Source organism: Sinohyriopsis cumingii, chromosome 5 (assembly GCF_028554795.1).
Source record: "Sinohyriopsis cumingii isolate HCF-2022 chromosome 5, ASM2855479v2, whole genome shotgun sequence".
NCBI classification, from domain to species: Eukaryota; Metazoa; Mollusca; class Bivalvia; order Unionida; family Unionidae; genus Sinohyriopsis; species Sinohyriopsis cumingii.
This window is the reverse complement of record NC_142965.1, coordinates 43357030-43501208: the sequence shown is the minus strand read 5'-3', so window position 1 is coordinate 43501208 and position 144179 is coordinate 43357030. Positions and strand designations below refer to the sequence as shown.

At 36.2% G+C, this 144179-nt stretch overlaps 2 protein-coding genes across 3 annotated transcripts; one reads left to right on the top strand and one right to left on the bottom strand.

The window, feature by feature from the left end:
• Positions 1-36489: 36489 nt before the first annotated feature.
• Positions 36490-59675, bottom strand: LOC149799039 (deformed epidermal autoregulatory factor 1 homolog). Its single transcript, XM_089958000.1, has 7 exons — positions 59070-59675; positions 54732-54937; positions 54003-54150; positions 51810-51953; positions 48758-48861; positions 46158-46289; positions 36490-43436 (listed from the first exon to the last, which is right to left on the bottom strand). Exons 1-7 carry the CDS (start codon positions 59473-59475, stop codon positions 43209-43211), a joined length of 1368 nt encoding a protein of 455 aa, XP_089814126.1. The 5' UTR covers positions 59476-59675; the 3' UTR covers positions 36490-43208.
• A 195-nt stretch (positions 59676-59870) lies between these two features.
• On the top strand, positions 59871-142861 carry LOC149799038 (protein PAT1 homolog 1-like). 2 transcript variants are annotated; one of them, XM_089957998.1, is made up of 20 exons: positions 59871-59934; positions 63971-64085; positions 65870-66003; positions 66826-66924; positions 69891-69959; positions 73860-73979; positions 74976-75296; positions 77345-77465; positions 85364-85510; positions 92931-93039; positions 99362-99463; positions 103359-103605; positions 106850-106967; positions 110201-110376; positions 111862-111929; positions 116592-116739; positions 118325-118399; positions 122971-123111; positions 124924-125021; positions 134382-142861. In XM_089957998.1, the coding sequence occupies exons 1-20, from the start codon at positions 59896-59898 to the stop codon at positions 134566-134568; spliced, it is 2634 nt and encodes an 877-aa protein (XP_089814124.1). In that variant the 5' UTR covers positions 59871-59895; the 3' UTR covers positions 134569-142861. The 2 variants fall into 2 exon arrangements, with proteins under 2 accessions (XP_089814124.1, XP_089814125.1); XM_089957999.1 differs by lacking the exon at positions 85364-85510.
• The last annotated feature ends 1318 nt before the right edge of the window (positions 142862-144179 follow it).

Genomic DNA, 144179 nt, shown 5'->3' with positions numbered 1-144179 from the left:
GGAAGCGAACTCTGATCCTTCCGAGATCAACAACAAAACCCTCACTAATATATTGTGCGTACTCAATCCTAATTCGTAATAACACAATATTATATCGTAATAGCACAATACTAACTCGTAATAACGCAATATTTGTCTCACCATGCGACAGAGAAATCAAACTGTTTTGCTAATCTTATTTTTATCTCAGTCTGGTTGTCTCAGTCAGGTCGTCTCAGTCATCGTGTCCACGCGCTATGATCAACTTTTAAAAAGAGGAAACCCTTGTTATCTTCTGCTGTGCCTGGCTAAGTTGTTATAAAATCAAACAAATCCAAAACAACAATAACAACAATAGATATATAACAAAAGAAATTCACCTATAAAGCAAATTAAGATCTCTCCAACTTGGATAACACACCATGTGAAACATTTTCACACACACACACACACACACACACGAAGACGAGCTATTATGCTAGAAAATATAGTTCATTCCACACAGCATGGCGAATTTTAACCAATATGTGACTGGGTACATTTTCAGATCAGCTTCATTAAATGTAGCTAAAAGTATCAAATTCGCTTTCAATACCTCATGAGAAACGATTAAGGTACTTTTCGCTTCATTTAATGACTCTGGCCTGAAAATTTACTGAGCAACAGATAGGATAAAATACGCGAAGCTGTGTGGAACGAACTAGAACAGAAAACTGTTCCAGACACACGGGCTATGCACATCACTGGCTACAAAAACCCAAACTCTCAAGAGCTACCGCAAAGACGTCATGAAATAAAATAAAATAAATAAATAAAATTCCAAACCAGTAAGATAAGCAGATATTATGACAGAGTTGATATATTGTGATATTTGCCTTCCATGCTATAGTTCCTGAAGGACTAGCCTTTAGGAGCTAGAAGTATACGTTTGTGTAGTTTGGTTTTATTTAATACTCATTGTGTATTATACCGAGAAAGAAAAAAACAGAATCTTAAGAAGAAAAACTGTTTCCATTTTTTTCTTCTTCATGTATTACTCTTTATAAAATGTAGTTTATGACCGTCAGAGCGCTTTAAGTCTAATTTTCCGCGCTATCTGTTTACCCGTAAAATGCCCCCGATTGAACCATTTTGGGCAGTCTCGATAATACGCTTGCTAAAACAGACGCGTGATGTAGATAACTCAATTCGCTGGACATAAATTCTAGTACAAAATGGAAGAGCTAAAAGGGCTAAACTATGATTACCGCAACAACAAAAAAACACCAGAAAAAAGCACTTACAGTAAACGTTACTGTCTTCCACAACGAATAAAACCATTTACGTGTCAGACCAAAATTATGATATGTCCGACTGAACCAAACGGCTTAGGATTTTTATTATTGCCTTTAGGAATAAAATTAAGTAAAGGAAGAGCAATAAAAAAGTATAATGGAAAGAAAAGAAACACGAATAGACTCCATAACTCAAGAGATTCCTCAGTTTCAGATACGAGTATAAAAATTTAAAACTCCGACAGTGAACAAAAAATTAAACTCATGTAGAAGAAGAAGAAAACGCAAGAAACACCGAATTAATTCCCCCGAAGCAATTTTTAAACTATCTATATAGACTAAATTTAGGAAGTTCATGAACCACTCGCCGTTGGTTAAGTATGCATGTACAAACCACGAAGTTTATATCATTCACTACTGTTTCAACAAGAGAAGCCAGTTGGAAAAGTTTCTAAATTCTACATAACTTAGATATCGCGAGGTGAAATTTTGAAATGCTCTGCAGTTCTTTTTTCTACGTGTGTGTTTTTGTAATTGACTTCTGGCCATTATTGCGTCATGGCTTTCTGGATATATAATGACTATCAGTCAGACGTTACGGATGATGATGATGATGATCATGATCATGATGGTGATGATGATTATGATGATGATGATAATGGTGTTTCTGCTGCCGCTGCTGCTGCTGCTACTGCTGCTGCTGATGATGATGATCATGATGATGAAAGCCAGGTTTCTTTCGTAAAATTAAATCTCTGACTATAGCAAAGATTAATTCTAAACTTTAAGTATTTTTCGTTAAACAAAAAGGAACAAACACACTCAATTATGACAAAATGCTGTACGCATAGAGATAAAACCCTACGTATTGAGAAACACTCTGATGATAAAGCATTATCTCCCTAGTTTAAAACTTACTCTTTTTGGGTGAATCTTAATTTTCCGAATTCATTTATAGATGCATATAATACTTCCTGACTTGTAAATTGCCTTTCAGGCCTCCCAAATTATATATTTTACTTCATTATCTACCAATACTCGGTGCGCGAGTCGGAAAATTCAAACATATAAATTAAATTTGCCATGTCTTCATTATAGGTTAGGCCTTGCCAGACAGAACCAGAAGAGCTACAAAACGAAACAAATCATCATTGTGAAAGCATAACGAGAAATGCAGACGGCATCAATTTAACTTCTTCATCCAAGATCATCAAACACAAATAACAAGCCACAGACATGAGAGATAAAATTTTGTGTGTAACGTAAATATTTGCTATCAAAATGCGTGCACACATTTTGATATATAAGCGTGGAAAAAAGAAGGGAAACTGTCTGGAAGCACAGATGTTGAATTTATCAATTAACTGATCTTCTAGAAATCTTGTTCTGGCAAATTTATGAAACGAGTCTTGTCAATAACGCACATCTCGTAAATTAAAAATCTATGGGGTTTTTTTTATTTTTTTATTATTTATTTTTTTTCTTCGTGGGCAGAAACTATTGCCTAAAATATAATTTAACAACAGAATATTATTTTTTTTATCATTTTGTATTATGGGTAATTGATGCCAGCATCATCATAAAAATAATATACAATATTATTTTCACCAGAGGTTACAAAGAAACATATCTTTTCACCATACGTTTATAATTCATTTCTCTCAGTTTCGAACTAAAACTCCATTGCTAACCAAGACAATGAATACATCGGTATCTAAAGTAAAATGAGACATAAGAAAATTGTCAAGCTGATGTACGGGTGTAGTCTAATTGTGTGGAAAATTGTCAAGCTGATGTAGTCTAATTGTGTACGGGTGTAGTGTAATTGTGGGGAAAGGTGTTGAAAATATCAAATCTGATCTACATTTCGACCGTTGTGGACAAATATTGTACTTAAGTGTTTAAAATACACGATACTCCACATTAATGGAATCATGAAGAATTTTAGTGTTCATTGATATTTAGGATATTCGCCAGATCTAGCAAATCAATAAAATAGCACACGAAGAAAATCCCCTTCCTCAGTCCCCAAAATCCCCTTCCCCTTGTCGTCAGGTCGAACTAGCCTTTTCTCCAGACTTACTTTCACCACAATGACGACTGTACTATATGATTCAAGGGTTTGATAAATATTTATCTCTTTATTTTTCTTCGTGTAAATCAACAAATGGTTCAGCCACTACTTTCACATGGGTGGACACTTTTCACTAGTGTAACACATAAAATGGTTAAGCCGCTCCCTGTACATGGGTGAACACTTTTCACAAGTATTAATGGTTAAGTCACTGCTTTCACATGGGCAACACTTTTCGCGTGTGTTAATCGCCAGATTTGCTAAGCAGCTACTTTGATATTGGTGAACACTTTTCGCAGTGTAAATCATCAAACGATTAAGTCACTGTTTTTACATGGGTAACACTTTCGCAAGTGTTAATCACCTAATTTGTTATGCCACTACTTTCATAAAGGTGAACACTTTTCGCAGGTGTTAATCACGATATGGTTAAGCCTCTACTTTCACGTGGATACACGTTTCCACAAGTGTTAATCACCAAATGGTTAAACTACCACTTTCACGTGGGGTGAACATTTCAAAGTGTTTTACTGATAACTAAAAAATATAGGCACTTCATCTCTGATGATCCCTCTCCTGTTGTTAACACTCAGAAACTGAATACGAAATCCATTCATTTATTCATCGATTTATATCCAAGGCATCAGGAATGCAGAACCAACATCAGGTTTTACCACATACAGCTTGATATCGTATTTCACCTCAGAATTATACTTCTAGTTTTTAATTAACTTTTTCTCATCTCGTGTTATGGGCAATTTTGATTCTCGTAAAAACCCGTGATTTTGGAATCTCCAAGTATTACCTATCAAATTTCAGAAAACAGCTTTTCACGTGAACATTATTAATTAGCAAACATATTGGTTTATTATAATATTAAGCCGCAAAAATGGATATTTGTTATGTGGTAAAGGTATTGTTAGTATAATACCGAATATTAAAAGCAAGCCACGTCATTCAGTTCACATGTTTCTAGCTAACGTAAAATGGGACATCATTCCGTTATCGAGTTTCTACGTAAACCTGGAATTAAACATCATTCCGTTCTCATGTCTCTATCTAACTTAAAATGGGACATCGTAAGCCAACCGAAATCGAACATCATTCCGTTCTCTCCTCTCTATCTGACGCACAATGGGACATCACTCAGTTCTCACGTCTCTAGCTAACGCAGAACGGGACATCATTCCGCTCTCTCGTCTCTGGCTAACACAAAACTGTAAGCCTAGTTCCATCGATATATATTTGACTATTCCGTGTTCGACACAGTAAATTACGCTTGCATAGCCTAAAAGTCTTTAATTACATCACGTAGGTCACATATGTTGCGTACTTTTTATTAGGTTCCAACCGTATTTTTTCAATAAAAGTGTTTATCGAAAAGAAATGTAGCTCAGTAGAAGGAAATTGCAAGAAGCCAGCACATTCAATTTTTGCCCAGGTCACTTATTCATCTATATCACACGCACAGTAGTAGTTCGTCCATCAAGTCGATGTTATATCTGGTAGCTCCCTGCCAACCAGAATAGTTCTCTTCTGAGCTCTGTCAGCATCACTTCTACACAAAAATGTGCGCACGTTCCATGCGTCGAGGTGAGAGGAACGATTTTCATCTTTTTCTTTGTAGTGTTTCCACCGCTGATGTAGGGGCCCCTCCAGCCGCGGTTTACTGGCTAGGGAAGGATGGAGCAGGCAATTTTTAGGGCACCTTTTCTAGCCGTTTCATCATGCCATGGAGGTGAGCAGTGCGAATCATAAAAAGGGCTGCTCAGTCGCTCAGGGGGCTGCCGAACTCCATTGCTGCTCAGTGTCAATAAAGTACAACATATGGCCTGAGCCGCCTGTGTGCAGATTTGCGGCTACGGCTGCCAGTGTACCCACACTTGCTGCTTCGTCCTCGCGACGTGACGTTGAGGAGAAGGATGACCAAGTGACTTGCGCGTTGATTTGGTTTAAAGTGAGGAAGAGTTGTGCGTCGTCGACCTCACTCTCTCGTCCGGGATCATCTGGATCAAGTGAAAAGACAAGGTCAAGATGGCTGGAGATGGAATCGGATACAGTGGATGACCAGGACTACCTACATACCTCGTCCTGCTCTTTGCGCTTCACAGCGCGTTGCTGGGAATCGCCTTTCTGCCAGTTGAACTAACTATTGGTTTCTTTTGCGGCATCTCGCGAATCCAGTCTTCACATGCTTGGGTAGACATGCCATGACTCACCGAAGGTTAAAAACCCGTTGGCTAGTCTCACCTGGTGTTGACCGCGATTCGAAGCGGTTTACCGGGGTGTTACTGCTGATCATGTTACAGCTTCTTGGAACCACATGTGAGAGTTGGGTGCATGTGGGGACCAAAGGTGGGCGAGCTACGCCAAAGGAGGCACGACTGTTCCCCCACCAGATGTACTACACATCCAAATACACTCCCGTACATCACACACACACACACACACACACACACACACACTTACACACACACGCCGAAGCAAGTGCTTCGACAAAGGGCCGACGCTGACCTTAGTGTAGGAAACGCCGTTTGTTTAAAAATAATACCCAATGGCGGCAAAGGGGAAATGTTCTCTACTTTACGTTGTAGATTACAATGGTTGGTTTCTCGATTATTTTTTTTAAATGTGAACTAATGTTTTACTATGAAGAGTAAATTCTTTCCTTCTTCTAAATTAGATCCAATTTTGACACAAGCAAACATATAAGAACGTATTTTGAATATTGTTTGTGTGCCGAGAAGTCTTCCCTAACGAGTTTTAATATAACAACTCGGTCATCATCGTTCATGCTAAAATTGTTTAAATTAACACTGAAAGCTTCTTTAACATTTAGAGGGCTGACTGAGACTATGCAAAAGATTTTTCGTCATTGCCAGTAGATGAAATATGTACTGTAACATTTTATATTGTAAGTATTTAGAGTCTGAAGTTAGTAATGTATTATTGGTAGTATTATTGGCTAAAAGATATGAGCCTATGCTATGGCAAGTGTGCTATGGTGTTCTTTACTAATGAGTCAACGTGATTAACTATGTTCTGGCGATAGGCCATTGATGAAGGTAGTTGAAATAAAACTGGCACGTTTTATCTCTCAGTACAATATTTCTGATCTAATCCAGTCAGACGGGTACAGTTATTAAACATATATCAATAACTGTCTCCAACTTTTCCATTTCCTTGTTCTGACACTGAAGGAAACAAATTTTCAAAGAATAAACAGGATCTAAGTTTATAAATTAATAAAACAAATAAGGTACATATAACCGCAGTTTCAGAGAGGTTACGTGCGATCGACAGCTCCTCTTTTCCAGTTGAAACAATGCTCTTTCCAGTGCTAGGAAATTACTACTACTACTACTACTACTACTACTACTAATAATAATAATAATAATAATAATAACAACAACAACAATTAAGAAAACTACAAATTTGAAGAAAAACGAACCATCCCCTTCTCGAAATTGATACTAGCTGGGGAGGGACCCTGTAAGTACAAATGATATCGCATATAAATCTTCAAACCCTCTACCTGCGCATTATACAGCATACCGTACCCTATCACGAAACTCCAGATTGAACATCACTATTTAGTTTGGCACCAATATTGTACCCAACATTCTCGAGTACAACCCCTTCACCCTTTATCTAATTATACCACCCTTTCCCCTAATAAAAACTGACTAGCTGTTTAACAAACTCAAGAGATAAAATTATCAGGATAACACTAACATTCTAAATTTCTTAGTTTTTGCTAAATGTATAAAACTGCTTTTCCAATTTATCTACCGATCCTCTTTCAATGAGTACTACATTCATCTGTGCCAAACATCCAAAGGACAAGAAAAGCATGTCTGCAGTTCCTGGATACCAAAATTGTTCATCTTTCAAAATCCCTACATTACTGAAGCACACTATAGGGCATGAGACAATTAAAACCTTTATATTCTTTTTAAACAATTCAAATCTTATTTTGGATTATATTTGGAGAGTAGAGTGCCGATTACTTTTATCCCATCTATACAACTTGGACAAAGCAGGTTACTCGCATGTGAGATCGGGGAACAAAGACATAGGAAAAAGAGGACATGCTAACTTATAAGGTGAATATCAGCACTGTTTGTTGTTTCCTTTACTAATCAACCCCTTTCCACTTGTTACTGCCGTGAAAGACATCCGTCTTTTCTGTCGTGCGCACAACTTACTGACCCTTATAGTGGAATAGATCTTACTACACGTCTTTTTATAAACTTTCTGAAACAAAAGCGTTTGTATGAAACCTGTAAAACAATATATCAGCCTATCATACCTTCTTTTTTCCATATCAATGTCCTAAAGTTAATATGTGACGCTAAAATAGCGTGTCGGCATCAGGCTCTGTGGACCCAGGTACGATACAGCGATTTGGCATGTGCAAGAATAGGATGTAGCACATGCACGGTCTGTTCGGTGTTTCCTATAAGTTCATTAAAACAAGACAACATTACGCCAACATCTGAGCCGTCGAGGGCGCGTTTGTTTGAGTTGGAAGAACTTATCGACGTGAAAAGAAAAAATCCCAAAGTTTAAAACCTGTTAGCTATCATGCGGACAAAAACAACTTCTCACCTCATTCAAATGTTAGATAACCTCAAAATATAAACAAAAAAATACCAGGGTGCAAAATTTGTACACATGTATATCAACAACCTTCTACCGTGGTCACTGACTTTTTGCATTCAAAGGTCATGAAATACTAAAATCACAATAAAGTACGAATAGTCCATTTTAGATCAGAGCTTTCATGTATCATGAACGTTTCGCGGGATGACATAATTCCATCAATTCTAAAGTAAAAGACGATCTGAAGTTATCAGATTAAAGATAAGACAATGTCTACATCTAGCACCTTTATTTGTGTATCTCATCTCATGTGTTCTCATACATTGCATTTACTGGTATATGCATTTAAATCAATCAACAAGATTTTTATCCACTTAAAGTCTTTTTAATGCATGGTATCTACCAGTATTTACCTTAAACAAGCAACATGATCCCGATGCTGGAGAAAATCTCTAATGCACGGTATCTATGATTACTCATCAGATGATACACGCATGCCCAGTTGAGCCCACCTCTTATTCTTATAGTTTTCTCAAATATGAACTAAGGAGATCTTTGTCTGATAATAAGCCCGTTCACTACCATTGACAAATGTATTATGCTAGCTCTTTGATTTTATCACGAGACAAATAATGTTATGTTAAACAATATCAGATACTTGCAATCTCTTTCATTTAACACAAAGCCGCTTTGCTTACAAAATGGACTAAATCATCTGAAGAACAGACAGACTAAATGATATGTTCGTGCACCACGTAAAAGTCATTTACCGTTATACAGTTCTAATTGAGTTTGGCCAACAGAGCAAATTTAACGCAAGCAGTCAGTGAGATTTAATACATGTGAATGACGCAGAACATCACCGATTTTCGCTAAGAGATTAATTTAAAGTGACAGGTCCATCGTCCTTTAAAAATAACATGGAGCTAACGCACGGAAGATCCCCTATTTGATTAAAATCTAGATGTCCGGCACAACGAAATCTGAAGGACAGCGATACGAGGTCATGTTCTCTTGACTTTCAGATACACAGATAAAATGACAGCTTTCAAATTTATGAAAGTGCAAAACTTCATTCGCAACATATCATTTCCAATCGTAACACTTCCTAGCAACAAAGGCATTGCTTTATTTTATATATTACTAAAAATAAGTGGACCAGGAATTCCAGAGGTCAGCAGAAGATTGATTAGAGTCTGTTAGATCCACTTATTACTTGTAGGTCTCGAGTTCAATCAGACTAGCAAGAGGCATTTCAAGCTATATACAAATGACATGCAATATAGGTTGCCACGTGACAATTGCAACCGTTTTGTATCTCTCACGGCTTACTCCATTAATTTGTCCATTTACATGGATTAGAAAAAAAGAAAAAATACCTTGAAAAATTGTTGCTATCGAAGACCATGCTTTTAATATTTAACAAGTCTTTATGAAACGAGAATAATTTTTGTTTTCAAAACAAAAATCATGATCATTTATGCATGTGATTTTCAGAAGGCTAAATGTTTATTTCCTCTATAAATCTTCTGCACAAATTACCATGAAACGTCTGAGGAATATAAATGAAACTGACATCTATTGGTTATAATAGTTAGCTTCCGAGTTTTGGTTTGAAAAATAAAACAGTGACAGCACTGCTACATACATTACGAGATTTTACGCGAAATGTCGTTAATTACTGCAGAAGAACATAAGGAATTGTGCGCATGTCATGTAAATAATCCTCTACTTCTTCCCCACTGCTAACCGCTCCGGTGGCCTAGTGGTTAGAGCGTCCGCCTCGGATGCGGGAGATCGTGGGTTCGATCCCCGGCCGAGTCATACCAAAGACTTATAAAAATGGTAACGGCGCTCAGCATTAAGAGGTTATTGTTAGGGCTGGTCGGCCTGGTGTCAGGACAACGTGACTGGGTGGGACATCGTGCTACATGTCTGCGGCATGATGCCCCAGTGCTAGACATCACTATAAACTGTCACACTGCAGACATCGTAGCGGTATGACTGAAAAATTGTTAAAAATCCAAATCACACACACACACACACACACACCTCCCCATTGCGCCATTATCACCTGATGGGGAGACGAGTCTATTGTAAAACAATGAACATAACTCTTCAGAAAATAATGCGAGAACACAGAATGGTCGGGAACTCTGAATGAATAAACGTTTTGTACTCCCCCCCTTTACTGTCACCTATTTTATATCCTTCTTGGGCCGGGCCCCACATCACGGCTGTACCTTCTACCACGGTAGTTAAACCACTAAATAAATTCTAATTATGACCACAATATCTAAAACCGCTCCTTGGCCTAGTGGTTGAAGCGTCCGTCCCGGAAGCGGGAGGTTGTGGGTTCGATCCCCGGCCGAGACATACCAACGACTTACAAAAATGGTATGACAGCTGCCTCGCTTGACGCTCGGCATTAAGAGGTTAGAGTCATGACCGGTCGGCCTGGTGTCATGATAATGTGACTGGGTGGGACATCATGCTACATGTCTGCGGCATGATGCCCCAGTGCTGGACATCACTATAAACTGTCACACTGCAGACATCGTAGCGATATGACTGAAAAATTGTTAAAGCTACGTTAAAAATCCTAATCACACACACACACACACACACACACACACACACTATCTAAGAAGCTTCACAGCAATCCACTTAGTAGTGAGAATAATGAGCGTTTGGAGCAATTGTGTCCAACCCGCGAGTCGCACGCGACCCAGTCCTTCATCATTTTCAGTCAGCGGACAGTTATACAATCCTTTTGAAAATATGCATTTTAATTAATATGTATATTTAGTGGTAAGGTACTGTTCGTTGTTTCATATGGCTCGCGACTTTAAGCATTTTATCTGTTTTATTAAAGAAGTCTAACATAAAAAGAAAGGAATTAAAATTAAAATACAAGATGGAGAGTTCAGAAAGCTTGAGGTTCAGAAAGAGATAAAGGAAATATATTTTAAAAAATATTCTTTTCCACCAAAATATTTTTGTATGTCTTGTTTTGTTAAAGAAGCCATAGTTTCAGAAAGATCATATTTTCTGGCAAGCTGACGTAATTCATCATTTTTCAAGGAGCTTAACTGCTCCTGGGTATGATTTGAAACAAATAATTCCACTTCATATCACATTGTAAAAAGCCTGTTCGTTTCACCAAAGATTTATAGAACGTGAAATAATACTTGAAATTTAAAAAAAAATACAAAACAAGGTGGATCGAAATTTCAAAAACAAAGTTTTTAGAAATTCTTTAGCAAAATCCGTATCCCAAGAACGAGCGCCCAATTTTCTGTTACGAGTCTAAATACGTTGAAGGAGTATGTTGATAGAGATGTTTAGATTAATCAAGCAATTAATTAAGTTGTGCCTGTCCCACAAAGTGAAGATTTAAACGATGGAATGCAATCAGACTATTATCCTTGGAGAAACAAATCTTAGAAATTCAGAAATTATGAATAATCTGGACCAGAAACTTTCACAATTGCAGCAACAAGAGAAGAAGGAAAAAAAGGAACTCAAGCAGTTATTTCTTGAATATGAGCACTTATTTCAAGATGTTCCTACACGAATAAAATTTACCATGACGCTGAAATTTTAAATTCCACACCTGTGAAACAACACCCGTACTGGATGAACACTCTCAAACAGGATTGTTTGAAAAAAAGAAATTCAGTATTGGTTGGAGAATGATTTCATATAACCAAGTAAAAGTGACTGGAATTCACCATGTATAATTGTTCCGAAACCTGATAATACTTTCCGCAAGTACACTCACTAAAGAAATGTGAACAACGTGACTTAAAACAGATTCATTTATATTGCCAAGGCTCGATGATTGGATTGATACAATTGGAAATGCAAAGCATGTCACCACATTTGACCTTCTGAACGGATTTTGGCAAATTCCACTGATGGAAAGGCCAAAGGAAATTTCGGCATTCGTGACTCAGATGGACTTTATCAACGCAAAGTGATGCCGTTTGGGATGAAAGGATCAAATAGTAGTTTTCAACGTTTCATGAATATGATCACCTCTGGTCTAGATGAGTGTGATGCTTACACCAATGATGTCATCACCTATAGCGACACCTGGAAAGATCATTTAGCGACAATTCGGAAATTCTTTGACAGACTCACCGATGCAAATTTGACAATTAATTTATCTATAGTGAGTTTTGCTCTGCTTGTATAACATTTCTAGGACATATCGTTGGATATGAGCAAGTTAAACATATAGATACTGAAGTCAAGGCTATCTCTGAATTCCCTGTACCTATCAGTAAAACGCAACTGATGCGATTTTTGGGTATGGCTGGATACTATCGGAAATATTGTTCCAATATTTCCTTAATTGATGAGCCTCTGACAACTTTATTGAGCAAGAAAACCAAGTTTGATTAGTCTGAGAAATGTCAGGAGGCTTTTGACAAGCTAAAAGCCATACTTAAGAGTGCATCAGTTCTTACAGCTGTAAATTTCAGTCACTCATTCAAATTGTCTGTTGATGCAAGTGATGTTGGGGTTGGTGCAATATTGATTCAAGAACACAAAAATGGTGTATGTGCCCCGAGTGGCCGAGTGGTCTAAAGCGATCTCCGTTACGGATCACTGCCATCTCACCTCTGAGTGGGTTCGAGTCTAGGATTCGGCCATTGTGGGTATGTACGAAAGCTTGCCAGTAGCTTCTCGTGGATCAGTGGTTCTTCCCGGGGTTTTCTCGAATTCTTCCTCCACCATTAATACTGGCCGCCATGCACAGCATATTATGTGCTGAAAAATGGCTTTAAACCCAACAACAACAACAACACCAACAACAAAAATGGTGTAGATCATCCAGCGCGTTATTTTTGTAATACATTAAGTAAGCACCAGGGAAAATAAGCCACAATCAAGAAGGAATGTTTGGCTTTGATATTGGCATTGCAACACTTTGAAGACTATATTAGTTAAGCTCTTCTCCGATTATTGTTTTAATGATCACAACCCCCTAACTTTCACTGGCAAGATGAAAACAAAAATGAGAGATTATTAAGGTAGTATTTGATGTTGCATGATTATAATATTGACATCAGGCACATCAAAGGAAAAGACAATTTAATAGCAGATGCACTTTCACATGTATAGAAACATTAGTTCATGTATATTTTGCACACACACAATTACATGTATATTTTACTAATAGGAAAAAGAAAGTTTTATTGCATAAATCTTTCTTTTTCTTTATGAGGGGCAGTTTTATGTATATTTTAATTTAACTGTTTGTTAGGGATTTTGAGTTTATTTTTTATTTTATGACACGCTTTTGTAATGTAACACTGTATGCTGGGCTCGATCTTGTCCAAACAATTCATTTATGTTCGACTCAAATTGATTTTTTAAATTTTATTATGTGCAAAAAACTAATACATGGCTAAATCATTCTCTATGTGTATGGGATTAAAATCAGTATTATTATTAATAGAAGTAAATATCTTTATTTGGGTCTAGGTTTAGGTTTTGGAATTTCTTAAGTGATTTTTACATAGTCCTGGTTGTGGTTTTTATTTTGTAAACATCAGGATCATTCTAGAAGGTTATTTTTCATTAGGTAATTTTTTTTTAAACAATGATGTGACCTGAAGTCAAGTCGAGAACTATATACTCTTGCAACTGAGAGGATATTTTTCTTTTTAAAAGACCTAGAACTTTTAAGTTATATTATATGTTGTATCAAGTACTTCATTTTTGGGTGAGAAAAAAAAATTGATTTCTTCAAATTATTGAATTCAGGTGATTATTTACTCTAGAAATACAAAAGTGCTATGATAAAATTCTTGGATAGAGACATTCAATATAATTTGTAGTGAATTCAAATCTGGAATGGCATTACTGTGATTCAACATAAGACTGTTGACACATCAACACTAGAAGCTACAAAAGACACATCATCACCTTCAGTGTTTGGATTTATTCTGGATTTCTACTGAATTTTTATTCAGGACTTTAAATTATTAGGACTTGTGTCTGTGATTCTTGGATTATTTTGGGATTTACTTTGCAATACCATAAGTTACTTTTTTCTTTCTCATTTTCACTTTGTAGTCATGAGAAATAAATTATTTATTGAAATTTTACCAACCTTGTTGCTTTTCTGTTACTTATTTTAAGAACACAGACTTGTATCATTACACTTGTCACCATTTCAGAAGTTCATAATATCTGTAGAGTGGGCATGCAACACCTTTATGGGAAAAAAAGACTTTGACCATAAAATATACACCTTAATCTGTAGCACACATAATTAGTGGTTATTGTGTAGAAACTAGGGTAAAATCGTTGTACAAGTAAATACACACATGGATGCCAAATGGACTCCTATGTAGAGACTTCACCAAAGTGGACTTGAAAATAATGTTGTTGTTGCTGTTGTTGTTTTTAGGGTTTACCGGCATTTTTCAGCACAAGATAGGCTACACATGGCGGCTAGTATAAATGGTGGAGGAAGAACCCAGGAAAACCCCGGAAAGAACCACCAACCCACTAGAAGCTACTAGGAAGCTTTCTCGTGTACCCACATTGGCCGAACCTGAGACTCGAACCCACGCAAATAGAGGTGAGATGGCAGTGATCCGTAACGGTGTGTGCTTTAGACCACTCGGACACTCGGGTCCCCCCGACTTGAAAATAAAGATAACGTTTAGACCAAAGATATGGAAAACAAACCGATATAATTTGGGTCAATTAAAACAAACCTGTAATGTACATATTATTGTAAACAAAATATGGTATAGAAGATGGGGTCCGCCTGTTGCAGATTTATCGCCAGTGAGCTATGGTATAACATCGGCAAAATTACATAATTTGAGTCACTACGAACTCTAAAAAATTATCGAGCTATCCATTCATCATTGTCACTTCGTTTATCTGTAGATTCTTCAGCTGCTTAATGGACTATACAACAAATCAGTGTATATCGTCAAACAAAATTCTGAATTCACTCCTGAATACGTAACTACTGAAATTTAAAAAATCAGCATGTATCGCCAAACAAAATTCAGAATTCACTCCTGAATACGTAACTACTGAAATTTAAAAAATCAGCATGTATCGCCAAACAAAATTCTGAATTCACTCCAGAACACATAACAAATGAAATTTCAAAAATCAGCATGTATCGCCAAACAAAATTCTGAATTCACTCCTGAATACATAACTAATGAAATTTAAACAAAGTCAGTGTGTATCGCAAAATAAAATTCTGAATTCACTCCTGAATACATAGCTACTGAAATTTTACAAAAATCAGTATGTATCGCCAAACAAAATTCTGAATTCACTCCTGAATACATAACTACTGAAATTTCAAAAATTAGCGTGTATCGCCAAACAAAATTTAGAATTCACTCCAGAATACATAACTAGTGAAATTTAAACAAATTCAGTGTGTATCGCCAAACAAATGTCTGAATTCACTCCTGAATACATAACTACCATAATTTAAAAAATCAGTGTGTATCGTCAAACAAAATTCTGAATTCACTCCTGAATACATAACTACTGAAATTTAAAAAGTCATCGTTTATCGCCAAACAAAATTCTGAATTCACTATTGAATAAATAACTACTGAAATTTCAAATATCAGTATGTATCGCCAAACAAAATTATGAATTCACTCCTGAATACATAACTACTGAAATTTCAAAAATCATTGTGTATTGCGAAACAAAATTCTGAATTCACTCCTAAATACATAACTACTGAAATCTTAATTGAATGACAGCAAGCAGCTAAGGACATTAGACAGCTTGACAATATTAAATTTTGTCTAAACGAGGGCATAACATATTCTGGCCGTTAACTAAAATTTCAAATTCACACAGAGCCCCTCTAAATTTATCTAGATTGGACCCTTCTTGGATTCTAAGCATTTTTCTTCTGAAGTTTTTGAAAGGTTCTGGTAAATTATAAATATTCAGCCCCCTGCTGGGAATCCATCTGCAGGTCCCGCCACATTAGAAAGTTAGTCTGTTTAATTGTACTGAAATCCATAAACTTTATGTACAAAGTGAAGCATGGGACCTATGAATGGGGAACAGTACTAGATCTGTTCTCTGTAAAGTTGACACGCACTATACACTAATTCAGTTTAATCACTTTCATTTTAACACCATCCATAATGATGACATAACATTCAATTTTCATCACTGCTCATTTTTATGCCCTCAGCAGCAGGGAAGTTCTACAGACCAGACGTTCCAGACCAAATAAAGCTTCCTACGAGAACATTTCCCGTAGAAGCCTCAGATTTCAAAAATAAGCCTTCCTGCGAGAATTAATTTGCGTAAATTCACTCCCGACTGCAATTTTTTGTGTGCAAATTCAATGATTCTAGACAAGGATTTTAGGGGGGGGGGGAAATTTATTCTGGTGTCGATGAAGTTTGCAAAGTTTGGCTGCTAATCCTAATTTTACCTCGCATTAAAACAATATAGTTGAAAATAATATGAGTCGGAAAGCTAGTAGAGTTGGAGAGCCTCATTCTGCTAGATTAGCGCGAGAGCAATTAGCGGCATTAAAGAAGCTTATCCCGACAAAACAATTATTTAAGAGAAATGTTCGTGATTACGAAGATGTACAACATGGAATTGCCGAGGCATCATCGAAATGGTTGGAGCCAGTTACCGGAACAATCGAGCAAGTTGTATTTGGTGACGAAAAAGATCCGGATACTAAGAAAAGGGGAATTTTTCCCATGTTGAAAGGTATTGAGGAACAATCACGAACATTACCCGATCGATTAGCAATAGCAGCAGCAGCACAAGGGCAACAACCTGCAATTGATTCTGGAGCAAGTAAGGGAAAAACCGTATTAGGAAAACCGGGAGTAAAAAAAGGGAAGTTTAGTATCGAGAATTTAAGAGAAAATTTCACCGATGAGGGATGGGAAATAATATCACGACCGCTCTCGACACTGTATACCATAGATCGAATTGGTCAATTTGCGGAAGATATGTTTAGTATTCGAAATGAATATTTGACTGAAATAGGAAAGGAAAAATATAAAACCCGTAATAGTTGGTATGGTATGTTATATAAAGTTTATGCGGAAAAAACACATGCGAGTGAAAGGGATCCATTTTTTAGAAGATTTTTAGAAGCAGCAGACGATAGATATAATTATAATAAGCAACTAGCGGAAGATATAAAACAGCAAGCGAAGGAAAGAAAACAACAGGAGAAGGGAGAAAAAACTAAAACACGGAAGAGAAAAGTAATACCACAGGAAGAGGATATTCAACCACAGGAACCGATAGTTCAACCACAGGAACCGATAGTTCAACCACAGGCACCGATAGTTAAACCAGCACAACCTAAGGCACAACTTTCCGAAGATATAAGGATGAAGGAAGAATATGAACTTCATCCAATAAAACTTGATACTAGTGTAACCGCTGATAATTATTTGAACACGAACATATTGCATTTACTTAGAAACTATGATTCAAAAATTCAGATGGCTGCGGATAATTCTATTGAAAATAGAAGATTTATTTTGAGAAGATTTATTGCTGATAAAGTCGAAGAAGTTGATTGGCTGGCGATAATTTATTTTGGCACTTTAGGAAAACTAATAAAATATGATGATGAAAATTTTATGAAATTTATATCGGATGTTGGTGATTACAAATTAATGAAGCTAAGGGAAAGTCTATCATCTACAAGGAAGAGTGATATATTAATCCCGGGTTTTCACCCCCCTTCCTTTCAACTCCCCTTAGAATCACCATTAACGTCGTCAGGGACATCGTCAGGAGAAGTATTCGAGGAAGCGTTATCGCCATCGTCATTTTCAGAACCAAAAACAGGAAGCGGATATACCGTTTGCCCTGACAGCGTTGTCAACGATGTATCTCGCCTCGAGGTATTAATCGGAGGAAAACGAGCAGGAAATAACTCTCGCGAAGTAATTAACGAGGCTTCAGATATTTGTCAGCGATTATTCCGCGGTGGTATTATTAATTCTCACATTTACAAGGAACTTGTCGATGAACTCATCGATTAAAACAACACAATTGAAATAACATGATTGTTCACAAACATCAGCGCAGACCCAAACAGGTCCGCATAGTAAACTCTAGATTGCCCGTGTACAAATATATACACGGCAATGGATTCGGCGATATCATTGGAAGTCTCGTTACGCGAGTAATACCTAAAATCGGACCCACAATCAAATAATTCGCGTCAAAAGCAATAGGAAAGATCGGCGAGACTGCTATCTCTGGTATCGGTAATTTGGCCAGTAAAGGCTTCAATGTTGTCAAAAGTAAAATATTAAATTTAATGCGCAAAAAACAACCCGTCAAATTATCTAGCACCAGAGAAATGCCACCCGAGATCAGTAAAGTCATAAACGACGCAGCAAATAAAAAAATAAATGATCTCGCAAAGGAAGTTGCTAAGACAAATCTAGCGCAAGAAGTTGCTAAGACAAATCTCGCAAATGAAGTTGCTAATACAAGTTTTATTTCAGGCAGTGGTCTTCGTTTTAGATGATATTCTTAATAATAAATGTTCGCACAAGTGTCAAATGAAGTGTTCGACATGGACGAGCCTGTAGGTAGGGATACATCCGTGCGAGATTTCCAGTATTTCTCGTACGATGCAGTTGAACCAAATACACCTAATCGCTTGGAAATTCAAGTTCACGATACAACAAGATATTTTCTTCCATCTGAGGCATATATCGAAGTTACCGGGGAAATTGTTAAAGCGGATGGTACCAATTATGGGGCAGATTTTAGAGTCGGATTCGTCAATAACGGTATTATGGCATTATTCAAGAGCGCCACTTACATGATCGACGGAAGAGAGATTGAGTCAATTACTAATGATATTGACTTAGCAACGACGATAATAGGCCTAGCTAGATACTCGGATGATTTTACTAGATCAGCTGGCCCTAGTATGATGTTTGCCAAGGATAATACTAATCGTCCCGAAAGTAGGCCGTTTGACATCAGACAACCTAACGATCGCGCCAATCCTGCTGCTCCCGCTGGTATCGAAGATATGATCATTAAACCTTATTCTGGTTATAATCTCGGATTTACCACGCGAAAGTCCATGCTATCACCAGGTAACAGAAGATTCGCTTGTGCTATCCCGTTATCCCATATATTCGGATTTTGCAGACATTTCAGGAAAATTATCTACGGAGCAAAACACACCGTAACATTTGTCAGAAAGGAAAATAGCAACGATGCTATCTGGCGAGAAGGTGCCGTCGATTACGATACTGGTGTGATAGGTCCCAATGATGCCGCGAATAATAACGGCATAGTAAGATTACTAAAATTTACCTTGTGGATGCCAGCGATAACCCCGTCAATAATCGAAGAAGAAAAATTATTGTCATTTATGAACCAAGGCGGTAAATCTGTCATGTCATGGCTGACAACAACAACAGATTCCACAATTACCAATATTAATGGTGATTTTACCTGGCGTATTGCATCGCAGCAAGGTACCTCCGCACCCAGGCATATCTTTATCGCGTTTTTGCGCACTGATAGATATCATCAATTATACAGTCATATGATATTTGATCGCATTGGAGCGACAAATGTATCACTGAGAGTAAATGGCCAGCAAGAACCATCGGAGGAAATATCAATTGATTTTCAAAATCATTCAACGGCTCGTGCGTATCATCGCTTGTTAAGTTTCATGGGTCGCGATCAAAATATCGATACGGGATTGCAAATATCGCAGCTAGATTTTAATACTCATTATCCTATCTATTACTTTTCCCTGGAGCATCTCGACCTGGTAAAACAATCCGTCGTTGATATCCATTTCAAAGCCAGAATTAACACAGCTGGACTTAATCACAAAGTGATCGCGGTAATTCTCAGCGATAGAACAATGATCTTGGAGGGAATCAGCGGTAGAATGAGAGTCATCGATGCTCCTGTCGAAAGAATGTAACAAATTCTAAATTTAGATTAAGCGATTATTAATATGCCGTACGAACACGTCAGTGTAACTCTGACCCCGGGTCAGATAAAAAAACTCCAAGCAGCAATAGCAGCGCGACGTGGTTTGAAATTAACCCTGAAAAATGATCAAATTCACGGTGGGCCTAACAAACTATCGCTAACTAGAGGTCAACGCGAAAGATTTACCAGAGCCAAATCAGCGAATTCCGGTGTTCATGTGAATCTCTCAATAGGCGCAATCAGAGACATGATCAAAACGGGCGGAATTTTTTCTTTTCTTCCTCTGATAAAAATGGCTCTTCCGATGATTGCAAAAACAGTAGGATTAGGCGCGCTAACAGGCATAGGTTCCAAATTAGGAGAGAAGGTGGTGGGAGGGAGATACAGTAAAAAAAAGGGAGGGTTATTTCCCGCCCTCTCTCCCCTAATCGAGAGAATGTTGCAAAAACAACAAAAAGGATCCGGCCTTTATCTAAGACGACCCCCATACGGATCCGGTCTAAGATTAGCACGGCCTATTCAAATTTAGATCTAATTAACGAAGCAAAGAAAAAAAAAATAAAATTTTTCAGAGGCGTATTTATGCGGGATCAACTACCAAACAAACCAAACCCTACTGAGACGGGAATAATAAATCTCGATAAAAATACCGGCCCTGGTACGCACTGGGTTGCATACGCGATTAATCCTCGCGAAGTCGTTTATTTTGACTCTTATGGATTAGCACCGCCAAATGAATTTATCAGCTATGTGTCAAAACTAAATCTTCCGATTTGGTATTCGACACTTCCAACGCAGACATTAGCGGATCCGCCAATATGCGGTCCAGAGTCAATTAATATTCTTGACGCAATTTCAAAATCATCCGGTCCGTATCACAAAATTGTATTTGAATACGCCGTAGATAAATATCATGGTTGATATTTACGGTAGATTTATCTACAGGAAGGAAAAGGCAGAAGTGACTGACGTCGATCTATCAAAGTTCGCAACCAAGAGCGATATTAACAATCTTCTATCGCTGTCAGAGGTGGACCCTGGTGAAGTTGCTGTTTTTCAAAATACCGAAGGAAGATTACAAACCAGCAACGTCAAAATAACTGATATAATCAAGCGAGACGAATACCGCGATCATATTAGTCAATTTACTCGTCAATCGGAGATGGTATTAAAATCTATTGCTGATATCGCCGATATTATAGCGAAGTTACCCCTGAAGGCCAATATCGCGGATGTAGAAAAATCCGACAAGGAGCTATCAGCGGCGATGCTTCTAAAGGCCGATAAAGCATTACACGACGATCTTCAGGACCGAGTGACAAAAAGATTTACCAAGCTAACTAACGATCTTAAAAAACTAGACGATACATCAAAAAATCTCAGTAAAAAACTCGACGAGGATATAAAAAAATTCATCGAAACCTCCTCAACTACACACAGCGATCTTACCGAGAAAACAAAGAAAATAAACGAAGATATCGCCCAAATCAACAGAGAGATTGAATCGGCACGCGCATTAATATTTCAAAAAGCCGATAGAACATCACATAACGATCTTACCGAGAAAACAAAGAAAATAAACGAAGATATCGCCCAAATCAACAGAGAGATTGAATCGGCACGTGCATTAATATTTCAAAAAGCCGATAGAACATCACATAACGATCTCAGCGAGAAAACAAGAAAAATCGACGAGGATATTACTAAAATCAGCGTAGATATTGACGTAATGCGTGAATTAGTAAGTAAAAAAGTTGATAAAACATCACACGACGAGAAAACAAAATCCATCAACGATGATATTGAATCGGCACGTGCATTAATATTTCAAAAAGCCGATAGAACATCACATAACGACCTCAGCGAGAAAACAAGAAAAATCGACGAGGATATTACTAAAATTAACGATGAAATTAACGCGGTACGAGAATTAGCGCGTCAAAAAGTCGATACATCAGTGTACGACGGAGAAATTCAAAATATCAACGAGAAACTTCTCGCCGTAACATTACACGCCGACAAAATCGGCGCAGCAATATCACCGTTGGATATTCCAATATTAGCGCTAATTTACATACCAAAGATTGTAATAACAAAAAATATTCCCTACCATGCATCATTTGTGTTAAGGTCACAAAATATCACATGGACACCCGATAATGATTCTTTTAATTTTACCGCACCAATTCGGGGGATATATCGAGTATATATTATTTCGGAGTCAACAAATTTTAACGTGACAAACGATAGCCATAAAATTTATGAATATTATCCTGGATTTTTCGTTATTTCCATGGATGAAAATAACACTGAAACTTTTAAACTAACGCCACCGGATAGAACCAACATGGGACCAGTGTATTATTTTATAATTTTCGAATATTTATCTGGTTGGGATATAATTGGTCGACCCGAGCCGGTCGCAGTTGCCGAGGAAGAGGAAACTGTAGTTGTCGAGATAAAACCCCCCACTATTTGAAAACGGAAAAACTCTGATTTTACAAAGAAATTGACTAGATAAATAACTAATAAATGACCGCATCGGATTACCGTTATAATCAGGCGCGATCATGGCAGGATTCGCTAAAAAAACTCCTAGACGAGTATCAAACAAAAATAAAAAAATACCAGCGTAGATTAGTTATCATTGACGTCGCCGTGTACGCAGTATCCGCGGTAGTCGCTGGCGCTGGAATAATTTTATCCGCGGTAACAACGATAGCGCCAATCGTTGCAACGATAATAATCTCGTCAACAACGACAATCGCTGGTGTTCTCAATATCGTAGCGAAAAAAATATCCTCGTGCATGAGTGAGAAATTATCGTTGTACAAAAACAAACTAACCAAGATCAATGACGCGTATTCGAAATTATCATCGTTGCTTTCCGAGAGTCTCAATGATGGCGTTATCTCCGATCTAGAATTTTCGGTAATGATCGGTATTTACTCGGAGATTGAACAAATGAATATTAATAATGTCCGAGCTAGCTCAGATCGTGACAAACACGACACCGCCGACAACGACGTTAATATCATTAAGCTCAACCAAGCCTGAATTTAGTATTAACTTTTCAACACCAATCAGCGTCAAAGAAATTGCGTTAACGCAATTGCGTGTCTACAATAGCTGGCCCAATGTTAGATCGAAATCATTTGGCAGATTATTATCAAACAATTCACTTGTTTTTGCCAACAAAAACAAACCTGATGGAACACCTGATTGGATATATGTCGGTATACCAACAGGCAGTTACGAAATTGATCAGCTGGATAAGGAATTTACCACCAGAATATCAAATATAACCGGCGATGCTACTCCGGGAATAAAGATATCTGCGCACGAACCAACGCTATCATCGATGATAGAAGTGAAATCACCATATATGGTAGATATTTACCAATCATCGATTAGGACCATATTAGGTTGGCCTGAAATCGCACCTCTGGCAAAACCAGAAAAACCAGATATTATTATTCCAGGTTGGCACGAGGAAGCTCCTCCAGAGCAACCGGAGCCAAAAAAGGAAGATTTTACTACTGATGAGGTATTGAGGCAAGATATCAAACACAAGCCTCTGATTGATAGCGCCATCAACCTCATAAACAACCACAAATTTAACTGGGTAATGTTCGCTTTTACTTTTAGGGACGAAAGAATTCTCTCGTGGTTGCCTCTTCCTAAAATTCCCCCCGGTGTGAAAATCTTCGACGCTACCCACATTAACAGGATAATAGCCCCCATAGACGGTATCTTGGTAAGAAAAACCCTCGACGAATTTATTCAAGAACATAAATTACAATTAAATTTATTGCGGGAATCTTTTCATGAATGTATCTTAAATAAATCGGGCTCATGTAGCGAAATTATCAAACGCGTGAAGATTTTAAATCAACTCGCGAATGATGTTGAATATTATCATGGAATGTTTATTCGGGCGATAGTCGACGATATATCAATTGCCGATTATGTTCTTCCTATTAGCAAATACGAGTTGATCAAAAATTCAGGAGAAAAACAAAAATTCATGAGAGTATTTAGTTTAACCGAGGAAACGCTACCAAATTTCAAATTTCCCGATTATGATGTTGATAAACTGAGAAAATCCGTCACTGATACCATCGATGATTTATTTCCGAAATTACACGCCGCATGGGCAGAGAAAAAACAATTGGCGCTGTTTCTCAGACACGATAATGATCCGACCAAAGGCGGGCGGCACATCTCGCCAGGTATCGTTAATATAACGGAAGTTATCGCGATTTATCTTCACGCGGATGTTGTCGAGGGCAGCTACAATGTTGATTCGTCAGAGTCAAATCAAGCACAGCAGGGATTTATATTGTATTCGTTTTCACCTAGCGCCTCTCCGGGTTATTTGATAATAAAGGAGCCGGTGAATCCGTTTTATCTGCGATGTCATAATCGATTGTTGTCAAGGATAAATTTCAAACTGACGGACCAGAAAGGAAATTTGCTTGATATACGCGGGGAAACTGTTAGTATTAATCTGCTGGTGAAATCGTAAATCCGTCCTCCAGGGAAAAACAGGCCAAAAAAATAAATAAAAACCGGGAAAATTTTCAAAATTAGTAAAAATTTTTAATTTTTGTTTTTTTTTGTGGAATTTCTTCAGGAAGATATTTCCTTGGCCTTGCTCTCATCGACAAGCTTTTTCAACTGTCTGATGCGTGAACTTGTAATTTTTTTTGATTCGTATGCTTCTGATAAAATCAATCTAGCTTTTTCTACCAGCGTAGATAATTTAACAAAATCCTCAATTTGATCATCGCTGACTGTTGCAAGCGATTGATACATCGCGATTTGGATCTTTTTTATTAATTTGTATTCGGATGGTAGCGTGCATTTGTATTCGAGTTTTCCTTGAATGATTGTTTCGAATTCGGATCGGATTTTACTCGTGTCCAACTCTGATGGAAGATTTATTTTTTTCTTCAGGTCATCGATGGCTTCGATGATGTTATTTATATTTTCTTCGTCCATTATATAATCTGTAATATTCAATTATTCTTCGTCGCTTTCCGAATCGAATATTATTGGTATATAAGAAAATTCGATCCACTCGTCAAATTTGTAGGAAAATGCTGCGCTAGTTATTCCCTTTGCCACTCGTTGCACCGATGCTGGATTAATATTATAATATTTTGCAGCGGCGCTCATTGATTCGAATATCATCTCCTCGCACGTTTCCTGATTTATCGATTTGACGGCCTTGGCATATTTCGGATGTTTGCCGGTATTGCCATATATACAATTTTCACTCGGAGTTATCGCTCGAAGGTTAGATAATTTGTTATTAAGTTTATCTCCGTCGATATGGTCAATGACCAAATTATTCTTGATGAGTCCATGGAAACACTCGAATATAAATCTGTGAGAAAGATAATTTATACCTCTTCTCCCACTATTACTGAAGTTACATATCAAATAACCAGAATTGCAAATATTACCAACATTTTTCTTTGTTTTGATGTTTCTGACAATACCATCTGATGATGACTCGTATCCCTTGATCGTAGGATGAGATCTAAACTCGTGTGTGATTTTCATTGCAGGAATCGTTGATTTCATTTCCATTATATAATAATTATCTGTCTAAATCATAATTTGCCTTGAATCGATTAATATAATCCTCTTCGCAGGTTATCACCGAGGAAGATTTCTTTTTGTAATATCTGAGCAATTCCCGATAATTCTTTCCTCCGCAGGATAAACACAATCGAGTCTTTCCTCGAGTGCCAACTTGACAAACTAAGCACCGCTGTGGTCCTTTACTGCCTCGTCGAATCGCATATATGTGAGCGCCACAATAATCGCCTCTGCAGGATTTGTCGCATGATTTTGTTGATCCGATTGGTATCCATTTGCACTGCATATTATAATTTAAATATTTGTCTAAAATATAATAATGGATATTTTTGATCTTGATGAGGCAGAATATATCATTCCTGAGGTTGATCGTGCCAAGAGAGAATTCCTTGATGATGGGGGGATTCATGTTTGGTCGACATGGAAAACTAACTCTGTTGATGCTACGATGAATCTGGAACGGGCCAAGAAGATAATCGAGCATATAAAATTCGAACACAAGGAAGAGCGATTTATCTTCGGAATAAAATTCATCGCACAAATGCCTGACGACACTTGGATTATTCGCGATAAACGAGATCCCGTGCGTGGCGGTAAGAAAAATGTTATTCTTGATAAAAATTCGAAGCCAGGATTGTTATTGGGAATTGACGGTCCTTATTATGCTAGGGCGTATCCATCTAGCGCTGTTGTTTATGGAATTTATCGGCTGAATAATAATCCCGACATGAAAAATCTACCTGCGATGAAAGAATCACCGATGATAAACTGCGTGGCTGAGCGTGTTATCGAGCACATGAAAAACGCTCGTCGTGGATCTGGTCTGACACAATTGAGGTTGGATAAAATTAACGCGTGGGCGAAGACTGTTGTTGATGGCGCATCGATTGATGATGTTGCTGTGTTGAGTAAGAAACTTAAATTTCCTATCACGGTGAAAACACTATCGGGAGAAATATTATATTCGTCGCCGTATAGATCTCGAGGAGTACCAATCGAAATTGTTGATCATAATTCACATGCGTGGTCACAATCGGTAATGATATTTCCGCGAAATCGCGCTGTTAAATTTTATCCCGTGGAAGGCGCAAAGGATAATTCCGATGCCATGTTCCGATATATCAAAATATTAGCCGCGTCTGATCCGATATCGGTTTGGTTATTCTCGAGTGAAGAAAAATACGATCAGTTTATATTGCCGCGAGGAGATATTTACCGCGATGAAAAATTGCATGAATCGATGAGAAATATCGCGGTGAAATATTCGTCAAATCCTGATCAGTTACTGACAAATTGTTTTACTGTTCCATCTGTTGCTGCTCACGCTGCCAGAGAAAGAAATTCGTGGAAACCTACAAGGAACGAATTTCTCACTGATATTCAACTTAGTTGTATCGAATACGGCCATGGCGGATTGTGGAATACCAAGTATTATTTCGAAGAAATGATATCCGTTGATATGAGCGCGTGCTATCCTGGAAGTTTCCTTGGATATGGCGATTGTGCGGATTATTTTGCTAAATTTGGCCATCCCACCAGCGAGATGACAAGAGTGGCAATTAACGGACCGTTACCTGATTTTGTCATGACCGGATTCGCTTATGTAACTTCATTCGAGTTTGCTGAAAATTTACATAAAATTTGTTATATTTGGTTTGGTCGGCATTTATCTCAACGCAGATGGGTCCCTATAGTGTTGTTGAGGTATATGCTGGATTCATCAATGTTAATATCGTTGACGGTGAGCGAGGCGATTATATCGTATAGAAAACAAACTGAAGTGTGGTTACCGACGGATTGTGAAAACGCGAAGGATATCGGAAGAAAAATAATTGGCAAATTTACTCAAGGAGGATCCGTTGATCATAAACACCGACACGCTAGGTTATTTATCAACGACGCCGAGATGGATTTTATTATAGCCGATACGGTATCGCGAGGAATATTCTGCAACAGAGAGAATATTATCATTGATGGAGAAAAATTAGGTACCGTAATTAGCTATCTCGATGGAGAATCAGCGCAGTATACGCATTTGAGATCATCGATGCTCGCTTATGTTAGTATAAATTTACTGTCGATGATAAATAAATTTTCTGATATCGCGGTAAGGGTCGCAACGGACTCGTTTTATATCGATAAGAAATATCAGTATAGGCTAGAAAATTTAATCGCTGATGGTTCTTGGGGCACTTGGAGGATAAAAAACGAAGATATCCTAGATTACTGTGAGGACGCCGATGTCGAAGATTGCGATAAATTTCATCAAGATAAATTTGAGGAAATATCGACGGCTGCATCTGCATTTGACCCGATTTCACGTAACAAATTCGTTTACATGAATGGTCCTGGTGGTAGCGGTAAAACAACGCGAGCGATAAATTTATTTGCGAAATCTGATATGATAGTGTTGACTCCAACTCACAGATTAGCGCGAGAAATAAGGCAACGCGGCGTTGATTCTGGTACTTATCACAGTTATTTCAAATACAGCGGTGGATTATGGGATTCGGCTCGTATGGGAAATAAATATATCAACAAAATTATAATATTTGATGAAATTTGCACAGTAAATTTAGTTGTATTACAATCGTTCCTGACCTGGCTGGAGGAGAAAAATACAGCCGTGATAATGTGCGGAGATCATGGCCATCCTGATCCGATTGATGGTGAATCTCCTCACGAATGGCTCAGGAACTTTGTTGACTATTATGAGGAAATCGACGCTGATTATAGATCCGATGATATTTTACTGACTGAATTTAAGAAAATAATTCGATTACAACCGAATAAAATTCAATGCGATGTGATGAGAAAAATAATCGACGAGACTCCGATGGATATTTTTCTAAATTTGTGGCGTCCCGATCATTTGATTGTTGCTAGCAGAAAAATTGTTCGCGATATTATTCAGGAAAAATTATTCAAACTTCATTGCGAGAAATTTCCAACATTACAGGTGCCGTTGTGTTACAGGCCCGCTGATACCAGAAAACAAAATATCAGCGTTACTTTACCCTGCGGAGAGGAAAAGATCTTGGTACTGAACGATATTATTCTTGTTGATATTAATCTTGTTAATGACGCGATAAACGCAGAAAGATCGCCATGGAAACTTGGATACGCAACAACGATACATTCATCGCAGGGATTAACCGTGGATGGCCAAGTTTGGATTGTCGATGATAGAATTTCCTGGTCAAATTTAGTGTATTTAGCCGTGTCGAGAGTAAGAAAATTATCTCAGTTAGGTAGAATTCGGTTTCACATTAATGACGCCGGCGGTAGTTGAGTATCTTTCGGTATTATTTGTAATTCCTCCTTGGTAAATCCGCGTTGTGGCGCTAGCGAATCTAGAAAATAAATTGCTGGTCTTCCCGATGATCTTGTTACGGCTGATATTTTGTGTGTTGTAACGCTCCAATTTGGATCAGTTGCTCTTTTTCTTCCTCCTTCGGCCTCGCCTTCTTTATATAAGTACCGGACAGTGACGCTACCTAATACAGGCGGAATTGCGGAATCTCGCTTTAGGGGTATATTTGTTTTTGTAATTGCAATTGCGGGTTTCATTGCTATTGTTCTCGTTGTCTCGTTATTTAGTGCGTTAATCACATGAGGCAACCTCGATACCCAATCATGAGATCGATTATCTTGAATAAATTCACGCGCGTACTGATATCCGAATAATCTTTCCGCGAGAGTTTTATTGAATCTCTCAACGATAGCTTGATTGTGATGAACACCTACAATACCGCGACGGATTTTAACATTATTCTTTTTCATCAATGAAGTAACCGCGCCAAGAAATTCTCGACCTGGATCAACCTGGAGAAGCTTCGGCCATGTTAATGGAGATCGTGAATAAATTTCGCTAAACGCCTTAGCGATCTCCGTTGCTGTTTTATTCGATAACGGCTCGGCTTCCTTGTATCTGCTTGCGATATCAACAACCGTCAATACGTATTTCTATGTGACTCCGTCAACGGTATCATGAGGAAGAAACATGAGATCAGCCTGATGGACTTCATTAGGGATACTGACGGTGAAACTTGCATATGGTATTTTCTTAGGCGGAGGAAGATATATTTGCCAGACTGCCTGTTTCGATAACCACGATTCAGCGGTGGATTGTTTTACTTTAGCCGCTTTAGCGAGTTTGGCTATTGCTGATTTTCCTCGCCAGAATCCTCGCGGAGAATAATATATTTGCTCCATTATTATTTACCAGCGCCGAATACTAATTTACCTTTCATTGCGCCTTTTATCAACCAAGTTGCCAATTTTTCTTTGAAACTTTTGTCAGGAATCGCGTCTATTGCATGAATTAGCCTAATATCAGCGAGATGTCTTTGTTGTAAATCCCCGCTACGATACGCAAGATCATGATAGTAACACGCGTTATCGATGGCGTTTACTGGATCTTCGCCAGGATTTGGTTGATTATTATTGTTGAGTCTTATATCGAGCCTCGTGCCGGGTCCGCAGTAATTGTATCCTGGCAGATGCTTTTCTCCGGGATATTTCGCCCAGGGCAACCCAGGTAGATTTTTCAAGGAGGCGGCAATGTCTCCTCCGATTCTTCTATTTTTTTTTTTACAAATCTGAACTTGCGCGTCTTACAAACTTCGCATTCTCCTGCAATTGCGTTCCTGTTGTTGCGTGTGACGATTTCGGTTGGATTTATCGTAGCTGTGTGAGTGCGACACTTAACACAATATAGATCCATGTATTCTAGTAACATGAATGTAATTGATTTTTCAGCCACGAAGCGACGCGAGCAGGTGAAACACAACGCGGTGTTACCGAATTCGATAAGAATGATAATCATTGGCCCATCGGGATCTGGAAAAACTCAATTGTTACTAAATTTAATAATGCGATGGCTAAAATGGGATAAATTGTATTTGGTTGCACCGTCCGTTGATGATCAGCGTTGCTATCAGGTACTAAAAGAATTTAGCGACAATACCGACGAAGGCACGATAGAATTCATCACAGACATCAATGAAACTCCATCCGTGGAAAATTTAGATGGCGATGTTAATAATCTTGTTGTTTTTGATGATGTTATGCTGGATAAGCAAACTAATCCGGCTAGGATATTCTCGCGTGGCCGACACAAGAACACCGATGTGATTTACGTGACGCAGCGATATACGCAAATTCCAAAGGTAATTAGGGACAATTGTAATATCTTATCGGTGTTCAATGGCGTCGATACTCACACGCTGAGAAATATTCATCAGACTTGGTGCAACGGCGATATGGACATAAACAAATTCAAAATTTTCTTCAGCCGCGCCCAGGCAACACCGCACGGTTTCATCACGATTAATCTTCATGATCCGCGTAGTAGATATCGAATCGGTCTCGATCAAATTTATTCATGAGACTCGCAGCCAAACTTTGCAAACTTCATCGACACCAGAATAAATTCCCCCCCCCCCTAAAATCCTTGTCTAGAATCATTGAATTTGCACACAAAAAATTGCAGTCGGGAGTGAATTTACGCAAATTAATTCTCGCAGGAAGGCTTATTTTTGAAATCTGAGGCTTCTACGGGAAATGTTCTCGTAGGAAGCTTTATTTGGTCTGGAACGTCTGGTCTGTAGAACTTCCCTGCTGCTTGCCCTCACTGGCGCCTTGTGCTGCGACTCGTGTGTAGTTCATGTATGTGCATATGCATGCATCGCATCGCGCACTGAGAAAATTATGCATGGTCATTACTTAGAGGCATAATTTGACAATGAACCTCCCTAATATACAAGTATCCAATGGGAAATATTACTTTTGATGCCAATTTTGATTTATGCTATAACCTCAGGACTGCATCAATGGTGTAAATTGAACGCCACGTATTTCATGCCTTACCTATAATTAGCACTCAATTGTCCTGCGTTGAATACTAAGATGCTGACCATTGCTCATGCCGATCTAGTAATGCAATACCAATTAAATATACAAAACGGTATTAATGTGACTGACTAAGAACTGAGCTAGAGGTTTAGTAACCTATGAAAGCCTGCAATACAATGACCCCCCCCCCCCCAAGGAACTGCGATATTTACATTATATTTTCATAAATTTAATTCAAGGAGTTGACAGCCACAGATTATGTTGATATAGACTGAGAATTTTCTGTAATTGTGACATATCCACAGTACTATCATATGCATATCTAATTACGAAATATGAAGCTACAGGTTTTTTTTACTGATCTACAAAAAGATCATCCAAAATCTCCTCGACTCCATGTCTAACTTTGATCAAGATTTATGAGCACTCAGAAAATGAAATTACTCGAAAGTCCCTGAATACGCATTGTTATGTATATTAAATCTATCTAATCTTCTGTCCATGATTATAAGCTATGTATATTGAATTTATATTGTGTAATTAACCTTTGTCACGAACTGAGAATAGGAGTTGGGCCTACCTTACTAATATCTTGGTATTTTGTAAATAAACAATATAGCTAATATCTGTTTATGATTTTAGATACCATATTAAGATTGTTATAATTTGAAGGTAAACATATTTCCTTGGATCTGAATTCAGGTTATTGGCACTCCCCTGCGAAAAAAACATGGTCTACCTGCCCATTCCCATGTAGCTGCTAAATCCAAAGTAAACAGACCTAATTATGTTTATGAGTTTGATAGAAATTGATTATTGCCACATAGGTCAGGTGGCGAGGTATATAATGTTGTTTACTTCAGAATTACTCATTCTGCATCTTAGCATAAGTCTTAGTGAAATACATTTTAGTTGTGTTGAGAGGATTACATTTTTTGTTACAATTATTAATTAGAATTACAAAGTGCTCATTGATTTCAGACTGAATCAATATTTTGGAATTATTACGAATTTATTAAAGGATATTTTGGATTATACCATTGTAATACATCAAGATTCTTGGCACATTAGCACATTCGAGGCTAATGGAATATCAGCACATTCAATATCAGAATTCATTCAGAATACCACTGGAATTCACTTGTAATACTCAATACTTTTACACTTGCAATATAATTTATCAGGCTATTTGGGAATTAATTCATAATATTTAAGTTTCTTTGAAATGTTCACTTTGTATTCAAAGGAAATCAATTATTTGTTGAATTTTACAAAACTTGTTGGTTTTCAATTCTTTCTGTTACTTAGTTTAAGACTATGCATAGAGCCATAACAACATCCCTACATATCATGATGAAATACACAGATTATACATCTACATGAAGGCAAAGATGGGGCACAGATTGAAAAAGCAGAGATGCAAGCTACAATTATTGAGATTTCCTGCAAAAATTGTGAAATTGTTTGAAATCATGTTAGATGTGAACCCATCCACAGCAGAATGTGATTGAGGGTTCAGTTTCATGGACAAAATCACAAATATAAGGAACTGACCAAATAATTTCTTTAATAGGAGAAGGTGTGTAAAATAGCAAAAAATATGGATCATATAGGTCAGAAAAAGTTGGAGAATTTGTTGCAAAGCAGTGCTTAAAGATTTTTTATATCCTCAGACAAAGGCACAGGGCAAGTGGTTTAAAAAAATAATTTGCCCTCCACTTACTTGTGCCTGTGTCTGAGGAGAAAAAAATATTTAAGGACTGCTTTCCAAAAAAATCTCAAACTTTTTCTGACCCATGTGAGCCACGTAATCACGGATGAAGTGAAGCTATTTTGTCTTAAGTCAGGAGTTCTACCATTCAAACAAGACTTTTGCCATTGTTTTCCTTTATGTTCATGCCAGGGTGTTACCCTACGCATTTATTTCCATTCAACTGAATTATGAAGGAGTAAATAGCTGGTTAGCAGAAACATTTTTGGAATTGAATTCTCTCGCTTCTGGAGTGCATGACAAGTATGCTATACAGTAAAACCTGAAGTGAACTATTACTTGCCTTTTATCTATGCTATATAGTAAAACCTGATGTGAACTATTACTTGCCTTTTATCATAGCTATACAGTAAAAACGGATGTGAACTTGCCTTTTATCTATGCTATACAGTAAAACAGGATGTGAACTATTACTTGCCTTTTATCTATGCTATACAGTAAAACCGGATGTGAACGATTATTTGCCTTTTATCTATGCTATACAGTAAAACCGGATGTGAACTATTACTTGCCTTTTATCTATGCTATACAGTAAAATCCGATGTGAACTATTACTTGCCTTTTATCTATGCTATACAGTAAAACCGGATGTGAACGATTATTTGCCTTTTATCTATGCTATACAGTAAAACCGGATGTGAACTATTACTTGCCTTTTATCTATGCTATACAGTGAAATCCGATGTGAACTATTACTTGCCTTTTATCTATGCTATACAGTAAAACCGGATGTGAACTATTACTTGCCTTTTATCTATGCGATACAGTAAAACCTGAAGTGAACTATTACTTGCCTTTTATCTATGCTATACGGTAAAACCGGATGTGAACTACCTATGAACTACCACTTGCCTTTTATGAGCAAAATCATCATGCACAGTTCAATTTTAATATAAAACTGCACTTCCATGAGTGACAAACTGCTGAATGCAACCTGCATTCAAACGTTTTATGCTAAAAATGTGTTTCAACACTGCTAGGAATGACTTTTTTAAACTTTCTGTTATCAGTATACGATTGCATCACTGGTCAGATCTGTACATCTGGGTGTAATCAGTATACAATTGCATCATTGGCTAGATCTGTATATCGGAGTGTTATCTGTATACAACTGCATCATTGGCTAGATCTGTACATCTGGGTGTTATCAGAAAACAACTGCATCATTGGCTAGATCTGTATACCAGGGTGTTATCAGTATACAATTGCATCATTGGCTAGATCTGTATACCAGGGTGTTATCAGTATACAGTTGCATCAATAGCTAGATCTGTATATCAGGGTGTCATCAGTATACATTTGCATCATTGGCTAGATCTGTATATCGGAGTGTTATCAGTATACAACTGCATCATTGGCTAGATCTGTATACCAGGGTGTTATCAGTATACAGTTGCATCAATAGCTAGATCTGTATATCAGGGTGTCATCAGTATACATTTGCATCATTGGCTAGATCTGTATATCAGAGTGTTATCAGTATACAACTGCATCATTGGCTAGATCTGTATACCAGGGTGTTATCAGTATACAGTTGCATCAATAGCTAGATCTGTATATCTGGGTGTTATCAGTATACAACTGCATCATTGGCTAGATCTGTATATCAGGGTGTTATCTGTACACTATTACATTATTGGCTAGATCTGTATATCTGGGTGTTATCAGTATACAACTGCATCATTAGCTAGATCTGTATATCTGGGTGTTATCAGTATACAATTGCATCATTAGCTAGATCTGTATATCGGGGTGTTATCAGTATACAACTGCATCAATGGCTAGATAATAATGATAATGATAATAATAATAATAATGACTTTATATAGTGCCTAATCTTAAGAAGCTTTAAGCGCTTTACAACATTAGACAATACCTATAACATAATAAAAAAATGATATGATTACAAAAAACAAACACCATGAAATTAGAAAACAAAAACATGCTGAAAATATTTAAGCTAGGAAACATTATGTCTTATAAGTTTGTTCTTGCAGTCAAAATAGGAATTTAAAGAGCACTCTTGAACAGGATCACTGTGTCTTTGTGTCTAACTTCAGTGGGCAATTCGTTCCACATTGCTGTGCCCTGGTATGTAAAAGAACATTGTCCATATGACTTCGTTTCCATAGTGGGAATAATGAGCATACGATTGTCAGAAGAGGAGCATAAGTATCTTCCTGGTATGTACACATGGGTGAGGTCGGATAGGTATGTTGGACTGGAGTCCGTCAGTGAAACGTAGTACAGAGAACAAATTTTGTGGTTGATTCTGGATCAAATGGATAGCCAGTGTAGGGTACAGAGTAGTGGGGAGATGTGCTCTGAGCATGGAGGTGTGCCAAGATCTGTATATCGGGGTGTTATCAGTATACAATTACATGATTGGCTAGATCTGTTTATCAGGGTGTTATCAGTATACAATTACATCACTGGCTAGATCTGTATATCTGGGTGTTATCAGTAAATAATTGCATCATTGGCTAGATCTGTATATGGGGGTGTTATCAGTACACAATTGCATCATTGGCTAGATCTGCATATCTGGGTGTTATCAGTACACAAATGGTGCAACACCAGATGACATTCTAAGAAATTTAAGTTTAAGTGCTGAATTAAAAAATGAAGAGAACTGGTCTTTGATTTGCTTAGTACATACTTATTCTATATTTACCCACTGATCAGAACTATTACAATTTGATAGCACAACTAATCATGGACATAATAACACTGGAGATATAAATCTGAATGTTTCCTGATAGATCTTTGCTGGCATAAAATAATTTAGAGATTAATACATATTTAAAAAAGAATTTCTAACAAAATACATGTCAGCAGGAATTGTGGTTAGTTTCCTTTTTAAAACCAGTTGAATTGCAACAATGAAAACATCTCTTCCTGTACAGGCCTGTTATATGAGGCTACTTTTTGCTGGCAGAAGGCTAGACTCTCAAGACAGTTTTTACTGTATTAGGCATGTACACAGCAAATGTAAAGACCATCAACACTTATTACAACCAGTTTCATTTCCAGCCGTTCATACCTTGAATTGGAAGTATGTTTGAATGGGAATGAAAGAATATAAAAATCAATCAGTGCTTCTTGTTGTGATGTGGTTGCTGTTATTTCTGCTCCTAAATTATCCAGGATTTTTTAAGAGAATAAAATTTTGTCAAAACAGAAAATGAACATTTAAAATGATGGATTTCTGTCTTTTTAATTTATAAAGTAAAAGATTTTTTAATTTTCAATAACAATAAATGGCGTAGATACATGATAAAGTTGGTTCTAATAGCTCAAGAATCGAAATCACAAAAAGGCAAGCAGTATTAGATTCATTGCTATTAATTTAATTTCGTTACAAAACATACTTAACATTTACTGTACTTTCACCACAGAATCAACAATATTCATTAAATATTTCAAGCTAATCTGGTTACCATAAGAATTTTAATCGGGGCAGATGGATATCATTAATAAAAATAAATGGTCTAAAGCATACTTCAGAATTATATACATGAAAATACATATCCATGCTACTTGCATACTTTTGTAAGTGCAATATACCTGACATTACATGTTTAACTATCAATTTACTGCATATACACAATAAAATACTTCACAATGGATAATTTCTAACTTAGAGGTATAGATTTATCCTGCAGTCTTGTGTTTCTGTTCTGATGATTAGATTTGGATGTGAAATGAAAAACCATACATAACATCTACTTATTTAATATGGATTATTTCTAAATCAGATGTAAATATTTATCAGAGTCTTGCATTTCCACTTTGATTGTAAAACTAAATCGAGAGAAAAATACGATATTTACATATTACCATATATTCTCCCATAGAAGTGGAACAATTAAAGAAAAGAATAAAAGCCTGGAAGAATGGAGTCCAGTTTAATGTGTATGTGTGTGTGATTTGGATTCTTAATGTAGTTTTAACGATTTTTCATTCATATCACTAAGATGTCTGCAGTGTGGCAGTTTATAGTGATGTGTAGCACTGTGGCATCGTGCTGCAGACATGCAGCATTGTGCCCTACCTAGTCACATTATGGGTCGGCTTATGTGCATGTGATTACTAGTTTTACCTATTTAGTATAGGAGTTAGGCTTATACACGAGTATATATGGTAATATGACACTATTCTCTATTAAAAAATTTAATGCAATAGGATGCCAAACTAGAAATTAATAAGTAACACTCAAAACAGAGAAATCTGCATAACGATCACCTTTATCTTAATTTTTCAACTGGTTAATAGATTGCATCAACTATGAAAATGAAGTGTTTATTTATCTAAGAATGGTTAAGACAGTGTAATTGATGTATAAACATGCCATCCCTTGCTTAAATTCTGCGTGCTTTAGTCAATCTGTCAACATAACTTTAAAATTGGCTAATCTCTGTATTGTTATAAGCATCTGAATAAAGCAACACAACTGTTTAAAAATTAATAGCTGACAAAACTACTTATGATAGATGGCCATTCTTTTAGCCCCCATGCTTCTTTTTTGTGAGTGGGTGATAATGTGTTGATGATCCTAGTTAATGTATTCATCAGAAATTATTATTACAAGACCAACTAGCTTCTGTTTATTAAATTTAACTGATTCAACAATGTCTGTCTTCTTAATAATAGTCTGGAGATCAATGCCATGTTAAGCTCTTCTTAGAATGTGAAAAGTCAAATTCTGCTTTCAAGCTTTGCTCATTTCCATCCAAAAAGTTCAATTATGATTACTGAAAGTAAAAAGGAAGTCCCAAAAACCCAGCTAAAAATTACAACAAATGAAATGTATGAATCCATATGTGGAAATGAATTGTGGTCATAGAAAAACATTTAGCCACAATGTACAAATCCATATCTTCATTAATCAAGCATCTATGTTTGCAGTGAAAAATGTAACAGGCATATAATAATAAGGATATTCATTTCAATCCATAAACAGATAATTGACAAACACTACAGTCAATCTCCCATATAATATATTATGCAGGTTCAAAATATTTAAGTAATGCAATACCAAAATGTGCAAGAACAGAATACTGAGGACAAAATCTCATAATAATTTGATAGTAAATACAAGATGGTACCAGCGTTTCAATTCAGATTGCAAGTCTCTGAACTAAGATGACCTGTCAATCACTGGGTTGATACATTCCATTTTACACACACACACACACACACATATTTATGCATGAAAATAAGGGGGCAATCTATAATTGAAACTCTTTTCCACCAGAAATTATGAATGATAATTTTATACAGTGAATTCTTTGAATAGATAAAGATGATGATTGCCTATGACAACAACAACAACAATAATAATAATCATCAACATCATCATCAGAATATTGTATTTGTTTAAGATCCATGTTTGAAAGGTGAACCTGCATTTAGAAGTTGCCTTTGTACAAGAGCCCATTCAGGCCTTTTCCCATGTGCAGCTGCTTTTGACAGGTCTAACTTTACAGCTGTTTCTCAGACATAAAGGTTTATCAAAGCTTTTTCAATGCAATTTGTATTATTTAGTTTAGCCAATTGTCCCCAAACATGAACACAGAAACTCAAGCATAATAAATACTTGATCACAAAATGTACTGATGACAAAAATTCATTTCAGAAATCACATCAAACCTTTCTTAAGCAATATGAAAATTCCTGATACCTAAAGTTTCCTACTTTTGTATTTAATATTGGGTAAAAATCAGTACTGAGTGATTAGGAAAATTTTATAACATTTTGCCTGTTTAAGACATATTAATGTAGTATCTTTACTTTGCACTATTATGATATGAAGAAAAACTACTGCAACTTCAATACTTCAATGGCTCTCCATGGCAAACCCCCATCTTTTTTACTATGTTCCCCACAAACATGGCACTTACTCCCATCTACTGATCAGTGACCCAGAGGTCATAAAGCAAATCTGTCACAAATATGATGTGTCTATGACTGTATATATGAAACCTGATCTGAAATTAATCACAGATTGTAATGGAAACGTTTGTACTTTTAACCTTTGACCCCCTCCAAGGGATCCCATGGATGCGAGTTAAAAATAAGACACTACAAGCTAATAGCTACCACAAGGGCAAGATAAAAACAAAGCTTTGAAAATTTCCATCCAGTGGTTTAAGCGAAGATATGGTAATTGATAGATGTAAGAGATGGATAGACAGATGAGAAAGGCATGGATGAAACAGGGTCTCATAAGATCCCCATACTTGATTCCAAAGCATGCGACAATGAACTGAACTTTTTTTAAGGAAGAAACACAACAGATCATCAGTGAATTAAAAACACTGAAGTTCAAAAGCTTTTTCTTCCTTTGGAAAGATTATACGAGTTGACCTAAGCAATGGTGGAATAAGGATGTAGCACATATCAAAGAGTACTAATTGGAAACTATCCAGAGAGTCTATTTTTATTTATCAAACTTAAATCCATTACTGCTGCCCAAGAATTTTAACAATAACAAAAATATACGTAACTACAACTGGCTTTATAAGCTTGATCAACCAGTATGAACAGGTCAATCATTTTGTGATTAAATTGTAAGAAAATATACTACTATATGCTTTTTCGTATATGTTAATAAAATTCTTCACACAAGTAAAACTGTCTTACCAATTATGTATGAAGAATGAAACAATGAATAATGATCGTCAGTTACATTTACTATAGAAGACTCTATAATCTACTGCACCTTGACAGACCATAACTGAAGCATCATGAAAATGACAAAACAAAACTTACCTACAATGGATTATAAGCATTAAGTACAGCTCTCCCCCATTATAATATGGTAATCGGAGTTCATAACTGCCTAAAACATTATGTACTGAACAGCGGTATAGTGAAAAGGATAAAAAAATGTTGAGTGTCATTGTATGTCAAGGTTGAAAACTAAACAAAACAGTTAAATATATAGTAATACTGTTAGTTTATGCAAATATTATATCTTTTTCACTATATAGTATTTATACATTTTACTGTGTCTGATAATAATCTATCAAGAAGTAAATAAAAATATTACAAGTTTTTGAATGTTAAAACACATTTTTTCACAAAATGTACTAATCCAAACAGAATAAACACCATTCCCTCACAATGATGAATGATGTGCATTTCCTACTGGAAGTATTTTGTGATTCATAGGTTGTTTGAGACTGGATTTATTGGTGGGGGAGGGGGGGTAAGCAAAGTCTATGATATTTTACAGCAGCATAAGTTTCAAGGGCTCAATGTCCTGGCTTTCTATCCATATGGGTCCTTTCTCGACCGTATTTGTACTGTAGCTACATTATGCAAATGAACATCTCTTCTGAGCTGCAATGAAACAGATTACAGAAAGAGGCGCCATATTCAAAAGACATGCCGCTGCAAATTCTTTCTATGTTCTGTTGCCATCCAGGTGTCACTATTCAATGGTCAACAATAAGCTGGTCTTTTGTATAATTAGTGATCTGTGTTTACAGGGATCGTGTCACTGTCTTTACAGGGATCATGTCACTGTCTTTACAGGAATCATGTCACTGTCTTTACAGAGATCACGTCATTGAAAGTCACTGATCTGCTGAGGTGGCTTTAGTGCTAAAGGCAAATTCAATTGTCATGTGCACTTTAGCCAAATGCAATAGTTGAAATGGATGAAGAACAATTACAGCATTTTAGAGACATGGGTAATTTTGGTTGTTCAATAGCCTATTAAGAATCTTACTGTATACAACAGTCCATAGCTCTACCATGTTAAATCCAGAATCGCATTATAGCAAAGCGCCTTGTAATGGGTGAGCATATGTGCCTTTTTCAAACTCTACATTTCAAAGTTAACTGTTGTGTTTACTGATACCATCAATTTTATATGCATCTATATAACAAGACTGTATGTGCACACTGAAGAAACAAACTACAAGGTTATTCAGGTCTAACAATAGTAACAAAGTGCTGCATTCAGGTAAATCGCCTCAGGGGCTAATGCATGCATTTCTATCTCATCTATGTCAGTCACATCTAGCATGTGTGCTGTTAAATTTACAAAGTGACACCTAGGTAATAATTTGTACAAAGGTATTTTTGTGAATTATTATATAATAATGGGGAAAATTAAACAAAACATAATAAACATCTGTAAGAATTATACAGGAGTATGTCCAAGAACAACTTAAAATCTGCATTAGTTCAAGCACCATTAATAAATGTAGATGCATGACGTGAGGAATATTATTAAATCCTATCCTTCTCTCCTGAATATATTTTTACATCATTATAAAGACCCTCACCAGCTCATAATCTGGACCTTCAAAGTTTGAAGAATATTTTAACATGGTGAAATGACAATCAACAGAATAAAAGAAAAACAAAATCAAAGCTGATGCCATGAAGGGTTGACATTAATGCATATAATATCAGATGGAAGAACACAACTCAGAGATACTGCTGTTCATATCTGTTTTATTATAATAAACATACTGTTCCAAATAATTGACATTTTTCAAAAGTTTCTTTTCTTTTTTTCCTTAGAGAATTTATATTAATATCAGAAACATTATGAGAGGAATTAGTTGTTTTTTTAAAAATCATTTTCAACCATCAGCAGGTCAATTTCAAAGGGAGATAATTAAAAAATAAGGCTAATATTTTAACAAAACTTGAGTTGCCTCCACAGACATAAAATTGACTGGCAAGATCAGCAGATGTATATACTTTCTTCTTAATTTTAATAAGATCCTCTATTAAGTTTGTTACTATTATTAGTAATACAAACTATAATTGGTCAAAGAGAATGGATACTATGCCATAGTCAAGGAAGGAATCCCTCCAAGATAAAAACAGATATATTCATGTAACACATTAAAATTCTGAAACTTTAAACAAGAGGCGCAATATCGCTCATTTAGCAGATATCATGCTAAATGCCAAATGTAAGTGATTACTTTCTGCCAAAATCAGATGGTGGACAAGCTTCATTCCTAAAAATTCAAGCTTCTTCAAACCAAAATTGGTACCAAATTTGGTCTAATTCTGGTGAAGGATTTTGTTAAATATGAAGTCACTGAAAGGTTTCTAACATTTAGAACCATAACTATACTGGATACAAACTTAAATGGCCTTTATGCCTTCAATCAAATTCCATCCAATTCTGTTGAAAGGTTTTTGACAAGAAGACCTTTAAAAGCCTAATATTTTTATGAATGGTGGCTACGATGGATGAGAGACCAGTTTCATTTGAATAAATTTGAAAGGCCTTCATGCTAGAACTATTTCTATTAAATTTGCTTAAACAGTATTTTCTGGGAAAGTCATTTAGATTTTAGACTAAATGAGCTAATCAGGTGTTACTGCATCCAAATGTATTCTCAAATAAAATTTTAAACATTTTTTCTGCTTTTACTTGAGATTTGCTAACTAGTGAAGAATGTTACTTACATTCAATCTAATATTGCAATTAAGTTTAAACAGAATTAGTAAAAATTTTGTTAGCTTCATTGTTTTTGCATACAATTACAAAACAAACATATCAAGAATGCTGATTTCTGAATATACAGTGTCCAAGTCAGTGCCAATCAAAAGTCTCTGAAACTTATTATGTCGCCATATTTGATAGCCAACCAGCATCATCTGCAGGAACTTGACATGCCCTCATTCAGTGATGCTACCTCTACCAAATTCTTGTTGACATTTGTTCTGGCAGTGTTGGAAAAGCGTGAAAACATCAAATGTTGACAGACAGGTGATGCATGAAGCACAAGGCACAAGAGATTCAGGGCAATATCATGAATTCACTAAGACTTTAGCTTATGGTCAGGTGAGCCAAACATCTTGTCACTTACTGTAAGTTGCAAGTGAAGTCCTAATCCTTTAAATACATGCCGAATAGCCTTTGTCTACTAATGCCCACATCATAAATCATTAATTCCCCAACATTGGATCGATACTCTCTAACTCCGTTTCTCTTTCTAAGATCAAAATCAAATATATATCAATCAAAGAGAAAATCAACATAAAATTACGAAAGGAATAAAAGAGTTCATTCTTTCTCTTTATCTGATTCCTCAGTCATTTCTGACATCATATCTGTGGACTGTGTTACCCAACCATTTTCATATGTCACAACTGTAACAGATCCTGTCTTTTCATTCATTTCAGCGCGAGCCTGAGCCAATGCCTGCTGTATGGCGATCTCTTTTTGTGCTCTCTCCTCCATGATTGCCCTTGACAGATGCATCTGGGCCTCAATCCTTGCTGTACTCAAAGACTGAAATGCATTTATATTTTCAAAAGTTTTGCTAAAGTTCACTTACCATATATGGACAAGTGAATTGTAAAATATTTTTACTTGACTCTTTCAATATTCATTTCCTCTGTCAAAACATGTGACAGGTAACAACAAATTTGTTTGTCCTAATAGGTTACAGTTAACTCCGCTTACATGCATAGCCTCTGGACCGGACCCAAAGTATGCATATAAACGGAGTATGCATTTAAGCATAATTCATGTATATTTACAATTTAAAATAGGACCATACTTTCACTATGCACTTAAGCGATCTACGCAAATTAAGCGATATGCATTTAAGTGGAGTCGACTGTACTTGCATCTGAAATTAATTTAGTTTTCAAAATAATTAGCTGTTTACAAAAGGAAAAGGGAATTTTGAAAGCCTTGTTAATATTGGGACCATGTACTATGGGTATACAATAGGCTTAATGATTTACATAAAGCAGATAAGCCAGAAATAAACTTTGTTTACAATCTGAAATTTCTCACCATTACCTCTTTACAGTTCTCCCTGTGGAGGAAAGGTAGTGCCTATACTAGGCCAACTGGTTCAAAACATTAAACAAGATTAAACATTCAAATGTGTGATAATTTTAATTGCAAGTTTTTGATTTATTAATTTGTGAGAGGTACAGCCTTTTATGTAAACAAGATGAAAAACACAGAATGTGACAAGGGCCATTTTAGTCAAATTTTTCATGCTTTTTGGTGAAAACTACCACCATGTCTGGAAACACAATTTTATGCAAAATATAAGTGTTACAGCTCATTCAAATAAATATATATATATATATATATATATATATATATATATATATATATATATATATATATATACACACACACACAAACAGATTTGAAATTGTTACATAGGTACAGGGATTATGATTTTAAAGGAAATATGACCCAAATGGTAAATTTATTATATGCTCATTTTTGTCTCTGTTAACTTTACATTATCAAAATCGTGTAGTATTTTTCATTACTGAACACCTTGATACTGCACGCATGTGCACAACATGTGTGCCTAACAAAGCTATAGTGTATAAGGAACTACTTTGTAAACAAACCATGTACACTCATGTAGTAGACTGTTTAGGTTTTGGTTGATTAGATTTGTTTGTGAATGAAATAAACAAGTTGATTCAGCGATCTGAGGTATAGATGATAAAGTGAATGATGTGGACGAGTTCACCAAGTCAGAAACAAAACTACAAAAAAAGCACACGAATGAGCATGATATTTGCAACATCAACAATAAACATGAGAGATGCAGTAATTGAAAATATCACTTATTTAGGAGAAATATTCATAATTTTTCACAAATAGAATGGTTCAGACTATGGCCAGTGCTCTCTAGTGTCTATAAAAATATAGCATAGAAAAGCATATTGAGGCCAAGGCACATTGCATATCTTTCAGAGACGTACCATTTTACAATTCTGTCAAAATACTTGAGTCGATGAAAATGCAACTGAAGGTTTTGAGAGGAAAGTAAGTGCCTCAGACCCAATAAGCCAAGATGACGTAAAAGTATAATTTTTGCTGGCCTAAATGTCACATAAGAGTTGCTTTGCAATTTTCCTCAGGTAACTGTTTTGGTGCAATGTTAGGCTAGCGATAGAAGACACACACTATCTGATACAGGTCATAGCTGGGGTCCCTCCAACAGTAAGATGAAAGTGACAGGATATACACGTGTCTTCTTTAGCTGGTAATAAGAATGGCAATAAATGTACTTGCATTTATGCATCTTGAATTTGTACTTTCTTGGTTATGCAAATCCAAATGACATGTCCTACAAAACCTGATACACACCAAAACTACTGTAATTTTTAGTACATCTGAAATCACCTCCTCCCTATTGCACTGAATTGACCAAATAATCCAGTCCATCATAATCAGAAAAGCAGGCTGGAGTTGGATCAACATGAAAACAAAGTCAATCCATTCCAAACCAAATGGTAAAATTGTTGCAATGTGCATTCATTTACAATATGGCTCAATTTTTTTGAACAATTGTCAGGCGTGCTACGAGGTTCAAAGCGCATTAATATTGTTATTGTGCATTGAAGAATCTATGGTTGTGTATTTATTTTTGAATACATCATAAATTCAATTACTTTGTTTCTTGTAGGAAAGTTGTTATAATTGAGCCTTAGGTAGAATAAGAAAATGAGTATGTAATAGAAAAGGTTACTGCATTTGTATGGGAAAATAAGAACTCATTTTCTCAGATGAATACTTCACTCCCAAACGTCATGCAGTATTAATCCCCAAAAACTTGTTCATATTTTCAAAACAAATGCAGAAACCTATAAATCTTTCCAGGGCTTATTCAAGAACGGAAAATTTGGGATGGAGATTTCTGTCCTCCATTTGAAAAAAAAAAAAACATGTACTAAATATGAAGTAAATTTAATCAAGAAAGGAATAGTTATGCTTGCAAAAATGATACATTCATGCATTCAATCAATTTTTCTGTACAGTGTTTAATTAGGATGAATCTTGCAACTGCACAATAACAAACCTTTCTTTTAGGACTGTGCAATTCTAAACAGCTGTATATTTCTTCAGACATAATAATCAATATCTAGAAATATGTTCCAGCATACAATTAGAATTATTATTCTAAGAAATATTACCAAACCAGTCCATAATGCCCCTACTCCTTTGACATGCTTTGTAAAATCCTACCTCCTGCTTCTCTTTCTCCATTTGTGCACGTAGAGCCTGTAGGGACGTCTCTTTGGCAATCAGACTCTGATGTTTGGCTTGCTCTATCATCAACTTCAACTGCTGAGCCTGCTGTATCAAGCTGTTCACCATCTGCAAAACAGAAATTGCCAATATTTAATTTACTTCCCATGAAAAAGTGAATTCTATACGATTATGTTTCACATGTTCTGCATAAAAGCCAAATCCTGGCATAAACAATACAACAAAAGTGTGAACTACTTTTCTTGAGGTTAAATGTTACTCCTCAAAATGAATGTACTAGCGGAATTTTGTTAATACAAGCTCCAATGTCCTTTACCATACACACTCATTTACAAGTCAAGTTCAACTGCACAGACCCAGATCTGCATAATGAGTTGGCATTTCAGGGTCTATGCAGTTTGTTAGAAAAAATCATTAGAACAAAACAGCACAGACAATGATCTGCAGGTTTATCTTATTTGCAGCTGGACTTGACTGGTAAGCAATGGTACAAACAATTTCAGCACAAGATACATAATTTTATCCTCTATCTTGCAGGAATTTTTGGTGTGTATCTCCTATAGGCTGTCATTAGCGTTGATTGTTATCAACAGACAAAAAGTAAGTCACTAAACCATCAGTCGCATGCATTACACTGCTCTATTTTGACCAACTATTTTCTTATACTTGACTTAATGAACTATTACAGTGATATGAACTGAATTATTTCCTGCTTGGGGTTTGATAAGAGATTGTTAACCTAATACACACTACACATAAGCTGGCAGGATAGCTTGTTGGAGCTAATGTCCATTCTATTACATAATGACTTTTAAAAAAAAAACAGCCATCCATTTTTCCTGTTAATCGTAGGTTTCTACATTCTTGGTTAGCACCAGCAATTGTACAATACATTTACACTGTTGCTATATATGACAATATTGGGTTGAATTTTCCTTGGAGAATAACCATCACAGGAGTTAATGAGTAGTTCCATTGCTTCCATAGAAGATTCATGTGTTGTATTTTCTTGGAAAATATCACAGACTATGAAAACTTTGTGTGATTCATAATTTCTGGGTAGGGACTCAATTATATTCGGGGCGATTCATATTAGGGTTGTGACGCAATGACATAAGGAGTGATTTATATTAGGTAGATACACAATGAAATTAGGGATGATTCATGATATTAGAGTGGGGTACTCACTGATAATAGGGGTGATTCGTATTAGCATGGGGACTCAGTGACCTAAGGAGCGATTTATATTAGGTAGATACACAATGATATTAGGGATGATTCATATTAGAGTGGGTACTCACTGATAATAGGGGTGACTCATAATATCTGGATGAGAAGTCAAGGATATTAGGGGTGACACATAACTTTAGGGTGGAGACTTGATAATAGTTGGGGTGATTAATGATATTAGGGTGGAATAAAAAAAAGTTAAAAGGAACGAAAATCCAGCAAACTTATAATCTAGCGGCCCTGGCCATATGTCGAGTGAACTCACTTCATTTGATCAATCGAACACTTATAAATGTCACTGTGTATGTTACATAAACAACCTTAAATTAAACAACTCTTTGTAAATGTGATCAAAGATAACAAGGCAGCCAAACGAAATTAATACTTCGTACAATAAAGAACTTGATTTCACAGATACGTTCCATTGTTGGCAAGCGAGTTTCAGAGAATTCTTGAACTGGCACTTAAAGATATCCTCAGGGATGATAAGAAGTTTCATTTTTACTTCCAATGAAATCACGAGATCAATACTGTACTAACTGAACAATACAAAAAGTGAATTTCGATGTAGACAATTGTCACACGAAATAAATGTAGCATATTTTTGAAACAAAAATGAATCTTGTTTGGTGGTGTATCAACAGTTAGTCTAGTTCCCTGCTCTTGGGACTCCCGATTTGGCAGGATAATATTAATTACCACTACGGGAACCAGACTCATCAAGAAAAAAATCAGTGATGTAATACGTAGATTTTTTCGCGTACATGTGATGGACATTTTGAAAAAAAATGTTATTTAAACAGAATAACGACCAACTTCATTAGAAAAAGCTCATTATTAAAAATTATTATCGTCGTGATTGTAAAATGATGGTTCAGTCAATAAACAGTCCAGTTCCTAATGCTTACTCCCACCAGTTTTCTCCATGTCAAAGCAATTTTTTCCAATTTCTGGAGGTCCCTCAGTAACTTGCGCCTTGCTTATAGTGCGATCTACATTTTGTGGACCCCGTTGTGTGCAAGTTTTCAAAGGAGAGGTTATACATACATACATACATACATACATATAAAAATAAATATAAAATGTCCCTTAGTTCTTGGGGTGTAAGAACAAGCCCAGAAGTAAATTCAGCTGCATATATGTAATACTCATATGTTTATGCAAAGTAGTTTCTGTCCACACACCTGTTTCAAACTGTCATGGGCTTCCAATAATATCTTGATGTTTTATGTCTCTTATCTTAAACAGTTATGAGGGAATCACTTGCCATTATGCACACACATATGCATGCCCTGATAGAGAGGTTAATAAAATAGCACAGAATAAAACTGACGGCCTCAATCTACCTCTTCTAGCTGCCACCATTGTTTCTGTTCTCCCACATCCATACAAACAGTAGCTGTGTGTCCCTTGGCTGTCGTGATCGGGATAGGTGTCATCACCACTGCATCTGGAAAATTTTTAAGAAAACTGATCTTCTAACAAAAAAGCTCAAGATATTTTACTGCAAAGACTGGCATACATTTTCTTTAAAAACTTAGGGCTCTTCACAGGAAAGGCTCTTTTAATGAAGAGTAGTCACCCATTGATGCAATTTAGAATTTTGTATCATTTTTATATGAACTCTCTTGTTATTTTAGTACCTTCATTTACAGAAACTCCATAGACTCTGTTTACCCAGACTCCAAGCACTTTATAGGACTTTCATTCCAGACTCCCAGGAATTTTCTTTACAAAGAGTTTAATTCCAACAACTCAGATATATACATGTGTATATATCAATGTCTGTACAAGCTGACCCCTTACTGTCTTGTGTATATTGAATCTGTATTATTTGTTGGCTTTACTTAATCATTATATGTACATCTGTATTTTGTACCTGACCGTGTCCAAAATCAAATTGTTGGTATACCTGACCAGCGACATTTATTTTGTAAACAACAGAATACTGAGCTAATATTTCTGTCATTGACATGTTTACTTGAATTTGAGCTAAAGATGCAGTCTTGATTGTGACTTTAGAAACTCCCAGAAAAGAAAATTCTTATTAAGTTTAAAGAGTATTTGCATGTCGTTTGGATTTTTAACATAGCTTTAACAATTTTTCAGTCATATCTCTATGATGTCTGCAGTGTGACAGTTTATAGTGATGCCTAGCACTGGGGCATCATGCCACAGACATGCAGCATGATGTCCCACCCAGTCACATTATCCTGACACCAGGCCGACCAGTCCTAACACTAACCTCTTAATGCTGAGTGCCAAGCGAGGCAGCTGTTAGTACCATTTTTGTAAGTCTTTGGTATGACTTGGCCTGGGATCAAACCCACGACCTCCCGCATCCAAGGCAGACGTTCTAACCACTAGGCCACAGAAGCGTTTTGGAATGGGGAAGAGGTAGAGGATTATTTACATGACTTGCACACAATTCCTAACGTTCTTCTGCAGTAATTAATGACATTTCATGAATCTCATAATGTATGTAGCACAGTGTTCAGTGACTGTTTTATTTTTCAAGCCAAAACTTGGAAACTGTCATTCATAACCAATAAATGTCAGTTTCGTTTATATCCGTCAGACGTTTCATGATAATTTTTGCAGAAGATTTATAGATGAAGTAAACATTTAGCCTTCTGAAAGTCACATGCATAAATGATCGTGATTTTTGTTTGAAAACAAAAATTATTTTTGTACCATAAAGACTTGTTAAATATTAAAAGTATTGTCTTAGATACAACAATTTTTCAAGGTATTTTTTATATATAATCCATTTAAATGGACAAATTAATGGAGTAAGCCGCAACAGATATAAAACGTTTTCAATTGTCGCATGACCGCCCTGTTGGCAACCTATGTTGCATGTCATTTGTACATAGCTTGAAATGCCTCTTGCTAGTCTGTTTGAACTTGAGACCTACTTATAATAAGTGGATCTGACAGACTCTGATCAAGGTCAATCTTCTGCCGACCTCTGGAATTCCAGGTCCACTTATTTTTAGCAATATCTAAAATAAAGCAATGACTTTGCTGCTAGGGAGTGTTACGATTGTTAAGCTTAACAAAATCCCTCTCCTCTAACATTTTTCAGTCATAAAACATCCATCAGTCACAATGATAAAATCCATTTATTACATTTACCTACCCCCTTTAATTTCAGTTTAGACTGGTCCGCTATGTATGTCGGTATCAAAATAGAATGAATTTGGGACATGTGATTTCACATTAAAGAAACACATCTGTTTTCTTGGAACTGTTTCATGTAATACTATAAACAGAAAATAAGGAAATTAGACAGAGGTTGAATAATGACCACATGGCTAGTATTGTTGTTTACAATTGAATGATCAGTCAATATATATATATATATATATATATATATATATATATATATATATATATATATATATATATATATATATATATATATATATATATATATACATACATACATACATACATACATACATATACATATAGAGTAAGTTATAAATAGGTGCAGTACATCATTTTCCTTTGGCCAATGAGAGGGCAGTATTCCATTCAGAGAGCTGCACTTGCGTATTAAGCACGCAATGTTGAGCGGTACTGTAGCATGGGAAAATGGTATGGCATTCCTTAAAGGTATGACAGTAAGCCAAACTATAGACAGGCATACAAAGCTGAATGCCTGAGGTAAGAATCAGTACCAAATTTATTACACTGTGAAATCTAGCTTGAAATGTCAGTGCTAATTCTTAAACAGGTCATGTGAGAAAGGATAGAAGTGTCCTCCCTCGTATTATTATATTGTACATGTATAACAAGTTAATTGTAAGCAATTATATAATCCCCTGTGACAACGAATAAATGTGCACATGACACAACCCTCGAACTGTATTCTTTATTATTCTGTGTCTCGATTTGAACTTGGAAACATTTTGTTTGTTTGTCTGTTTGTTTGGGTTTTTCTCCCTTGTTTTTTCTTTCTTTCTAGGGGGTACCTGGTTGCCAATTTTATTATGAAAGGAAAAGTACCCAAATACTCATCGGCATCTTTACTGTTAACAAATCACCACATTCCAGGCCATTGGCACATTAGCATGTTCAAGACTACAAGCACGTCAACACATTCAATACTGGAAATTTATTTGGAACCCCACTGAAATTCAATTTGAACTACATACATTCGGACGTCAGAAAGAACTTTCAGTGCATACAATTCTGTGACTTAACAAAACAACGTAGTTTTACCATTACTGGTATAGCTGATGCACTGAGTGCAAACAAAAAATATGTATCAAACAGAAAGGTAAGTTTAATGAATTCACAAAATGATGTAATGCTAATATTCAATAATTAACATAATTAACAACGTTAATATTCAATAATTTTAAGTACTCAAACTGGGATGTAACTAACCTCCTGCAACTAGATTCCCTGCAGCGTCAGTGGTAACAATCTGTACTGTTTCACCGTTGATAGCATTTGTTACCCGCAGTGGATGGGCAGCTACAACTGCTGCTCCTGCCAAGGAAACCATTCCTTCTGCTGATATTGAGAACCCTACAATGGTAACATCAGTTGGGGTATTATCGGACGAATATTAAATGGAATGCAGTAATAGACTTATCTGTTTAAGTTTTTCCTGCCAAATGGAAGTAACATTAGCAAATAACCTCAACTGCTATTTTGCAGCATCCATTTTGAACATACATGTATCACATGATCATGCTGGGTCATGCAATGTAGAGGCTTAACAAAGGGTAAAATCAAGCACCTCCGGGTATTCTCGGACATTTATTTGCATTTTTTTAAAACAATTACGTAATTTAATCAAGCAAAAGAAATAAATTAAACAAGACAATGTTAATATTCAAAATTTTGGTTTTATTTATCATGATTGTTACCGCCTATATAAAAATTGCATAATGGGGTTTCAAAAATGTTTAAATGAACTATGTAACCAAACAATTCAGTTACTGCTGATGCCAACACTGCCAGAAAGGTGAGTACTATTTTGTTTTCCAATAACCCAAGTGCAATAAAAGAAATTATATAATTTATTCTTCAAGATAATCTTTTTTTTAATACATTACTAGTACAGGCTAAGGATTGTTATAAACATTTCATTATGCCCTAATAATGTGTACTGCATTGTTACGTAAACAGTCTTGATGACATGTTATGAGACAGCTAAAAAAAATTTAAATGAAATATTTAAATAATAATAATAATAACAAACAAGTTGGTGAAAAGATTTTATTTTACTGTCAGTGGTGAGGGTTAATGTAGAGTATTGACATATTTGATTCTTAATTAATTAATTCTCAAATGTTATCAACGCAGTTTTGCTGGGAATACCAACTAAATCATCTACAATATCAGATGAAGTGGTTTTTATCTTCTTTACAAGCTTAATTTATTTGAAATATTAACCAACTGGTTGTAATTCATAATGTCCATTAATACCCACTTCAGGCGTACCCCTATATATTTATCAACCAATTAAACAAAGTTCAATGCAGGCATCCGAGTGAATTGGTCCATACCATGTCGGATTCATAAACTGTGTCAGGCATATTTTTTCTCCAGGAAAGCAATAATACGGTTTTGGAATTAACTATTTGGATACCAGAAATGCTGCAAAAGTCACTTGTTTTAGTACAAAATACATTTTCCACATTTTTTAATCAGAGTATCATCATATTTCAAAATAATGAACATGATGAGGTTGGATGTTACATAAGATAGCATATTTATAGGTTACTACTTTGCGTTTAAATAGTTTTATAATTTTTTGGGGTTTGTCCGATAATACACAGACTGACGTTAAATTATTATTATTATTATTATTATTATTATGACAACAATTATCCATACTGATGAATCTTCATGTAAAATAATATTTTAAAATGTTTTTCTTTGCATACATTTTGCAGACTTGGACTGACATTTAATTCTGATCACTTAAAAATGTGAAAACATGCACTGTCTTAAGCTTCTACACATTATGGAAATGAACCTGAATAGCACAAAGTGCACTAACTTTGCCTGTTCTTCTAAAACAGAAATTAATTTTCATGGTGTATGCGTGATTATTTTCTGAAAGTGCGCTCATAAAATTTACAAATATTAAAAACCCAGAAGTTATTGGCTCTTGCTTTAAATTTTCATGAAGATGTTTAGGAAGTAAAAACAGCTATGCAGACCTAATAATCTTCTATGAAATATATATCAGACGTAAGGCACAGCTGTGTACTCCCAAACCCAAAATCAACCCTATCATTCAGATGTCAAAGTAAACTGTATCTTCTTTAAACTTACCCTATGACACACACATTAATGTTTTTCTAACATGAATTACAACTAGAGTTAATCAATGGGATACATTTATCTTTACATATTTATTAACTGTAACCAATATTGGCAAGACAATTACACCTTCCCAAGAGCTATGGCATGTGATGTCGTTTTATGGTTTAGTCATGATATATACTCATGCAAGGTTTCAAGAAAATCTCTCCAACTATTACAAAGCATATTTTAAATGGCTGGACAAAAACACAAACAATGCCATATCATGCCAGATTTGTTTATTTATTTTGACTTTACCTTCTTTCTGCATTGGTGAGGTGACCCCTGTAGGTCCAGGGGACTTTGGGGGCCCAACTCTAATCTTCTTCGCTGATGGAGACCCTGGTCCAGAATCACTGTCCTTTTTCCTTCTCTTGTAGGGAACAAATAGGCGCACAGGACCTGTCTGAAAGTGTGAGAAAATAAAGTGACACAGTCTTGAAAATTTGATGACCTACATGGCATACATAATAATGACCAGATGAAAAGTCACAAAAATATTGACATTCTTTGACTCTCAAAGATAACTGCTAGTTCCTTAACAAAGAATATTTTTATACATAAATATGATGCCCAGATTACAAAAAAGTATTAAAAATAAATCTGAATATTATTATGAAATTGAGAGCTACATATAAAACAGCAATTTCTTAATTTAATATTTACATAAATGGTTAATGTATTAGGAGTTTTGACACCCAGTGTCTTCACTTTAAACATGATATTTTTATGATCTGGAACCATTATATTATCAAGTTTGCATCAGATACCTGTGTAAAGAAACAAAACCAGCAACCTTTTCTAGACCAATAAGAAGGCAAAACTAATCGATGACTAATGCACACTAGATATTAAGCACTGTTTACATGCACAAAGTAAACACAATATGTAACAATCATGCAATAATAAGTTTTGTGAAGCAATTTTATAATTTATATATATATATATTTTATATAATTTTATTATCTGTTCCTCTGAATTACTAACCACACTTTCATCATCACAACAAGCTGCACAAGTGCAAGACGTGGCATGTGCCTGCAGGATACCATCCTCAATCAGGCACTGTAAGGTCCGTCCACCATATCGAATGCTCCTTTTCCAGTCTTTACTACTGGCTCGTCCACCCTCATTCTCAAATTCATTTGGTGTGTACCATTTGTCCCCACTCTTTATGCATCTTCCTCTACCACCTACAATGATTCCAGTATCTGAATGAATTATAATCATTTGTATTCATGGTATAATGTTTCACACAATCAGACCTTTATAACATTCCTAGTAAAAAAAAAGAGATTATTATTTTTATATAGAAAGATATGTTTTTATCCAACCTGAACATGTTTCTTTAAACCCCAGATGATGATGATTATAAAAATATGCAAAAATCAATATAAAGAGCAAGAAACACATTTCAAAACACGTGTCTTTGCCCCCCTCCCACAATTAAATGGCCTCTCCCTAAAAAAGACTTAACTTCAATGGATGTTCTGCATGATCAAAGCAGTGGCTATTTTAAACACTGTTATAAAATATTAGCATCAGAAGATAGTGTTAGTTTCAGCTTGGAAAAGGTGTGTTCCCATCAAACAAAGCCATCTGACACTCGGCGCATTGTATTTAACAGCTCCAATTACAGTATCATAAGTAGATGAAAAATGAGCCGTAATTGTAATCATTGATTTCAGGATCTTTATAATTGTTATCGTCCTTCATTGGCAGTGTAATCGCATAGTGTGATCATGATTTTACAAATGATTACAACCAAAAAATATCACCAATTATATTCATAATAATTGTAAGAATAAATCAAATTTCCATAAAAAATACCATGAATGTTGTCTATTACGCAAAGGAATGGGTAATTTAAGGTGGCCAATGAACAAAGCTAATTTTCCTAAAGATATATAATTTTTTTTCAGTTATACAAAGTGAACCCTGTAATTGTATTCATAATCCCAAACAACAAATAATCGTAATCTTAATCCCCCTGTAATTATATTCATAATACCAAACGCCCTGTAGGGCCCCCGAGCGGCTGAGTGGTTTAAAGCGCTCTCCGTTACGGATCACTGCCATCTCACCTCCGTCTGCATGGGTTTGAGTCTCGGATTCAGCCAATGTGGGTATGTCAGAAAGCTTGCCAGTAGCTTCTTGTGGGTCATTCCGGGGTTTTCTTGGGTTCTTCCTCCACCAATAATACTGGCCGCCATGTATAGCCTATCGTGTGTTGAAAAATGGCGTTAAACCCTAAAACAACAACCAAACACCCCGTAATCATAATCATCCCCCTGTAATTGTATTCATAATCCCAAATGACCCATAATCATAATTATCCCCTATAAGTGTATTCATACTCTTAATCCCCCTGCAATTGTAGTCATAATCCCAAACAACGTGTAATCATAATTTTAATCCCCTGTAAGTGTATTCATAATCCCAAACAAAATGTAGTCATAATCTTAATCCCTTGTAATTGAATTCATAATCCCAAACAAAGTGTAATCATAATCACCCCTTGTTTTCGTAACGTAATCACTCACTATAATATACCTTCATTACAACAGTCCATTGACAGGATCGTAAATTTATGGTTTATTTATTTGTATATGTACTTGTAATTTTAGGCAAATAAATAGTATCTGATTTGCTGTTTTTTTCCCCCGTATTTTCGCAAATATGTGTCAAGTCAGAAAACAGTTTAGACCTTAAAGCACATCTCGCGAATTCCACAACATAGCATTGTCCCATACGTTTCTGACCTGCATAATTTGCATTTTAAAGTTAAATCTTTAATAAAATAATACCTAGGCTTTGGTTTCAATGATTTGTATTTTTTTCTGAATAGATTTGCCTGATGATTTAAGAAAACAGACAATCTAATAAACTGGTACATCACAGACTTAGCGAAGTCCGCCATTATTTCCCATTAGGCCAACTGGTTCACTTACAGTTTCAAACTAATTTTATGACGAAACAGTGTATAAGAGGCAGTTAATATATATCCAGATCACAGATTCTGATTTTAAAACACAAGTTTGTATGTTTTATCATCAAAGGATAGCATGCAGGAAATTGATAGTTGCTACCTTAGTCAGAAAAGGGTTAATGGTCAATCAACTATCAAAACATAATGCTTGTGAATGGGCAAGAGTTTATTTGTCAACGTAATTGATATAAAAACTAGGCCTAGCTACTGATGCCTTGATGAATGCATTTCACTATAACACAAGAACTAACTGGGCTAAGGCGATGGGCATTAAAAAAATATGGTATGGTCAGTCAATGTACCTCTTAAATAATCACAGGGCAAAGTCGTTTTAGCTTTCCTAACAGAAGAAGACGAAGTTTACATTTGGAAATGAACACAATAAAGAAAGCTAAAGTTGTTTATTTGATGTACTTTTAAATATGACCACATGTACATCTCTGGGTCTTTCTGCCTCTGAATTCAATCACTGTAAATATCAACACATTTTCTCACCCTGCCGCCATTCAAAGCCTTTGAACTTGCTGCCCAGCTATTGCATCATGTTCTTTTTTATGTACTGATATAAAATGGCAACATGTATGTACATCAAGGGGTCTTTCAGTCACTGAATTCTGTCATTGTAAATATCAGCACAGCTAACTGATCAACACATTTTCCCACAAAGCAGGTAGCTGAAGCAAGACTGGCAAGTCTTTGAATTTTCTGCGCACCTATTACATGTGTACAGAGGAGTCCTGCCTCTGTGATTTTCTGCGTCCCAGATCAAAAAGTGGCATCCAAATAAGCGTAATTAAGCATTTCTGAGATCTCTGTAGACCTCTGTTACATTTTTGTCCCTTCATCTCAGACCTGTCCGGCTATTGTGGCTGTGGAGAAGTGTAGTTCAAACAGCATAGCTTTGGTAATCATTAGGTCCTACTTGTATCTGGCTTATAGCCTAGAAGGTGAGTTTAAATAGCCATTTCTTGAAGGATACCAAGCTAGGAGCTTCTGCAATGGTGTATGGTAAACTCCTTACCATACACCATTACAGAAGCTCCTAGTGCCAATGGTAGGGGTAAAGAAACTGAACTTACAGCTATCTGTAGAGGTAGATATGTACTGATATTTCCTGTTTTGGTATATTCTAGTTCTGCTTGAAGTGCAAGTCAGATCATGGTCAGCAGGATTGTCTACAAGATTGCTAGTGATCTTTTACATCATAGTTAAGGATGCCTTGGTACTTCTGGATTTCAAGTTTCATTGGTCTACATTTCAGTTGGCTGGAAAGCGAAGAAAGCAGGGAATGCCAAAATTGGGTAAGTTATATAAAATATTATTCTTTATCAAAATGAATGTAAATATAATATGTCGATTGGAACTGTAAACAACATGTCATTTTGTTCCAGAAACATTCCCCCCAACACGAACCTACTTGAACATACTTCGGCATATGTCGACTACCATCACATAGCAATAAATTCAAATGTATGTCAATGGAACATGAAAATGCATAAATTACAAATAAATTAGTGGAAGAGTGTGATATAGGCTGCCAAATGTGTCAGACTTTGTCTACTTGTTCCGATGTCAACTGACATCGGAACACGCTATCCAAGCCTGTTATCTGGATAGTAAGACATAGCACTAAAACAAAAGCAACATGTAGGACCACAGGGGCTTGTATCGTTGCTTAAAACTGACCTGTTATACATGTAGTATATAATAACTACAAGGGAGGACATGTCTCTCCTTACTCGCATGACCTATTTAAGAATAAACGCTGTCCTCTCATTGGTTAAAATAAAATGACATCCTGTATTTACTTATAACTTATTTTCAGTTGGCCAATAAGAAGGGAGTATTCCATTCAGGTGTTGTTTTTGCATATTAAGGAGGCGGGATCAGGGCCATGTCGAGCAGTACTGTGGGAAAATGATTTGGCATTTCTTAAAGATATGATATTAAGTCAAACTTTTGATAGGAATACATAGTTGAATGCCTGTGCTAAATACGGGTACCAATTTATTAAGCTTTAAATATCAGCATTTATTCTTAAATAGGTTGCACGAGCAAGGAGAGAAGTGTCCTTGTAGTTATTATATTGTACATGTATGACAGGTCAATTTTAAGCAACGATACGAGCCCTTGTGGTACGACTAGATAGGTGAGAAAACTTGCCAGTAGCATCCTGTGGATTGGTGTTTCTTCCTCCACCAAATATACCAGCCACCATGAAAAGCCCATCAGGTGCTCAATAAAAGACACTACAAAAGCAAACCAACATTTCTAAAAATTATTTTCTGTTAGCACTAAACTCAGTAATTTAATTTTTGTAAAGACCCAGGATATACCTGATCCGAATTTGCATTTATGCAGTTCACCATTCAGATTTTTGCATCTCACTGGTAACACCTCTGCATGAACTGACTCGTCCCACTGATATCTGAATCCTTTCTCCCTGCTCAATGGAGTAGCTGGGGTGGGTGGCGGTAATGGGGTTGTAGGTGTCTTTAGTCCCGACTCCAGAGTTTGATCGTGGATGACGATGTGCGTCGTTTTGATTGCATCCTGAAAATGCTCAGGGGCTAGAAGTCCCTGCGTGGTAGCAACAAATACAGGTTGTTCAGTTACAATCGTTGTTTCTGTTGTATTGTTTTCATCGCTTGATTCGGCTTGGTCCGTCGTGTGTTGATGTTCGTCCGCAAAAGCCGAGTCGTCACCATTCGGGAGGTCTTCGGAAATTTCTACATCCGACATGACTACGTAAAGAAAACACCATTACATGTGCCTATTAACAAATAACTGAATATAGATCATTCAAAATACATATTAAAAAATGCACTAAAAGCGATGTTAAGCAATTATTATCACGGAAAAGCTTTTAAAATCGTAAGTTTGATTGCGAAAAGTCGACTGTGATGCAAGTCTCGGCAATTTCCGTTGTTTCTCGTCCAAAAGCGGAATGTACGGAAAAGGTACATCTTTACTCTCGTACAAAATTGTTTCACTGCGTATATGTTACTCATTGTTTAAATATTTTTATTTAAATGACCACTGAAATAAGTAAATTTTTTTTTACATATGTCATGTTAGTATATTAATCTTCATTTCATATATATATGTATATATTAATTTTCTTCCAGGCTAAATATCCAGAAAATACGAAAATGACTTGACATGGCGGACACATGTATTGGAAAGACTAATGATTTCCCTGTAAGATATGAAGCTGTTGTTTTTGGATTTTGAAGTTTGAAAATACCGCTTGACTCTCTCTCTTTTCATTATTTCAGAATACGTATTTTACAAGCATGGGAATTGCGAAAGTGGTAATAATTGGTCAAGCATCCAATGTCAGTTATCTTTTATGCCAAGAGGGATCTTTGCGTGATTCAAAAAATTTAGCTCACTTTTCACAATTGGCTAGTACGAAATCCTAATGAGTTTGTGCTGTGACCAAGCGGTTTTTTGAATGGGGAATTAACCTTCCTGGACGAAAGTTGTCTGGTCCATGTTTTTAGGAGTTTGGTTGCTTATAGTCCTACATGTAAGACCTCGACGCTTATAATTGTGTTATGGTCGTCAGGGTCTTACTGCTTAACTAACAGCGCTGTGTGGCGTGTGTTGATATCGACTAAAATTGTAACAAAAGTAAACTTTTCAGGAATATCTCACAGCTGGCAACAATGTAAGATATAGCACATGTTTTTGTTTTAGTGCTATGTCTTACAATTCAAATGGGTAGTCAAAGTTTCAGGAATATATCACACTTGGCAGCCTATATCAACACTAATTTATGTGTAACTAATATATTTACTGTGTTGCCCTTATCTTGGCGGAATGAAAATATGACAGTAGCAAATGAACGCATTTTCATGTTCCATTGACATTTTGAATTTGTTGCAATGTGTCGGTAGTCGAGGTATGCCGAAGAATGTTTCAGTAGGTTCATGTGGGGGATATGTTTCTTGAACGAAACAAAACATTGCTTACAATTCCAATAGGCATAATATATTTTTATTCATTTCGTTAAAGAATATTATTTCAACTGAATTCAGTCATTGTAAATATCATTAGCCAGTCTGAGTCTATGGACTTGCCACCCAGTTATTGTATCATGTATTTTTATTATGTACCAAGGATGGTCCTGGCTTTTAAAAAGCTGTTGCCAAAAAAATCACCAACCTCAATATTTTGTCACCAATTTTCAAAAAGTGTCGCCAGAACAAGTAGTGTACATTTTTTCAAGTGTTAATTTAGTCTATTAATTTAACAGGCAATGAAAATTACAAAAGATGGGTTAGTTAATACTCTAATTACAACAAGCATTAACAAAATGTTACAAAGTGTTACATGAAGATCCGTCGCGATTTTAGGGCTGCCCACTTGTTGAATGTAGTTTCCAAGTCTAATTTTTCACATCTGTACATGCTGATTCTCATTAAATTCTCGAGAGATGAGATGCAGAGTTTATTTCTGATGTCCGTTTTTATGAGGTTCATCTTACTGAATCCACGTTCACAGTCTACAGTGCTGACAGGTGACACCAGTAGTCTCTCAGCAGCCCCCTCCCCCCCATGGCTGGCTTCACAAAGCTTGTAGTGAATTGCTTCCTAAAATCCCAAGAATGATCACTGAATGCTCTATAAATTTTCTCGACAAGCAAAATAGGATCTCCATTCCCACGAATGAAACTTACATGAGTCAACACCTGGCATTATTGGACCGTATATATAAGCATAAATTCACACCCAATTTAGGGATTCTTTCACTCCTGTATTTTGAGAAATAAATAATTATTATTAATTATGCAAACTGTTGGGGGTTTTTTTGCTATTTCTTGTTGCGGAGTTTAAGTCTCTGCAGCGGTAACACAGATTGATGGCAAAAGGAAAAGATCAATGAGTAAAATGCTGTACTGGCGACAGATATAATTGTGATTGAGATTTTTTTCCATTTGCTTTGTATTTATACACAGTAGTCGGTACTTCAAAGGTTATCAGTTTTCTATGAAGGTTCAGCAAAACTAGTGTATTGGTATATGTAAAAAAAAAAACAACAGAAGGATTAGCCATTCAATTAATTGTATCTGTTCTATTCGTGTCTTCAGAAGTCAGTCAGTTGTAGGTATAGTTCGGTAGCATGATTGACTGTATCACAGCATACAGTACTCAGCCCAGATGTCAGCATAAGCAGATTATGATGTAACAATGCACTGTAAAGATAGGGTTGTCAATACGAACAAAGGATCGTTTGTGTAACAGATTGATTCCAATGCATTGCTTAGTCAAGTTTGTAGCATCCTTTCATTCTCCCTTTTAATTTATCCAATCCAAATCCATGATTGTATGTACAAATTAAATAACCAAAAAGTCTATTGCCAAAAAAATTGCCAGATGGGATATTTTTGTCGCCAATAAGGAAAAAAAATCGCAATTTGCGACATTGGCAAAGCCCAGGACGATCCCTGATGTACTCATGCAATGGCAACTGAATTCTGTTGTAAATATCAGCACAGCTAATTGCTCAACACATTTTCCCACTCAGACCGTGGCTAAATAAGGACTGGCAAGCCTTTGTATTTTGCCGCCCACCTATTACATGCGTACAGACAACTCCCATCTGAGTGATTTTCTGCTTCCAAAAAAGCCATATACGCATTGGTTAAGTCTTCCTGAGACCTCTGTATTGCAAATAGATTTATAAAATTTTACTTGCAGTAGAGGAAGAAAGGTGAGAAAACCATGGATGGGTATTTTAATTTATTATTGTTAATAAAATTTAAATTGGAATGTGTTTTTGGAGATGTATTTTTCAGATATTTCATTTTTAAATCCAATATTTGATAACCTTGTTAATCATTTTACCAGCTAAACATTGATATTATCATTGAGATGTACCAAAACTTTTGACTCGGAAACTAAGATCTGTCGCAGAACATACATACTGTGCACAAAAATTTGAGAAATTATGGTGTCACAACATATATATGGTAGCAGGTGTTTTAATTTTCTGGTCTATATAGTTTTATCAAATCCCTTAACAATAACTTGAACTCTGGTAGCCTGCACACCAAATGATTGTTACTTGTTTTGTATAAACAGATCTGATAAATGATCAGTTTGATGACAAAGAATTTGCAGACTGAGAACTTAAGAAATGGAATTTTCATGCATCCAGATTTAAAAGTATGTGGAGTTGGCCTTAACTTCTTGCACAGATGTGCAATAACATTTTATTTATTTACTCCTGTCCAGTTTGGGAGAAATTTGGAGAATCTTTGAAAGGGGGATATTTAAGAATCCAGTTCATCATTGTTTCCTGTATACTGACATAATGGATTTTATTCAAAATTGTGTAGCCTGGATATGTCATGGACAGGTATAGAGTTAGTCCAGCAGTGTAAAATGTTGTTGATGGGAAGGGGTGAATTTAGTACTACAGATTAGACAGATTCATTCAGATACCATCAAATTTTTACCAACTTAAACTTATGTCAACAGATCATTAAAAATGCATCCACTTTTATTATAAAGATTTGATTTTGTTATGATGAAGTACAGAGTAAGTATAGTCTAACCAAAACAGTTACTTTCTAAGCTGTATAGCGGTGTCAGTATGAATTGCCAAGTGTGAGATATTCTTGAAAGTTTGGCCGGTAGTTGTAAGGTTAGCTGACCTCTGATCATGTTACACAGCACTGCTTATACTCACAATGTTACCTGCTCCAGTGGCCTAGTGGTTAGAGCATCTGCCCCAGATGCAGGAGGTCGTGGGTTCGGTCCCCAGCTGAGTCATACCAAAGACTTACAAAAATGTTACTAACAGCTGCCTCGCTTGGCGCTCAGCATTAAAAGGTTAGTGTTAGGACTGGTCGGTCTGGTGTCAGGATAATTTGACTGGGTGGTACATCATGCTACATTTCTGCAATATGATGCCCCAGTGCTAGACATCACTATAAACTGCCACACTGCAGACATCGAAGCAATATGACTGAAAAATTGTTAAAGCTATGCTAAAAATCCAAATCAAATAAGAATCAAAAGAATATTCCAGAAATTGTCTAAAATTTGCTAAGTTACAGGTAACAGACTGGAAAATCTGCAGGTGCATGTTGGAAATTACCTGACCACAGACCACCAGTTGAAATAACCATTGTGCTGTCCGAGCCTCATGTTTATGTTTAACATTTTGAAATAAGAAAAATTAGTTACTTCAAATAGCCTGCTATATTTGTTCTTATTAATTTCAGGCTCTTGGAGCAGGGAATGTCAATGTGTATGAAAATGAACTTATCGAAGCACCAGAGGAGGAGGAAGAGTTTGATCTTATGAATGATGAGACCTTTGGTGATATTGCTGAAGATGGTAAGTCTTTAATTGTCATGAAATGAAATGTATAAAGAATCTTAACAGCAGTTGAGGAATGTTCTTTAACAGCATATGCTCTTTATAGTGGTGCTGCTAATGCAGTAAAACATGCCGTGAAGGTTTATACAAGTATCTGTCTTGTACAAATACTTCCTTTTAAAGGTCCTTTACTAGTTATATCAATTGTTATATATAAATAAACCTGTATAAAGCAGTCACCTGTCTTAAGAGGACATTTTCTTGCATTCCCAGACCTGCCAACCCTTGCAATTTTGGCATGAATTTCATGACTCAAGATAGTGATTCAGATTCATGTTGCATGCAAGAAAATCAAGAATTCCCAAATTCTCAATATGCTTAAATCGTGAATAAAACAAATTTTATCCCGTTAAGTGCAAGTCAAAATAGCAGCAGTGGTCACTCATACCTATAATGATCCTGTATGGATAGTTGTGATGTTATTAAAACTAGATTCAGTTGTTACAGTTTCCCCTGTAGCAAGCATTGTAAAATGTATAATCTATATTTAGAACAGAAATTTTACAAATACTCATGAAGAGAACCGGGGCCCAACTGATTTGTTTTTTTAGTGGCACATGTACATACTCGTATCAATAAAATTTAATAAAAAAACAAACTCCAAATGAAGACAGCTTTTTGAATGTAAGAATTTTTCAGATAATGAAAGATTAGCATGTATTATAATTTGCTTGAGTTCATATTTTTCTGTGCATGCGTCAATACCACTAATTGTTAATGGTTTGACATTTCATCATACAGATTAATACCATTTCATAATTAAGCTAAAGAACAGTTAAAATGTGTTCACCTCCATGGAAAAAGATATGTATTCCACAAAAAGTGAAATATAGACTGGAGTACGCCAAAAATTGGCCTTGCATTCAGCCATCAAGCATCGATGTACATTATGCTTTTCATACAGTAGTATGCTGTGAATTTTAGAATTGGGAATGTGCACAGAGGCTCATATCGTTGCATTAAAAAAAAAATTGTCATGTACTGTCTAATAATATTATTATACACTACATGTATGCCAGATAAATTGTATCCAACAACATGAGCCTCTGTGGGCATGTGGGAGAATGATGTGAAAAGGCACACAGCTTGCAGAAAGCACATAATGGAAAACGAAGAGCATTCAGCAGATTTCAGGTCTGAGTACTTTAAGCCACCTACTCAAGTTCTGCAAGCTACTAATGCTAAAGCATTGTTTGTGAGTGTTTTCTTGTTGAACCTGCCTTTCTTAGTTGGGTATCAGCAGCAGTGAGAGTGAAAGAGTATTTCCCATTGTAAGGAAAAACTGGACAAACTTTAGTGCATCCTTGGGTGCTGAAAATTTTCAACACTTTTAGTCATCAAGATTAAACAGAAGGCCCTTAAGCCAAGTTGATGAAGTTCAAGTCTACCACAGCATCATATCATGACAAATAGGGTGTATATCAGTAAATTTGGCTGCAAATGAATTTGTACTTGTAATCAGTGTAAATAATGTTTTAATTTTATTTTGGGATTTTCAGATAATGCAGTACTGACCATCAAAGTGGATGGAGCTAGTGTCATGGTATGATCTTTCATTAATTGTGTTCAAAATTCACTAAATTGTATCCCTCTTTTCACTGAATGCAAGTCTGGAAGGTTGGCACCGCTGCATTCCAGAGGTGGCTGCTTAAAATTGGTGCATGTCCTATGTATAGGTGAGTCTTTGCTGTTTCACAGCCTAAAGTCATGATGACAAATGACTGCTTTGTTTATAATTTCAGTGGAGTTTGACTGGGAGGAGGAACATGAGAAGCTGGCTGTAGATCTCGAGAAGGAACATCCTATAAATTACAGTGGCAATATTACCACTGACTCTGGCTTCCACACCACAGAGAAAAACTATGCATCTCAAGAGGTATCAAGTCAAAACAAAAATGAGAAAACCAATTGTGTATAGGGATGTTTATCATGTCACGCTTCTGCATGTTAATATAATACTAGGTTCCCACTACCATATATACTTGCTTGATGTCAAGTTCAATTGCAGAGTGCACAGACACATATCTGCAGTCCCATAAATGCACCATCAAATCTGGGTTTGGCTGATTTATTAGGAGTAATCAGTAGAATAAACATCATATATCCGGGTCTGCTAGAAAGGGAGTGCATATGGTAGAAATTTCCATTAGCAGCCTTAATTGTTTTTTTACAGTGGATGAAGACAGAAAAAGCAGTAGTAAAATTATATCATTGTATATAATTTATTAGCCGTTTGTAACAATTAGTAGCCAGTTTTGTCTACCATTGATGACAACATAGTATTTATCTGAATATACAGACTATATGCTAATAAGACTGTTGTTAACCAGTAACCTACGTGGTTATTATAAGCTGGTTTGAGTTTACTTGTGTTAGTTCCTTTGCTGATATATGAATTTTTTTTTTTATTTTAGTTTTTATAATAGATTTTTAATTAGAATATTATTTGTTGTGCAAAATTAGCCATCAGTGACTACATTGAAAACTACCACCACCCCCTCCCAGCCATGACTGTAAATTGTTGCATTTAAATCCGTGTCTTTGGTAATGTTGTTTGTATTTATCATGAAACTGGATAAAAGTATTTATTGCAAAGACACATTCATGGAAAGTAGGTTTCTGTACCTTTCTTTTTTGTACTGGTGGATATTGCATTGGTGTCGCTAGCAAGATAAAGCATTCTTTGTTTTTGTGACAGGAGTACATGGAGCAGAGCCTCAGCAGGCTGGTGGTGGATGATGAAGATGTTGAGGATCCTGTGGTTCTTAACACAAAAAAGGCCAGACCAATACCAAGGGTAGCTATTGTTATGTATTTCCAGTTTTTGGTATTATTGAGAAATCTGATTTTTTAAACATTGGTTATACAGTAAAACCTGTCTTGAAAGACCACTGTTTTGTGAGACCACCTGTCTTGAAAGACTATATTCTCAGTGCACAGATTTATTGATTATATAGTGGTGTGACCTATTATGAGAGACCACCTGACTTGAGAGACCATAATTTGTTGACAGAAGGGTGGTCTTTCAAGAGAGGTTCTACTGTACTAATTATTAGAAACTGGTAGACCGCTCCAGTGGCCTAGTGATTAGAGCATCCGCCTTGGATGCGGGAGGTCATTGGTTCGATCCCTGGCCGAGTCATACCAAAGACTTTCAAAAACGTTACTAACAGCCGCCTCGCTTGGCACTTATCATTAAGAGGTTAGTGATAGGACTGGTTGGCCTAGTGTCGGTATGTTGTGACTGGATGGACATGATGCTACATGTCTGCAGCATGATGCCTAAGTGCTAGACATCACTGTAAGTTGCCACACTGCAGACGTCATGGCGATGTGACTGAAAAATTGTTAAAGCTATGTTAAAAATCTAAATCACACACCCACATTAAAAATAAACAGACTGTACTAATTATTAAAAACAGTCTGCACTAATTATTAAATATGGGATATGCTGATTATTAAAAATAGGCTATGCTAATTATTGAAAACAGGCTATCCCAATTATTATAAACAAGCTGTACTAATTATTGAAAACAGTTAATCCCAATTATTAAAACATGTTTTACTAATTATTAAAAAAGAGACTGGTTATAAAAAAAAACAGGCTTTACTCATTATTAAAACAGGCTATAATAATTTGTATACTGTCCAGGTAAGTAGAAGAAACCAATTTTGTATCAGTGATAATGGTGTGCTAGTCCTTTTTTGCCAAAGAAATTTTTATTGACAATAATAATTCAGTTCTTTGTATAAAAAAAAAATTAATGTGCAGGAAATGCAATAACAGAATGCTTCTATTTTTGTCTTTAGCATTTAGGTTGTGTATGTGGGGGTGTTTGTTGTATTGGTTTTAATGGTGGGTGGCTTTGTGTGCAGTTTTTCCCCATAATTTCTTAGTAATCATTTACATAATTTACTCCCTTTTGTTATACTGCCCAATCCCTGGGTACCACTCCTGTCTGGGTTCTGCCAGTGTGTGGAATCCTGCTGGTACCTGGTGTTATCAGGTCAGAAATTATGATTGGGATACATTGTTGGTTAAGTTTTTTTTTTTTTTTGTTGTAACTCTATCAGTTCACCTCATGCTTGGAATATATCATCATCTATTCTCCTTCTCTCAGGTCCTTTGGTTTCTGCCACAGGCTCAAGAATTATAATGGGGCACATATTTTGTTAAAGTCATTTCTGTCAATTGTATTTCCAGAACTCCTTACTTAATTTACTTTATATTTGAAGTGTCATCCCATAATATTGAGTCTCTCAGTACTGTTCCTGCCTCCATGTCTTGAAATTTTTTGTGATACTTTGCATGGAAGGATGAATAACATTAAAGTGTAATGTAGTTCATTTTACTTATCCTTAAAATGTTTCAGGTATTGAATTTTACATGTAAATATGTATTGGACCAGAGAAAAAGACAAGTAATTAACGTGTTGGCAATCATGGACTTCATTCTAGCTGTACATGTGTTATGGAACTAGTCCATACCCAGAGAAAGAGCTGAATAATTAGAATGCTTGTAGCCTTGGACTTTATTCAGCCTGTACAGGTGTTACTAACCCATACAGAGAAAGAGATGAATAATTAGTATTTTTGTTGCTGTGGACTTGATTCTACATGTACAAGTGTTATGGAACTAGCACATACACAGAAAAATGATGAATAATTAGCATGTTTGTAGCCATGAACTTTATTCGGCCAGTGCAGTTGTTATTGAGATAACAAGAATTAGGTGAATAGAAAGCATTTTGTAGTTTTTGACATTACATGTACAGAACAAAATAATGAGGTGAACAGTGAGATTTTACATTGTCTTTTACATTATATTACCTGTTAATGTGCTATGGAACTAGACAAAAAAAACAGGATGCATAATGAGCATGCGAGTAATCTTGTACTGGTACATTAAGTGATGGCAGATCTGTGTCTCTGCCATTTTCAGTTGGGTCCAATTTATAACGATGTAAATGGTATGCCATGGTTATTAATGCCACAAAAAGTCTACAGTCCTTGAATTTGTTAATTACTAAAATGTATAGACTAGAGTTTTAAAAACTGTGGTTCTTTTTTCTAAACCTCCTTAGGTGGCGCTCACCAGATAATATGTACTTTTGAGAGAGTGACGTATGTAAGGTGAAGTAGTTCGCATTTAAAACATGCACAGTGGAGAGAACGTTTGCATACCTCTATGCTACATTAATGTAATGTGGATGATATTTCTTTTGGATATTGTACTTTTGGAAATTTTACATGATTTAAGCACACTGCTAACTAAAATGACTGCTCCCTTGTGTTAAAAAATCAGTCTGAATTAGTCTAAAGTACACTATACATAGCAGCTATTAAAATAGGGAAAATGAATTTTGCCAGACTAGACAATACCAGCTTCTGAAAGTGCAATGAATGAATTACCAAATATATAAAATGTAAAAAAAGTTATCGGCTCTTTTTTATACAATTGACCTCTGAAGTTCAGGAAGTGAAAATGACCAAGTAGAGCTAGCACTTTTTTGAAAGGTGCATATTTGAAGTAAGGCCAAGCTGTATACTCTATAACCCATAGTACACCCATCAATCATACACCAAAATAAAGGGAATTAAAGGTTCTTTGCATTATACCTAAGATATACAAGGTCTTTTTTAAATAGCCAGTATAACCAGTAAGGAAAGCCGGGGACATTCTTTTTCTTTAAATTCCTAACCCTATGCAAAATGCGAAACTGTATAGCGCCACCTTACTGTTTTCTTTTCTCATTTGTACAGAAGATGCAGAGTTTGGATGAAATATTTGGACCGGCTTCTCCACCCAGTTTTTTAGATACAGAACGTCTCGTAAGATTCAGTTTCTTTGACCTTCTTTGTGTACAGGAAAATGATTTCATAAACAGTGACATTTCATTAACACACTATGGTTGAATGACTTTTCCAAAAATTGTCCATTGTAGCTTGATATGTAATGAAATAATGACAAGAATTACAATGTTGGCCAAGTTTTTATGATTTATTTTTCAAATTGTTTTGATGACATTCTGGCATTCATTTTCCCCTCAGTCCATTAAGGTTTTGTGTTTAAGTCACATTGCTTATACTGTGGTGCAGCATTCATGTTTCATGAATATGTTTTTGGTGAGCCTGTCATAACTTTGTCACCTTGGTGTGTCTTTCCACATGTCCATCCATTCATAAGTATGTCTGTCCATATCCTATATGTTTTTTATTTTTTATTAAGCTGAATATTAAAGTTGTTACTTTCCTTTCTGTACACCATTTTCTAGCTAATGAAAGGCAGGCTTGATATAATTGAATAGGGTCTTCAATAAATTACATTTGTTAGACAAACTTGTGTGCATTTTCTAAACCTCTGACATTATCTAAAGCTCCTAATATTCAGCCTTCATTATTACAGGTTAGTATCCATCATATGTGCAGAAGAATTATATGCCTGTGTCATTGTTGTCTGTCATTGGTATTATCAAATACATCTTGGTGTTTAATTCAGTATTTAACACACCCTTACTTCTCATTTCATGAAACTGGATTGTTTAGGCAGCCTGAAGAATAGTACACCACCAAACTAATTTTCACACTTTATAATTGTGTATTTGTGTGGGTTCAAGTCTTTGGCTTGGCCAGTGTGAGAAAGCTTGCCCATAGCTTTCCGTGGGTCATTGGTTCTTCCCAGGGTTTTCCCAGGTTCTTCCACAAACAGTTATACTGACCACCATATATAGCCTATCATGTGGTGAAAAATGGTGTTAAACCCCATAAGAACAACAATAGAATCATGTACACTTTTAAAATTTTGTTACAGTAATGTAAAACTTGCTATGCACATCAGTCCTGAGGAAAATAACACCATTATACCAAAAGTGTGACTCATTATGCACCTTTGTTCACCAGAAATGTACGTCTGAAACAATTTATGCACACTTCTTGTTAACATGATTTTTTTAATGTAATTTGATCCACCCACCCCTAGTTGACACCAAGGGTTTAGTTTGACTTTAGGTCAGGTTCTGGGATACTGTTGCTTACTGCTGTGAAAATGTGTACATGCATTGTCTGAAATATTAAACCACCATACCAAAAGTAGGTCACTGAATTTTTATGCTCCAGTTATAATCTACACTTTTGATAGTTGTGTCAGTTTCTCAGACACTGTATACACTCATGGTACCTGAAATGTACTTGCTATCTGCATGTATCATAAGGGGTATTGCACCTTATTTAAACCCTCATCTCTTTCCAATCCAAGTTAGATGACTGAATTGTCATTAATTAAATCAGGTTTTTTTTTCTAGCATGCAATAGAAAAGGCAGATGGTGTTTAAATTGCTACACTTTGTTATCAAAAGCAGGTCACTATGACATTTTACACTTAAAGTGATTCCGTACAGTTGTTTGGCAAAAAGCTGTCCTGAGCTGGTGAGATGGCCAGAAAGCAGTTATCAAAGAATGTAGACACCATTAGCCTTGTTAAAGCTATCAGTGCAGTTGCTATTTTAATATAATAGTCAGCTGAGATGGAGTTGTTGTCGATCACAATAAAGGCTTGGCATTCTTTGCCAGTCTGGGCTCTTTGTGTGATGACAGTGACCTCATCAACCAATTTGCCACCACTCTCTTCCAGCCATGCCAGTACTGAACAGACTACTTGACCATTATGCATGGATGAGAATTTTCTGTTGATTAAGAAATTTCCACATTTTTACGACCACTACGCCAGTTTTAGATAGGTAAATCTGAGGAGAAAATTGGTGGGGTTGAGGTTGGTACTGATTAACCAGTTTATTTATTTATTTGATGTTTATTGAACATGACTGTTCAGGATACAGTTGGCAGAACAGAAAAAAAAACAGTCTGAATTATTTTTCTCCGCGAAAACCAATTGGAGCACCCATGGCAAACATTGGCATGTATTTAGGTTAGTTTTCATGCATTGTAGTGCAGTGCTTTATGAAGGCATTCTGCTGTCCCTGCAAGAATTGTTTCTGTTGCCATTAAAAAAAAGTTGTTTGATGGGAATTTTGTATCCTCTACTAGGCTTGACCACATCCGCTGGTTGCTTCGGCAGTTGCTATGCCACTGTTGTGTTGGCACATCCTTGTTTTATAAACTTATTTCTATTTTATGAAAATATAACCATGCATCCTGAGTTTTTTTATGTAAAGTGGAGCCTTGTTAATCCGGACACCTTCATTCCCAGTGAATATGTCCGGATTAACAAGTTTTCCGGATAATTGAATCATGCATGTTTTTATTTTACGATGTCATCACACCGTACACATGTACATGTATATGCTAGTTGTAAATGTACTGTATATTTAATAATGGTTGAAGTAATATGATGAATACATTTATTGACGTGTGTTTATTTCACATTATTATAACATGCGCTTGTACATGTACTGTAAATTTAAGTTTAGACAATTAACACATTGAACACATCACACTATGTACATGTATGTACTGTACATACAATTATTATGGGGGCCGTGAGTGGTCTAAAGCTTTCTCTGTCACGGATCACTGCCATCTCACCTCTGTCTGTGTGGTTTTGAGTCTCGGATTCGGCCAGTGTAGGTATGTGAGAAAGCTTGCCAGTAGCTTCTCGTGTGTTGGTGGTTCTTTCCAGGGTTTTCCCGGGTTCTTCCTTCACCATTAATACTAGACACCATGTATAGTCTATCGTGTGCTGAAAAATGGCGTTAAACCCTACAGTAACAACAACAATTATTATGTCAATTTCCTGAAGAAATCTGTAACCTTTGTTTGCCTGGATTCTTTGGCAGATCTATCTGCAATGATTATTGATAGTCGCCATATATTCTCAAGGGCTTCACTATTGTGTTTTATGTCATCACTGGTGAATATTGCTGACATCTGCTTGAAATACAAAATTCTTTTTTATGCTGCCAGTATCTCTACTTGTCTACGCTTGCTTGATGATGTCGCCATAATGTATGTAAAAAAAAGTACAACGAATACAAACTGATATCTCAGTTAAATGTGTTATGGTAAACTAATAATGCAGTAATTTTTATAAGTCATTTTATTCAGAAATGAAGCCCTATACTGTCCACAGCTTATATCAATCAACTGTATTTGTACAGCCATCAATAAATTGTTATTGTTTCATACAATTGGTAAAGAACAAAGAGGCTTAATGACACTTAATTTAATTACCATATGTTATGTCAAAAAGCGTGGATGATTTGATTTGCAGTACCCTTGGCATCAGACTACAGCTGCATTGATAGTTGCATTACCACAGCAGTATTGTTTGTTGCAGTTCTGAATGCAAATCCACGTAAAGTACATTTAAAATTACCTACACCCATCCCAGCTTCCTGTAATTTGTAGAATGTTAAGGCTGTTTAATGCTACTCAGGCCTCAATATACGTCACCTACATGAGATGGTTCGAATATTTGGTAGTGTCATGTTAATATTTGGTCCCAACAGTGTCAGATTAAGGAATGTTATACTACAGTATTTCATAATAAATTTTTTAAATTGTTTTTGTGAAATTTAAAGATTTTAAGATTATTTGTTAAGATGAAACAGAAAAATAACTCATTGTTTAATATTACTTTTCTATTGGGCCCACATTTCTCTGGCCATGTTTGCATGTTTTTAGGTATTTTTTGGATTTATGAGAAGTTTTGCCAGTCGCAACACTTATTCACATAGCTGAATTTACATAATCTTTACATCTAATGCCATATTTCAGGTTTCTCCGACTGCAAAGAACATCTGGGGCTTCACTGGGGTTGATGACTCCAGTTCTGCCCCCAGCCAGCCAATGAACAATCTTCAGTCTCTCTTTGCATTTGCCAAGGCTGCTTCACAGGTGTGCATTGAATGATCTGCTGATTATCTCCTAGATGTTGAGGATATTTTTATACCTGTGTACCCATGTATCTGTCATCTGTTATGAACTACTGAGTAGAGTTAAATAAATAATTTATTGAAGTTCTTTTGCTCCTATGGTAAGGATTTGTAAGACAGTGTTATTTTTAGCTGCCTAGGAGGAGTCAAACGTCAGATGTATACAAATGAATTGGTGACATTTTCAAATATTTTATTTAACAAAGCTTTTGTACCAGGTCATAATAAGAAGAAACATAATAAATATATAGAGTTGTGGGTGTTACGTGGTGGCAGGCCTAAAGAATTGTTTAATATGTTCATATTTTCACATAGCTGTTGGGTAATTGTAGCTTATTAAGATTGGTTAGTTTGGTTAAATAGCAGACATATAAAATATACATATTATTGCTTTAGTATGGGCTTAGATCTTTTACACCAGATAGGTAGAAGTTTTTGATCTCACACAGATACTGGGTTAATCATCTGATAGTGACACTGGAATGAATCGTTACAAAATAATACACTTTGGTAGTAACACATAGATATTTAATTTCTGGTATGTTACTCATAAGAGCCATTTTTCTTTTCGGATGTATAGATTTCAAGTCAAAATATTTAAGGTTTGATTATTTGCTGATTGCTTTGAAGGTTTTGTACAAAGGAAATGATTCAACGCGAGATATTGTGATGATGGGAATGTTAACATTCCATGTAGGTAAACGCTATTAGTAAGAATGTACTTCAGTATTTCTTCAGGAAATATAGTTCCCACGTTTATGTTGGGATAATAATATTATCACCAAAGAATATTCTATTAAACTTTAATTATTTTACATTTATTGTTCAAGTTCCATAAAATAAATACACTTAATGACATAAGTTTGCATAGTATTTTCTTTCAGAAGAAACACTAAATTTGCAATGACATTACAAATACGTAAATAAAACTCTTTGTTCTTTTTTACCACTCAAACAGGATTCCCCCTTAGGCTTTCGTCAGTCCACCACTCGGTCACCCTTGCCTTTGCCAAAGGCACTCACAGTTGATGAAATTGAGAGTAAAGTGCTCAATCAACAACCAAAGGTCATGATGGCTGAAGAATTAGAACGAAAGCTGCGAGGTGAGGATGTTCCAGATTCAGTTTCATCTAGTATTGTGAATAGTCATCTGGCATCAAGATCATACCCTGCCCACACTCCTGTCAGATCCCCAGCTCAACAGCTTTTCGGTCCAATGGGGCCCCTGGGACAGTCACTACATGGTCATATAGGGTCTTCAGTCCAGTCATCTATGCAGGTATTTAATAAGGAAATTTTGTGATGTACAAGCCAACATTTTAGTTTATCACTTTTGGACTGGTTTTCATTTTTCAGAAAACCAATAAAATAGATATGAAGGAAGAAAAAAAAGGATGACAGCACAATGCCATCTATTATTAATCAGAAATAAAATAGTTTAGTTAGTATTCTGCCAGAGTGAATAATTATGATTATCAAATATCATTTACTAGTAGGCCTCATTAGGTATGATGTATGTACTGGATTTTTATGATACCCAGTTTGTGATATATCTAGCAAATCTCTTGGATCTTGCCATTAAAGAACATTAAAAAAATAAAAATATCTTCGGTTTAAGTTTAAACATGTGGGTATGTCTTAACATTGGAACAAATTCATGATATTTTTAAAATTCTTGATATCACTTTGTAGGTCAAAGGCTATACAGAAAATTTTGTACAGCACTTGTAAACTCAGACTTTAGAAAATGCTTTTTGTTACCAAATTTGTTTTGATGGCATGCTTTTCATCTGAGGCCACATTCATTATTGATGCATGAACTATGTTTCTGCTTGTGGTCATACTGGCTGTCACTCCAAGGGAACTGTAAGCCAGCGACTTTCACACTGTAAAATCCGACTTTAAAATATGGAAGAAAAGATAATAGTGTTTGTTATAGTTTTTAAAATCAGTAGTTTAAAAATAGAAGATAATGATAATCTAGTTTTATCAACTCGTTATTGTTCATTAGCTCTGATGTTAACAAACTAAAGGCTTGAAGGGTATGAGCTTTGTAATAATTAAATTTCAGTCAAGTTTGAAAATCTTACTATGCCATTAAAATGGAAAGTCATTTTGGCTTGGAGTTTTCACCAGCAGAGTTTCTCCAGAATCTAGTTGTTTCTTAATAAATATGGCTAACCCACAATATGGATGGCTATATCGACATGGTGTTTAACCAATGGACGACTTATAATACTTAGTTGGTCCTAAATGAAAATGGTGCCAGTGGTATATCCAATATGGCTGCCATGATGACTGTCTTAAAAATCTTGCAAGTACTCCCCATGAATATTTGATCATTATGTCATGGGTTTATCACCCAAAGACTGCTACCGCTTAAGTGACCTAAGTGGTTAGAGCATCCCTCTTGGATGCAGGAGGCTGCAGGTTTGAACCCTGGCCAAGTCATACCGAAGACTTACAAAAATGGTATCAGCAGCTGCCTCACTTGGCATTCAGCATTAAGATGTTATGACTTGTCAACCTGATGTCAGGATAATTTGACTGGTTAGGACATGATGCTACATGACCTGAAAATTGTTAAAGTTATGTAAAAAATAAAATCACCACCCACCCACCCCGGCTGTTAATGATGTTTACTTTGCCCTAAATGAAAATAGTGCCAAGCTGACATCTGATCTGACCACCATAACAGCTAATTTTAAAATTGTGAATATCAGAGGTGGTTTCAACACTCAGCAATTAAAAGGAAGAAATGATCTTATCTTGAATTCTTGGAGTGAGTCATTTCCTTTGAGGAACACTTTTTCCAGTTTTATTATAGAAATTATATGTGAATAACAATTGTTGTGTGGGCTTTCAAAGTGGTCATTAGCATGCACACATCAGTCCTCACCATAAAGTCACTTTTCCCAATGGCAAGTGCACCATAAGCAAAGTTCTACAGTTAATAACTGTAATTATTCTGATAAGCATACATTGGTTGGTAAGATACAAGTTTTGTGGAATTTTTTGCATTCATAAATTAAAGCCAAGTTGTCAAAATTGGAGGCTTTTGTTTTGGAATAATAAAAGACTATGAAGTTCTTGGCATCCAAAATTCAAAAGAACAGTTATTTTGACATGTTCATCTGCAAATTAAAAGCAAGGTTCCACATGTTATGAGAATGTTTGGTATTATCACTGCATACATTATTTATGTCATCATAATGTTCCTGATACTGTAGAAAATGCATCTGTCTGAATAAATAATTTAAGAAAATGTGAAGTGCATGCTAATAATCTTTAAGTCAAGTCAAACTTAACATTTTTTTATATTGTCAGGGTATGACATCCAGTTCAAGTGCTCCAATGGTTAATGGGCGTGTTTCCCCACTAGTGGGGATCATCCCAGGTAGTACTCCACCCACCAGACCAGTTCACAGGCATTCCCCTCATCTCTCAGGTAAATCAGAGTAATAAATTAATTTGTGTATCGAATATGAGATATAGTAAAATAATGAAAAACCCAGTTGTGATAATTTTGCAACTATATGCAAGCTGAATTCCTGTCTACACATGATTCCATTTGATCGTCAGTTTTCTTGAGACACCACTTGACAGCTCATCTCGGAGGTGTTGGTAAGCAGTGGATTTGCACATTTTTATACAGAAAATTAGACCATAAATGTACTAAAAATTTACCTCTGATGTTTAATGTACCTGTTGTTATTTATCTGATGTTGTTGCTATGAAATGTGCATTTTGTACAAGCACTTTTGATTTTCTGCAGAGTTGTGCATTCACAAACAGTGCATGTAATGGGTTAGAAAGATATCTCTCCTATGTGTGGACAGGATTGGGAGTTTTAGAATACAGTTTGTACCAGGTTTTTTGCTCTCACAAATATTATCCCTTTAGGTTAAATGACATATGCATGATAAATTAAAAAGTACACACATTTGCCTTCATAATTTTGTAGCTAGTGCAAGTTATTTGGTACTAAATTCCAAAAGCTGTGTATAAATGAATATCAGAACTTGTGTGGAGAAGTTCATTGTATGTTTTTTCTTGTGTCAAATGGGATGCATAACCCTTTCTAACTAATCAGATATGAGTGTATGTCTTTTTTTGGTCAGCACAATTTGCTCAAGTTTAAATGTTTGCTGGAAGATGGTGGATTTTGTGCTTTAAAGCAAAGTCTGATGGTTGAAAGTCATTCTCAGTATTCTGTTAAAAAATGTTTAACGATCATGTTAATTCACTTGTAAGTCAAGTCCAACTGCAGACGTGCATAATCCAAATCTGTCATTGCAAGATGCACAGGCATATCTGGGTCTTTGCATTTTTGTTTGGCATAATCTGTAGAGTTATCATAGGTATCATCAGTAAACTAAAACCATAGAGCCTGATCTCAACTTGTAGGCATGTATATATGGTAAGCAAACTGTTAGCAAAATGTTTTAGCTGCATCTTTTCCCCTTTATTAGAACCTAACTATTGCCAAATGTGTAGAATATTTGAGATGGCTGCTTACACAGATAAACTTGTGGTAAACAATTTTGTGAGGTGATGGCAAGCTGGCAGTAGAAGATAAAATAAGAGCATATCACCTTAAAAGTTGTTATGTAACTATGTAGGAGGTCGCGGGTTTGAACCCCAGCTGAATCATACTAAATACTTGTAAAAATGGTACTAGTAGCTGCCTTGCTAAGCACTCAACATTAAAATGTTAGTGTTAGGGCTGTTCAGCCTGGTGTCAGGATAATGTGACATCATGCTACATGTCTGTGGCATGAAGGACATCACTATAAACTGCCCTACTGCAGACATTGTAGCGATATGACTGAATTTATTTTAAAGCTACGTTAAAAATCCAAATCCCACACACACCATTCGATTGTTACAGGCAGTATGAAAGATGATGTAACTACCGTATGTACTATCGTATAAGTCAGCCCCCCAAATCGAATAGGTATAAATACTAAAAAGTGCATGACCAGCATATAAGCAGACCCACAACTTTGTGACATCATAAGATGCACACTGTAAGTTCTAAATGCACTTATTTAGACAAATTCATATTAACATAAATTACACGTATACTTCTCTCAGGTTGGCATCTATAATTATTTTTAAAAAATGGTATAAACTTGTTTGAAAAATAATTTAATTTTCTATTTTCTTATTGTTTCTGTCTAATTTAGATTTGTGTTTAACATGATCGAATGATGACATGAATTGAGCATTCACGAGTTGCTTTAACACTACCTCTCACATTTGACTCAATTATTGTTTTTTTATGCATTACTGCAGTGATCCCAGTATGACAACACAATGAACAAAAAAAAAATGGTTTCATTCAACACTCTCAATTATCTACTGAACATATTTACATAAAGCGCCACTGCATGTACAATGTAGGTTTAAACATACGCTGAATGAAGTACATTCCGATGAATGAATTTTCAGAAATAATGCTTAGAAAATTATGCTAATACTGTAAAAGCTGAGTTATAGTTTGCTTTGATGTAAGTGACCTTACACTATATCTGTCAACTCTCATGCTGGGAGGAATAAAACAAATTCCAATTTTTAGGGTCGTTCCGCGCCATCCTCCAGATTTCATAATATATCCCGCTTTTTTCAGACAACTCCTGGCTATTATATTAGGTCTTCAATTTTCATTTATCCTTAAAAAGAAAAGTCCTACATAAATAGATATATTGTATGCAATCCATGAAAGCCATTTTCTGTTGTATCACCAGTGAATATTATTGTGATGAAATAATTACTTTACTAGAAAGAATTTGCTTCTTCAGTAAACAGAATGTTAAGTTTAAACCTTTTACATGTAAACTTGGATTTATTTTCCCTCTACAAGAATACAAAAATCATAAAAATTAACCACAACAAAAAATAAACTACAACAATAAAATTGTTGACAGTAAATTTCAATCCCAATAATGATCACAATGAATGCTGCAACTCCATATGCTATAGCGCCATTCCCACCAAAGACACTTTCACGAGTGAACACCTTGCATTTTTATTCCATATATACGAACGTTAATTACCATCATTAAATTAAAAGGAATGAATGAAAATACATAACACGCAGCATATGTGTCTTCAAAAAACGAATTCAGAATACATATGTGTTATAGTAAACAATACAAAATGCCACATGAGTTGACAATAAGGAAATAAGGTCATATATATGATGGGATAATAGTTCTAACATGTACTGTACCATGAGGCTGCCTATTTAGGTACCTTTAGTTCAACAAAATTGGTAATACTTTATTTGCAAATCAATTGCTGGTGCTTGCATAACACACAGTAGTGTAGAACATGGTTTTGATGAGGGCCAGTAGTTTTCACAAAATAGTTGTATTGATAAGGATTAAGTTTTAAACAGGCTTTCTTGCTTGTTTATTAAAGACTAACCTTTAGCCATTGTGCATTTTAGCCACAGCTGATCAGAATATGAAAATAGGGCACATCCTGGGGGAAACTAAGGCACGTCACAGGGAGAAACCACGCGTCCTTTGCAAATTTTGCCCTTAGTAGACCCGGAGGATTGATCAATATTTAGTGAAAACAAGGCTTTAAAAATGCCACAAAGAACCTCCCGATTTTAGGTCCCAATCTATCTTTTTAGTCCGTCTCTCTATTTGGCTTTTGAAAAGTTGACAGTGTGCCTTATACCCCATTTTACAAAACATTGGTAATCGTGTATAATATTATGGAATAAAAGGGCAATTACACATCAGTGTACTGGTATAGTTGCCTGTTGCAATTCACTCTTAACACAAGCCAGTTTCTGTACGAGAAAGCTTGCCAGTAGCTTCTCGTGGGTCAGTGGTTCTTCCCAAGGTTTTCCCGGGTTCTTCCTCCACCATTAATACTGGCTGCCATTTATAGCCTATCATGTGCTCAAAAATGGCATTAAACCCTACAACAGTGACAAGCCAGTTTCAGGGTTTTAATGATTAACTGCCTGTATTGCTGTCGGAAAGTGAAAGACAAATCAGGCCATCTATCAACAAAAGAGATGCTGAAACATCATTGTGTGGAAAGTTATGTTGTTCAGCCAAAACACAAAACTAAAGTAGATTGATGATGATCTTTGTTGATTATAATGAGAATTATAGCCATTATTATTACCACTCTTTGTGAACAAGTAAGTTATGCTGGTTTCGTGCCTTGTATAATTAAACATGCGTACCTTTTCATAAACATTACCTCAGCTTGTACAGTCGCTTATGTCATTGAAAATAAGTAACTTGTGAGTGTGTGATTCAATGTAAATGGAACAGCTATTAAGAACTAGCTGAAATGTTATCTGGAAGAATGCAATTTGGTAAAAACAATGAATAAAGCAAAATCTGCATCTAATATGATTAGGAATAAATAAGGATTTAAGTGATGCTATGCATGCTTTACACTGTAAGTACTGTACATTATAGTTCAGCCTGGTCTCCCGGCTATTTACCTTTATTTAATTTTTGTGTTGGAGAAATAAGAAAATATACATATGCAAAATAATAACAAAATTGATCACAGTACTTTATAACAGTTAATTAAGTGCCAGGACACTGAAAATGATTTTTTTGCATGCATATGTCTTAGGACATGGGATGTTTTTTACATGCATATGTCTTAGGACACTGGATTTTTTTTCCATGTCCCAAGATTTACAGCCATTACAGTAGTCAACGAAAAGACTTAGAAATTGTCAAGTTTAGACAATGTCCTGCAGATAAGCTGACCCTCCTTCTTCCAGGGCTTTATTTTTCCCCAAATTGTTCGGCTTATACATGAGTATATATGGTATTCATGCCAGTTCTTGCCATTGTTACAGGCAGTATGCCAGATTTTGTAACTATACATGCCAGGCCTTGCCATTGTTACAGGCAGTATATCAGATTATGTAACTATACGTGCCAGGCCTTGCCATTGTTACAGGCAGTATGCCAGATTATATAACTATACATGCCAGTCCTTGCCATTGTTACAGGCAGTATGCCAGATTATGTAACTATACGTGCCAGTCCTTGCCATTGTTACAGGCAGTATGCCAGATTATGTAACTATACATGCCAGTCCGTGCCATTGTTACAGGCAGTATGCCAGATTATGTAACTATATGTGCCAGTCCTTGCCATTGTTACAGGCAGTATGCCAGATTATGTAACTATACATGCCAGGCCTTGCCATTGTTACAGACAGTATGCCAGATTATGTAACTATACGTGCCAGTCCTTGCCATTGTTACAGGCAGTATGCCAGATTATGTAACTATACGTGCCAGTCCTTGCCATTGTTACAGGCAGTATGCCAGATTATGTAACTATACGTGCCAGTCCTTGCCATTGTTACAGGCAGTATGCCAGATTATGTAACTATACGTGCCAGTCCTTGCCATTGTTACAGGCAGTATGCCAGATTATGTAACTATACATGCCAGGCCTTGCCATTGTTCTCGTCTGAATCTTGCCCACCTAGTTTGGGTCAGACGCCATAGTGCATCTCTGCACAAGATGCTTTATCATATGACCTTGGCATGGGATAGTTATTCATGTGTTGATATGCTTTTGAACAAACACCAATCAGTCAGTCAGTAATTTTTTTTAAGGATTGTTTAATACAGCAGGTATATCTATTTATTCTGCACAGTTGGCAGGTCATTTGTCTCCCCATAGAAATGTCATGAAAGTCTGAATGTTTCCATTTGATGATGTCATTGAGTGTCATTTCACTAACCCATTTTGATTTGTCATGTTTGAAAGTATTTACTGCTATTTCTTGTTTGGAAATGCTGATTAACTATGTTGGTTTATAGTTTGCGGTGCAGTCATTTCATTTGTATTAATATTCATTTATAATCGTGGTTTATTCAGTATTTTTCAGAATATTAAATTTTTATCATATGTTAAGAAATCTTGAGCGGAAAAAAATCTTGGGTTTAAATTTGGTTTAATTAGTTTAATTAATAGAGACTTAAAAGGTAAACAGGGTTCCCACATTACTGGGAAATTCGGAGAAAAAAGTCTGGAGGAAGAATAGATTTGTTCCATGGGGAAAGCCCTTAAGTTTCACATAGAGTTGGGTGGAGTAAAAGTTTGGAATTGTAATCTGCCTCTCAGGGCTTGTGTTTTGTATGACGCAGGAGAGCTGTAAACAGCTCAAATATTTATGGCGTCATTTACAGCAAATCTACAAGCAACAAGCCATTGAGCAGCATAGGGTTTGGAATACACGTTTGTGCAACTGTACTAATGGTAAAAGGGGCCCCCAAGTGGTCTAAAGCACTCTCCGTTATGGATCACTGCCATCTCACCTCTGTCTGTATAAGTTCGAGTCTCAGATTCGGCCAATGTGGGTATGTGAGAAAGCTTGCCAGTAGCGTCTTGAGGGTCGGTGGTTCTTACTGGGGATTTCCCGGGTTCTTCCTCTGCCATTAATACTGGCCGCCATGTATAGCCTATCGTGTGCTGAAAAATGGCATTAAACCCTACCACAACAACAACTAATGGTAAATAAGGGTCTACATGTACTTTATAAACTTTTCAATTGAGCATAATGTTTACCATCTCACCTGTTTCAAATACCAAACTTTCAAATACTTTTCCTGCTTTACATTAGCAGTTTATATTTTTTTACACCTTAATGAAAACTGGTCAAACTTGCGGAAAAAATTCAGCTGCCTTACTGAGATGGTCTCATCATGGTTGGCAGGTCTGAGTTCACACTTCGAACGCTGTGTTGGGTACTGTCATGAATAGTAACCTTTGACAATCCCAACTCATCTTTGCAGTGAATTTTACTCTCAGGCCATGCTAAATACATAGAAATTTACTGTTATGGTAATTTTCAATGCAGAACCTTGATAATTAACAATTTATCTTCGACAGGAGGATTATATTGAAAGTAGCTGTTAGGGCACCAACCAGACATAAGCAGCACTAAGGAAAACCACAAGTCCTCTTGTCTTGACCTTTGTAAAAATTGGATGTGCTAATGAAAACTTATTTGTCCCTGGACCAAGTAGATGGAGATTCACACATCAAAGATAACAAGCTTTGAAGCTTAGCATCGATTAAGATCTAGCATACATCAGTTATCCATTACTTTCTGCAAATTTTGCCTGCTTGTCTAAACTTAATGAAAAAAGCTTGCTTTGCTTTTTACATCCAGCACCCAGTGCAAAATTTGATCCTGCAATGGATTGAGATGATCAGAATATTTTGTTCAAAGTGGAGACAGCAGGTTAAAACCCTTCTATCATGAATCATTCATTCAGTGCAAGTTTTTTTTTTATAAAGTAATGTTGTGGCAAGTGTGCTGTGTTGAGTAGAGTGAGATCATGGAAGACTATCTGTTGCAACTCAAAGAGGAGTGTATGGAGAGAAACAAATTCCCCAAGATCTGCATTAGTGGATTTTAAAAGAAATGTCCTTTTTATATAAAGGTGTGTAATTTTTAAGGGCTTCTTCTCAAAATTTAAAACCTGTTTTACAAAGGCTTTTTTTTAAATACATCCATATATAATGAAACAGAGTAAAGTTAACAGTTATATTAAATATAGTTAAACAGAGTAACATTAACAGTTATATTAAATATTAACAGTTATATTAAATATATTTAAACAGAGTAACGTTAACAGTTATATTAAATATAGTTAAACAGAGTAACGTTAACAGTTATATTAAATATAATTAAACAGAGTAACATTAACAGTTATATTAAATATTAACAGTTATATTAAATATATTTAAACAGAGTAACGTTAACAGTTATATTAAATATAGTTAAACAGAGTAACATTAACAGTTATATTAAATATAATTAAACAGAGTAACATTAACAGTTTTATTAAATATAATTAAACAGAGTAACGTTAACAGTTTTATTCTGTAAATTGAAATGAGTTACATGCATATTTTACAAATTTTAATAGCTGTTCTTGTTTCTAGTAGTTCTTGCTAGTGATAAATCCTGTGATTTTGTACATGGTTATCAAATTGAAAATGTTATGGTTCAGTTTCAAGTTAGAAATACTTTTTGACAGAATGTTTTCAAAGCCAAAATGTTTTTTGATCAAATTCATAAGTTTACCTTGAAAATATTCATCCAGGAAGAAAAGAAGTGGAAAAGATCTGGAGATGTTTGTTTCAAAAAGTGTGGGAGTAACAAATATTGCATCAAGGCTTGAAAATTCTTGCATTTCACATTTTCTGGTTTCACATGTATCTGATTATTTATGATTTATCATTTAGCTGATTAAAGTATACTTGCAAATTGATACAAAACTGAGTCTGTTTAGTTTGGTAAGTATAAATTATCCATCATTTTTAGGTCTTGACTGTTTATCACCTATAGCCCGGTCCCCAACCCCACCTTTGCAGGGAATTTCCCCTGGCCCCCATTCGATGGCTATGCTGGTGCAGCAGGCTCGAATGATGTCACCATATGCGAGGGGTGGTGGTTTTCGGGGACCGATAGGTACGTTATTGTGTGAAAGCCTTTTTTTAGCTTAACACTGCATGCAGTTCTCTAGCTTTTGCTGCCCTGGTTTATTTATGTTTTAGCTGTATTGGTTATAGACCAAAAGAACTTATGGGATGGCCTTTTGTCTGTCAGTTAACACAAGTCACTACTTCTCCAAAATTATTGTAGGATTGCCATGAGACTTTATATACATTCTTCCTTTGGCCTAGTTAATGAAAATGATGTCCCTTGAATATTCAGTATGACCACAGTAGCAGTCATCTTGAAAATCTTGTCATCTTCTTAAGAGATTTACATATCAAGATCAGGTTTTCACCAAAAGTCTTCTTATGCTGTCTAGTTGGTTCTAAATTAAAATTGACAACCAGTATTGCCACCACAGCAGCCATCCTGAAAGTCTTATTATTGCTTCTCCTGAATCAAAAGTCATACTGACGTTGCGTTTTCACATCTTGAAAATTTTACACTTGTCTTCCTGAATGGATAGATACATAAACATGGGATTTTCACTAAAGGAGTTTGTATTATGTCCAGTTGGTCCTCAATGAAAATGGTACTTATCTGAGTCCAGTATGGCCACAGGAGTTTGACAATCTTGTAACTCTTTCTGAATGATAAGTATTATTGCCATGGGGTTTTCACCAGAAGACCTAATATGGTATCTAGTTGGTCCTGAATGAAAAGAGTGCTGTTTGCACATCCAATATATCCACCCCATGATGGCCACCTAGAAAATCTTGTCACAGAGCCTCCAGATTTGATGGTCAGATCAACACTAGTTTGTTTTTTTATACTAATGACTTCGTATGATGTCTGCTTGGTCCTAAATAAAACTGGTGCTGCTCAGATATCTAATATGTCTCACACAGTGTCCATCTTGAAATTCTTGTTATCTCTGCTCCTGAATAAAGTGACATATTGGTTTGGGATTTTCACTGAAAGATTCTTTGTCATGTAAAGTTGGTTGTAAATGAAAATGGTGCCAAAATGGCTGAATCCCAAGATGATTTATCCACAGATGGTGATGTTTTTTGGGCATATACCAGCTGATGATAGTGGTGATGATAAATTTTACAATTTTGATGAATATCAGATTAGTGGAGCTGGGGAAAGTGTAATGCCTGTGGGTGATTTTTGAACACAAAACTGATTTTTAATACGAGTCTGATGTAGATGATTGTCAAAAACAGATGGCATGCCAGTCGACCCACCCTATACAGCGGTATTTCAAGATTAAATGTAGAAAAGGAGACAATACCTTGGAGCTGTGGAAAAATATACATAACAACCATACAGAACAGTTTCCATATTGTTCAAGGAGGTTAAACTACCTTTGCATATGCTGCTTTGGACAGCAGACTTTAAAAGGGTATTCTCAGCACAATATTCATGCACATATAAGAAATGCATCAAGCTCAGAAACTATCAACAGATTAATTCTTATACAACTGGAGGACACATCTTTTGAGGAGTTTGACTTTAGTACAGCTCTAACAGAGTAGCACAGGAAAAGAAAGCTGGATTTTTAAGTGTTAGGTAAATAGTGGACTTTAGCCGTTTCTTTCCCTCCCCCCACCCCCATTTTTTTTTCCCTGCTCCCCCAGATTTACATGACAAGAGTGGGGTGAGCTCCCCCCCATTTAGATAAAATCCAAGCAGCATCTCTGCAGCTATGCCCATGGCCATCTTGAAAATGTTATCATTACTCCACTTGTCAACATGGTTTCCAGTAAAAAGTTTCTTGTGATGTCTAATTGGTGCTCAGTGAAAATAGTGCCATTATGACATCTAGTGCAGCTACCTATTCAGCCATCTTGAAAAAACTTGTTAATTGCTATTCCTGCTAATTGGAAATTCATGTCAACATAGGGTTTTCACCAGATGACTAATTATGATGTCTGCTTGGCCTGCAAAAAACTATGCCAATCTGATCTCAGATGTGACCTCTATGGCAGCCATCTTGAAAATCTTCTAATTGCTACTTCTACTCCTAAAAAATGGGAAGTCATATTGACAAGGTGTTTTCTCCAGAAGATTTATTTTGGTATTGGTTCTAAATGAAAATGAAGTCAGTTGTGATGGCTGGTATGGTTACCATGGCAGCCATTTTGAAAATCTTTGTTATCAGTTCCCCTCCAGAATTGAAGGTCATATCGACATAGGGTTTTCATCAAAGGCATCTTTTGATAATCTGTTAGTCTTAAATGAAAATAATGCCCATTCAGGCATAGCTCAAGAATTATTGAACATTTTCATGCAATTTGGTATGAACTTTATCTTACAGACGTATAGATACATTTCATGGGTTTTGTCTGGTCTGATGCAGTTTGATTTGAATATTGTCTCGTACACCTAGATGTGACTTATACGAGTTTGTTGCTATTGCTCCATTTTGGACAAGAGTATGAATCTTTTAGATCAATTTATGTTGCTTGTATTAAGGAGTCCTTTAAGTCACTGCATTTTAAACATTCTGCATCATCATCATTTAGAGCGGTCATGATGTGTGAATGATCATTTTGTTATAACTTTGGTTTCCCAGCACAGGCTTCACTTTTCAATGCCCTCAGGATAGGTTTAGTTTACTTTGGTATTTTATGGCATGCCTTGCCCAGGAATTCAGCACAATAACCAACCAAGGATGATCTTGAGGTAGGATTGAAGGCTGCACCTATTTGGTTTTGAGTCAGGTTTTCTACTGAGTCATCAAGCTCCTGCCTCAGTTATTCAGCTCTTATGACATACAGGAGGGCCCTTTGGCCCTATTCTATGTTCTTGAGCCCATATAGGGTTAGGCCTTAAGGAGCAAATTGTAGCAAGCAGGGCCCTTTACAAGGCACCCATTATAAAATGCTTTTTGTTCAATGAGAAAACCTATAAATTTCAAAACTTTGAGTATTACAGAGTGTTTTGGAAGTGTTAGCATGTGTTTTCCATGTGGAGATTATTAGCAGCACTTGATAACTTTTCTTGACAAAGTATGCCTAAGCATGAAAGGAAATTACTATCCCAAAATGACATTTGCTTGACAAAGTAAGCCTAAGCATGAATGGAAATTACACTGGACAACAAATTTTTACAAAAGTCATGTTACTGAAATAAAATTAGTCAATTCTTATCAATTTTTATGTGCTGAACACGAATATGACAGTCAAATTGCAAAATTGGCTCTAGTTTTTTTGTAATCTGCAAGAAATTAATGTTTACATAACGAAATGCATTCCAATAGTAAAAGGTCAACTGTAATAGCCTACCTATAAAAAATCAAGTCATTGACTACATCTTAGATTTCTTCGCCTGTCTCTTGTACAGCTGTTCGGGAGCATCTCTGAGGAGTGTCGAGCAGTAGTCAGCCAGCATTGTAGTGGACCATTTTCCCTGGTATCTTTGTTCCATTGTTGCGATATCTTGATGAAAACGTTCGCCGTGTTCATCACTAACAATACCACAGTTGCTAGGAAAGAAATCCAAATGGGAATGAAGGAAGTGAATCTTTAGAGACATATTGCAGCCAAGTTTCTTATACTTCATCAACATGTCTTCTACTAGTTCCTTATAGTTTTCTGCCCTAACATTTCCGAGGAAGTTTGTAGAAACTAGGCGAAAAGCATTCCATGCTTGTTTCGCGTCACCTTCCAGCAAGTTGTTGAACCGGTCATCTTTGAAAAGCTCTCGAATCTGAGGACCCACAAAAACTCCCTCTTTAATCTTTGCTTCGCTGAGTCGAGGGAATTTTTCATGCAGGTATCGGAATGCTGGCAAAGTCCGGTCAATGGCTTTCACGAAGTTCTTCATCAAACCTAGTTTGATGTGAAGGGGTGGTAGCAAGATTTTCTGAGCCTCAACCAGAGCTGGGTGTTGGATATTCTTCTGTCCAATGGCTACATTCTGCCTGTGAGTCCATTCCTTCCTCATGTAGTGCATTTCCATTGCTCGGCTATCCCACTCGCATAAGAAACACATGTATTTTGTATATCCTTGCTGCAGTCCCATTAAAAGGGCAACTACCTTCAAATCACCACAGAGGTGCCAGCTGTACTTGTTATACTCAATGGAATTCAGTAGCTGCCTTAAGTTATCGTATGTCTCTTTCATGTGGACAGCATACGCTACTGGAATAGATGGAAGAATGTTTCCATTGTGCAAAAGCACAGCCTTGAGACTCAGTTTCGAAGAGTCCACAAATAGTCTCCATTCTTGTGGGTCATGAGTGATTTTTAAAGCATTCATGAGGCCCTCAATATCGGAACAGAATATCAGATTACTTTCCTTTCTGAAGAAAGGCTCCAATTGCTGGTGGCGCTTTCGATATGCAGTAATTGTGACATCTTCTTCTAGAAGATTCCATTGTTGGAGTCTTGATCCTAGCAATTCTGCCTTGTTCTTTGATAAGTCCAAATCACGAATCAGGTCATTTAGTTCTTCCTGTGTTATTCTGTGTGGGGTTGATGATGCACCACAGTGAAAATCTGGATCACTGCATGCTGATGGACCAGGAGAAGAACAGGTCGACTCACCTTTGTCTTCGTCAGATGAATCAAGAGAATATTCTGCTGGAGGTTCTGGAATAGGAAGTCCCTCACCATGTGGAACTGGTCTCAATGCAGACGGAATGTTTGGGTAGACTATTCTCGACTTCTTTCGCTTCGTTATTCCGCCGGAAAGAGGAGGAACCAAGCAGAAGTAACAGTCATTTAGGTGGTTGCTTGGCTCTCTCCACACCATTGGGACTGCAAACGGCATTGATGACCTTTTGCAATTCAACCACTGTGAAAGCTGTGTTGTACATGTAGCACAGCATATATGCGGAGCCCAAGGCTTGTCTTGGTCACCAACCTTGCATCCGAAGTAAAGATGATATGCCTTCTTCACTTGAGAATTGATACTTTTCTTCTGGTTGGCAAATGTCACTTCCCCACAAATATAGCAAAAATTGTCCGCGGTATTAACACACTTTCGAGGCATTACTGTTCTTTATTGTACGTAAATGGATAAAATAATAAGTTTTATGTAACAGTAGCTTGAACTGTCTCGCACAACGTCTAAAATATTTTAAATGCTGAACCTATCTGATTGGGCTTTATATAGTACACTGCTTACGTCAGCTTCAGCAGCCGCCTGGCATTAGTATAATAGGCCTACACATGTATAGTACACTGCTGACGTCAACTTACTTCAGCAGCCGCATGGCATTAGTATTGCATTGCATCAGAAAATGATGCAATCAACTGTGGATGATGTGAGCATGATGGTATTATGCAATGTTACATCATTATTCCGGATGTTGCTGCAGTCCTACTGGAGAAATTTACACAGTGAAACATAGAAAATGAGGTATATGAATATCTTCAAAACGAGAGCCAATACAAATTTTTCACGGTTATATTCGTGTTCGGCACACCAAAATACTACAGATTAGGGCCTTTTCAAGTCAGTAATGATTTCACTGTTGACCAGTGTTACTATCCCATAATGACCTTTGCTTGACAAAGTATGCCTAAACATGAAAGGAAATTACTATCCCAAAATGACCTTTGCTTGACAAAGTATGCCTAAGCATGAATGGAAATTACTATCCCATAATGACCTTTGCTTTACGAAGTATGCCTAAACATGAAAGGAAATTACGATCCATTAATGACCTTTGCTTGACAAAGTATGCCTAAGCATGAATGGAAATTACTATCCCATAATGACCTTTACTTTACGAAGTATGCCTAAACATGAAAGGAAATTATGATCCCTTAATGACCTTTGCTTGACAAAGTATGCCTAAGCATGAATGGAAATTATTATCCCATAATGACCTTTGCTTTACGAAGTATGCCTAAACATGAAAGGAAATTACGATCCCATAATGACCTTTGCTTGACAAAGTATGCCAAAGCATGAATGGAAATTACTATCCCATAATGACCTTTGCTTGACAAAGTATGCCAAAGCATGAATGGAAATTACTATCCCATAATGACCTTTGCTTGACTAAGTATGTCTAAGCATGAATGGAAATTACTATCCCATTATGACCTTTGCTTGACAAAGTATGCTTAAGCGTGAATGGAAATTACTATCGTCATTATAAGCTTTGCTTGATGTAGTATGTCTAAGAATGAGTGGAAATTATTATACCATTATGAGCTTTACTGGACTAAGTTTTGCTAATCATTAATGAAAATTATAATCATATAATGACCTTTACTTGACTATGTCTAAGCATGAATGGAAATTACAATCGTATAATGACCTTTGCTTGACTATGTGTAAACATGAATGGAAATTACTATCCCATAATGACCTTTGCTTGACTATGTATGTCTAAACATGAAAGGAAATTACTATCCCATTATGAGCTTTGTTTAAATAATGCACTGTTTCATGCTTGTCTGGCACATTCACACCTACATGTTTGATCTGTTTTAACATGGCTTCACATTCATGCACATTTTTTTATCTCCATATAGATTTTAATAATTAAGGTAAGCTGGGTGGCTGCTGGGGAGTTGAAGTTTTTTTTAAGTGTCATAACTTTCAGCTTTCAATTAATAAGTATATAGAATATTCATTTTATGAAAGGTTATGTAATTTTAAACATAATCAGTAATAATCTAACCCATTTTTATATTGCTTCCTCCATGGGACAGATTTTGTTATAGCGTAATTAGTCTGTCCATACAGCAAAATAACTTGATGGCAGGCATATAATGTGTCATTCATGGTACTACATTTAGCCACCCTTCTCTCCTTGATCTTTGCAACCCTAAGAAATTCTGCATGTATACTTGGACAACACTTACAGAAACAAATGTTACTCTCCTGCATTTGCTTGTATAATGTTGTTTTGTACATTCAGATTTTATGAAATTCAGCATGTCCATTTTAATGAGGCATTTTACTGACTAGTCTAAGTGTCATATCTAAATTATCAATTCCAAAAGTCACACTGTTACTGTAATTATGTAGTATACACGTATTTCATAGTTAATACCCAATATTATATGAAATATATTGAACATTATAACTTAGGTTGATATATATGCATTTTTGCAGTTAGTTACATAATGAAATTTTGCACATTTTTGCAAATCAGCTTGTTGGTAACTCGGATTCAGTATTTAATGTTAATGTTAATGACTGATGATACTTTAGAAAATGGACATTGAAGATGTCTTGCACATAATGACCATGGCAATCTTTTTAATAGCAATGTAATGTGTCATGTAGGAATAAATCATGGATGATACAAATATCCATTTTAAATAGCAGTGCGTCATGTAAGAATAAATCATTGACGAGACAGTATCCATTTTAAGTAGGAATGTGTCGTGTAGAAATAGGCCATGTACAAGATAATTTATACACATATTTTCAGGCATCTATAACTACCTTTTAATTCTGGTTTTGTTTATAATTACAGCCAATCGAGGAACACCAGGGAGGGAATTTTCTCAGCCAATTGGAATACCTCGTACACTATCAAGGGGTTCATTACCCTTTAGCCCCTATAGTAGCCCACAAGGGCCAAGGTGTGCAATATTTTCTTCATATTCTCCATACATTTTTGAATGATCTAAAAATATTAAAGTGAAACAACTAATTTATGGCATCATATGTAGTTTAATGATTCAGTTCCGTATCATCATTTATCTCTTTGTCAGGAGACATGTCTACCAGGTTTATGCATTTCTCATCACTATAAAGTATCACTGTGCAAGCCTAATTGCTGCCAAGATGATTATGATCAGAATGAATTGGTCATTTGAATGGTGAACAAAAACTAGTTTCTGATTCTAACCAGTGCCATTTGAATAAAGAAAGCAGTTCAGAACTAGTTTCTAATTTTAACTAGTGCCATTTGAATAATGAAAGCAATTGAGGACTAGTTTCTGATTCTAACCAGTGCCATTTGAATAAAGAAAGCAGTTCAGAACAAGTTTCTGATTCTTAGCACAGCTTCATGAGGGGACACTGAAACATTTTATGAATTGTTCACGCTTATTGATGCCATGAGAACTGAGAGAAATTTACAAATTATATTTTTGTACTGGAAGGATGCCTCTGTAATGCTAGTATTTAAAGATAATTTAAATAGTTTACTGCAGTATAAATGTTATTCATTGTCACTGTTTTGCAGTTAAGCAGCTATTCAGACATATTTGTAAGTAGTCACAAAACTTAGATCTGTATCCTTGAATCTTTATACCTAAATCAGGTAGCTGTAACAGGGATGGTCCTGGCTTTTAAAAAGCTGTCGCCAAAAAAATCGCCAACCTCAATATTTGTCGCCAATTTTCAAAAAGTGTCGCCAAAAAAAGTAGTGTACATTTTTCCAAGTGTTAATTTAGTCTATTAATGTAACAGGCAATGAAAATTACAAAAGATGGATTAGTTAATACTTTAATTACAACAAGCATTAACAAAATGTTACAAAGTGTTACATGAAGATCCGTCGCGATTTTAGGGCTGCCCACTTGTTGAATGCAGTTTCAAAGTCTAATTTTTCACATCTGTACATGCTGATTCTCATTAAATTCTCGAGAGATGAGATGCAGAGCTTATTTCTGATGTCAGTTTTTATGAGGTTCATCTTACTGAATCCACGTTCACAGTCCTCATTGCTGACAGGTGACACCAGTAGTCTCTCAGCAGCCCCCCCCCCCCCATTGCTAGCTTCATAAAGCTCGTAGCGAATTGCTTCCTAAATCCCAAGAATGATCACTGAATGCTGTATAAATTTTCTCGACAAGTAAAATAGGATCTCCATTCCCACGAATGAAACTTACATGAGTCAACACCTGGCAATATTGGACCGTATCATCATCATTGGCGACTCGGTCTCGAAAGACCATGCGAATAGCGCCCTTGGGGTGTTGCCTGTCTCTGTTGGCAATGTCTGCTGTGGCTGTGCAGGCCTATACGTGAGTGACAGTCCCTACTGCAGTTGGTGCAGACATACTGGGAAGTCTGCATTACTGTGGTTGCTGTTCCGTTCTTCTTTCTCTTACGTTTCTCTGCCACCAACTGGCCTCTCCTCGCATCAGCGACTGATATGCCATTGTTTACCATCAGTCTCCAGGTGCCTCGGTCCTCAGCCAGCTCTTCCCAGCCATCGGGTGAAATGTTGCATGCCTTCATGTCCCTCTTGCACACATCTTTGAAACGGAGTGAGGGGCGTCCGACTCTTCTCATGCCAGTGGCCAGCTGTCCATATAAGATGTCCTTTGGCAGCCTTCCATCCTCCATGCGTCGGACGTGACCCAGCCATCGAAGGCGGCGTTTAATTAGCAGGGAGTACATGCTGGGGGTACTTGCACGCTGCAGGATCTCGCTGTGTGGAACACGGTCTTGCCAGCTGATTTTCAGGATGCGTTTTAGGCACCGTGTATGGAAGGAGTTGAGCCGGCATTCTTGCCTCATGTAGGTACTCCACGTCTCACTTCCATATAGAAGGGTGCTGAGAACGCAGGCCTGGTAGACTCGGACCTTGGTGTGCTCTGTCAGCGCGTTGTTTTCCCAAACCCTCTTTGTTAATCGAGCCATGATGGTGTTTGCCTTTCCAAGCCTTCTGTCCAGCTCCATATCAATCGAGAGAGTGTTGCTGATGGTTGACCCTAGGTAGGTAAAGTTGTTGACTGCTTCCAGGGTGACACCGTTGATTTTGATTGAAGGGGCAATGGTGGTATCTTGCACGCTGACATTTGTTTTTTCCAAGCTGATTGTGAGACCAAAGTGCGTGCAGGCAACAGCAAAACGGTCTCCCAGTCTCTGGAGGGCTTCCTCGGTGTGGGCCACAAGAGCTGCGTCATCTGCAAAAAGCATCTCCCTGATGAGCACAGCTCTCACTTTGGTCTTTGAGCGCAGTCGTGCCAGGTTGAACAGGCTCCCATCAGACCTGGTGTGTAGATATATGCCATCCGTGGACGTTTCGAAGGTGTAGGACAGGAGCAGGGAGAAGAAGATCCCAAAAAGTGTTGGTGCCAGCACGCAGCCCTGCTTCACACCACTGTTAATTGGGAAGGAAGTTGAGGATGATCCATCATACAGGACTGTTCCCTTCATATATGCATGGAAAGAGATTATCATGCTGAGGAGTTTTGGGGGGCAACCGATCTTACTCAGAAGTTCAAAAAGGCCCTTCCTGCTGACCAAGTCAAAGGCCTTGGTGAGGTCGATGAACATCATGTAGAGTGGTTGACCTTGCTCTCTGCTCTTCTCTTGGAGTTGTCGTAGGGAGAAGATCATGTCTGTCGTCGACCTGCCTGCTCTGAAGCCGCACTGTGATTCCGGGTACACACGGTCTGCCAGCAACTGCAGCCTGTTGAGTATGATGCGGGCGTACACTTTACCAACAATACTCAAGAGCGAGATTCCTCTGTAATTATTACAGTCACTGCGGTCGCCCTTGTTTTTGTAAAGGGTCACAATTGTGGCATCACGCATGTCTTGGGGGACTACTCCTTCCTCCCAGCAGCGGCAGAGTAGCTCGTGCAGTGGTTTAATCAATGCTGGTTTTCCACGTTTGATAGCTTCGGGTGGGATGCTGTCACTACCTGGTGCTTTGTCGTTTGGAAGGCAGTCGATTGCTTTGCTGAGCTCCTCTAAGGTTGGCACTTTGTCGAGCTCTTACATGGTGGGCAGATTCTTTATGCTGCTGAGGGCTGCATCAGTGACTGACGTTTCTCTGGAGTATAGTTCTGAGTAGTGCTCCACCCATCTGGCCATCTGTTGCCCACGGTCTGTGATCTTCTCTCCCGTCAGGGATTTCAGGGGAGCGACCCCTTTCACTGTAGGGCCTAGAGCCTTCTTGATGCCACTGTACATGCCTTGGATGTGTCCAGACTCGGCACTTCGCTGGATCCCTTCACACAGTTGTTGCCAGTACTCGTTCGCACACTGTCTAGCAATGCGTTGGGTGTTACTTTGGGCACTTCTGAGAGCAGCAAGCGTCCGTTCATTAGGGCATTTTTTGTAAGCTATGAAGGCTTTTCGTTTCTCCTCGATTTGTGGTTCCATCCTTGATAGGTGTGCATTGAACCAGTCCTGGCTGGGTCGTTCCTTCTTGCCAAACGTTGACATAGCTGTACTGTAGATGGCACCCTTCATGGTGTTCCACTTGGCTGTAGCGTCATACTCAGGCAGGTCCTGGAGAGCCTTGTTCAGGGCAGACACATACTCCTCCACCTTGGCAGGGACTGACATCTGTGCAGTGTTTATGCGAGGACATCCTTTTGGTTTTGTGCGGTGTAGTACATGTGGCTGTAGTCGCACTCTGCTGCTCACAAGGGCATGGTCGGAGTCACAGTCTGCACTGTGGTAGGTTCTGGTGGAGAGGACGCTGTTAAGGGCAGAGCGCTTGGTGATGACCAAGTCGAGTTGGTGCCAGTGATGAGATCTGGGGTGTTTCCATGACACTTTGTGTTGTGGCTTACACTTGAAGAAGGTGTTTGTGATGCACAGGCCATGGTAGGTGCATAGCTCCAGCAGTCTCTGGCCGTTTTCGTTGGTCTTTCCAGTGCCATGATATCCGAGGCAGGTAGGCCAGGACTCGTGGTCCGCACCTACTCTGGCATTAAAGTCGCCGAGGAGGAATAGTGGTTCATTTTTGGGGCATCCTTTGATCTGTTCGTCCAGCTGCCCATAGAACTGATCCTTCACGTCTTCTGATGACGTGAGGGTTGGGGCGTAGACACTGATGATGTTGACAGGACCTGAAGTAGTGGTGAGGCGGATGGACAAGAGACGCTCAGTGCCCCCTGTTGGAGGTTCAACCGAGGCCAGGAGATTGTTTTTGATGGCAAAGCCCACTCCGTGCTGACGGGGCTCCTCAGGTTCTCGACCCTTCCAGAAGAAGGTGTAGTTTTCCTCTCTGAGGGAGCCACTAGAGGCGAGCCTGGTTTCCTGGAGGGCAGCTATGCTGATATTTAGTCTGGTGAGTTCTCTATCGATGATGGCCGTCTTTCTGGTGTCGTCCACTTCTCTGAGGTCGTCGGAGATGCCTGTACACATAGTGCGCACATTCCAGCTTGCAAATCGAACACCTGGCAATATTGGACCGTATATATAAGCATAAATTCACACCCAATTTAGGGATTCTTTCACTCCTGTATTTTGAGAAATAAATAATTGTTATTAATTATGCAAAACTGTTCTTTTTTGCTATTTCTTGTTGCGGAGTTTAAGTCTCTGCAGCCGTAAATCAGGACTGATGGCAAAAGGAAAAGATCAATGAATAAAATGCCGCACTGGCGACAGATGTAATTGTGATTTAGATTTTTTCCATTTGCTTTGTATTTATACACAGTAGTTGGTACTTCAAAGCTTATCAGTTTTCTATGAAGGTTCAGCAAAACTATTGTACTGGTATATGTATAAAAAAAACCAGAAGGATTAGCCATACAATTAATTGTATCTGTTCTATTCGCGTCTTCAGAAGTCGGTCAGTTGTAGGTATAGTGCGGTAGCATGATTGACTGTATCGCAGCATACAGTACTCAGCCCAGATGTCAGCATAAGCAGATTATGATGTAACAGTGCACTGTAAAGATGGGGTTGTCAATAAGAACAAAGGATCGTTTGTGTAACAGATTGATTCCAATGCATTGCTTAGTCAAGTTTGTGGCTTCCTTTCGTTCTGCCTTTTAATTTATCCAGTCCAAATCATTGATTGTATGTACAAATTAAATAACCAAAAAGTATGTCGCCAAAAAAATTGCCAGATGGGATATTTTTGTCGCCAATAAGGAAAAAAAACGCAATTTGCGACATTGGCGAAGCCCAGGACGATCCCTGCTGTTTCCTATGTATGCATATGCCAACACTTCCCAATTATATCAACCCTAGATTCAAATTGTGCCCTCACATGTACTTTTGATTAATTTATTGAGATTAAAATTCCATATTGGATGCATCATGGAATAAAGGTCTCACATCAAAACTGGATCAGTATGACCTACTTTTCAAAGGTTTATCCCACCTGACTTAAGACTTATGTCTGAGTTCTAGTTACACCACCTGCCTACCTGGGGTCTGAAAAGGTCATTATGGGATAGTAATTTCCATTCATGTTTAGACACGCATAGTCAAACAAAGGTCATTATGGGATAGTAATTTCCATTCTTGCTGAGACATATTTACTCAGGCAAAGGTCATTATGGGATAGTAATTTCCATTCATGCTTAGACAGTCAGGCAAAGGTCATTATATGATTGTAATTTCCACTTAGTCCAGTAAAGCTCATAATGGGATAGTAATTTCCATTTCTAGTTACAGAATCTCCCTACCTTGGGTCTGAAATATTGTCCAAAATGCTGTCAGATATTTACTTCATTTGCGAACCATTTTAGTAAAGGAAGCTGCTAGGATGTACCATCCTCACAGTACTGTAAATATAATACTTTGCGGTTTTATTTACTAGCAGGTATTTAAGGATTAACTGTCTCTGTTCAGTCATCCCTTTTCTTTTTTGCATAGCATGTTTCTCAACAGTTGAACTGTACTAAGAACAACTTTTGTTAGTTTTGGTACTCTTGTAGCTATTTGTTTTTTTTATATTTGTATTTTTGTTGAATGCATTGGGCGGAAGCTCAATATTGTAATCACTTTGGTGTCAGTGATTCTATCTATACTGCTATCTCAAAACTGTTGCTTTTGTTAGCCTATACCATATGTATTTCCACATCATGGATTTAAGTTGAGTGTTCAGGTTGCGTTTAACTGAATGTTAAAGTTGGATTAAACTCCGAGTTAAAGCATTTTACTTTCTGGCTACATTATAGGCAAGCTTGAAAAAAAGGGGGTTCTTATTTGACAAAATGAAATTTTGAACATTTTATACTTCCTTTGTTTCAGAATTCCACATCCGGGGCCTTATACAGATCCAGGTCATTACCGCAGCCCTGATATTCGCCATTATCCGCAACTGAATATGTCTTCAAATAATAGATACTACCGGTATGTACGAATGAAAAAATCAATGGAAAAACATTAAAAACTGAGCATTTTAATCCTAATAGGTTTAAGTGTGTTTAGTAAGATATCTGATCATTAGTTTATGCTAACCTGTTTAAAATACATTTTTTCACTGCAGGTGAGTAGACATCTATAACATTATGATGAGCATATCAGATAATATTTACCAATGATAGTGCTTGGATTTAATCATAAGAGATTGTATGGAAACAGTCATTAAATACTTACTACAGGCTGCTCCGGTGGCCTATTGGTTAGAGCGTACGCCTCAGATGTAGGAGGTTGTGGGTTCGATCCCTGGTTGAGTCATACCAAAGACTTATAAAAATGGTACTAACAGCTACCTTACTTGGTGCTCAGCATTAAGAAGTTAGTGTTAGGACTGGTTGGCCTGATGTCGGGATAATGTGACTGGGTGGAACATCATGCTATATGTGTGTGGCATGATGCCCCAGTGCTAGACATCACTGTAAACTGTCACACTGCGGACATCATAGTGATATGACTGAAAAAATTTTAAAGCTGCATTAAAAATCCAAATCACCCACCCACCTTACTACTAGAGGTGGTTCGCTGTCATCGATGCATTGATAACTGACAATATTTAAATACAGTTTTGCACTTCAGTCTCTTTTTCTAGTGTGTTTTGGCACTGACCCACAACATTCTCCATGAGTGCACTGACTGAGCTGATCAGACTGGGCCCAGAACTGATTAGCTTTTCGATAGCTCCTTTCTGTTCTTTCTTCTGAGGCTTCCTTGGCCTGTTTGCCAACCAAGGTGACTAACTTTTTACGGTTAGCTCCTACAATCCTGATGACACCCTCAGCATGCCAAAAAGTCTGTGATGCAAAGCCATGCCATCCTATTTCCACCATTGGATTCCAGGCCTTCCATCTTTTCTGCCAGCACTCATGGACGTGTGACAAACTTGGCAAGTGTCCTCTCATTTGCCTCCCTCCATTCTAGCTTACTATGGCACTCTCAGTTTTAACAAGATCACCTTTTTGTTAGTTCCTGACCACAGTACAATATCAGGTCTGAAGTTGGTGTTACAGATGTCTCTTGGGAACTTAAGCTATTCTTTTTCATCCACCTGCATTTCCCAATCCTTAGCTGTTATCAAGATGCACTCACTGCTTCTCACAAAGCTGATGAAGTTTGGAATACTTTCCTGAAAAATTGTTAAAGTTACATTAAAAATCTAAATCACATGCAAACAATAGTGACCAGGTGCTAAACCGAGTCTAGAAAAGAACACGTCAGGCCTAATTATCACTGTATGGTGGTATGATTTTTTTTCTTCAACATACATCCCTTTTACTGTGTGACATTCAGTCCAGTTTGTACTGGATCACACCTTTAGGTTAACTGTCCAAACATGCATTGCTTACCATTTCTGGGATGTCCCTAGTCATGCTAAGGCCAGAATTGAAGAGAATACTATCTTAGTCTGATACCTTGGTGATAGCCAAGATACTGTCTTTTTCTTTGGACTCTCATTAGAGTTCATATGCGCTATGTCCCTCATAAAAGTTCACCTATATTCTTGTTTTTAAACTTCTTGGTCATTCATTTGCATTATTTGTAGGTAACTACAGTCCAATATATCCTTATAGTCACCCAAGTTCAGCAGTCACCTATTCACAATGGCCATTCAAATTTCTTCTCAGCAAATTTCCAATATAAATGACATGTAATCATCAGTCATCTATCAGCAACCATGTGTTCCTTAACCAAGCAGTGGCTCCACTCTGCCTTCCATGGTCACTGGAGTGTATAAGCAGTGACCGCTCCAAGTATGCAGATTAAACCTTTTTTGTGTGATGAGCATGGCAAGTTATATATAAAGGTATATTACATGAATTGATATTTAGACATTTCATATTTCCATTGTACTTCATAATCCATTGAAACTCATTGGTGTCAACATGTCAGCTTCTAAAGCAGGGTGGTTTTTATCCTTACAGGAGGTACACTGCACTAGTAAATATCCCTGATGGTTTAGTAATCTGAGTTTCCTTTGATCCTTCCCATCCCATTTTTCATATTGTGACATGTTATGTCTCAGATACTCTGGATGTTTTGAAATAATTTCATAGCTTCTATGGAATTTTAAAGTTTGTTGAGAAAGGAAAATATATGGACATCACTAAATTTGACTTGTCAGAAAGAAAAAAAAATTCAAATGGAGCTGGTTGGCACAAAAAGATGACAATAAGGAATTTTTTTCAGAATATATTTGGAAATTGGGATAACCTGGACTTGCCTGGTGCATGAACTACAAAGACAATATTAACTACGATCACGTGACAAAAAAGGAGTTCCTTAACCATGCTGAAATTAAAACCACAGAGAAGATCAGATTTAAAGATGCAGAAGCTTTTGGCAGTTTTGCAGTCACTTTCTTCTGTGCAAATGTCAAGAACCACCTCATGCAATTTATTTGTGGGCTCTTCTCTGCCGTTTAGCTGTGTTAAGCTTTGTGCCAATAGTCACAACTAATATTCCATTAGAAAAGTCCTCAACAGCAAAATTCATTAATATTCAAGATTGAAAATCTCCTCAAGAAGCTTGGATCTATTCATTGCACAACATGGCTCACTTTTGTGCATTGAACCAAAATTGATAAGTCTAGCTCAGGAACTTGCAAGAGATCCCTAGGCACTTTAACTGTCCTTAGGTCAGAAGACAGTTTCATTCAAGGTGAAAGAAGGCATATGATCAGATATAATAGAGTACATGTATATTGATAAAATATATATATATTCTTGTATATGAAGTAAAAAATTTCAAGTTAATAAATGATAATAATAGTTAATCTTTTCTTACATTTTTGAGTGTTTTGCATGTTTTCATGTTGTCAGTTACTTGTGAAATTGCATACTTTACATATGTCCTGCAGATGCATGGACAATTTTGAGGTTTTGTTTTTTATTCTGGTTTCAACTTTGTCTGAGGTGCTTTGTAATCTATCTATCAATAGACTCTTCAGAATCAGTATGATATCAGGAAGCTGAGGAAAGTTTATTATAAAATGTTAACTTGAGTAGTCTGCATTTGTAGTATATGGAATAGCAACGTATGCAGCACAAATGGAACAATGTAACACATTAACCCTAGTGACGTCTTGATGGGGCAGGAGGTAGTAGCCTACTGCCAAGCTCTGTAGAGTCATGGTTATGCATGATACACTAAAGTGGGTGGTATTATAGAAATGTAGACAGATGTAGCTCTACAATGATACCAAATAATCTGGAATATCTAGTTGCACTACAAAATACAGATAAAAAACCTCATTTTTTGGACCAGACTTTTTTCTACCCAAAATTTGCCAGTGGTCAGAATCCGATTTTGTGTCCGGATTTTAGACTTTTTGGTCTCAGATCTAAGGCAAACTGGTATGAACTGCAAACAGACAGATGAGCCTTTGCAAAAAGTAGGATACGATGGGCATTTGGAATAAAGAGTGGTCTCCATACAAAAATAATTGCTCCATTTAGCAAAAAAATATTAAAAAAATAAATAAATCCAACCTTTACCCTTCTGTTCAAGCACAAGTCAAATAGCCAATGAAAAATGATGTTTCTAACAGAACTAGGCAGTATGTTATTGAAAGATCACCGGGGATTTGGTGTTTTCGGATCTGTTCAGAAATAGCTTTCAAAATGTGTTTCCTACTTGATTTTCAGGCGAAAATGACAAAAAGCTCCAGGGGTTAATGTGTTAAAAATACTTCAATGTGCAATATTTTCAAAGTCTATTTTTGTGACTTGCTCAAAAAAAAAGAGTAAGTTGGCTTAAGGAAATGAACAATTTTGATGATGATTAGATTATTGGTATATGTGTTAATGATGTTTGCAATTTCTCCTTGCAGCTCTCCCAACCAAAGAACCCCATATCACTATTGCAATCAGAATTACAAGGATCAATACAATCTGAGGAACCAGCACTACCATATCAGTACAAAGGATAGATCTGAAATAAATGAGAGAGGCGATGCAGGGAAAGAGGTAGATGAATATGCAGGAATTATGACACAAAAAGAGAGGGAGTGGATTATCAAGATACAGCTGCTGCAGCTTCAGACAGATAATCCATACCTGGATGATTATTATTACACAGTAAGTGCAAACTTTCTTGTTACACCTGCACTAGTAAATGGCAGACACAAAACTAAGTACATTTTACCTTTTGACAATAACACATCATTACAAATAATAAGATTGCTAGAAAATACAATTTTATTAAAAGTACTGGTACCAGTAAATCTAAAGGAGATGGTAAAAATGAATCAGGATGAACAGATTAGTAGTGTAGTAAAGAATCCATATATCAGAATGACATCAAGTATTTTGTCATCAGTTTCATCATTAGATAATAGTAATCCATTTTCTAATACAAATACCAAATGATGGCTTGGAACTAAGTGCCAAAAGGTCTGCAGAAAATATCACCATGATCAATATATAAATAGGAAGAACCGAACACAAACAGGATGTATTTTATCCATCTTGCTTTGAGTTTACTCTGATCAGCCAGTCTCTTATGTTTAATGTCAGTTAATTTTTGCACATGGAGAGCATGTACTTCATTTGGTAATACATCGGTATGATATGAAAGTGTGTCTCGTTATTCTTTTGTTGCCATGGTGGTTCTGCCAACTAGAGATCTACACACACCTAATTATATTGTGTGGGGATTCTCTGATGTTCCCTATGAACATTAATCTGTTAATTGTTTCTGAATTTAATATGATCCTCCTCCTCTGTGTATGGATATTATTCTGTGCTGAGAACTCCTTTCATTGCCATCTGTTTGAAAAGCATATGCATAACTAGCTTGAACAAGTTACTGTTCTTTATGGTTGTGCAGTTTTCAACATCTCACAGGCATGGCCCCATGGGTATTCTCTCTTGGATATCTCTGTTCCAGAAAAGGAAAGGTCTCCAGATGTCTCACTAGGATTTTAAAACTAGGAGTCCAGGACTCCTGTTTTGGTAAAAATAGGAGTCCCACCAGCAAAAACTGCATTCCCCTCCTAGAAGACTATGCAAATTATAAGAAATATTGGTTGCCAGTGAGTTTCATTTCTACATTCTTTATAACACTGACATAGCTCTTGTTTGTCCATCAGAGTGAGTCTGAATTTTGTCAATCCACGGAAGGTCTTATTCAAAGCACTAAGCTAGGCATCACACACTTTCTTACACTTGGCTGCTGTCCCATCCAAACTATCAGTTCTAGCAACTTTAGCACTCTCCTGAATCTCATTACAATCTTCATCATTTTGCCTTTGAACCCCAGAATACTCATTCAAATCTAAATCTCATCATGTCATGATTCCAAGGTCACGTGCACTGCTTATTCCACTACACTCGGAAATGAACACAATTATGAAAGCTCAAGTTGTTTATTTGATGTACTGTTGTAAATGACCACATGTACATCTCTTGGTCTTTCTGCCTCTGAATTCAAGCACTGTAAATATCAGTAGATTTTCACACCCAGCTGCCAGTCAAAGCCTTTGATCTTGCCTCCCAGCTATTGCAGCATGTTCTTTTGATGTACTCTTATAATTGTGACATGTACAATGGGGGGTAGGCTTTCAACCACTAAATTCTGTCATTGTAAATATCAGCACAGCTAATTGATCAACACATTTTCCCACTAAGCAGGTGGCTGAAGCAGGACTGGCAAGTCTTTGAATTTTGCTGCCCACCTATTACATGTGTATGGAGGACTCTTGCCTAAGTGATTTTCTGCATCCCCAATAAAAAATTGACATCCAGATACATGTGATTAAGTATTTTGGAGACCTCTAAGTTTTCACTAACATGAACTCGGCCAAAGATTCACCTCCTTGAATCAGTGCTTTGCTGCCTCTTATGCCAGATTTTTCTCTACCATAATGCTGTATTAGGGTTTTAAGTCCATCATTCCATTAGTCTGCTTGTTCAGACATGGGTATCTTGAATAAATATGACCGGCATATTGTCCATCCAACACGTACATCAGACTTACACTCAACATCAATTTTGGGCTCAAAATTACACACTGGTATTTCCAGTGACATTTTCCCAATGTCCAACAGACCGATATACATGTAATTCATTGTCATCATAGCTATCACCAGCCAGTATTTGCCGACTGAAAATGTCGTCTGAAGACAAACCGAAGTATCCAGCTATCTGGATGTTGCATCAAGCACTGCAAGACCGCTAGTGGCAGCACAGATTATGTTGCAAATGCACTTTTAAAGTTAAAAGTTTAATAAAAATTACATACTGCACAAAGCACGTTTTATACCTGCAACGTTAACGTAATTTGCGGAACACATATCACTGCTTTAAAAGTATACACATTCGTACAAATTACGTGCACTGACGTGTACTGGCATCATTTTCTGACCCAATGTTTTATTCATGAGGGGGTTAGATGCAATTTAAAATACATATTCGTTTTTTTTTTCTTCTTCTGACAAACCCACCAGCGATTTCTCATTTTGTTAACACAAACCACAACAGAAGTGATTTTCCTAACCAACCTTCCACTGTCAGAATCAAAATAATTTGAAACACAACCTCCTACAGAAGGTTTTTTGAAGTGCCATCTGGAGGGGTATATGTTATACTGCACAGCCCTCATCAATAATTAGGTTCTGTGTTTAAATTTTCTGAAAATCGGATACAGTTAAGGAAAGTTGCCACAGATCATAATCAGTATATAGTTAACTGGCTCAATTGATAGCCCTTACATCTTTATCCCCAAGCTTTAGCAGAGATTTTTGTTATATCCTCCTTGTATCCATTCATCTCTCCATTACCACAGCTCCTTCTACACTGTTTCACAGAAAATTCATGAAAATGTTTAATTTTGTTGGCGTTGGCATAGCGATCTGAAAGATCTGGTCATCCTGGGCTTTCATCCTTTGTGTGTGTGCATGGTCAAAGGTTAGATGTAAAAACAAGTTGGGTACAATAACATTTTTAATTTTTTTTATCCTGACAAAACTAAATATGCAGTTATATAATGAAAAAGTGTAACGTATGTGATGGTTTTTGCATTATGACCCGTGGGTAACTGTCTGGGGGGCAGGGCAGTCCATCGAAAGGTAATGGGAATAGCTTTAGACGAATTCAGGGATGAATGCATGGTAATTAAATCATGCATACCCTTTACCATAGTCATAAAAAGTCCATATGCTGACAAACTCAAGCAACAGGTATTTCACATTAAATCACTGACTGGTCATATGTCAGAAGTTTTTGCTGATTTTTAGAGTGGAAGTGTCTATGTGCCTCGGTGGATAAAAAAAATGCCAATTTTTGCCATGGAAGCTAATGAAGTGTCAAATTTGTTCTGCAGACATTTACGATAAAGAAGAAAGCTAGAGAAAACAGAGAGAAAGGAGTCGCTGAGGAGATGGAACCTAAGCTTGTCATCCCTGCAATGGCCAGGCTGGAGTCCAAGGCCTATAAACCAGGTGAGAGACCTTATATTGTATAATGGAAACCTAAGCTTGTCATCCCTGCGATGGCCAGGCTGGAGTCCAAGGCCTATAAACCAGGTGAGAGACCTTATTTTGTATAATGGAAACCTAAGCTTGTCATCCCTGCGATGGCCAGGCTGGAGTCCAAGGTCTATAAACCAGGTGAGAGACCTTATTTTGTATAATGGAAACCTAAGCTTTTCATCCTTGCCATGGCCAAAACTAGGTAACCTTACCTTTTTCTTTTTTTTTCTTTTTTTTTTTTATTCTTATTATTAACCCTGTAATAGGTTGACCACTGGGTCAGGGAACCATCCCAAGATCACCTTACAGTCAAACATTTCTGGTTATCAGATAATCTAGGGGTAATAAATATAATCTACAGAAAAAGAAAATGCACACACACACATGCATATGGCACACAATCTAGGTGACATGGACTTTATGATATGGCAGTATTTTGTTCCTGTTTACCGTCAAGTCAGAGAAGAAATTGGTTCTCTTTTATATTTACCTTAGCAGTGTATTTTTCAATGTTCTTATGCATTGCAACTATTTGCTTAAAAGCAAAAAGAGAAGGATTTTTCATATTGAATCTTTAAGTATAAATATAATATTTTGCCAAAATAAGCAGCAAATTACACAAACTGTCCACTTCCTAAGAATGTTTCTATTTTGGACAAATATACAATATTTGGGCAAAAAGGTGCATAAACTTCAATAAAACGGTACCAAAATTGTGAAGTAATACTGCAGTCATAAAAGAGATGCACAATACTTTCATTTTCACTCTTACAGAAAGTACATTTGTTGTCATCTAATATGTTAATTCTTTTCAGAAAATCATTAATAGCAATTATTCTGTGGACTAATTTAAAGTTAAAAGAGATCAGCTTGGTATCCTTGGTACAGCATTTCGCCCGGCTATAAATCTCAGACCACTCCTCACTACTTACATTTTTATTAAATACTTGCATCCAAGTTTCTTGCTTTGCAGTGTGCTGCCTTTAAGCTTTTTTTAAAAGATCTTTATAAACAAACTTTAGGGAATTTTGTTTTTGAAAGTCCATTATATTATCCTCCTGCTTATCAAAATTATTATGTAATAAATGTTTTTTTTATGGCGTCTTTCCATGCTTTTGGAATTTTGGATATTAAGAAGTATTTCAAGAAATCATCGCTTCTGTTTTTTTGTTTTATTATTTCAAAAGGTATTAAATTACCATGATCATCTACTAGATCATTCAGAACCAGAGTTTTTACAACAATTACTTTACCAACTATTGACAAATGTCTTTGACTCCAGCTTGCCAGTATTCGTTTTGCCTTTGTTAGTTTCTTCATATAATTAATTTCCAACATTTGTTGTAAATCTGGAGAAAATTCTATGCCAAGGAGTGTATTGTTAGAAGAGGACCAAATTAGGCCCATTTCAGGACATGTTCTTTCATTAGAAAATTTCCTGTTTCCAATCCAGATAGCTTTTGTTTTTGTTATGGTTCATTTAGGTCCAGATAACAGAGAAGAAACCTTGCAAGATATTCATAGTTGCTTCAAGAGAAAGTTGAGATCCATGAAGAAGAATAAAAGCGTCATCGGCATACTGACCCAATTTATATTCACTGGCATCAAAGATTAGTGCCCGTACATCCACATTTTGCTTTGAAGTTATAGCTAAAATCTCAACCCCAATGAAAAACCAAACAAGGTGCAAGATGAAAATTTGTCAGTACATTTTTGACCCCCACATTTTTTATTTGACCCCCAGTTCTGACACCAAGTTTTTTTTTAACCTCCCAATTTTACACCTCTGGGGGATACACTGAAGTCTGATGATGTTGTTGTTGTACGGTTTAATGTCATTTTTCAGCACACGATAGGCTATACATGGCAGCCAATATTAATGGTGGAGAAAGAACCCAAGAAAACCCTGGAAAGAACCACCGACCCATGAGAAGCTACTGGCAAGCTTTCTCACATACCCACATTGGCCGAATCTGAGACTTGAACCCACGCAGACAGAGGTGAGATGGCAGTGATCCATAACGGAGAGCGCTTTAGACCACTCGGACACTCAGGGCCCCACACTGAAGTCTGATAACTAATGTCTAGCAGATTGATAATGATAGACAAAATCTTTACCATTTGTTTGAAAGAAACTTGAAGTATGGTTCCCGTGTTGGTCTGGAATTCTGGAAAAGGTATAAAATTTGAAAATTGCTTTTCCAGGTCTTGAAAATATATGGAAAAATTGAAACATAACTACGAGTCTTGAAAAAGTCTTTAAATATTTTTTTTATTACAACCATCTTAGACGGAAACTGGTAATGTGATTGTTTTGGGTTTTTTTACATTTAGGATAAGTTTTAGTATGTGGATTTGGAGGTCTTTGGGAAATTTTATTTTTTGGTCTGGAAAGGGTATGAAAAAGGTCTGGAATCTTTTTTTTTAGATTTTTTGGCAGGAACCCTGAATTGAATCTCTTTAAAAATTTTCTTTTGTCACCTTTACTCATTTTTAAGTGCCACTACATTGATGTATTATCACATTTGTGATGCATTATGTCTTGGGATATCATTAAGTAACAAGCATGACATACATGAATAACATCGGCTGTACAATCAGGTCTCAAAGCAAGAACTTGCAACAGCTAACCATAGTAGGATCACACTGCATTTTCTAGTTTACAAGAAAACTCATGCATCAACGTTGGACAAAATGATAAGCAAAGGGATGATCCAGTTGTATGCTATTTGTGGTCTTTCCACTTTCTAGGACAACCACTGCAGTTGGAAGTTACTCTCCAAAACTGGCTGCCATGTTTTGCTGTAATCCATGGAAAATCTTTGTACACTCCAATCATTTCACAATGGAATTACTCTGATTATGGATTTTTTATCTCCTGTTGCTGCCATTATATTTGTTTTACAAATATTAGAATTGAAGGTTTGTTTCAGAACGAACTATTTTTTATACAAATAAGAAAAGGCAGGTGTAAGCTCATGTTGATCATACTGTAGTTGTAAAACTGATACATTGGTGATGCATCACAGCATGACATGTAGATAGGACACATTATATCTTGATGTTTGCCAAATCTGGGTTGGTTTTTTTTATAGCAGGTTCCACCATATGTCAATGCATATGATATTTTATCAGTAACAGTCTGGCATTGGTACTTAGAATTATTTTTCATATAAAGCTATGTTTTGCTTTTTGTTTGCTAGCTCACTTTGAGGGATCTCTGGGTCGTCTGACGACTTCAAGTGTTCACAACCCACGCCAGATAATTGATATACTTGCAAAGAGTGTTTCCCAGTCCTTGGATAATCCAGAAACTGAAACCAAGCCAGTTAGCCGTGAGCTACGAAAATCTAAAAGTCTCCTTCTGGATATAGAGAGGGTCTGTACATCTGCAATACTTTCAGTCTTTTGCATGGTCTTTTATGCACAATCACCCTAGGTACGTAGATGGGTGAGTGGATGGGTTGTAATATTAATAACAATATGTCGGCACAATGCTGGTTATAGAATGCCAATTAAAAGCTGTCTTTTAAAATTGTAAGTTATAATCTCAAGTTATGAAATTGAAAAATTCTTTAGCTTGAAAAAAAATCAAGATTACATTACTCTGTATTTTTTATGATGGATTATGTTTACAGGCGCTACTGGAAACAAGAAAAAGTTGGTTACACTCTGTACTTTTGTACCCTTTTATGCAGTGTTATCGTAATATATGGGGAACATTCAGTTTTCATTTAAAAAATACCTCCATGTACAGGCCAACCATTATGATTGTGCACTGTACTGATGGCATAAGTGGTTAGAGTGTCCGTCTCAAATGGGGGAGGTCACAGGTTCGAACCCTGGCCAAATCGTATGAAAGACTTGTCAAAATGGTAGTAACAGCTGCCTCACTTGACATTCAGCATTAGGAAGTTGGTCTTTGGACTGGTTGGCCTGGCATCAGGATAATGTGACCAGGTGGGACATGATGCTACATGTTTGCATCAGTGCTAGACATGACTATTAACTGCCACACTGCAGACATCATAGTGATATGACTGGAACATTTTTAAAGCTACATTAAAAATCCAAATCACACACTTTTATCCTCAAATTATGCTTTTTGCCACTTACTTCAGCAATAATTGTGCTTAAACCTCTTTGGATTGTTATGTATGCCTCCAACATGGCAGCCATTACTGCTCCTCTTGGATGAATGTTCAAATTGATGTAGAGTTTTCACTTAAAGACTTTTTATGATAACAAGATGGTTCCATTGAAAACAGTGCTATCAGACCACCAGTTTGATGCCCATTATGCCAATCTTGAAAATATTTTTATCTCTACACATGAATGGATAGACAAAGTGACATGGGGTTTTTGCTAAAAGACTTTATATGATATGTAGTAGATCCTAAATAAAAATGGTACCAATCAGACCTCCAGTATGGCAACAATTATAGCCATGTTGAAACTTGTGTTATTACTTCTCAGGAACAGATGGTAATAAAGACATGAGTTTTCATTAAGCCTGCTCTTGCAATTGGCTAATAAGCATATATCAGTTGATAAACAATCTTGGGTCCACTTGTTTACAAAAAAAATGGTAGCATAATTTATGTGCTGATCCATAGATGACCTGATAAAATATTCATCATTGCAGTCTTTCAGATCAGTAAACAATTTTGGAAATTTTGAATAAGGGTCATTTGGTCTGCAGTGGAAGCATACAAGTTTCACAAACACAGATATACTTGCAGCATGATTTAGGTGATGAATTTGTGTTAAGAGTTTTTGAAAATCATGTTTTATTGGCAGTTTGCAGGCAAAAAAATAGAGTTTGGCTCAACTGTTACCATTCTAACATGCTTCATTCTTTCAGGGGTACAACCTGCTACTTGATGTGGATGACATTGAGAAAAAAATACTAGCCTTACCTGAAGAATCAAGGTAACTCTTGTTTCATGTGACCATTTTGATTAGCTTCACTTTTCACAGACCAAAAAGGCTTAAGAGATTGTCTCTTGTCTGTTATCTCTCATCTGGCATCTAGCTGTTAGACAAACATTCATCCCATCTAGTTGATCATAAATGAAAATGGTGCCACTGTTACATCCAGTATGGTTGCCACAGTGACTGTCTTGAACTTCTTATGATGTCTAGTTGATCTTCCTCGAAAACGATGATGATCTGATGTCCAGTATGGCCACCATGGCAGCTGTGTTGGAAATATTGGTAGCACTACTTCTCCTGAACAGAAAGTCATATTGATGTGGTGATTTTGCCAGAAGACTAATTGTGATGTTTAGTTGGTCTTGAATGAAATTTGTTCTGATCTAATATCCAAAATGGCCTTATAAGCGGCCATCTTGAAAATTTAGTTTATATTACTCCTATATAGTAGGCCATAAGTTACATGGGTTTTCAGCAGAAGCCTAATTAACCACTCCGGTGGCCTAAGTAGGTTATACTTTCATGCACTGCTCAGGTGGACTAAGTGGTTAGAGTGTCTGCCTCGGATGTGGGAAATTGCGGATTCTAAAAACCGAGTCGTACCAAAGACTTTTAAAAATGGTACTAGCAGCTGCCTCGCTTAGTGCTCAGCATTAAGGGGTTAGTGATAGGACTGGTCTGCCTGGTGTCAGGATAATGTGACTGGGTGGGACATCATGCTACATGTCTGCGGCATGATGCCCCAGTGCTAGACATCACTATAAACTGCCACACTGCAGACATTGTAGGAATATGCCTTGAAAGTTTTTTAAAGTTATGTTAAAAATCTAAATCACACAGATGCACACCAGAAGCCTAATATCAAATTGGGCCTAAATGAAAATGGTGATGATCTGCCCTAAAATATGGTTGCCATATTAAAACAATTTGTTGTCACTACTCCTCTTAATGGAAAGTAGTGTCACCATGTTTGTTTATACCAGAAGACTACTTATGGTGTCTAGTTGGTCCTAAATGAAAATGCTGGTTTAACATCCACCATAATGGCCATCTTGATGCTGATTTTACTTCCACCATGGTGGCCATCTTGAAAATCTTGTAATTTATTCACCTCCGGTGTTGATGGTTATATATACATAGGGTTTTTACCAGCAGACTTCTTATGATATCTAGTAGGTTCTAAAAGAATATGGCTGCTACATGTTGAAAATCTTGTCACTAATTCTGAATGGATGGTAGTAGTAGGATGGGGTTTACACCAAAATTCTTCAAATGTTTGTCCTAAATGAAAATAGTGCTAATCCGATATCTAATATGGCTTTCACAGTTAGAAAAGTTTATCATGAAGAGTATCAGAGATGGTTTCAGCACGCAACAGTTAATAAAGAAAAAATGATCGTGTCTTGAATTCAAGCAAATTTTTCAGGGAGTAGAGCATCAGTCCTTACGAGGGCTGATTCTTACAGTTATTTTGATTTTCACCTTCCTGGACATGGGGTCAACATTGGATTGTTTCAGATTTAATTTGAGTTTCAGGTTAATTAGATCATTAGATTAAATGGCCTATATTTGTTTTGCCATTTTAGGAAAAAAATATGAGACATGGTGGGTGTGATGTCGTCCATCTGCAGCATCAACACATTAAGATTTTTTAGCAGGCCATTCTTATGGTTATATATAAGGTGGTTTAATTTGCATATGGCATGGTTTTCATTCAATTTTCTGATGTTAAAAGTGTTCACTTTTGTGTATTTGTCTCATAGATAAATGTGATGAACTTTTTTCATTTTTAAAAACATTTGTTGGTCCACAGAAATTACGTAGTGATGGATAATTAGATGAATAAATTGACTAAATTTATTAATAATTGCTTGTACCTTTCCAAAGTTGAATTGCACTGTCACTTTGTCATTCATAAACAAAACCCATGTGTGTGCACATCTATATGATTGTTCTGAATGGATGTGTGTATGTCACGGAAAAGGGAATGGTTACTTATTCAGCATAAAATTTTATCATATGAATGCATTTAATTGATATTTCCACTTGTACATGGCCACCATAATATGTCTTGGTCCATTCATTTTTCTGTTACCAGAATTTTTGGGCACAGCAATTCAAGTTTTCCACTATATACAATTACCAGACTTTTTCGATGACTTATATTTTTCACTGCTTCGGTGGCTTAAGTAGTTAAAGCATCTGCCTTGGATGTAGGAGCCTAGGTCACGAGTTCGAACACTGACAACATGCAAGCAGGGATCGTCCTGGGCTTCGCCAGTGTCGCAAATTGCGATTTTTTTTCCTTATTGGCGACAAAAATATCCCACCTGGCGATTTTTTTGGCGACATACTTTTTGGTTATTTAATTTGTACATACAATCATGGATTTGGACTGAATAAATTTAAAGCCAGAACGAAAGGAAGCCACAAACTTGACTAAGCAATGCATTGGAATCAATCTGTTACACAAACGATCCTTTGTTCTTATTGACAACCCTATCTTTACAGTGCATTGTTATGTCATAATCTGCTTATGCTGACATCTGGGCTGAGTACTACTGTATGCTGCGATACAGTCAATCATGCTACCGCACTATACCTACAACTGACCGACTTCTGAAGACACGAATAGAACAGATACAATTAATTGTATGGCTAATCCTTCTGTTTTTTTTTTTGTTTTTTTTTTATACATATACCAATACAGTAGTTTTGCTGAACCTTCATAGAAAACTGATAACCTTTGAAGTACCGACTACTGTGTATAAATACAAAGCAAATGGAAAAAATCTCAAATCACAATTACATCTGTCGCCAGTGCAGCATTTTACTCATTGATCTTTTCCTTTTGCCATCAGTCCCGTGTTACGGCTACAGAGACTTAAACTCCGCAACAAGAAATAGCAAAAAAAAAAAAAAAAAAAACAAACGAGTTTTGCATAATTAATAATAATTATTTATTTCTCAAAATACAGGAGTGAAAGAATCCCTAAATTGGGTGTGAATTTACGCTTATATATACGGTCCAATATTGCCAGGAGTTGACTCGTGTAAGTTTCATTCGTGGGAATGGAGATCCTATTTTTCTTGTCGAGAAAATTTATACAGCATTCAGTGATCATTCTTGGGATTTAGGAAGCAATTCCCTACAAGCTTTGTGAAGCTAGCCATAAAAAGGCGGGGGGGGGCTGCTGAGAGACTACTGGTGTCACCTGCCAGCACTGAGGACTGTGAACGTGGATTCAGTAAGATGAACCTCATAAAAAGTGACATCAGAAATAAGCTCTGCATCACATCTCTCGAGAATTTAATGAGAATCAGCATGTACAGATGTGAAAAATTAGACTTTGAAACTGCATTCAACAAGTGGGCAGCCCTAAAATGGCGACGGATCTTCATGTAACACTTTGTAACATTTTGTTAATGCTTGTTGTAATTAAAGTAGTAACTAATCCATCTTTTGTAATTTTCATTGCCTGTTACATTAATAGACTAAATTAACACTTGGAAAAATGTACACTACTTTTTTTGGCGACACTTTTTGAAAATTGGCGACAAAATATTGAGGTTGGCGATTTTTTTGGCGACAGCTTTTTAAAAGCCAGGACCATCCCTGTGCAAGAACTACACACAAGCAAAATATGAAAATTTGGCAATAGAAGTAATACATTGAACATAGGCAATTTTATGTGTTGCAAAAGTACATGTTAAAACATTTTTATGAAGGCTAACTTGGCAGTAGTTCAGACATTCAAGATATTGATTGACTTTGCAAGTCATCACAAAAAATGCTAAAAGGGGTCAAGTGTTTGGAACTGTATTGTTATACTCTTGACATACATGTCAGCCAAGCTGGTTGGTACAGGGATAATATATGAAATTGAAGAATGAAAAGTTTGTGCCTGGCGTGCACTTGGGGTAGTTAAGAACAGATTGTGGGATCTAAAGGTCAGAGGTCACTTTTTATGGTAAATCCTGTTAGAATTTAATGGTTTCTGCACAGCGTGTTCAGCTCAGGTCTGCATATCTTGATTAAAGGTCCAAGTCGTTGGACTCCATTGATAATGAATATGTGGAGTGAACCATGAAATACTGGGATGACATATAATGAGCTGTTCATAGTTCTATTTTTATGTATTATGGTTACTTACATTAAAGGGTTATGCTGTTAATGGTAAATCAAATTGGATGTAGGATTTGCTCAAGCAGATGTCATCAGATTTTCCACCCCTTTAACTTTAAAGGGATATTGTTGCAAGCTATAATCAGAAAATAACATGACATGGCAATCTTTAGAAGCCATATTGAACATTTCTATCTAATGTGTGTTACATGCACTGTGCGATCCCGGTTTCCAGGTGATTACCTTTATTTCTCATATCAGAATTCAAAGAACAGTCCAACCTGACTATAAGGTCATCTGTATAAAACATTCACCTGTCTTGGTCACATTTTTTAAATTATTGTAAACTACATCATTGTAGAGGGCAACTTTCTTATTTAGAGGTGGTTGCTTAAAATGGATCTGACTACACATAGTAAAACATGTTATACAGTCTTTGTAAAAAGGATGAAATATTTGAAATTTATTAAGGATACCACTGTTTAAAGAATCTTTGTAAAATAAATATATAAAATATTTGAAATTTTATTAAGGATGCCACTGTTCGAGGACAGAAGCCAGAAGATTAGCCAGTTGTTTCTTTACCTCATCTGTGATGGAAATCCAGAGAACTTCCTGCAGATAATATCAGTTAGGAAAGGGAGATACCTCTTGGCCAGGTCACTTCCACTCCTTGAAAAGGTATATTCTCATATACTATTCAATCACATCACAATAACAAAGTGAAAGGTCAGATAAAAATGTCAACTTTTATCCTGCTTGCATAAGCATGCTGAGATATAGGCATCACTTTTCTGTCAGCAACAATGTCAGCAATATTAAGGTTTATTTTGCATGTCAAAAAGTAAGGAGTGGGTGGGAGGAAATGTCAGTATATTGGTGGAGACGAAATACCATGTTCCATGTAAAATCTGTTAGTCAGAGACCACAAAAGTTCATGCAGTGGCCTGGCATCATTAGTCCATTAGTAAATGCTTTTATTGTTGCTTCTTCTAAAGCATCAGGAGGAAGGTCATCAAACTTTGGCAGGTACTTTTATCATGACGTCTAGTTGGCCCTAGATGAAAGTGGCAACCAGCCAAGTATATATACAAGTGGCCATCTTGAAAATCTTGTTATCAGTGCCAGCAGTGCATACAGCAGGTATGAAGCATTTCTTCAAGAAGAAATAAAAGGAGACTGAGACAACAACTAGGAAAAGAAAAGCAAGAAATGAGGAAATCATGGATTTGAAAAAGAAAAAATCAGCACCAACTTGTATAGAAACAATGAACAGTTTAGCTGATGACTATGCATTAAAAGCTGAACATCAGGGGAACCTTACTTTCATCAGCACATCAAATAGCTTAAGGACATCTATGAAAAAACCTGGAAGAACAGTTGGATCTGGACAAGCAAATTGATGAAAAACAAAACTTTGAAATATGTCTGAATTTTGCTTGACACTTTGTGCAATGTATATTACTCTGCTTTTGTGTGTGTGTGTGTGTATATATATATATATATATATATATATATATATATATATATATAATGATTTTATTTAGATCTTACCTTGCTAAGATGTGGAAAAGAAGTTCAAGTCATTATTAAAAATAATATAAATTTCCTGAGTATGCTGTTATTTGTGTGCATGAAAGTCTAAAACTGTGCAATTCCTTAAACCAAAAAAAAATTCACAAAGACCTTAAAAAAGCCTAAAAAAAAGTCTTAAATTTTTAGATCACAAATTGCTACTAACCCATCAATATGGGCTTTCAACTCTAACATTTTTTTTACAACATAAAAATCTGCTGCTTGAGAACTCTTAATATGATTGTCAAGCATGCATACCATTAGGCTTTACATCTGGACAGACTAGACTGGTCAACAATGCTGTTACCATACATAGTTTGACCACTATGTAGCATCTTCTGTACCATCATGGTCATGGTCATGCTTTGCTCACCTCTCTTTCTCCATTTGCCCTTTCTCTCTCTCCCTCCTACCCCACTTAACAATAGAGAGGACAACAAAGAAAACATCACTAATATAGAGAACACTAACATAGACATAAAGAACACTCCTGGACCTGTTTCAGGCACACATACAACCAGATCTGAATCTTTGGATGGTAAGTGTCTTTAGATATATTGGCCACAATCATAATAGATTATTATTATGGTACACTGTTCAAGCTTAATGATTAATTTTTAGATTTCAGTTTAATTAAAAACCTGCTAGCTACCATTGTTTAGTAATCATTCCATAAATCTGTTTTTTACAGGTGCAGGGTGAGTGTTTGGTATCAATGATGTGCAGAAACTTGCAACATCTTATTAAGAAGGACCAGCCAGAGGAGGTATGTGGACTTCAGAATCAGTAAGCTTAGAACTTTTGTATCCATGCACCACTACCCTTCCTTTACTCCTCAGGCAATGTTACAGTCATTTTGAATTTGTGTGTGTACCAGCAGGGGGCAAGTTGGACAAGTAATTCAGTGAATTCCTTTTTAAGAACATGAAGCATCAATGAGATCATGACTTCTTCAAGATAGAATTTATGGCCTTTGTCCTATAGGTGGTACCTATTTTGTATTTGCTCAGCTGGAGCAAGTAAGGTTCAGTTGGCTTGCTCAAGGGCAGGACTTAAACTTAATATCGTATGACCCAGTCCACAGAGCTTGCCATAACCCCATGGTACCCTTTTCCCTATTTGTGTTGATTTCATTTAAATACAGGAGGCTTGAAAATCACAAACAATATGAGGTAGCAACAGTATTACATCAGAACATATTCACTACTTATATTCAAATTGATCAGATTCATCTTGCATAACTTTTTTTTCTTCTCATCAAAATAACAAAAGTTTGCCATTTATGTGATTAATATTGATCAAAATTTGCTTTCTTCACTAATTCCACTATTTTGGTCACAAGGGTATTTGAAAAAATATCCCTGGTTTTACATATATGCCAACCTTTATGCTTTTGGCGTAATCATTATGCTTTTTTTAAATTATGCCTTACGTGTAAACGTATTCAGATTACTCATTTTCGGTATGTCCTCCTCCCAAAAAAATTAATAATTTGTTTTCTTATTTTTATTCACATCCCATTAATGATTCAGACCGTATTCTAGAAAAGATGGCTTCTACATAAGAGTATGCTGGTCCTTGCATGCACTTTCCTTACGGTATTATTTTCTATTTATAGCAGCTGTATGGCTTAGTTATGAGAGAACAGACTGGTTTTCTGATTTGTAATCTTTGCTTGCAGATTTTTTTGTTCTAATTCATATCTGATACAGAACCAGTCTGTAGGTATTTGGCGCTAAAAATCGTCAGATTTATTCTAGCAGATGTGTGTGTTAGAGCACAAAAGAAATTCGAATAATTTTACAGATGGATTAGAAAAAAGAAAAAAGAAATGATTCCAAGATGAATACACGAATTACACAATACAGTGTTCCATTCTAGGGCAGCTCCACGCCTACTGCAGGTGGTGTGGAAAGGATTTTAAGATTGGTCATGATAGTAAAATAAAGAAACCTTGAATTAGCTCATTTTACAAACTCCAATACCAAGGTAACTGGTGACTTCTTTTTTAAAGCAGAACTAATAAATGCAGAGGCATTATTTACCAAGTTCTTAATAGAACACGGACTACCCCTAGCTGTAGAAGACTGTGATGGTCCTTTGTTCAAATGGATGTTTTCAGATTTCAAAATTGCAGAAAATATACATCTGCAAGAACAAAATTATCTAATATTATTAGGTGCTTAGCAGAAGATAATTTGCCTAAAATTGCAGAAAATTGGGCCATTTAGTATTGCAACAGACAGGAGCAGTGATTATGAAGACAAAAAGTTGTACCCAGTCTATGTAAGAGACTTTGATAACGAAAAGGGCAAAGTCAGAGTGCTCTTCTTTCATTACCAGAATTAACAGTTGATTCCACTGGAGAGAACATTTTTTATTTGCTTGATAATGCTTTGAATGAACATAAGTTAGCAGAACTGTATGGGGTTTTCAGCTGATAATGCATCAGTGATGACTGGAATTCATAAAATAAAGGAGTTGCATTCTATATTTTGAAAAATGTCTCCATCAATGTACATATCAGGTTGTCCCTGTCATATGATGCACCGTGCTGCAGGAAAGGCTGCTGATAAATTAGAAAGAGAACCCCAGAAGTATCAAGTTGGTATTCTGCCTGACAATGTACTTCATGCGGACAGAGTTGATGTGCAATGGGACCTTATTTCCCAGCTAAAAGATCCAATAACTGGAAGATATATATTTCCTCTTTGTCAGGTTATGAAAGGAATATTGGTTCTTTACCATTCTAATGCTGACTGTGAGAGATTGTTAAGTATTGTTAACAGAACTAAAACTGAATTCAGATCCAGGCTCTGTAACCCAGTACTTGCTTCTCTACTGGTGTGCAAAACATTCATAATCTCAGCTGTTACAAAGTGTTTTGAAATGCAGTATGAGAGACATTCTTTTTAAAGCTCAGTGTGCTATATATGAAAATTTGAAGCAGTAATTGATGTTAAAAGACCAGAAGGGGTAAATAAATCACTTTGTACATATGCTCATTGAATTTTATTATGTTATATGTGGTTTACTCTTTTTATGCTCAGATAACCCTTTTTGTCCACTTGGATTACACTTTCTCACCAGGGGTTGGCATGTATGGTATTGGTGAGTGGTTGGCATGTATGGTTTTGGGGAGTGGTTGGCATGTATGGTTTTGGGGAGTGGTTGCCTCATATGGTTTTGGTGGGACATCATGTGGACATATTAATCAATTATTAATTGGTCTTCATTTGCTTTGGAAAAAAACAACAGGTGATGATGAAACTTTCTCCAATTTCCAACACTAATTTTTACTGGATTTATGTCTTAGAGGTTTGCTTGTGCAACAGGATTTAAACTGAGTGGAATTTGGATTGAGTAAAAACACCAAACATGACATATACAAATGAATAAAAACACCGAACACAGTGTATGTGAATGAATGAGATTTTATTAAATAAAATAAAAATACGCAACAAGTAAACACATAAGCTCTAATAATGATCTACCTTAACAATTCATTAGACACAAGATTCATAACTATGTGAGAAACTAAAGACAACCAATAAAATGATATGCCACTTCCATACAGAATATTTAAAAAAGAAATAGCAGGTACAATTCGTGTATGATATGATGAATGTGGTTCACACAACCATGTTTTAAAGATGAGTATGGTTCCTAGAACCGAATGCTTTCAAATGAGGATGGTTCATACAGCCAATTGTTTTAAAAATAAGGATAGTTCATACAGCCATATGATTTAAAGACGACTATAGTTCATACAACCACATGTTTTAAAGGTAAATATGGTTCATATATCCATGTAATGTTATAATCACAGCACACTGTTCACTGTCTTTTTAAACATCCAGTAATCCTTATCCAGCTAATTTGCAACACAGCCTATCTTGCTGCTGCACTTACAGCTCCGCTGTCATAAATCTATTAGACCAATAGCTGTGATGCTTGACTGCTTTATGCTACCACTTGAGCTGTATGTTGCTTTGCTGCCAGCCCTATCAGCTACACTGTCAGCTGTTTCTAGCCCTTCCAGCCCATTCCGCTTTTTTAGCTCCTCGATCCCATTCAGTTATAAATAGACCAAACTGGCCATCATATTACATTGAATAAATGTTTATGGTACTAAATTATAAACATATCTTAAATCATGACCAGCATATAGAAATGCACTAAACATTGCAGAAGAAAACCGTCCATGAAATACATGCTACTCTCTACTTTCTACATCAGTATAAAGCCATCGACAATGAATTACATGAAACTGATAATATTCTATACACAAATACTGTACAGTTTTCTCAAGTTTTAAACTACATGAATGAAAGAAATACAGGATATCAGTATGAGGCATTTAAAATGCAGATGCAGTTACAAAGTTAACCTGTGTATAATCTACTACTGACCGCATTGGCTGTAGTAAGACTTTTTATGTCTTGTTGGTCAATAATGAAAATGGTGCCATTGTGACCTCAAATATGGCAATCACAATTACCACATAAAAGAACTAATGTGCTTTCATTAGAAAACTTTTTATGATATCTTGTTGGTCCTAAATAGAAATGGATATCATCATGGCAGCCATCTTAAAAATGTTATTACCCCTTACTACCCATCCAAAACAGAAAGCCATGGGGGTTTTCCCCAGGATAATTCTTACAATGTCTTGTTGGGCCTGAATTAAAATGATGCTGATCCAGTTTTGGCTGTCATGGTGGTCATCTTGAAAATCTTGCTATTTCTACTCCTTTAAAATGGCATGGGGGTTTTCATCAGAGGAGTGGTTATGATGTATTGTTGGTCATAAATTAAAATGATGCAAGTTGACCCTCAATATGCTATCTGAAAATATTAGCCCTACTCCCAAATGGACGGTTATATCAACATGAGGTCACCAGAAGACTTCTTATGTTACCTGGTTGGCCCTAAATTAAAATGGTGATAGCCATATATACAATATATCTACCATTTTAGCTGCATTGAAAATATTGTGCAAATATTGCTTTTTGCTACTCACCATGAAGGGATGATCATATTGACATGGGGTTTTCACTTAAAATTGCAAATAATGTTTGCTTGGTGCTAAAGGAAAAAGGTACCAATCTAATATCAGATATGTCTACCACAGCAGCCAATTTGAAAATTTTGTTGCTGAAGAAAATCAGAAATGGTTTTAACACAGAGCAATTTAAATGAAGCAATGGTCTTGTCTTGGATTCCTGGAAATTCTTTTTGCCCATTACAGTGTCACTGCTTTTGAGGGACTCTTATTTGCTGATGTAGTAGTATGGCTTTTCCTAATGTATTGTGTACTTATATTGCTCTTTTCAGGGTCTGGAAATAATGTATGATTCAGTGGCAGAGGTCATAAAAAATGTGGAGCTCTCTGTCCTGGTGAAATTTGGTGAAGATCTTTTGGAGGCACCACCTCAGTCTCAAACAAAACCTATTGCTGTGGCAATACAAAATAAAGTAAGTGTGCTGTGTGAATATACATTATTACGAAGAATTTTACATGGTGTATTTCCATACAGTTAAATTTGTTTTTACATTGTGGATGGGGAAAGGATACTATGAAACTCAAACAATTACAAATTTTCAGTTAGAAAGAAACATCAAGTTATAAGCAAGCATATACAGTAATTATGTAAAGTGAATTGACATTATATGAAATAAGAAAATTTGCATGCTTTCTCTAATTATATAGAATGAACTCACATTATATTCAGTATTTTGGAGATGCTATATCTACGTTCACCATCATTGATATATGAGTATTCTATTTAATATAACACCTACATATATCACAGTAAGCATAGAGCCTTCTTTTGTCCTAAACTTGCATAAAATGTCTTTACTAAACTCGCATTTTGAGTGCAGAAAGGCTGAAGGAAGAGAATTTTTCCTTGAAGCCTGCATAAAAATGTGATTTATATGGAACATGCCATCATTCATACCTGGTGGTTCTATCTTGTTACCACTTAAATTTGTGGTGTAAACCACAACATATCTTGTATATACCTTATTCAGCACAACTAATCAGAATTGTTTAATCTACAGCTTAAAACTTGACCAAAAAAGATATACAATTTAGTATCTACAGTGGTATGACATAATTTGTTGTTAATATAATCTTTTAACAAATACTAAAAGCTTACAATGTGGAAGCTATGAAGTCAAATGTGTTTACCTGTAAGGACAGATCCAGTTAATGAAAGGTGTGTTATGTTATTGAAAACAAATATTGGAATTTGATTCCAAGCCATAAGGCCTGAAGCTGGATGCCTCAACTTGACAGCTTCAACTTAATTTGCCAATGTAGAAAAAAAGCCTGAAGCTGGAGGCCTCAACTTGACAGCTTCAGCTTAATTTGTCAATGTAGAAAAAAGCCTGAAGCTGGAGGGCTCAACTTGACAGTTTAACTTAATGTGTCAATGTAGAAAAAAGCCTGAAGCTGGAGGCCTCAACTTGACAGTTTAACTTAATGTGTCACTGTAGATAAAGGCCTAAAGCTGGATTCCTCAGCAGCTTCAATTTGATGTGCCAGAGTAGAATAAAGCCTGAAGCAGGATGCCTCAACTTGACAGCTTCAATGTAAGGTGTCATTGTGGAATAATTGTATGTGTTTCATTATTACCAATGATTGCAACATTTTTGTTTAATATACAAACTCGTGTCTGTCAACACATCATATTTACCTGGCACAGACTGTACCATTAATTATTTCTGAGGAACCAGTGGTGATGTATAATTGTCTCACAAGTGTGTGAAATCAGTGCCCCTTGAGAATAACATCAGGCCTGGACTGACAAACAATGGCTACATATGATTTTCAGATATATAGCTTCAAAGGTTACAATATTCTGTTAATTGCAAACTTTGTTATGAATTCCTATTGCATTTTCAGCCGTTTTTTACTAGAAGAAACTTTGGTTGAATGGTATTTTTCGCAGTATTGTCCTGGATGTTTAAAGTACATTGACCACACATTTGGATTACACCTTTAGCTTTATATTTTGGAAGCTTATTAGAGTTGTGCATCACATTTGTATCCATCAAGAATTTGATGCTAGGGCTGTTCCATTAAAACATACATGGGACCCAGGGAAGGCACTTTTAAAGTGAGGTACTCACCCATAGATGCAATTTAGAAATTTCTTATTTTGATATGAACTCTGTGAAATCAAAGTACCCTGGCATATATTTTTTTAAAACGTTCTTCCCTGGGTACCATGTATGTTTAAATGGAACAGTCCTCACTCATTTAACTGGTTTTGATTTCAGTTCGGAAGTTCTGTGGTATGCATTATGTTGCACCGAGGTGAAACTCTGTATCAAAAAACTTCACCGGTGGATATGGATAATCAGTTGGATAGCTCCTGGTATGACTCCCTCCCACCCCACATCCCCTCTCTCTCTCTCTTTCCACACATATATCATAAATACACACAAGCATAACTAGACAGAAAAACATACAAAGTTACAACCAGAATATTTTAGTTTGTGATAAACTGTCATAACAAGCAAGCTGTCATCACTGCTTTCTAATCTTTGAGATAACATTTATGTACTAAATTAGTCTTTTTCTGAATAAATTTAGAAAACTCGACACTGAATAATGAACTTTTATTACAGATCTGCATAATGTATATCTTATTTTGCAATGTTGCTGAAAGTAGCTTAAAATCAATAATACTTTCTGAAATGTTTGTTTCCCCTACTAAGTTTGTGGCCATTTTAATTGGGCCCACTTTAGTAGAAGCACATAATATCAATCAGTTTGTGTTTTTTGGATCTGTCCATCTGTCCACACAGTTCTTTTTTTTTTTTTTGGATTAAGCAAATGGTTCAGATGTTTTAATTTCTTGCTGAAAATGAGGTGGACTGAACAAAATGTGAGTCATTTGTCAGTACAGTTCTACCCATTTATATCGACATCACTTATGTCGACAAGCTGCCTATGTTGACGAAAATATTAACTAATTATTACTAACAAATTGTCATGCTTTTCTTGATGTTGAGATTCACCCATTACCTCATGTAAGCACCTTTGAACATCTCTAATCCATTTTTATGGAAGCGCCTTTGGATGCCTCCACATGATTCACATGGAAATGCGTTTTGATGCCTCTACACCATTCTTATGGAAGTGTCTTTCGATGCCTGTTATAAATATCAGCCATTTTGAGCAGGTTTTCATAGTGCCACCTTCCAGGAAAACCCACTATTAGATACTACATTCATTGGTGTGAATGACCATTACATCAGATCTTGTGGTTGCTGTTGAAGATCTTGTCATAATCTGCTATTTAAAATAACTGGGTTATATTCTCCACTCTCCAAAATGGAGGCCTTGGATTTTGTTTAGTACTTTATTGAGTTTGCACGATTAGAATTCACTACGTTGAAATCTTCAATAACTTGAGTAGAGGCTCTGATATTGATCAGACTTGATATTTCTCTGTTTTAAAGCAGAATTCTGCATTTCTCCTGTCTTGAATCAGATTTTTCTTTATATAGACCGGTTTTTATATCATCTCCGATCTGGGTTTTTTAAAAACGGTCTTTTTGCTCCCATTCCACAATGACCCTTGTAAATTATGTGTTCCATATATTAGGTAGCACGCTACTCTCGTAAAGAATATTCTGATTGGTCAATGGTTTAAATTCATTCAGTGAGTCTTCGTGTAATGGAAACTGATAGCAGTAGAAAGAAGAAGCATGCTTGCAAAACATGGCATCCCGAGTTGTTGAGAGAGACCTTGACACAAAAAGTTTACATAAAGGTTTAAAAAACATTAGAATGGGAATGGCTGGAGCAAAAAGTTGACGGAAATTTAGTTGGTCAGTTCGTAAGAAAATTGAATGCTTGAGAACTGGCATTTTGTGACCTCTGCTCTGCTGCAATTGCAGTTTGAGGAGATTGGAACAGCACCTACAAAAGAAGCTGCATACGGAAAAATTGATGCTCAGAAGGCATCTGGAAAAAGTGCAGTTAATTACTATAAGAAGAAAGATTTCTTGCATGGAAGAACAGATGTAGCTCTCTGTCAGAATATGTGCACTGCATGTCTCCAATACAAGCACCAGCTTGATAGGAAAAAGGCTTTCATTGAGAAAGAAAAGAAACAATTGCACATTGAGCCAAAAAAGTCAGTGGCGACAAAAAGGAAGGCTAAAGAAATCTCTGCCATAGCCGCAAAAAGACAAGTGAATGTAGGGGATTATTTGTATATAGTTGATGTATTTGGGTGTTTATTTTACAGATTTGTTATGAAAAGAGAGAAGGATAATATATTTGCTGCGAAAATTGAGAAATTATTGTGACTTAATTACAATGTGAATACTGACATGCACATGAAATAACTTCAGCGTCAGTAGTTTTGGAAAACAAATTCATGAGACAGATGATTTATTAAAGTAGACACAGACAAAGAACTTACAAATTTTGAGTATGAGAAATGGCAGCTTTGGTTGGTCACACAGCTTCACTGGCTTGAAGGTGAATGAGATCTCTCAAGATTTTAAAGCACATTAAAAAAATGTTCTTCCATGAAAAATAATTATACAGCTGTAACAATCAGATTTTACTCTTAAATCTTTCTATACATAATGTGTACCCAAAACATAAAATGGTTAAAATTGATGTTAAACGTAATATATACTACACTTCTGAACAGTTAACAGCCAGTCCTATGTGTATGGAGTAAAACAGGTGCACTGTGTAATTTTGGTACATGTATATCAACAGGCTAAAAAGCCATACACTCTATGAGGTAATGGGTTAAAAATAACTGTACATGTTGACAGTGCCCTCGATCCCAACTTCAACAAATTCTTTGTATTCTTATCACACAAGCTGTCAGTTCTTACTCATACTTTGATCCACCATTATTTGATGTTGCAACCAGGCTTTAATGCTGCCATCACATTAACAAATGGGCATATGTTCGGTCCTTAGCAGTTTATTTGTGTTGCAACTTAAATAGCATTTGCACCCTTCATCAAAACAAGCCAGCGCCATAATCGTTTATAAAAACAGTGCACCCTTATCAAACAAAGTCAGCACCAAACTTTTATACAAGTATTGTTGCATATTCCAAAGTTATCATTGATTGGAAGAGGTTAGTTGTGTCCTGCAAGTTTTGTTTTCGGCAGGAAAAAAGTAATTTATGTTTACAATGGCTACCAATGGCAGATTAAAGCGCAGATTTAATTTAAAATCTTCTGAAACTAATTATCTGGCCTCGGAAGTTGATTTTGGTGGCAACTTAAATAGCATGTGCACCCTTCATCAAAACAAGCTGTACGAACTACACAGCCATGTGCTACTGGCAACAGCATTTAATAATTGTTAGTGACCTGTTGGTTCACAATGGATTATAGAGTAAAAAAAATTTGTAGATGTGTTTATACACTCTGTATTTTCTGATATGATGTGACTGATTCAGGAATTTTCTAACATGTGACCTATACCGAAGTTCTGGATTTTCATATGCATGTACAGTACTTCATGCATTATCAATTATATAACACAAAGGAAACACAAAAATAGTTGTCATTATACAAGTGTATTTCAAACTGGTTATGTCTTTTGTCTTCATTTAATCAAAATTTTCATTATTTATATAAGTATAGATTCTACGCACTGATAACAACATGGTACCCGTTACAAATTTCACTTGGTCACAAAAATTTTGAATTTTTTTTTCAACCCCACCTGCCCACCCACCCCCCAAAACACTTATCTTGACAGCCTCTTATATTTCCAGTATTACCTTGGGCCTGATGATATCAAGATACATGGGTAGTACTGTAATAGGTCTAATTAGTTTGGCATGTAGAACCACTTGTTAAATTCATGCCATATCAGTTGGCATCCTATTATGACTCTTACTTGTTTCTGTCAAATACATTACCCAACCACATTAACCTTAGGACTACATTCTACCACCTCCAAACCTGACCATCAAAGAAAGATGAAATTTTTTTATCTATGTCACATATAGGCAAAGATAAGCAAAGCTTGCAGATTAACTTGTCTTTATTCCTGCTAGGTTGTTATTGTTATCCTAGATGAACCAGCTGTAACTTACAACTGTAAACAGTTCCTCATGGAATCCATGTAAATAAATTATTACCTTCTACAATTTCATTTCAGTGACACAATAAGTAAAAACATTATACAATGTGCACAACTTTTTCATAATATTCAGTAAATTTTTTTGTAGTTTTGCATTTTCACATTGTGTATTTTTGTTCATGCGATCTCAGCAATACTAAAATTTCACTGGTGAAACTGCAATTTCCATTTATTGCACTTCTTAAGACATCTCAGTAAAGCAAGTTCACCAATATTTCAGCAATTTGTATATTTGTTGAATGCATTTTTTTTTTTTTTTTTTGCTATTCTCTTTCATTAGAGAAATGGCAGTATTTCTTGAAAGAAGTGCACATGATTTAAAATTTGTAGAGGACAATAATGAGACTTCTTTTATTGTGTAACAAGTGCTGGTCTTCACACACGTGTTGTGTATGGACAGACAACTTGTCCAACTTCTTACAAAGTCATCTCCGGGCTAAGAAAAATAAGAGAATGCTCAAAATCATTGGAGCATGAAATTTAACTCTCACCTCGCTTGAATGAGTTTTATGGGGGGATGTCAAAATGTCACCTCTGCCTGCAGTGAAGATGCCAAAAACATTGCTGGCAGTGACTACAACTGCAAAACCCAGTTGATCTACATCAGTTAATTCCAATCAGTTATTTGAATTGGGAGTGATTTATATTTGTACAACAGACATTATTGTTGAGGAGGTTGACAAGTAATTTGCAGAAAATATAAATTGGCTTCCCACTTGGTACAAGTCTCTTTGCATGGTTTTGGAAATATTGAAGCTGGGTGTGCAGAATTACCAAATGACTTTGCTGGCTGGACTGGCCAGCAAATCATCCATCATACACCATCCCAACTGCTGACCAACTGTTCCAGCTGTCCAGACAATCCATCTATGGCTTTAGCAGTCCTGCTTCTGTCATCACAGATGGCAACAGTGTCTTAAACCCAGCAGACGACACAACCACCCAACTGTACAGAGTCTCTGTCACACAGCAAATTGGCATTACATTTAGAGATGTCTGATCCAGCTAAACTGGCTGTGCCAGACTGGCATTCCACAGCAGCACCACATTCAGTACTGGACATCTTGTGACCACCTCTGATGGCATACTCAACAAGGAGAATTATTTCACCTGCTGATGTTACATTCTTATTGCCCTATGGTTTGCTATATCCCTAGACTCTGTGTGTACAGGAGGTCAGAGGTCAAGATGGACATGCCTGAACATCCTGATCTAACCATGGTATGGATAGAATTTATCTTCAAGGCAGCAGAGAAATTTCTAGGATTTTACCTCCATTGGATTGCCTTCTTCAACCAGCTGTCTGCAATACTTATAAAGTTTCCATGTAGATCAGTGGTTCTGCTATTTGTCAGAGATTATTTACAGGTGGAATCCTGGACATCAATGTTTATCGGTCTCTCACTGATGAAATCGCTGATGATTACCGCAGTGATTGAAGGTGTGTAATTAGATCAGTGGTAAGAAAATAATGTGATCATAGATAATGCTCATTGTGGACCTGTAATGGTCAGGGTGATAAATTTGCGATTACTAACATACAAACTGATCTACGGAGATGGACTCAGTGGTGTTGTTCAGGGTCTATGTAGAAGGGTAGCCCCAGATGCAATACCAATTGCAAAGCAACTGGGAATGAAGGCTATTGATGTTCGTGATAAAGGTATTGGTGCTGTTGGTGATATTGCTGGTAAAGCCTTCTCAGCAATCAAGGATAGACTAGCACGGTTAATACAAAAACCTAAGCCAGTAAAATTGCCCAGGACTGAAGTTATGCCTGCAAATGTCAGTGAAATAATAAATGAAACTGCAAATAAAGAACTAGCATCTGGTTTACCCCTGTCCGAAAAAGAAAAATATGGCTGCTAGTCTAATAGCAGGAATGATCATTGTGTGGACAATAACGAATATAAATAATGTTTATACGTGTATCTGATCCAGCAGTTGACATAGATGTACCAGTTCTCAAGGAAGAATCTGTACGTGATTATCAATATTATTCTTATGATGCACAAGAGCCAAATCAGAGTGGATGAATCGAACTGCAAGTTAGGATTCAAGTAGATATTTCTTACCCACTGAACCATTTATTGAAGTAGAAGGTGAAATATTAAAAACAGATGATACTGAATTTAATGCAGATGTTGGTTTTGTTAATAATGGTATTATGGCATTATTCAGTAGTGCTACATACATGATTGATGGAAGAAACATTGAAATATGCCAGAATGACGTCAAATGCTGCCACGACGAGATTGGGTCTAGCAAGATATTCCGGTGATTATTCAAGATCAGCTGGTCCATCAATGATGTTTGCCAAAGACACTTCTGACTATGCTGACTACAGACAATATAATATTAGACGACCAAGAAACAATGCTGACACTGATGTGTGGCTGGTGGTTCATGGTGCTAATCCAGAATTCACCTTAGGATTCGCAACATGTCAGTCAATGCAGAAGGATGGAAGCAGAAGATTTTCATGTGCAATTCCACAGTAACATATCTTTGGATTTTGCAGAAATGTCAGAAAGGTTATTTTTAAAGCTAAGCACACAGTTGTAAGAAAGGCTACTGACAATAATGCAATCTGGTGTCATCCATTTAGTTTGTGCCTTAATGGGCAGACTGATGCTGTACGTATTTGCAACAGGGTGGAACAACAAACTGCCCACATTCGTTTCCCCATTTCTGGACCCAGAAGCATGGACTGTCAATACCTGTTCAGTCAGAAATACAGTCATCTGCCTTCTCTCCATTAATTCTAATTCCGAAAATATAGAAAATGTGGGACAGACTGCTAGTTTTCCTAACCCTGCATGAATGATCTGCTGGATCTGGCAACAGATGTACTTGAAAAAAGTCTTTTTGACTCTTAGCCTGCTTGATCTATGTATAGAGAAGCTTCTTCATACCTGGCTATTGTCAGGGAACCCCTGTATGAACAGGAATTTGGAGCTGAAGTTATGGAGAGGATTGCAACAGCCTGAAGGCCCTCCACTTTGAGGACTTGTATGAGGAAATGGTGAGTGGTATCACATCAGCATAAAAAAAGAATTCTTTCCACTTAAGGCAGGAATGTAAGGCATGACCCCACAGAAGCTGGCTTGGCTAAAAGGAGTTATTAAATTAGTATACTCTGAACTCTTTCAGGATCAGGCATGGCTAATTAAAGTTTCGGCTCTTAAAAAAAGTTAATTCCATGAGCCTGCTTTAATATATAACAGAGTCATTTCACTAGCATGCCAATTTACTTTCACCAGTTTTTATTTGCATGACATATCCTTGCAAGAAGAGAGCTGATCACACTGGGCCTCTTTTAGCTGCCCAGACACTTACCACACCCATTTCATAAAAGCACAACCTCTTACCCAGGTATGACCTTGACACTGTCACTGGATTCGTCAAGGCAACTTTTGAATGACAGGCAATAATCTAGTGTGACATCCCACAGGATATATCTCACATATGCATAAACACATTGTCTTTGCTGAACTAAAATTAGAAGTTCATCCTTTCATTCGAGCAATCATGCACCATAGGATGACACAGGTAGAGGTTGGATGCTCAGCATTTCCTTCTCCTCCTTATCTGTTCTAGTGTGATTGGATAATTTGTTTGGTGGAGAAAACAAATAATTTAGTATATTATGTTTCTCATATTAGATTTCTACTTACCCTTCCTGTAAAGCAAGTATACTTTTGCACAAGTTAAACCTGTTACACTACTCCCTCGATAACTTGTGCCCTGATAACTCGCAAACCTGCTTATAATGCAGGGTCAGGTGTGGATCCCATTTTTTGAACCAGAAAATGCCACAAAAATTGATCACTATTTATTGAATTTGAAGAAAATTGTGATCAAAATTGGTAAAGGAAACATTGTATCGCTCATTTTATCTTTGAAAACTGTAGATAGGATCTGCAAATTTTAATCAGCACTATGAAATATCAAATTTAAAAATAGGTCATACAATATTTTACATTTTCTTTCCAAACGATATTCCTTGTACACCGCATTTAACGATATGTAAGGAAAGTTTGATCAATGAAAATGTAACTTACGCCAATAAATACAAATAAAATAAAAAGAATTATCAATTGAAATTTGTGTTCTAGTTCTATCTTTTAGTTCATTTTAAGTGTAATTGTCATAAATGCAATGTGTCCTCTTGGAATTAAACATAAAGTGCAACAATCTACCATAACAGCTATGTCCGCGAGCATTTCTCTGAGAACCTACTTCAGTGCAGACCGTGTTTTGATAACTGACTTCCAGAAGTATTTATTGTAATGTTTTCTCTGAATTAAAAGCTGGCCTCCTTTGTATTATCAAGTTAATTATGTCTTTTGAATCAAATAAAGGAGGTGAAATAAAAGAAAAGTGAAAAGGCACAAAAATCCTACAAACTTAAAATCTAGCGGCCCCAGTTGTATGACAGGTGAACTCTATTTGATCAATTGAACACTTATAATTGTTATTGTGTATGTAACATAAACTACCTTAAATTAACTATTTCATAAATGTGATCTAAAATAACAAGGCAGCCAAGCAAAATGAATATTTCGTAAAATAAAGAGCTTGATTTCACAGATACGGACTATTGTGGGCAAGCAAGTTTCAGAGAATTCTTGATCTGGCACATAGAGATATCCTCAAGGATGATAAGAAGTTTCATTATTACTGGCAATGAAATCCCGACATCAATATTGTACTAATTGAACAATAAAAAAAAATTGATTTTTGACATAGACGATTGTCTTACGAAATAAATGTCACATGTTTAAAAAAAAAAAAAGGAATCTTGTTTGGTGGTGTATCAACAGGCAGTCTAGTTCCCTGCTCTTGGGACTCCTAGTTTGGCAGGATAATATTAAACACCACTACGGGAACTAGACTCATCAAGAAAACAAAAGGCAGTGATGTAATGCACAGATTTTTTTTGAGTACACATGATGGTTGTTAAGCCAGTTGGAACGATCTTTCATGTTGGACATTTTGAAAATAAGTGTTATTTAAACAGAATAATGAACAACTTCATTAGAAAAAGTACATCATTAAAAATTAACGTTGTGATTGTAAAATGAGGATTCAGTCAATAAACACCCCAGTTCCCTAAGGCAACACCCCCCACCAACCCCCACCCCTGTTTTCTCGATGTCAAGCAATTTATTTTCAATTTTTGGAGGTCCCTTGGTAACTCACGCCTTGCTTATAGTGCAGTCTATGTTTGTGGACCCCGTTGTGTGCAAGTTATCGAGGGAGAGGTGTATATCAGAGTTAATGATAACCACTCAATGGGAATAAGGGGAATTAATCTGTAAGACTTGCTTCCCTTTATGTATAATTTATATAGAAGGAATTAAGTGGGCCGGATTTGGATGTAGAAGACAGTAATCCTGAAGGTAATATGATTGGGTTAGTATTGTCTGAGATCAACGTTTTTTTCTTCTTCAAAATTTGTTTTCTGGACCCTAGGATGAAGTCATAATTATAATAAGTGTGTGACATTGACCTTGGACCTTTTACTTCATTGTGTAGGAAGAACTATGGTAGCTTGTTTCACAACAGCTTCATTTCATTGTCATTTATTTTTCAGGTCACATTTTGTGCATGAATTTGCTGGCATTTTGGCTGTGGTACCTGATGAGTCCCTTGTCCCACCAATTCACACATTCATCGATATTTCCAACCATCTGGAGCAGCATCTTAACAAGAGGTTGCTGGCTGTCGTAGAGGACAAATTGGAAATCTTCACAAAGTCACAGGACAAGAAGAAATTGTGATAATTAACGTCAAACTAATATTCAGGTGTCATATTTTGTATTTATGTGCTGTCTGTAGTGCAATTGTTAATGCTGCTATATTTGATAAATTTCTATAAACGGTATTGAATGATCTTTTTATACCTCACATACACAAAGGAGACAGAACTGTTGTACCACCCCTGGTATTGGCATCTGCACATATTAAACAATATATGTGTGTACAGCCTCACTGCATCAGTCAGTCAGTCATTCTTCCTAGGTTCTATGCAGCAATTCATGGTAGCATTCAGAGCACCTAACTCCTGGGTAGGGGCCTATATTTACATACATGTATAATAGCTCTGCAATATTTGGGAAGTTTTTGCAGTTAGCTCAGGTTTTTTGTGCCTTGTATATACAGTTAATCCTGGATTCTTGAAACTTGAGGAGGGAATGCATCTTGACTAGTATTTCACCCACATCACAAAAGTAGACCATTATGATCCAAGTTTACTCTTCATAGATTCTTGACTCTCAGGCACAGTTCATATAAAACCGTAAACTTTGTGACTCTGTGCATCTCTTTTAGTATGCACACCCTGACAAGAAAATGTAAGTGTGACCTATATTTTGCATTTTACTGGTTTAGGTCAAGATTTAGCATTTAGCACACAAACAAATAGTTTTTTTTTTAACTTGATGAGGAAATGCATCTTGATAAGTATTATTACAAATAGAGGTCTCTATAACCTATATTTCAGGCTTCATGACTTTAAAAAATTCATTTATTTGATGCTGTTTATGTTAGAATCATGAAACCTTATTATTTGTATGTTTTGATCATGATCACACACATTAATCTGTGTGGTATACACTCCTTTATGACTTGTGCAGTTGGAAGTAGTAATAAAACTGTTCTTCATCCGTAAACTTTCCATATTGATGACTGTACGGTGCATATTGTAATATGTTAACTACAACAGGTTCACCATGTATTTGTACATGTGAACAGGTAGAGAAATTAGATGAGTGGAATGCATGTATTTCATTTGTGGTAAGTCTGCAATGTTTACATGTGTAATTGGCTTACTTTAGTTTACTGCCTGTAAATGTTGACAAAATCAATAACCATCCAAATGAAAAATGCATGTTGTTATAATGATGCAAGAATTACCCAGTGTATTTAAAGTATATATTTCCACATCATTGCTTAAAGAGGATTGTTTTTCAGGAGATTTTCTTTTGGTTAATTTTATTCTTAAATTATATATATGTGATTTTCACATAGAATGTGGTATTTATAGGAAAAAACAGACGCTGAAAAGAATTGATATTATAACACATTACACATCAGGTTGATTTACTGGTAATGGTAACATTCTTCAGACAGCAGTATTTACCTATAAATAGCATGTTTGTTCAGGGAACCATTTTTTAGGAATGTTTTATTTTAAAGGAACACCATTTCAAGTGGGTAAGCCAATACATAGTTTCTTAGTTGGTGTAGATCTTTTAATAACAACCCATGTGCATGTTTCATTATCAATTTTTATAATGTACATATATGTAGCAGCAGGAACCAATGTAACTGCAATCCTAGGGCTTTTTCATTGAGACTGATCTCAGCAAAGATATGTCTTGTAGACTGTCTGATTATTCAGTATAGAGATTTCTTGCAGACTGATATATTCAACAAAAATGTACCTTACACACTGAATCCTGTTGTAAAAGTATATAGAGGACATGCAACAAATGAAATTGAGTGAGGTTCAAAATGCACATTATAGTAGCTGTCAGCTATTCAGTAAATCTAGTTGGAAGATAGGGAGAAATGTTGGGTTTCTGATCATTTTGATCAATCTTTTATCTTATTGTATACCATGTACAAATTTAGACATTTTGGTAAACATTGCAGCCATATTGTGAAACTTTGTATTTGCTAATCAGGGTAATTTCTGATGCATGAACTAAGCATCTAATGGTGGTCATACTTGCTGTTTCTCGAATGGTTGCTCACATCTTGTGTTTTGAGTCAAATCTTGTGGTGGAGAAATGATAATAGGTTCTAAGCAGATTTTAAGAGAAATGAATTTTAAAAAATTAAAGAAAAACAAGCAAAATTAATGGCTTTATCTTCAACTCATAGTACCACTGCTTTGATACAATAGAAATGAATGTCATGTTTCATTGTCAACATTGCTTTAGTCTGAACTTTTTTTTCTGGATGATAATATTTACAATGGCTATCTTAAACTACTAAAAGCCTCATAACAGTGAATAATATGGGCATTGACTACACTGGTTTGCTTTGCTCTAGCCTCATTAGAAAAGAATAGACAAAGAACTTTGTTCTGTTCAGTGCATCAGGAACACTGAATAATCTATTTAGGAAGTTGTAAATCATGTTTTTACTTTCCAGTTTGCAGAGATGCAAGCTGTTACTATTTGGCAGAATCATCCCTATTTTTTACCTTGGGTTATGCATTATGATAACTTATGTCAGATTATGATTTTTTGGTTTGATGCATTTTATTTTTTTTTTGCTAGCACATGAATTAGTGGATTTTCCAAAAGAAATAATTTTGATAATTCACTGGAGTGAAATATATATTAAAAAATTCATTGTAGTCAAGAGACATAAATAACATTATTACCAAGAAATTGGATCCACTATTTTGTCACTTGCTTAATCTAGTAGTATGTGTGTGTGATTTGACTTTTTAATGTAGCTTTAACAATTTTTCAGTCATATCATTATGATGTCTGCAGTGTGGCAGTTTATAGTGATGTCCAGCACTGGGGCATCATGCCGCAGACAAGTAGCATAATGTCCCACCCAGTCACATTATCCTGACACCAGGCTGACCAGTCCTAACACTAACCTTTTAATATTGAGCACCAAGCAAGGAGCTGTTAGTACCATCTGTATAAGTCTTTGGTATGACTCGGCCTGGGATCGAACCCATGACCTGCCGCATCCGAGGCAGATGCTCTAACCACTGTGCGACCAGAGTAGTCTAATCTAGTGGTAAGTATGAACACCAGATATGCTCGAGTACCCTGTTCAAATCCCACAACTTGCTGATTTATTTTTCTTTGGTGTTTTGGGTATGTGCTGTTATATCTTGTATTAGTAAAGAAAATACAGTTGTTCATTTTTCATGTGAATGTACACTACAAAAACAGCTGATATTATCAAGCAGGATATCATAAGAAATCTTCTGCTTCAGTCTGCAGTATATATTGCTATCCCATTCGTTTGAGCAAAAATGAGAAGAAAATTTGCTTGGTCTGTGTGAATAATGGATACCCACTTGGTGAAATATCTGTTAATCACTTCATAAAAGCATATCATTGATATATAGGTGCTCAGCATCTAGATCATTGGCATATCTCAATCACAGAAATGCTTATAATGTGTGATTGTAATTCTTTTGTTAAAGTGTACCAGTTTTGTGGCCCCTTTAAAGTCTGTGTTGGTCAACTGCAACTTGGGCACCAGTTTAACTAGGTCGCTGAAACACTTGTAATGTCAGAATGTAATATTTTTGTAAGAATACTTAAGTACTTATATCACATAACCAATTGATATTGATGAATTAGAATTCACATCAGTTTATTTCACTTTTGAAATGAAAAGAGCCTATCTGTACCAAAATTGATGAGAGCTACATAAATTCCAGATGATATACTCGGGACATAAAAATTAGACAAATGCCATAGCTTTGCAGTCTATTTGCAATGGACTTGCACATATCAGACCGAATGAGGCCTGTGTCAACCCTCAAAAACATTCATATGGTTTCATAATAAAATTTGGATACAGATTTGAAACTGTCCTATTTTATTTTCAGATTCTTATTTTTTTGGGGTAAAGTTAGCATTTCAGTATGACATTGGTAGTGGTTGGCATATCTTTTTATGTTAACAAACTTCAGAGTTTCCACAGTCCTGGAAAATCCTGAAAAAATGGAAAATAAGTTCTGATTTTGTTAAAACTTGTGAAAGGTTGTGCACACTGGAAATTTCCACGCATTGTAATGGAAGGATCATGGAATTTTACATTTGTAGCAGATGTTATGTTTGGTGCATTTTAGTTGTACGTTTGGTTTCAGACTGTCCAAAAATTTAAGTTTTCTGATCTTAAATGAATTTATGTTGTATATATTATTTCTGATTATGTTTTCGTCTCGATTACCAAAATAGCCAGAGCTTATTTTGAGAATCTACTGGAATACTATATCAGCCCGAGTTTAATGTAGCTTATTTTGAGAATCTACTGGAATACCATATCAGCCCAAGTTTAATGTAGATTTATTTGAGGATCTTAAAATTTCTAGTGCTACAGAATGTGTAAAGTTGTCAAGAAAAACTAAAATTTTGACCTGGAAGTCTTGGAACTTCTTGACAAAACATTCTCAAAGTGTCTTTGTTTTCTTTTATGAAATATACCTGCCAAAAAACGTAGAAAATTTAAACAAGTTTTTTTTAACAAGTATGAAATCTTTTAATTTCTTGTGTCTTTGGGATAACTAACAGATTGTTTGAAAATGCAAGAAAATGATCACTATTGCAATCTTGGATTTTTTTTTAATTTATCATGCTGGTAGAGAATATTTGCAGGGTTTTTGTATATGTATTTCTCATTATTGCCACTCTTGGTAGTGTCACACTTTATAGAAATTTTCCCTTTATAGTCTTTTTTTTGTTAATTCCTTTTCACCTTTTAAAAAAGAATTTCTTCTTATTTAATATTTTGTAATGTTTAATGTCACATGCCATTATGTACATAAATATGCTTTGTTAAGGACAGTGGAGTCTTTCAAATGATTTGATTCAAATACTTGGCAGTAAATACGAATTGGATAACTAACATCACCATGTTGCAGAGAAACATGCCTAGAGCAACAATTTTTACACAACATCATAAGCCATCAAAGAATTAAAAACCATACTGTGGCATAGCAAGAACATTGTATATCCAGAACCATGATATAGGGAATTTTTCAAAAATAATAATGCCTTGAAAGGGAAAATAATATAATACTAGGCTTCATGATGTAACCCAAATTTAGCCAGCCAATTCATATACAGTAGTATAATTTTTGGTCATGTGGTCCAGTGTTAACATCCAGAAGCATAAGAGAGAGATGGTGTAAATCGGAAACTGATTTTGTGAAAATGTTTAGTTACTGAATTTTTTTAAAAATGTTTCCACATTTAGAAGTATGTAATATATGTTCTTGTTCAGAGTAAAGAATATGTTAAAATCCTTCAAATATAATATATAAGATGACTGAAAAGATGATAGAGACCTTTTCAGTTGGAGGCAAGTGTGAATGAGAGTGGGACATCAGAATAATGATATGACAGAGTCCATTTTGTAACTTCCAGTATCTCATGTTATCATTGTGTATTAAAAATATTGCTATTAATCAATTCTGTGTTTAGGATATCGTGACTTACTGAACCCAATCAATCATTATCTTGTACATTTGTCAGCAAGTGAAATGAAGCTTTCTAGTAACTTGTCCTAATATTACACTTTTTGTCATTAAAAGAAAATTTTCTTCAAATCTGAATTGTTTAAACACAAGTGGTTTATTGATATATTTAAATATTTTTTTCTTGCTACTTGCAACTCGTCATTTTTTATTGGCTTGGTTTGATTCATTGCCATTATTTACAGCTATATATGTTTTATACAGAGGCACCCAAAAGTGTAATTTTTAAATAATTATAGTCATTATATATTGTTTCACCATATTTTTCCAAATGTACTTACACCTTCATCTATTTTTCATATGCCCACAATAAAACATAGAATACTGTGTTAAACTGTTGCCTGTCAACGAGTCTGTTACCAATTTTGTTTCCACACAGCAAGTTGAATTCTCTACCATCTGAGGTTATCCAAACTTTGTGGATTGCTTGCACCTGATGTAAGGATCCCAAGGTCCTGGCCACAATGACTACAAGAATAAAATCTAATTTCCACACAGATTAATTCTGCATCATATACCTCCATCAAACATTGTGAGCGTCTTTCATTTGAGGTAAGGAATAAGGGGATTAATTTGGGGGGTCACTGTTGAAAGTCAAGGTCATTGTGACTGACAGAAGAAAATTGGTTTCCACACAGTAATATTAGTTCTGTCACCGACTTGGACCAGACATTGTGGATGATGATTTGGGGATCCAGAGGTCAAGGTCATTGACTGAAAGTATGCTTTCTACAGTCATATTAGTTCTATATTACATACCACAACCAGGGACCCATGTGTTGAGTGGTCTAAGGCACTCACCTTGACAGATCACTGAGATCTCACCTCTGTCCCCATGCTTTGAAGTCCTGACCTTGGCCAACATGAGTATACAAGAAAGTTGCCTGTAGCTTCCCATTGGTCAGTGGCTTTCCCTGGGTTTTCCAGGGTTCTTCCTGCACCAGATATACTGGCCACCATGTAAACCCTATCATGTTCTGAAAAATGTCATTAAACCCACAATGAGAGCACATAACCAAACATTGTGTATGGTTTTTGCTTTGGGTAACAAAGAAGACTATTTAGTTTTGGGTCTGAAAGGTTCAGGGTCGTTATGACTGATAAAAGAACTGTGGTTTCCACTCAATAAACTTAGTTCTACATCACACACCTAGACCAGACTTTGTGGATGACTTGCATTTAAGTTAAGGAAGATGCCCATTTATTTGGGGATCAAATGGTTAAAGGTCAGAGTCTCTGTAACAAAAAACAGAACAGTGGTTTCAGTTAAGTTGCATACATAGATGACTATTAAATGTTGGAAAATGGGGGAAATTTTCTACAATGTACCGTTTACAATACTCGTGTTTTTATAAGGAAAAACTAGATTGCATCAGAGTGAACTGTGCTTCAAACTTTTGTTAAAATTTGATTGAATCTCTTTTTTGATGTAGAAAGAAGGTAACATATGTTCTCTTTTTTGATAATGGATGAGATTGGTCTTCTAGAATGTTTTCATTTATGTTGCTAAATAGATGATACTGATTACATGATATACTGAGCAAACATGAATATTGATGTCAGTGCTTTTGATCATAATACCTTATGTCATGTTTACCTATAGACAGGGTTCATACAGAATTCTGAATGATAAATTCAAAGACTTTTCCCAAACTTTCAAAGACCACAAACAGATTTCCGAAACCTATTTAAGCTAACATTGTATACAAATTATGTTTTATGAGAAAACAGGGAATGCAAAATACTACAATATTGTTTATTGATGGAATTCAAACTATAATTAATTTCCTAAAATTGCTTTATAATGATATGGAAGATAGGTTAACAGTCATTGTTATTTTAGAAACATGGTAACTTGTGCATCAGATTTAATACAAAATTAATTGTTCTCTTAACAGACATAAGCACTGCTTAAATGTTTGGGTTTATTTCAATTTTCAAAGACTTTTAAAGACCTCAGGGTATTCTGCTCGAACTTTCAAGGCCTTGAAAATTCTACCTCATTTTTCCCGAACTGTCAAAGACCATATGAACCCTGATATAGAAGGAGTACTTATTTTAACTCTTGAAATCAATAGAATGGAATGATAGTCATTATTTAATATGAGTTGGCATTCTCAAGAACAAAGAAAAGAATGGAAAAGGTGCCATGAACTTATCATCATCATAGTTCTGTTTCTTTCTCGAGTCTTTCCTAGAAATGAAGTTTCAGACTTTACCATTGTGTCTCTTTTTATATAAAATAAACAGAGACAATACCAGATGAGCAGCTGTGATTCATATATTTCTTACTCTAATGAATTTGCTTAGTATATATTTGTCAGAATCCATTTTCGATGCATGCATTTTAGTTTCATTATCTTATTTATATGTATCATGATGGATTGTTTTGTTGGCATTCACCTTTGTGTTTCATTTGTAATTGTGATTAGTGCTCATTCCATGCTTTAAGAACAATTAGTTTTTTGTAAATTTGGCATTGACTAGTTTATTGTTATGGAAAGAATAATTTGTATTGCAAATACCGTTCTGTGTAAGTTAAATTTATATATTCTTTTGTACAATTAATTTGACAATGCTGTCATGATATAGGTGATAGATTTGTCAGTAAATTAGTTTATAATTTGTAATCATGAAGCTATTTCTTTTGTGTTTTTGTATATACATGTATGAATATATTCTAATTAGTATTATTCAAATGTTTACTGTCTGTGGGGCGACATTTGTTAAGCCCAGGCAACATATGTTTGAGCCTTAAAACACAGATTACTTGATAATAAGGACTTGGAAACAGTTTTGTCTTTTTTGAAGTAAACTGTAAAAGTATTGCTAAATCTTTGCTTGTATTTTGGGGGTTAGTAATTTAAAACAAATTTTTTTAAAAATAGAGTAATTTGGCATTTCTCCATTTGCTTCATATGAAAGCAGTAACATTGTAGAGACAACCCCCACTTCAAAGGACCATGACTCAAGAGCCAGAATATGAAATTCCTTAAATGTTTTTGTCATTGAATTGCATGTAATACTTTTTGATGAAAACATCAATGTAATTTAAATTTTAGGATATTTGCCTATAACCCCCCATCTCAGGTGCCCAAGGGAGGAAAACAAAATAAACCTTCCTGCCAATGGTATTACCTTGGTTTCTCAATTTCTATTGTCTTGTTTGGGAGGTGATTGAGTAACATGCAAACAGTTGGAGGATATCACAATACTTCAAACCCTTGTAAAAATAAGTATGTGGATAAATAAAGAAAAAAGAATGCCTACAGTTCCAGAAGGGGCCCCCAGTGGTCTAAAGCGCTCTTCATTACGGATCACTGCCATCTCGCCTCTGTTGACATGGGTTCTAGTCTACAATTCGGCCAATTTGGGTATGTGAGAAAGCTTACCAGTAGCTTCTCTTGGGTCAGTGGTTCTTCCCGTTGTTATCCCAGGTTCTTCCTCCGCCATTAATACTACCCGCCATGCATAGCCTATTATGTGCTGAAAAATGGCAAACCCAACAACATCAGTTCTAGAACAGTATGACTTTTTCAGTGGTCTTCTTCTTGCACAGAAGTGTTTATTTGCACAAAGCGCTATCCACAGGTCAGTCTTTTTAACCTCTGCCCCCACCTTCAACAAAATTGGCAGAACCCTATATTGGCCCATTTGTCTGTCCTTCCATCTGGCAACATTTAGAATTAGCGCTCTGCATGTTATAGTCCAGAAGAGTTGATGGGATGGCCCATTCATCATTTATCTATCCATTAGTATAAGTGTGCTATTGCTTCTTATCCTAAACTACTTGGAGGATTGCCATGAAACTTTAAATGCATTTATCCAATGATCTAGTTCCTCCTAGATAAAAATGGTGTGACTCAGACATCCAATATGGTTGCCCCATTTACTGTTTGGAAAACATTGTTGTGGCTACTCTATACAAATGGATGGTCATATCAGCATGAGGTTTCATGTCTGACTGGTCCTGAATCAAAATGATCCTAAACTGATGTCCGATATGGCCACCACAGCAGCCATCTTGAAAATCATGATGTCACTACTCATGAACAGGAAGTCATATCAGCATAGTTTTTCGCCAAACAACTGTTTATGTTTGATTGATCTGAAATGAAAATGGTGTTGCCTGAACAGCCACTATGG

Excerpts from the sequence above, each read along its gene's own strand:
- LOC149799039 (XM_089958000.1), bottom strand. The coding sequence starts at position 59,475 with ATGTCGGATGTAGAAATTTCCGAAGACCTCCCGAATGGTGACGACTCG. Across the intron at positions 54,938-59,069 it reads TAAATGCAAATTCGGATCAG|GTGGTAGAGGAAGATGCATA; the intron begins GTATATCCTGGG and ends GAATCATTGTAG. Across the intron at positions 48,862-51,809 it reads AGGGAATCTAGTTGCAGGAG|ATGCAGTGGTGATGACACCT; the intron begins GTTAGTTACATC and ends AAAATTTTCCAG.
- LOC149799038 (XM_089957998.1), top strand. The coding sequence starts at position 59,896 with ATGGCGGACACATGTATTGGAAAGACTAATGATTTCCCT. Across the intron at positions 69,960-73,859 it reads TTTTAGATACAGAACGTCTC|GTTTCTCCGACTGCAAAGAA; the intron begins GTAAGATTCAGT and ends GCCATATTTCAG. Across the intron at positions 111,930-116,591 it reads GCCTTACCTGAAGAATCAAG|GATGCCACTGTTCGAGGACA; the intron begins GTAACTCTTGTT and ends AATTTTATTAAG.